General features: G+C 39.9%; 3 protein-coding genes across 4 annotated transcripts; all 3 read right to left on the minus strand.

Moving 5' to 3' along the window:
• Positions 1-5751: 5751 nt before the first annotated feature.
• Positions 5752-20811, minus strand: lrrc24 (leucine rich repeat containing 24). Its single transcript, XM_018677557.1, has 5 exons — positions 20386-20811; positions 10090-10285; positions 8859-9137; positions 8332-8500; positions 5752-7874 (listed from the first exon to the last, which is right to left on the minus strand). Exons 2-5 carry the CDS (start codon positions 10249-10251, stop codon positions 6628-6630), a joined length of 1857 nt encoding a protein of 618 aa, XP_018533073.1. The 5' UTR covers positions 10252-10285; positions 20386-20811; the 3' UTR covers positions 5752-6627.
• Positions 20812-31782: 10971 nt separating this feature from the next.
• On the minus strand, positions 31783-104691 carry slc6a9 (solute carrier family 6 member 9). 2 transcript variants are annotated; one of them, XM_018677559.2, is made up of 14 exons: positions 104576-104691; positions 92481-92790; positions 51874-52030; positions 49180-49311; positions 48552-48828; positions 46054-46186; positions 45808-45942; positions 45599-45702; positions 43199-43436; positions 41230-41364; positions 41039-41138; positions 39780-39880; positions 38792-38962; positions 31783-38012 (listed from the first exon to the last, which is right to left on the minus strand). In XM_018677559.2, exons 2-14 carry the CDS (start codon positions 92508-92510, stop codon positions 37749-37751), a joined length of 1977 nt encoding a protein of 658 aa, XP_018533075.1. In that variant the 5' UTR covers positions 92511-92790; positions 104576-104691; the 3' UTR covers positions 31783-37748. The 2 variants fall into 2 exon arrangements, with proteins under 2 accessions (XP_018533075.1, XP_018533074.1); XM_018677558.1 differs by lacking the exons at positions 92481-92790; positions 104576-104691 and adding an exon at positions 75256-75556.
• A 9582-nt stretch (positions 104692-114273) lies between these two features.
• On the minus strand, positions 114274-116991 carry klf17 (Kruppel-like factor 17). Its single transcript, XM_018677562.2, has 3 exons — positions 116777-116991; positions 115536-116640; positions 114274-115429 (listed from the first exon to the last, which is right to left on the minus strand). Exons 1-3 carry the CDS (start codon positions 116855-116857, stop codon positions 115254-115256), a joined length of 1362 nt encoding a protein of 453 aa, XP_018533078.1. The 5' UTR covers positions 116858-116991; the 3' UTR covers positions 114274-115253.
• Between the last annotated feature and the right edge of the window lie 27188 nt (positions 116992-144179).

Genomic DNA, 144179 nt, shown 5'->3' on the forward strand with positions numbered 1-144179 from the left:
TGTCTCTGATCAATTGAAAAGACTGCTATTCTTCCTACAAAGCTAACCTTTTAAAGATTTTCTATACCTTCCAATAGCTATAGTAGTACACTTACTACATGACTAAATGTACTCACCTTACAAATGACAAAGCAATTGACATTCCAGTTAACTTGTCTTAACATATGGATTATGTTCCTGCCCATGCCTCATTTGTTTCAGTGGTCAGCATCACATTTAGTGGAGCAGAGGAAGACAGTGTCATTGTTCAGTGTTCAGTGGTTCGATACTTAGCAGTTATCAGAAGCGCTGCCAAGGTCTACAATCCCATACAGCCACTCACATTTCATCGTATGACATTCACCTGCTGAGGGATGATGGGAAGGAAGCAGGCACCGTGACGGTGAGGGATGAAGGACACATGCTGGTGATAGAGTATCATTTACATCAATGCCATAATGACAGCTACAGGTCTCACACACATTTTATGCACAATCTGCTGAAAATAATGCAGTGGAAACAGTTTTACACTTTACCACCACATGCAGTACTTTGCTTTTTTTTTCTGTCTGACGTACCCCCACAGTATCATCACCAAACAGATGTGTGATGATTAGGGCTGGATACTATTTAACACATAAATAACATCAAACAATTGAACTTAGGTTTAGCTTTGTCAAGTTTGCATGTGTACTATTACCACTGGGCATTTAAACTGTGTTTCCATTACTTTTAGCTAACTAGCTTTTACCTGCTAGATAATTTTAAGTAATCATTTTAACCATTAATCTGACGCAGGTTATTCAAAAATGTATCCATTACTATTGTGTTCCAGCTGTTAAATCATTCTAGCTAACTATTGAAACAATTTATCCAAGTTATTTCAACTGTGTGCCACTTACCTTTAACCAACTATTTCAACTGTGTATTGGTTAATTTAGCTTTCTATTTGAACTATTTATCTACTACTTCTAGTCACAACCATTTTCCATTTCCAATATTTTAGCTACTTATCCATTCATTATGGCTAAGTATTTGAACTGTTATTTATTGCTTTGAGCTATCACGCATTATTTGCCTACTGTTTCAACTTCTCTGCTCTCCAGCTAATGTTATGGAAAACATCTTCTGGAGACTACACAACAGTGTAGCCCTGAAAGAAAAGCATCAGAGATTACACAGCTATGCAGCCCTGTATCAGTCCCTGTCCTTGATGGGGCGAGGTGCCCTGTCAGCTTACTGACATGTGGAAAAGTACTAAGCATATGATATTTCATAAAGCACAATTGTACAAGTACAACACAAATGGGCAAGAGTATTACAGGTAGCATTCAGGTTTTACAGAATTTCATGGGGCAGAGAGGAGAGCTGTCAATATATTGACGTCTCTGTCTAATTCAATGATAATGAGTGCTTTTTCAAACTGGTTGGAAAACAACAACTGCCCACTCTATGCAACATATCCCATCGCAACAAAACACTGTACAACTACTGTACAATAAGTAGCCATGAAACATCAAACCTGCTGGGACTATTAGGAAACCAAACAGGCAGTACTATTATGACTGCTTTCACGTTGCATTGCAAAAATTAATTAAAAGATGTTTTTGCATTTACTTTCTACTCTTTTCCACGGATGACCAATTACTGTGATGTTTGTGTTATGCAGTACTCAGGTTCTTTAGCAATGAAAGCACAACTGAAAAAGATGAAATTGCACTGCAGATATCAAACACGACACTCAGGTTCAGCATGATTCACTGACTCACTTTCTCTCTCTACATGACTCTGCCAGCCCTGTAGGCTTTCTGTGAAGAGGAAAGGAGAGAAGTTTTCCATAGATTTAGATTTTGGTTGTCTGTTTGACAGACTTATTGTTGCCTTAAAAAATATATAGTTTTGACGTTTTTTTTTTTTTTTTGGTGTTCAGTCATGTAATGCTGGAGGTGAAAAATCACATAAAGTCCATTCATGCCCTGAATAGAAATGATCATGGATAAAATTCTACATTCAAGAAAACTTGAATCAACTCACAAAAGGTAGACCTTTCTCTGCAGGTGCACACAGTGACAGTTAGTCTATATTTTATATCAATAACTGTTAAATATGAAGATTTTACTAACCTCCCAGTGACTGATATAATTTCAATACCATGCAAGGCTGCATTTGTCCAAAAGAGAAATGCAAGGACCAGGTCTGAGCACAAAGTTAGTGACACTGAGCATTAGACAGAATGTTGTATCAAGCTTTCTTTTACGAAAAGCCATTGTTGAGGACACATAGAAATACATCAATAATTCAGACCCAGATATTTCATATTTGACCTCATAGAGAAATGCATTCCCTTGTGTTGAACCAAGTTCGAAGAGAGATGAGAGCAGATACTCGAAAGAAGGGAGATGGGTAAAAAAAGAAAAAGAAAAAAAAAGAACACCATCAGTATGAGAAACATGAGCTCTCACTCTTCTCTGCTGCATCCTCACTCCACATGTTGATTGATGGGATCACAGGCAACCTTCGGGTATTAAAAGGGAAACCGAAATCTGATTGGTAACACACCCAGCAATAAAGATTGCACACTGCTGCTGACTTTGTGTTAGATGTCTTTGCTTCTTCTTTTTTAATGAAAATAATTTGTAACACTGTTGTTCAAATTTTAATGTTGACAACTGTCCTTGACTGTCCTTGACTTGTTTTAGTACCCCAAACCATAACTGTAATCTCCCTTACAAGCATACAAAACACATTCAGATTAAAAAAAAAAAAAATGAAATAAACTATAAAACATGCTTTCCAGTATCTTAAAAAATTAAATCTGCAGCTAAATACCTGTCGGTTGAATAATCCACTTACATCACCCATATGCAATGACCTATGTGGCATTACAAAGTGCTTGTGCATTTTGAAAAAGGTAAAACGTTGTGTGCTTCCTAGTGGGGTGCTCTTAGCAGCAGCAGCAGTACATTAAACCTTGACTTCCACATTACAGCTATCATTAGTATTATTTTTGCATAATTTTCTGGCTGTTAAATCAATTATGGAAGTCTCTAATCAACAGCTCACGCCTGCAGGTATACTGCTGGGGATCTTTGAAAATAATTTCTAGTGATTCTAGGAGGCACACACTGTATAAAAATTAAACAACAGTTTTGTGCATGTGTATTCAGTCATAAAGGAGCTGGACAAAATAACAAACATGTCTGAAAATGACAGTTTAGTCCCAAGAAAAACAGAACATATTGACCATGGCCATATTTGGATTTAGTGCAGGATTATTGTACCATCTTGTTCATGTTTCTGTTGTTTTGTCTACCTGCTGTGAGAGAAGGTAAGACTCAGCCGGTGACAGCAACATTAGTCTGCTTACTTATAGGTACCAAATCCAACGTGCCCATGACAACCATTGTAAGCAGGGCTGTGTTGGACATGTAACAGTGCAGCCTGAGGACTGTATCACAGTAGGCACAAAGGAAATCCATTTGCTTCATAGGACGGCTGGAATAAGAGTGTTCCACATTTCATTGTGCAAGATAGGCTGCATAATACAGCTTCATCTGTGATAAGGAAGTGTTGTGATGGGCTTTGGTCAGGTCTGTGTTTTTTTTTTTGTTTGTTTTTTTCTTTCATTGTTTGGGAGTGTTCTGTTTTTGTCCCTGATATTAGCTCAGCTGTCTGTGGTGAGGCTACTGCTGTTGAATCTGTACATACAATGTCATCTGGAATTCACTGCAGAGTTTTCATAGAAATGTCAGTCAAAAACATCCCACTGAGCCTGATCACTCTTTCAAGCTAAAGCCTGGTAGGCACTACAGGATGCCTCTAACACACTATGTAAGAGGTAATTTATTCCAGGCAACTGGCACCCTCAATTCCTACCATACTGTGAGTTGTTGTTATGCATTATGTGTGTGTGTATACACATGTTAACATCTACATGAAATGTGGGCAATAAAGTTGCCTTGTACTACATCCTAGTCTGTTCTGATTTACCACCGCTATCATTTTGATGTTCAGAGCAATAGTTTGACATTTTGGGAAATATGTCGATTCTCTTAATTCTGAAAGTTACATGAAAAGATGGATACAACTTTCATGTCTGTTTATCAAGTACAATGATAGAGCCAGGAGATGATTAGCTTACCTTAGCGTAAAGACTGTTACTACGAGGAAACAGCTAGCTTGGTTCTCAAAAATATACCTATCAGCTCCCTAAATCCTAATAAGTAATACTATGGTAATACCTTTTGATTCCTTTGAAATTTGGGTCCATGTTGACATTATTGCACCATATAATTTGTGCAGATCCATGCTGCGAACCTCTTGTTCTATCATACCCCAAAGGTGTTTAGATTCAGATCTGGTGACGGGGGAGTGAATGAAGTTCACTGAACTCATTGTCGTGTTCTTGAAACCAGTTTGAGATGCCTTTTGCATTGTTACATGATGCATCATCATGCTGGAAGTAGCCATTAGAGGATATGTGGCCATAGAGTGATACTCATTGCCAGCAACAATACTCAGATAGGCTGTGACATTCAAACCTTGATTGATTGGTATTAAGGTGAGCTTAGAAAACATTCCTCACACTTCTGACCCTACCATCTCTGTGCAGCACAAACCCAAATTCATCAGAGCAGTTGTTATGTTTTTCCAGTCTTCAGCTGTGCAGTTTAGTTGAGCCTGTGCCCACTGCAGCCTCAGATTTCTGTTCTTGCCTGACAGGCATGGAACCTGACATGATTTTCTGCTCATCCACCTCAAGGTTCGTCACATTGTGCACTCTGAGATGCCTTCCTGCTCACCACAGTTGTAAAGAGTGGTTATCTGAGTTACTGTAGCCTCCCTGTCAGCTCCAACCAGTCCGACCATTCTCCTTTGACCTCTCTCTTCAGTGAGTTGTTTCCATCCACGAGTGCATGAAAGTCCCAAAAGATCAGCAGTTTGTCCAGCCATCTGCACCAGCCATTTTATACACAGCAATGCTGCCACAGGATTGATGGATGGGATAATTGCATGAAAAAGCAGCAGGTGTACAGGTGTTCTTATTAAAGTGCTTGAATGTATGTATACACTCTCTCTCTCTCTCTATATATATATATATATATGTATATATATATATATATATATATATATATATGCGATGGACTGGCAAACAGATTAAAGGTCAGTGCTTCAATGTTCCACTATACAAACTGTTTCCACTATACAAACATTGTGCTGATGCTACAAATGGCCTATGACAACCAATATTAGTTTGTGGTGGGAAAATGCCCTTCAGTTGTGTTCCTAATTGAGTTCCCATTAAATAACTGTGGGCTTTAATAAAGTTGTTAGGATACAGCTATATAAACTAAAATAGCAGACATTTTAAAAGAATATTGACATGCTTTTGAGAGAGAATCAATATGGTTCTTGGTTTTGGTATGAAACGCATTTCAAAACACATTTCCAATGGCACTCTCCTATCTTGGTCCAGGAGTAACTCTAAAAGCACACCCAATACTACGGTGCTTAGCAGCAGAGAGGGAGAATAAAGAGTTTATGAATCATGGACCTCTCACAGACTGACCTCCACACAGTGACTGAAAGCCACAGTCTCTCCATAAAAACACATCTTTCACACTCTCCCGCTAGGTCTCATGAGTTGAGGAGAAAAAAAAGGAGACAGGGAAAAACAATAAGCTTTTATAGCACATTTTGACTATAGATTGAGCAGAATAGTGCTGTTAAAACAACCTGCTGACCTTGTGAGAAATAAGTTGAATTACTGAATCTTTTAAAATACATTTTATTATGTAGAAACCAAAGACAAATTGTGCAATATTCACATTAGAATGGTTGTTACAGACTGATGTTAATTCCACCAAAGATTCAGTTCAGACAATGAAATTGTTATTTCTTTGTTCTAGAGTTTTAGCAACAGGTAGATAAAAAATACATGGCATGTTAACATCAAGGAACACAATGCTATGGTAAAAATGTTTTATAAAAGACTCACTGCTGTATGCAAAATGAACCTCTTTAAACAAAACCACCCACCCATGCCCACGCACACATATAGATAATGACAATGCAGTTCCAGTAAGAGGATTGGTTTGGGTCTAATTCTAATCTGCAATAGGGTCCACAAAACAACTGTACTTCACAGTGAAAATTAGCTTCATTATATTTACACAAAACACTGACAAAGCACACAAAACCTGAAGAAAACAATTAAAGTACAAAATATGAATCACTGTTTTAATCCATATTGTCAGTTGCCACAATGCTGCACAGTTTGAGCCTCTTTTACGAGGGTTTAAATTAACTGTCATTCTAACCATGTCTGATAAGGTTAGCCACTTATAATTATCTTTAAAGGGTTTATTTGGGGACAGAAAGGTATGATTCAGTTGTTATTTTCCCTTCAATTATCACTGTTCATCCCTCTGACCCATCTTAATGTCATACAGTCAATCAGATGAGGATCTCTGGGAGGCTGGTTGTGAGCCAGGTTTCCCCCAGCAACCACTAACTGACACTCTCCCCCCTACTGAAGACCACATAATAATCTGACGCTTCAAATTAGTGCACCAAGGTGATTTCCTTTAATGTCTTTAATTAAGTCCATCAACATATTTTTTTATGTCAAAACACAATTAAAACCCCTTAGCAGTGGATCTCGTAGGCAACCTGCGATCCGAAGAGGAGGCTCTGGCTGAGGAAGAGCTCCTCTGGGTCTGTAGTTAGAGGACCCTCTCCTCCATCTGCTGGGTTTCTGCGAAGGCCCATTCCCCCCGATCTGGTCAGTGTCTGCACCATTTCATGCTCCAGAAGAGCCTCCTTCATACCCTTCTGCTGGACAAACCCGCTCATCATGGGACACCTGGATGAAGTGGACCCCATGACGGGCTTGGCTCGGTTGAGGACATACATTTCATGGCCTTGGTCGTCACGGTACTCTTCCAGCTGAGCAAAGGTGGTGGGTCCGTCAGAGTAGTCGTTCACATAAAGGATGCTCTCTTCCTTGCTGGTACAGTAAGAGCCTCCTTCCTCTTTCCGGTATTGCTGGTGACGAGTGTAGATCATAATCAGGAGGAGAACAGCAGTGAGAGCCAGCAAGGAGATGCCAACTGCAATGGCGGTTTGTGTGGCAGGGCCCAGAGCACTGAAATCCATGCTGTCCTGCTCATACAGCGGCTCCTGGCTCACATCCAGAACCTCTGGCTGATAGAAAGAGTTAGACGAAGACGAAACGAAGGAGTGCGTGTTCAAACGAGGCCAGAATTGGGATGAATATGAAGAAGAGGACATATTGACAGCCAGGTGAAAGGTAACTCTGGCCACACCACCGGGGTTCCAGGCCTCGCACTCGTAGCGTCCAGCGTGCGCTACAGTCACATTGCTGAGAAACAGCATGCCGCTGCCCATGTCTGGGTCAAAGCTGTCCCTCTCGCCGCCTTCCTCAGTTCCACGCACAAGCCCATGGATCCCACCAACACCTCCCACCTTGATCCCTCCACTGCTGGGCAGGGCCGTTACCACACCACCAGCCCCAGGCCTGAAGAGCTCACCATTGGGTCCCAGCTCTTGCACTAGGCCCCGAGGCGATAACTGGGCCTTGCCGTGGGAGGCTTTCTTCCAGGTCACCTGAGGCTGAGGGTATCCCGAGGCCTGGCAGGACACTCTGAGGCTCTCCCCCAGCCGCACAGTCAGGTGGCTGGGCTCGAGCTGAACCACGGGCGGAATGCAGACCAGGCTGTTGGGGGCTACCTCCACAAGGCTGAGGTGGGAAAGGCGGGGCGGTTCTGAGCACATCAGCCGACGCTGTTCAGCAGAGCTCAACAGGCGCTGGCCATCTTCACTGATCCAGGTTCTTAGCCATCCAAGAGCGCAATCACACCGCCACGGATTCTCTGAAGGAGAGGAACAAGGGTCAAACAAGGGAACCATGTTAAACTAAGTGTGTTTTGTTTATGTTCTGTTTTGGCAGTTTAAACTCAAGTTTTTTTGGCACCCACTGCACAACTAATTGTCCTTGATGGGAGGTGCCTTTTTCATAGGCTATTTTTTTTTCAGTTTATTCCTTCAAATTATGTCTTGGAGGTTTTTTTTCTCATTAAAGGTCTACAGTTGGGTAAAACCCTTTGATATGTAAAATATGTGTAAGGGCACTGACACGAGTCTGTTAGTTGTGGCTAGTTTAAAATTTCAGCGGCAGTGTGTGAATTTCAGTGCTCTGACTGAACATTCTCAGGCAATGTCAGTTCCTCTGAATTGTTGTATGGAAGCATTAAATTCAATCTTGGAGCATTATGTCATATTACTGCAAGACATACTGTGTTCTAGGAATTCTGTCCTCGCTCTGCCTACCTGTGACACGGAGCACCTGCAGGCTGACAAGCGGTTTGAGGGACGAAGCTCCCAGGGTGCGGAGGTGATTTCTGCTGAGGTCCAGAAGGGCCAGAGATGACAAGCCAGACAGGGCTTGCTCTGCTAGCAGCTCTATGCTATTTTCCTGCAGGTGGAGTTCCTGCAGACGCTGCAGACAGCAAAAAGACACACAACAGGGAAAATGTGAGAGCTGCAAGCTAAAAAAGGAGAAATAGAAATGTCAAATTTAAAGCGGATGACTCAATTCTACCTGACTCAGTGTGTACTGTATCACTGTATAGCAGGGATTAATCAGACATGCTGTCATGAATTGGATTTACAGCCCGGATTCTATATAATCCAGAAAAAGGCATCTAATATTGATACTGCTTTGGCTTTGCCAGCAAAAACTAAGCTTTTTGCACTTTATCAAAAAGATTAGGGTTAAGATTTTTGGAGAACTTAACGCAAAATGTGCATTAACCATCCAGTCACTCGTTCCTTAACTTCAGCTCACATAGACCGACCTGCAGTCCCCTGAAGGTGTGGTCCTGGACTCGAGTGATCTGGTTGCCGGCGAGGTAGAGGATCCGGAGGTGCTCCAGGCCCCGAAACATGTCGGGGGTGACCAGGTGGATGAGGTTGCCATTGAGGGCGAGCTCCAGCAGCTGGCCCTGGCTGAGAAATGCCCCAGGCTCCAAGGCTGAGATACTGTTGTTCTGGAGGTACAGGTAATGGAGGCTGCCCAGACGAGTCAGGTCCTGAAGACGGATCTGCACTATAGCGTTGTCCTGGAGGAAGATGGTCTTTACAGGAGACAAGACAGGGGGAATTAAATTAGTACAGCCATCACAAATTGATTGCATTAGGGAAACAGAGGAAGGGATGTGATGTTTGGATTGATGTTTGTTTTGAACAAGAAAGTGAGCATGACCTGTTACTGTGCTGTGCTCAGTGGGTAGAAAAATGTATTAACCATGAGGAGAGATTACATTAGCAACAGGGCCACCTTTAAACCTATCTCACAGGGCTGTGCAGAGCTTTGGATATATGTTAATGTAGGCAATACAAACAATTTGGAACAAGCAAGTTCAGGATCATGATAATAATGACGCCGACAATGTGGGCTGTGTAGTATTTTTCATCTTTCGTGGTTCAGTTTTCTAAGCAAATGCTGCAGAAATCACAGCCCTTATCAGCAAACATCTTGGAGCAAAAAATGTTTGAGTGATTGGAGCTACTTGAGAAGTGCTTTCTCTGTTGGCTCCACAATGCACAGCTCTCTGCTTGATTGGTAATGTGCATTCATTGGCAATGTTTTCAAAGAAGCAAACACGGGCCATGAGGTAAAGTATGATTGACGAGATAGACCTGCTGATTGAGGTTAATGGACCAATTTATGCGGGACATGCTTTGCATTAATATTCATAGGCTGCAGTAATGTTGGGGGGCCTGAACCCGAGAGGAAAAGACGGTGTAATGTTAAACATCTCCTCAACAGATGATCAGAGGGTGTACGAGAGTCACTTTCAGAGCAAGAATGAATAATTACACAGCCAACAGCACAGCCCCTCCCTTAGGCTTACATCAAAGAGGGTCACAGCGAATTGATTAACCACAATCATCTCAGGGTAATAAGAATGGAACAGGGAGGAAGTCAACTGATACAAAACCACTGCAGCAGGAGGAAGGGACGGGGGTCAGCTGCAATTTACTTGGCAGCTAGTGCCCTAACTTACTGACGATTGGCCAACTGACCTCTGTGACAGAAGGGACACCCTGTGGGATTTCTTTGATCCCAAGAGATCCGCACTCCACCGTGAGGCTGTAGCAGCGACAGCCGGAGGGGCATCCCACAGACGGTTGAGGGATGAAGGCCAGCGTGATCAGGATGAGTCTGGAGAACCGCAAGAGGGCCATTGTAGTTTGAACGATAGACCTCCGGAGACAAAACCTGAGGAGAAAAGGCAGAGGAGGAGATGAAAAGTAAGCATCAATCACTCACCTCAGTTACAGCAACTAACCTTTTTCCTTCACAGTAATGTATTTCCTCCTCAAAGCAAAGATTGACACTAGCTGCAGATATGTTGTATATGCAGATAACCGGGAAATGGCAAGGGAGGATTGGTTAAAAAAAAGGACAGCAACATAAGAGTATCTCCTCATCCCTGTCTGTTTTCCATTCAGCTGTGTCTATTCAGTGGAATTGCAGCAGCTTCTATTATGGGCTTCAATTAATTAAAGATGTGATAAAAGATGTGCAGGTTGCCTGAAGGACCTCTCTCTTGTCTTTTTAATGCATGCGCAAACACACTCACACTCTCCCTCTATTTCTGTCTTTCTCTTTGTCTTACAAAGACGCACACACGTGCAAACGTACTGCGAAGAGACAGAGGCTCTGTTTTGACCCCTGTAATCTCAGAAACCACATTTACCTCCTCAAAGCAAATCTCAAGTGGTAACCAGCTCTAATCCTCTAATCAAAAACATCAGCATTGGCTGCTTGCTACACCTTACAGCAATATCTTCCTTTGATATAAACCCATCACTGAACTACTCATCCATGCACTTTTTTTTATTTCTACACAGCCTGGAAGGGATTTATTGTTCCGCTCGACCATTCACATCGAGACGGCCCCCGACTCGCTGGCCAATACCATGTAGCGCCACAGTGTTCACAATAGTTCATCGGCAGCAGATCTCATGAAGATACCACAGGGCTGGAGATATAATACATGCTGAAATGTCATACTGAGCCCGTCATTCTGCTCCAGTGACAGCAGGTAGATTTATTGCGCTTTGCTGAGCCGCCTGTGTCGTTCTAGAGAATCTCCATCCAGTGGGGAAGCAGGCATCTCATTGATCCAATCTAAAGTCTCCCATTGTTATAAAACATTCATGTGCACCCCAGTCATGTCTCCATATATCCCATTAGGCTTGTCTGACTTGTGAAATTTCTAGTTTGCTTAAGATTGCAGAATCACCCAGACAGATAATTGATAGCATTTACATCTCGATCTGAATGATTTGGAGATCATCTAGTTTATTAATTATTAGAATGCACCCAGATCTCATTACAGCTCAGTGATGAAAGGGTCCTGTGCCTGAAATAAACTGTGACTGATAAATATTCAGTTTCCAGGGTGTTTGAACTGTTCTGTCAGATTGATATCAACTGTGTCTCATTTGTAATGTCATAATCCAGACCAGTAATTTAATGCCTAAGTGCAAAAGCAATGGGATCACTATTTCAGTGGCTCAGAAGTCATTCTCAGTGCAGCCACGCTGCATTATTAAGCAAATGAGCAATGAACTGGGTTTTAATATTGCATGTTTGATTTAGAGTGCATTTATGAGGATATCCAGCCAGATTAATACAATGTGACCTACATAAACTGTTCAATCGTCGTCTCTCAGCAAAAACAGAGAGACACTTATTAACAAGAGCATGCCATTTCCTCTCTAGAACTCTCCAAACAAGCGTGGAGAGAAATTATGTATTTCTATTGTTGGGAGGAGAAAGCACAAAAATTGAATTTTGAATAAGGCCTTGGTCTGTCATTGAGCTTTTGTTACTTTCACAGTGAGATGACTTTTAAATAGCTTTGGCTTACTTGAAAAGTGTCAGAAGGGAGCCAGAGAGGAAGACACTTGCCTGCCCTCATCTAAGAATACACACACAGAGAACAGGATGCATGGCCTGATATTTGTTGTTAGAATATGAGCCCAACATCAATGCGAATGACACCCTGCCAGGTAGAGAAAATAGCTTATGCATTTTTCTGCATTACAATGTTTTTCTTTTTTTAAAAAAAAAAAAACCTGAGCAGAAATTGTGCCATGCATTCAGTGTTAAGACAAGTGTGATGAGATGCAGAGACTAGGACAACCCATAGAGTTATCAGGTTTTTCAAATAGAAGGAAGGCGGGGACAAAAATAAAACAACAGTTGGGCAGAGGTTTCTTTAAATAATGCTGCTGACTGCAACTTGTCCTGCAGTATACTGTATGCTCTGCTGTTTCAGAATAAGCCTACCCTCACTGTGCTTGACTCTTGTCTTTTGTCATGCTGATGTGGGATTTCAATGGTAAGAGGTCAATTTGTTCATTTCAGTCTCAGTAATCCTCTGTGGAACACGCATAATCTGCACAATCAGATGCTTGTTAGCTAAGCTGCTCTCGGCACTGTCGATGTTTTCATACAGGGGGGGCTGCTTTGTTTGGCATTAAAAAACGAGGTCAGCAATATATCTCTATTGACTACGTGAAAATGTGTAAATAGGATGATTAGAGCCTAATGTTGTTTACACAGATCAGAGTGTTAAAGGAGAGCGGCTGCAGAGATCTGCCAGGGCAGATGTCAGTCAACAAATGCCAAAGGAAATCTAATAAACTGCACATCACACAAAGCCTGTTCAGCATTCAGTGTCTGCATCTACCTCCAAACATGCATTCACACACACATCTCTGCAAACATTATTTTGCACTGGAGTCCGGAGCGGCTTGGAGTCTATTTATTCGGGCATTGCAGAAATTAAAATTGTCTCTTTATTCTTGACATAGTGCTTTGTTTTCACGCCCCAAACAAATCATCCACTACTAAACAATCACAGCCTGGCTGGCCAAACACTCACAGCACAGAAAAATTCACCGCACAGCGCAATTGTGATTTTTCTCTTATTTTTGCCAAGGAGGGTAGGTGCTGGTGTGTCGGAGGTGCAGCAGACAGCCAGAGCGCTGCAGGCAGAAGCAAAGTTCACATCCCTGTGCTGCCACCGGTGCAGGTCGGCCTCATCCGTTGTTATGGTAACTCTTGTGATGAGGGAAGGTCTGCTTGCAGGGCCCGAAGGCCAAGCACAGTTCCTGTGAGCCGGTGTTAGGCAAACAACTCCACAGAAATAGAAGCTGTCATTTCCTGGGGAAAATTGCTCACAGGAACTTGAGCTATGTGATGACCCAGAGCTAAATCGTAAATTCCCTTTTAGTCCAACTCTCTCTCTCTTTCTTCTCACTGAACTTTTTTCCTCTCCTCCTCTTTCTCCCTTTTTACTCTTCTGCTCCCTTCACTGTTTCTCTGAAAGCCTCCATCATTTTCCCTCTCCCCCGTCTCTGACCTCTTTCTTTTCTCATCTCTCGTCCTTCTGCTCTGACTGACAGGTGCTAAATCATTTGTCTCAGAGCATCCTTTTGTCCACAAATAGACTGAGGCCAAGACACTGGGAGAACACTGTGGCGCTAACCCAAGAGTAACACACTGACTTTGAGCGATAGAGTCTCAACCACGCGCGCAAAAGCACGCACATACACAAGCGCTCATAGTCATGCAGAGCACGCCTACAAAGTAGCACTTGTACACAAGCAGTAGCCACCAACATTCAGGGACAGGCAGACATTCTCACAAGAACACACACACACACACACACACACACACACACACACACACACTCACACACTCACACACAGGTGCTTATGCACTAGCACATCCTGCCTACAACCAACAGCAGCCATCATCATTCACAGACACAGAGCAAGTCAGATACAAATAGGCAGCCATACACACACGCACATATTTTTGTGTCAGCGGTAAAGGAAGCTCTGCTCAGTTAATAAGCCAGCATTGATTTCTTTATTTTTCCACTACTACTCTGTCCAGCTGGGCTCCACAGCCATTGATTTTCGCCATGAAAAGATGTGTGTGTGTTGGTTGGTTTGGGTGTGTGGGGGGGTTGATTTGGGTTTGCATTTGCGAATGTCTGTGTTGAAGAGGAACAAAGTAAATGAATGCATGTTGCTTATTGCTGGGATACTTTGTGTTTGTCTGTATGCATGTTTGTGTGTATGTGTGCGTGGCTCAGTGTCAGGCTAGCTCAAACAGAATCAAACCTTGGAGCAGCAGCAGCAGCAGCAGCACTCTGCCACTTCTCCCAGAGGAGCATTTAGTCTGAAACCCTCCCTCCATCTCCTCGTACTTCGACAAACTCGATAAATCTTAGCTTTTTAAGAGTTCACATGATAAACTGCTGTGACAGGTCTGCCTGCCATGTAGAGACTGTTGTTGGTAATGTAAGCTGGCTGGCAGAAAAGCTCAAAGATTATTGATATAAACTGCATGGAGGCTCAAATAAAACCCAGAAACTCAGATTATGCTTTCCAGGCTGTAGCTGTGGCACCTCTCATACTTGTTACTCTGAGCACAGCGAACAGCAGCAGCACCGTTACTCTGACCAGCCAAGTGGAATGATATATGAAAATTAACATATATTCTCTACTCAGTTTCAACAAGTTGTTTCAGTGTTGGAATTCTTGCAATTCAATTTGAGTTGTGACTGATAATTGAGAACTAAAAGTGCAATGGCAGCCATATGACTGCACAATCAATATCCATTTTCCACACAAGATTTACTTTTACTGTATGCACTCACTGTCCAGGGAGGCTGATTGTAACATCACATCATCATTGCTCAAAGCTTACAAAGAGATTAAACATCTTTTAGCCTCGTGATGCTTTCCTTCTTGTTATTCTGTGCTGTCTTTCTTCTAAATCCTCTTTTTTTTATCTGCATGACTAAACAGCTGTGTAAAAAATGAATGACTTCAAAACAGCTTTTAAGTATTATGCAAAGGAAAAACATATTGATTTTGGAGATATAAATAATTATATAATTATACAGATGACATATATCTAATACAAAACAGGGCACCACTTTGTAATGATGTAACCTTTATAAAAAGTGACTCAATTTCTGAAAATGCTGCCAGCATGTTTAGTAGATGCCTGAATACAAAGAGAGACAGAGAAACACAACACAGCTCAGGTCTCATGCATCTTAATTGGGTTTTTAAACAATTTCTAAATTTATCATTTTAATTGTTCAAGGTTTTGATAGCTCGTTAATAATGGATAACTTGTGTCCATTTGGGTTCTACATCTTTATAAGGAACCTTTTATAAATGATTTATAAGCATTAATTAATAGCTCTATTAATTGCTGATGAATCATTTACTAAGGCTTCATAGATCAGTTACAAGCTATCACTGAAAACAACATATGGGCTGCAAGGTTGTGTAAATGTGATTGGATTGTATGATACTTATAATCTGGAAAAGGGCTGAATTTACTGAGCAGATATGAAATATCAACATTTATAACTACATTATTACCAAATGGAAAGGATAAACATAAGCCTGGTGGATTTTCCACAATCTGGTAACAGAAGATGTGCTTTCATTAGTAGTTTATGTCTGATTATCTGTTTGCTAAAGGATTATTACATGATTTCTTAACAAATAATAAAGCCATTAGTTACAACTATAACCCGACAGATGCTGTACTTTTGAGCCCAATACCAATATCAATATTTGCGAGTTGTTATACTGATATATAAGACAATATTTTTTTATTACAATTTTTAAACATGAACACATGATATAAACAATCTTCATCAAGACAATCTTGATGTGGGCCCAAAGAAATTGGGCCCAAGGTACATACTGACTGAGACATGTTACAGTTAACAAATAAACTTGTCAGAGCTCTCTGGTGGCCAGTCTGTGTAAATGGTGACACTGTTTCTAAATCAGGTCAAACCCACTTTGGCTTTTCTCTGCTGAAATGTCTTGTTACTTATTGGCCAACATAGACATGAAACCAGTATTTATGCAATACACAGATTTATGTATTTGCCTGACTGATAAACCATCATAAAAAGTAGTACTCAAAATTTTAACCTGACTAATAAAGGAATTTTGAGGTTAATACCGATACTGACATTTGAGAGTTGACAACAATCACACAGTAATAACAATCAGCTAATATTATTTTTCTTTACACATTCTATAAGATAAATTAACATGTACTGGGCAGATAATTCTACAGTTGAAACATAAACTTGTCACTACTGTCTTCTAGACAAACTATAGAATGGTGACATTGTTAAAAAACATAGTTTTGACATTTTTGTATTTAACTTCCTTGTCATTTATCAGCTGACATATATACTAATACACTGTCTACAATATTGGTTGATATGTGATCCCAGCCAATTAATCAGTCGGGCTCTACTCAAAATAAAGAGTAATCCTCTCTGCCTTTGGTAACTACATCTATGAAATTAATTGTTTGACACTTCAATGTGCATATTCATGAGATAGAAGGGACTTGATACCTCTTTCATCTCTGTTTCTTAGATATGAACCTAATGTGAGGACACAGTTAGCTTATCTTAGCATACAGACTGGAAACAGGGGGAAACAGCTAGCCTGGCTCTGTCCAAAGGCACCAGAGTCTGCCTACCACCTCTACCAGCTCACTAATTAAGTTACCAATTAAGCAGTGACATCCTGGAGTCTTATTGTCAGTGTGAGTTTTCAAGGCAACCAGTGGAGACTGCAGACAGTGAAGGTGAATGCTATTACCTTTGGACAAGTAATAAACAGGCATTATGTTGTATGCTAAGCTAACCTATATGTGTATGGGATCACAGGAAAGAAAGTAAGTGTATTTTCCAAAATCTCAGGCTTTAAAGTCGTGATTATTGTCATTTTTCAGAGGACCAATAACAGTGAAAGAAATATCAAGTGTGTCTGGGTTTATGTGCTTCTGTGTCTTTGTCACTCAGGTACTTAGTAAACACGCCGGCAGCAGTTTCATAAATTGTATCACCTTTTGAAATATAACTGTCAGTGTTTCCTGCTCTTCACATTTCAAATAAATCTGTGTCAACATCACCTGTCTGACACTTCCTCCTTTGTTTCCTCATGACTCCTTGTGTCACCTCTTTTCAAATGCCCATTTTCTCCATTCTCTTGCTGTCTCTCTTTCACAGACACGCACATGCACACTGTCCATTCTAATTGTCAAGGTTGGTTGATGCAATCGATCACAGCAATTTCATTCACAGTAGCTTCATCTGACGGGCTGCAGAATTTATGAGTCAGTGGATTATGTCAGAGCAGAAGGAGTGGTTTGATTTTTATATTTCTTTTGAACCATTTTCATCAATCTAGTTGCAACCCACTTCTCTTTGCCCATTCTTATGTGTCACTGATTGGGGGAATGGGAGAGGGTAGTAATGAGGGAAGCAAAAGTGGACGGATACACACACACACACACACACACACACACACACACACACACACACACACTCCTTGTACACCTATCTCTGTGGGGACTCTTCTTTGACATAATGGATTCCCTAGCCCCTTACCCTAACCTCACAGCTAAACGGCTAACCCCAACCCCTACCCTAACACCAATTCTAACCCTAAACCCCAAACCAATTCTCAGCCCTCAGAGAGCCATTTAAACTTGTGGGGTCCAGTATTTTGGTTCCCACAAACCAGTCATGCCCCACAACTATGGGGCTCCCAGTTTCTGCAGCCAACAAATCAGTGAAACAAAGCCACACACACACACCAATCACGTTTGACTGTTGCTCAGTACAGTTTTGTTTCACAGTGTAATGGATGGATGAAATCAGACAGGTTGGAAGATGGATGAAGGGGAGTCACATCCTCCCCTATTGAAAAGCAGAGCGATCCCTTCCATTTTAATATGTTACTCGATTTTGATAAAAGTATTCACATGAATGGATTTGTATTTGATTCTGTTTTTCTTTTGAGCGGTTACATTATTGTGTTTCCCCAGATGATCCAGATGAGTGAATCTGAATTGTAAATATTACTCCTTTTTATGGCAGTTCAAAGCAAAGGTATCACTCAAGAAGCAATAAAAGTGTGTGGCAAAGTGTGTCTGTGGTTGTGTGTGTGTCCAAAAATGAAATGAAAATGATGCTTCGATAACGATTTCTTATCATCCCACTATATTGCATTTCAGTAATACTGGGTGTGCATTAGTGTCTGCAGTTGGAGTCATTGAATCCTCATAAATTATGCCATGGAAGTTATGGCATCTGCTGACTTCAAGTGATGGATGTCAGATGTATGTCAAATTACACTGGCATGTAGCCTGTATTGTGGTTATCTGTGCAGTCTGGCATACAGACAGGAAATAATGAAACTGTAAAAATAATCAGTTTTTTCTCTTCCCTTTTTTTCTCATGCATTTCTTATTTCAGCTGGTCATTGCCGTCTGCCCATGTCATTCTCAAGTCAGGCCAGCTTTTCTTTTTTGGAGGGGGGTGGGGGTTGCTATACAATTACAGCCAAGAGAGATTTCAGTCATCATTGTCTGGCAGACACCACCCAATGAAAAATTAAAGATCTCTGCGGGTGTAAAAAGTCCACTTGTCTGCATGGATATGTCCACACAAGACAGATGCCCCTCCCTCGGAGTTAAACAAATGAGGTCCTATCCAGGGGCCCGCTGTTTGGCTCCACACCGTGCCATGTGCAGAATAGCAATTAACCAGAGTGACATGCATTAAAAGTCCAACATTAGCAATGAAACTGTGGCACACACTAAGAAGTAAGAATGAGAAAATATGGCATAGACAGTATGGCATAGACAGTATGGAACAGTAAGCTAGCAGTGACCTAATCACAATACATTCTTCTTGGCATCTCCCGTAGTGCCGCTGTAATATTCCTGCCAGATGCCCTGTAAAGTGTGTGCTGTGCTCAGCAGTAATCTTATTATACCTAATTTTTTCCATCACAACAGTATCACTCTAATGTTACCATGTGATTGGAATATACAGAGGCTCTGCAGAGGTATTGGTCTTGTTTTCTTGAAAATGTATTGTAAGGTCAAGATAGCTGTTTCAGGGCTGTAGCACTGCAATATGATGGGACAATCTAAAGTCCTGGATCACTGCTATGACCCCTGTGTTATTAAACATTCTTTTTGATTAATCACCTCTTGAACTGTGTGTTAATGAGGAAACAACAAGACCATTTAACAACAACAGATAAGCATGGTTTGTTACTGCATATTATGGGATGTAAATGAGATACAGACTCAGTTGCCACTTTATTAGGTACACCTCGCCAAAACACATGCAGACTTAAACAATAATCCTGCTGTAAATACATCATCTGTCATGTTCAAATTTTGTTGATGCTGTTTTGTTGAGGCACTAATTCAACTTTAAAGTTATTTCCAAGGCCGTCGTTTCTGGTACTGCTGAATTGTATACCTCACTATTTATTTTATATCCAGTCAGGGGCCACTTTATTAGGTACACCCATGAAGTCAAATACACCAGCCCTGTCATAATATCTATCTTATACAATAGTGTTCAGTTTTGAGTGACACTGTTGGAAATGTGTAAATTCCCATTACATGTTCAATACTGAGGTCTTAGTGCTGGTGTTATACTGGAGAGGTGTTTGTATTTTTTTTTCTTTCCTTTACATACACACAAATAAAAAAAAAACATGAATACATAATAAAAATAGACAAATATGGAATAACAGGTGCATTGGATTGCATTGCTTAGCAGGTGTACCTAATTAATTACACTACACTAAACAGATATGTACTGTATTTTTAAACTATTAACATGAAATGATCACAATTGGGTAGTGTGCAAGCGGTGACAGACTACAAACGTGACTATTAACATGAACTCTGTAGTTTCTGGTGTCGCTGAACTGTATTGTGTTGTGCTGATAGGTATTTATTGTTTATCCACCCCCATTCATGTCAATGAGGCAAGACAGAATATTGGAGTAATACTGTATTGGTAGTCTATGTAGTGTTTTACATTTAGTTAACAGTTAATGTACACATCATATCATGAAATAATAACATTTAGGGGAAGTACTGTTTGTGATACATCAGTGGTCTTCAGTATCTGGTTTGGGTCCATTCACGCGTCAAAATAAAGACATTTCATTTCACTTTCATTTAATTTCTGCGATTATTCCAGTTACAGAACATCTTTTGTTTCACTCCCACTCTATAATCTCCTCCAGCACATCAGACAGTTTCATACTTCAGTATGTATCAACAGAAACAGTCTTCCTGTGTGGAGGATTAAAATGCATAAAATGTCAAATGGGGTCGCTAACAAACAACCTTTGAGAACCTCTTGCGTTACTATCCCAAGCGCACACTGTCCCCCTTTTCCCCAACACACAACTGCGACTTACCGTTTCCACTGCGTGCACGGACTTGATCCTGGCAGCAGTCTCCTCACTTGCTCGGGCGACTTGAAAGACCAAAAAAAATTACGAAAAAGAAAGATGAGTCTCACTTCAAATCACTGCAGATAGACGAGTCAGAGCATTGTTTCCGTCCCTCCGCTCCGTTCGCTTTTTCCCTCGCTCCTGACTGGGCAGCGATTTAGAGTCCACACAGGCTGAGCTCGTCCATTGTAATTGGATGCTGGGAGCAGGACGAAACTGCTCGCATCTGCCAAAGCTGGACGTCAGCGCTGATGATGGCCGATTTAGAGTCTTATCTCTTCTGATATTGTTACCGCGCTTTGATTTGCTTTTTCTTTTTTTCCTTCCCTTTTCCCTGACGCTATATTCCAACAGTGACCTACTCCTATAATTATCCCTGCTTGAATTGACTCCCTCCCCCTTTCTCTCTCTCTCTCTCTCTCTCTCGATCTCTCTCTGTTCCTCCCTCTGTTTCTCTCACAGTGGAGAGAGGGAGGGGTGTCTTTATTCTTCTTTATTCACTTTCAGAACATAAATTGGGTGGTCTCCTGGTTGCCTGGAACCGATGGTCGCAGTTAACTTTAAGTGTAATTTCCTCAGCTAAATGAACCAGGATTAAGCAGCGTCACTTTCACGTGAAACAACACATTTGCAGGGAAGCCGAGTGATTTCAGCACCATGGACAGCGGCCTTTTATTATGAAAGGTTACGGCCGTGTAAGATCCTCGACACTCTTCCACTGGCAGACTGACGCTCGTTATGTTTCCTGCAGCAGGAACGGCGGGAGTAAAGTGTGAGGAACCGCGGAAGGGCTGAGTTGAAAAAGTGCCATTTCTGTCTGGCCAAGGGCAAGTGAATTCAAGCTGAACCGCGGCTTTCAATATCCTGCAAAACCATATTGCTCAGTCATAGCGGCTACAGTTCATTACTGGTTGTGGGGGGAGAGGATGGATTTGAGCTGAGGCTACATTCTATTTTCCAGCGCATTCAGGGCCCCTGTTGCTGATTGTTCAGCAATTGTAACATCGAAATGCTTTGTGAAATAGATTTTTTTTTGGTAGGGTCTCAGATCCTTTAGTTGTCTGGAACAGTGGTTCCCAACTTTTTTTCTTTTTTTTTTGGTCAGAGTAACTCCTCACCTACCCCACTCTCGGCTGACTTTTCCAACTGTTCAGTCCTTTTAGCTAACTGTTAATATTAGCTTTCCTTTCATTCGTGAATGAAACGTTTAAGTATCACAGACTTTTGTTGGTCAAAGAGCTAATTTTCTACAAGAATTTAAACGCCAATGAAAAACTCCCATTGGCTTTTTGTCGAGAGAACCAGGGTGATGCTAACTTCTGGGCTGGCCTTTAAGAATGCGCCACTCTGTTAGCTCTAAAAAGAGGGCTAATGGAAATCATTTGAGTTAAAGATCTGTCTCACTGGATGTAGTAGCAATTTTAGTCACAGTGATTCCCTCCCCATGTGTTAGTGTTCCACCAAAACACCATTTTGCAGTAGCGTCTTGACTGCGTCCTGGGTGTGCGCCATCTAAGATGACTGACAAACAAGCCAGAGAGTTTTTCTCCCATATAGATACATTGACAGATAAACATTCAGCTTATCTTATCTTTGAGCTAACTCTTTTAGGACTGTCACAACCTGTCCATTATAACTATTTGAACCGTTTCCATTACCTTTTACCAACCTTTTCGCCCATTTATTCATTACTTTCAGCTACCAATTCAAATAGTTCATTCAATACTTTTAGCAGGATAACTGTTTAGACCTCTGCTCATTGCTAACTAGTTTTTATACACCCTTAACTACAAAGGCTAACTACTGTTCAGGTGTTACAGCTGACTCAACATGTGGATATTTAAAAAAAAAAAATCAAAATGTAAATTTTCAAATTTGTTGAGCAAGTCTATTGCAATGTACCCCCTGAGGTACAAATAGCCAAAACCTGGTTGGGAATCATAGAGGTAACGCGCATGCGCTCCCTTTGATGATGACTTAATCACTCACTAATCACACATGGTGGTTAAAACCGCGCTGACCCACATTTGGCATCTCTTGATTAACGACTGCGTGAATGTCTGTGTGTGTCCAAGCACACGCGTGAACGCGCATGTGTGTGCACACTGATGCATAGCTACACGTGAAAAGGTTCCCATGCTTGAGCTGCTACGTTAGTTTGTGTCTAATTGTGTGCCTTTGTGATGCTGAGCGAGCTGCAGTGTGTGCGTGTTTGAGCCTGGATTTTAATGATCTCCTCCTACCCCCTCTGGGCCACCATGAGCCTATTTCGACCCACATCAGGACAATTAACATCACACTCAAATGTCTGTAAGAGCAGGGGGCTCCTTTCACCATCTTTCCTCTCATCCTTCTGCCTTTAACTTTCCCTTTTTGGCTCACAGGAGGAGCAACAAATGTAAAATTACAATGCAGAGGCTATTTGTATGCATGCAAAGTCTCTTCCACATTTTATTTGCACATAAATTGGTCCATAAACTTTGCTAACAAGTTGTGTTTTCCAGCCATAAAAAGAAAAACCACCTTATTAAACAGCCTTAGTATGAGACAGTTGGGCTTATAATGACATGGTTGCCAGTTTGAATCCCCAGATCTGCAGGGAAATCAGTCCTCTACACCCACTCACCACACTATCCAACTGTCTAAGTACACTTGAACTAATCACAGTTTCATTAGTGCTGCTCTGTGACCAACCTTAGAAGACAGAGGTTCTCTGGGCTGTTTCCAGGTGTGTGTGTGTGTGTGTATGTGTATGCCTGTGAGAGTGTGTGAGTAAAAACCCTTCATCCCTTTGCAGCTACTCCCACAGGGATTGGTTGTAATTAGGAATGTTCTCTTTCTCAACTTGCCTTGTAAATGAAAACACCTCTATATCAAAGAGGTAACACATTTGCTATAGAACTGCTGTGGAGGCTTTTCCACCTCTAATATTGAAATGATGTGCCTTTGTTGCCATTTGGTCTTTTTTTATTGTCTAGGAGCTTCAGGTAGAAAAACAAGAATGTAATTTTCTTGAACAACAATATGTGAAAGAAACCTGAATTAAGAGGCACAAAGTGACAAAGAAGTAACACAAGCTCCTTGTCATTGTGAGAAATATAACTATGACTGACTCATTCTTTGTCTCTTTGTTACCAAAATTGACAGTTTTGAGCTATTTTCAAAATGGCATTTAGAGGTAAACTTTGACGACTTGATTCACAGTTAGGCAGACAGATGGAGATGGAGCGAGACAGACTAATCCAAATTATCAACAGGGCAGGATAATTTCCATTTACATATTTTACGGAGCAATATAAATGAGTGCAATTTCCATATAAATGTGAGAAAAAACCCCAGGTAGGAAATCGGCTTTTTGTTTGTGATGCGGTCTACATGGGTTAGAATCAATAACATGCACAGACAGATGCTGGGGAGATAACGGCAATTTAAAGTGAACCTGTTCACTCCACACACACACACACACACACACACACACACACACACGCACGCATGCACACACACCGTGTAATGAGATGATCTCCCAATGAAAAGCATGCAGGACATGAAAGCTTTACAAATGGCCAGCAAAACAACAGCTGTAATGCGACAGGCAGACATTTGTTCCTCTAATCGCTGAGGGGATTGTCAAATACAGCCGAATGGAGGCTAAGAGAGTGTTATGCTGTAAGGCCCTGTTACCATGATTCTGCAACACACACACACACACACCCACACACACACACACACACACACTGTTGTCCATCATCCCTTACCATGGCCCTCACACCTTGACAGCTGTTAGTGATTCTGACATGTGAGATCACAAAATAAAGGGATTATACTGATCTGTGTAGAAAAGGCATGTTCACAGCAGATATTTCAGGGGGCGCACACATCTAGTAAACAACAGGGTGTTATACAAGAACACTTGCAGATTAAAGGGTTAGGTTTACTTAAATGACAAAAATATATATTTTTCTCATTTGTCACAGTGGTACATAACTGTGAGTATATTTTTGGTTTGTGTGCCAATTACATTTGTTATATTTGTAGTGCTCATAGCAATAGGAAATTATGTTTAAATAATTCAAAGGCAACATGTCTTTCCAGAAATTATGTTCTGGTTGAATTGGGTAATTCGTTGACCTCATTGTCAGCAGCTTTCAGTGGAACATAAAATAAAGTGTGAAAACTGTTGACAGCATGTTCTGTGGATCCAGGCAACACTAGAAAATGATGTTGCTGATTGTTGTTGATGTTTATTTCATTTCATATGTAATGTGAAAAGGGGTTGGTCAGACTGAGAACCATAGACTGTATATACAGTGATCCTACAGATAATTACAATTTAGAGGAATGATTAACATTCAATAACTGATTTTCCTCTGTACAACTTTTTGGCCACTGGGGGCAGCCGAAACAAGTTGAAAACTCAACATTGACATGTTATCACCTTTTGAATTGATATGACAAACTTATTAGCAAACAATTGCTTATTTACAAATCAGTTACAGAGCAACATTATCATTCATTTGATATTTGCTCTTGCCACCTGATGATTGTGAGCCCAGTATTCACTCTCTTTTAGCTCTGTTTAGAGCCTACCAGCTCCTGAGAGAATTATTTGGCTATTTAACTGCTAAATGCTTTGCCAGCTAGCCACTGACTGTGTCTGCTGTTTGCCAGTTGTCACAATACAGCTGCTTGCTGCAGCCAAAAAGACCTTTAAAGAACTGGGAGAGTGAATGAAGTTGCAGGTTAGACAATGAGCTGAAAGTCTCTAGAAAGTTCAGTAAAGGTGAGAGAAGCTATAGATATAATATAACTCTCTTAATGAATTACTCCCCTCACATTGTCATTGGATACATTGTTATCAGGAAAAATGGATAGTAGCCACTTTATGCTTTAAGGTTCATGAAAGGTCATGGTTATAGCAAATTAACTATGTTCAAGATATGGTTCAAGTTAAGAGATTAAAATACTTGCGTGAGGTTATGGTATTGTTAGGAATAGGCACCTATAAAGTTTGGTTAAGTGGAGAGTATGGTTATGGCTGGGCAACTAAAACTTTATTTGGGTAAGGAGGACAATATCATTGTTACATTTAATAAAAAGGGAAATGTTTATTGTAGGTCTGTAATGGGACATAAACAAAGTGCAGTGCACATTAGCCATATTAACTGTACTAATTATATGTCACATTTAGTTAATTTAGCCTTTTTAGCTTGCTTGTTTAAATGTTACTTAAAAGTATTTTTTCAATGCTGTGAGCACCACAGAGGCAGATATCTCAGAACCTTGACAAATAAAACTAGAATAATCTCAAAGGCTAGAAATCATCAGGGGTAAGTGAGAAAATATGTTTTGCTTTTGTGATGTGGTGAACTGATCTGAACTGAACTGAACTTTAATAGCGTGTCTGTGCTTTACATCCTCTATCTGGACACATTAATAGACAAAAAGTGCACCCCCACCAAACAGATAACAAGGTGCTAACCGTCAGGGCAGAGGTGTCTCCCTCTCCCTGGTTATCCCCTGATACCTTTTCATCTGTGATTTCTCAGGAAGTCCATTACTATTGCAGACGAGTATCGTGCTTCTGCACCACAATCAATACTCTTCCATTAAGGTGATGAACGGTCTGTTTCCCCAACCTTCTGCAGTCAAGACAAATTCTCAGGGCCCACTGATCCAAATCAGTCAATGTGGGCATGACAGCACTACACCCAGGCAATGTGAAGGGTAAAGAGAGTGACAGACTGGGGAAGTTCTACTAACTCCTCTATCCCTACAATTGGATGTCTCCTGTGGAATGTATGCTGTCCTTTACCTCAGCAGCAGTCAACTCAAACACTGACATTCGTTTCTCAAATGTAGAGCGAGGGATGAATTTTTATCTATCAACTCTCTGAGGGTGAGTTCTTACCTTCAAGGTAATTTCAAATGCAATTTGAAAAGGTAAGCCTGGCAAATTAAGTTATTTAGTCTTATATTGAGTGTTTTCTTCCAATAAATTTGAAAAAAAAAAAAAAAACCCCAGCTAATAAGGTGACATCTCCTTTAACTTTTGTTAAACATAAATGCTGAAATCTGAAACAACACATGACCTTTGAAATATACAGATATGAATATAAGAATATGGTTGAAAAACTACTAGCGTACTAATGGTGATTTGTATTAGACTAAAGTGTTTTTTTTCCCTCTCATTTCTCCAGGTGAAACAATATATTGTTTTGTTTCAAAGGTTGGTCATTTCCATTCTGTTTTGACATCAACAAGGTGATATGGTTAACTGACTTGGCACTTGTGGAAATTAAAAGCTAGTACAGTGTCATAAGAACACATTTCCCCACAGTTCTCAGTAAACACTGGTATCATTGCTTACCAGCTGACAAAAACACTGCTCCTTAATTTATAAAGAAAATGCAAAGTCACCCTTCAGGAAACAGGAATTAGTGTACTAATTTTAAAGGAGATGGACATGTTGTGAAAGCCTTGGCAAAGGCAGCGCTAGGTTAATTTAATAAAGTCAGTGTTGTTAGCTCGCTCTGGAAACTATTTCTCTTCAATTTAACAGCTGACATGTTCTACTATCTTTTGGAAATCTGAAGCAAGTTGCAGAATGGCAAAGCAATTACTGGGTGACTGACAGGCCTGCAGCTGAACATTTAGCTTAGCCAACAAAGCCAATTTTGTATAATGTTCAAACAAAGTTCAAATCTGTCTGTGAAATGAATTGTATGCGCATTGTGATAAGCGGCACTGATTGCTGTATTACGTCACTGAATGAGTCAATGAAATGCCATGATGTACTTGAATTTGTTTTCACAAATTACAAATGCATTTTCAGGTTAGCAACAAGGCAGGGTACTGCTAAAAAGCTTATCACATAAAGAAAAGCAAAAATTTATCTCATGCCTCATTAAAAATCCCTTCCACCAATTTTACATGTCAGTAAATTTGGAGTCATTCCTATGTTCCAATGGTTCTATGTTCCCTAGCTCTATATATCAAATTATAATAACTGAGGCAACCAATTTGTAACAGAAAGTCTGCTTTGCAAACTGGGAAGATAGAGTTTGAAAGACAGGAGTGTTTACCGTGTAGACAGGGACAATATTGCAAAAAGATTCTATGAAGTAGCATTATGGGATTGTGGCATCCAGGGGTGTTGAAGCTTCACTCATATTAGTGACTAAAAGTGAGCTGCAACTGTCATTTTAATTACTGATTAATCATTTAGTCTGTCAAATGCCAGGAAATATGACTGGACTACAGTGAGATGAGCTAGCATTGTGAGAACATACTGAAGCAAAAACCCAAAGTTCTCTAAACTAAACAACCCTGTGGGTCATCTGCCCCTACCCTGATATGACCTGTAGGACTGCACTAGTAACAGGATAAAGGAAATATTAAAGGATAAATAATAATTTCAATATAATTTCAAAATAGGAAACAAACAGGACAGGACAGGACGTGAACTTCTTTACTCTCCATACTTAGTCATCTTACTTCCTCCTTTGCTACCATCATAATTACCTCAGTTGCAAGAAGTTGTCAAACCATGAAATGTAACAATGGTTTGTTACCATTGTTACAGGTGAGGTGAGGTTGTCTTTTTCAGGACAGTCTCAAAAAAAAGAGTGCTGTTAGCTTATTGCTTACAAAAGTATGCTAACAAGCCAACAGTGGCATGTTTAGCAAGTGCAAAGGTCACCATGTTTACCATCAGTTTCATGTGTTAATATTCAAATTCCTGGCTCATTTGAAAATACAAAGTTACGCTAATGGGAGTCTCAAAAATATATAGCATCAGTGGTGAAAAGTCAGCAGATCACCAAAGCTGTTAGGATTCAACCTCAGGGCACCTAGGATATCTGTCCAAAATTTAATATTTCAGGCTGGACTAAAGGATCAACAAGCCGATCAACACTGCCACCATCATGGCTCAAAATGCCCATCACACGTTCCCAGAGCCTAAGGTGACAACTTCAAATTGCTTTCTTTTGTCAGAACCAACAGTCCAAAACCCTAAAATAAAATACATTTACAGTGATATAAAACAGAAGAAAGAAGCACATCCTCACATTGGAAAAGCTATAAACAGACAGTGTATCACGCCTTTGTGCAATGAATATTATGATTAATTGACTATCAAAAGAGCTGATTAATTTTCAATCAACTAATTGTTTAAGCATAATATTACTATTTTTAACAGTAATTCTGTCTCTCACATGTTTTACCTTCCCTGAACTGAGCTTGAACCTATGATGATAAACTGTATTGTATGCTATGATGTATACTGTATTTAAACCTGTACCTGGTTTGTACTGCTTTGCATTGTGCATGTCTACATGGAACAAACAGATCAGTGATAACCTGACATCAGAATGGAGGATTCGGTGAAGTAACTAATCTCTGCTCGGTGTCAGATGATATGAATAGCAATAACAGCTACTCTCACTTTCTCACCAGCCTAAATAATGAAAGTGTAGAGTCCTGGTGTCACACTGCTGATATGTCATATATTAAAGCTGACAAAAGTGGTGGACCAGTAGCTTGCTTGCTGTGACCCTGAGTGGTGGCTGTATTTCAGTTCTGGTAAGGAGAAAAAGTGGGTTCCCAGAACAAGAGTCACCTTTCAAACAAAATGCAACAATGGTCCCTCAAGCAGGAAAATTGCTTTCTGTCAAAAAAAGGTGCCTCCAGTCTGGGATATGTCCTTCAGCCACCCCGATACACTGGCTGTACCACTCCACTGCCATGTCCCGAGGACAATATGGGCAGCATACAAGGATAATAATCAACAGTTATGCCTCCACACCTGTCATCTGTCTGTTACTGTCTGAAAAAGTAATTCCTAATCTATTCTAAGGGGTGATTCTCTGTGTCATGCTGTTCCCTATCTTCCCCAAGCAGGGCCCTTCTAGATGATGAGATTGCACATGATAAGCAGAACTGATAGCAGACTCTCGCATAAGTCGAAAAACACCAAGCCAACAATGAGAATAACAAGTGCTGTCTATGTTCTATTAATGCTTAACAAGCCATTGACATATAACTGTATTCATTATGTAGCTTAATGCCATAACCTGCTGGCACCCATGATGGATGTTATGGCCCTGTAATAAAATGGCTTGGCTGGAGCAGACGTGCCTGTAAAATAGGCTGGTGGTCGTTACATCTGCAGGCATGCTGCCCTCTTCTGAGTCTCTTCCAACTCTTCTGGCCTTTGTATCTGATATCATGTGCATAATAGTAACCCCAACCCCAACCTTTTACTTTGACAGCTAAGTCAAAACTAATTTTCTTTTTTGGCAAGACAAATGTTCAGTGAGACAAATGTCATGTAGAGCTTTAGTGATATTGGATATAGGTAATATAGAACTAAGACTTTAATGTAGAAGTAATTATTAACATTGTTATTTAAATGTATTTTCAGATTCACTGAAGACAAAATAATGACAATATCAGTTTGTTTCCTCCAGCACTTTTGTCTTGAGGGGTGCAATGAATATTGCACTTTCTAGGAGCTATGAATAGGGCTTAATCTTGTTGTGGGTGGTCTATTTGTGCATTTAGAAGTCTCTAACTTATCCACCTTTGTCCACTGAGAACACAGTGTGTTACTAAATGCCACACAAACACATTCATATACATTCATTGGACATTTTTCATGACACATGACACTTCTTGTTTGTAGCCATGTTTGAAGCTTGTAATGCTCTTCATGCCAGTGCTACCTTAACACCATACCATGGTAAACATATACCTTCAGAGTCGTTTTTATATTTACAGCCATGCTGCCCTCTACTGACTCCACATGGTCACTCCTTCAGTGCTTATAGATTTAATCTGTATCTCATTATGCAGCAGGGACAGTAAAAAGGAGGATTAGTAACAACACACCTGAGCATGTTTGTTTTGTATTCTTTTGTATTAAAATTAAGCTCACTGCTGCTATGACAAATTCCAAATGTAAAGTGATAATTTCATTGCTTTTGGATCAAAACCAACAAAATGATTATTAAATCAGATATTGGGTTTCAGTCTGTTATGCTGCTATATGTGTCAGAGGTTTTTTAATTATTTCCATTGTCATTATTTGTTTTAACAATAATCATCTCTCTAACCCCACCTAGTGGGGGTAAACAGAAAGGTGCTGCTGTGGTGCTCCTCTGCAATGTTTTCTGTTTCCATCCATCCATTATCTATACTGCTTAGAAGCCTATTCCAGGTGACACTGGGCAAGAGAGGTACACCCTGTACAGATCGCCAGTCCATCGCAGGGCCAACACATAGTCTACTAATTGAATTAATTACATTAAATTCATGATATGCCTTTTGGCTGTGTGTAATTATGAAATTATTGTAACACACTGAATTTAGCATCGTGGACTGGTATTTCTCCTTTTTTGTTGTCCGTCATGTTGGCTATCACAGTGGTTTCTAACAAGTCAGGACCTCTCAAGTGGATCGTGAGTTGTAGCAGTGTGTCTGAACAACATGATTAGAGAATAACAGAGAGGAAAAGATGGTCTTTGCTGCTTACATTTATATTATCTTTCCCCTGACTTTTCTCTGATGGTGTTTTGTAAAATATTGGATAGTTTTACCTTTTTTGGTTGCTAAAAATTGACCAAATATCTGTTCTCTCACCTTCCTCTTATACTCCATCTACTACACTTATTTGCGTCATGTCTCATGACATTTAAGTGACTGTACCTGTATTGTACTTCAACACCCTGATTGAAGGCTTTTAGCAGGAGTGTGTGGCTGTCACTCATTGCAATATTAAAAGCTTTTTATTATACTCAACGTTTGAGAACCTTGGATATTTTTCCACAGTGCTTCACTTTAAACTCAGACTGTGAAATTGTTGCTGAACAATATAAACTGGAGACCACAGGTGGAAATTACATGTTAATGTCACAACTTCCCTTCAATTCCCTACGATTCTCTTCAGTCAGTGGCCTGTGGTTTTTCTTCCTTCAGAAGTTGTGTGGTGTCACTTTGAAGGCTGCCAGTGATAACAAGTTCAATCATGTAGACTCCATGCTTTATATTTTTCTTGGTTATGTGCTGTATATATAGCTTTTATTGTCAGTTTCCAACACTACGCTACACTGTAAACACTAAATTGTCCATAGTATATGCGTGTAATATGAAGAATTAAGACATTGTTTAAACACTCACCATTTAAGTTTCTGAATGGCTGACAAAAGCAAAGCAGAAAACATTTTTTAGGGCACATGTCAAATAGGCAACCTTTTTGACATATATGAAATCAAATACTAGGAATTATGCAATTCCAGTGGAATCAAGGTATAAGGTTGTTAAAAACACCATGTCACACAACACAAGGACACTGCAGCACACTGATCTTTAAAATAGATTTTATTTACCATTTTGTAATTCAACAGTTTACGATATACAGCTGACAGGACTAAGACATTTCAATGGATTTTGGCCCTAAAGGTTGAAGAAGAAGAACAGACATGGTTAGATAGATAGACAGATAGATATGATAGAAGGTACCAGAAGAACTGTGTTCTCATTTCTCACTTGTGCTTTTCTTCTCCACTCCTCCCATGAAACAATTTACATTGGCATAGCAACAACACAGCATTTTATCCACTGACACTGAGTTTCTTTCAGCCAGACCACTGAAAAAGACATTTACTGTACTCTCTTTTTTTCCCCACAAAATGAAAATGCAAATTATTATTCTAATTTTACACATTTCTTTTTCTTGTTGCTTATAAAAAAACTAATGATTTCTTTAAAGTGCTGAAACATGAGATTATGCTTATATGAGCAGTAGTAAGAAATTCAAGAGGTAATGTTCTGTAATTTACAGAGAACCACAGAAAGAAGGTAAAATCACAGTTTTGTTTATTTTTAGTACAGTGGAGCAGATGTGCTGTGAATTTGTGCGAAAAATGGTCCAAACCATGTAGTTGACAGTCCTCAACATCAGTGACTTTCTGTACAGCCACCTCAGTGTACAGCCATAGTAAACAATTTGAAGACATGGGTCAGTTATTAACTGAGCCATTCTCAGATGCTTCATTTAGCCTTCCTGGAGGGTCAAATAGGTCAGGCCTTATTCTTTTGAAGCTGGATACAGTAATCACTTTCACTTTACTCACTCACTTTTCCAATAAATCAATTTAAAATAGTAATAGGACCCTTGCCTGATACATATATGTCATTTAATGGGCTGAAATGTAACATAATGTAACATAAAACAATAATATGTACCAATATTATAGATCAGAGCTGCAAAAGAATGAAAAAGTGACTTGATGGGTCCTGATGTTGATTCAGTCTTGGCTGCACAATAATTTTGGTGTTTTGATTTCATTTTCTAATAACTAGACAGAGAAAGCCAAACTGTTCAGTGTAAGGGCCACAGAATATTCAAGATAAACCAGCCATGTACAACTGTTTGCACTGCATTGTGTTAAATACTTAGTATATGTAATACTGTTCTCTTTAAAAGCATCATTATGTAGCTGCAGTCACAGTCTACACCAGAGCTCATAGTAAAAACGAACCATTCTTTTGTAGTTCAAGTTTCGATCCAAAGCTTTTTGTTTGGCAATGTTTTTAATATCAGCTGGCTTCATCTTGATTTTTCTATGAATATAACTTCAAGAACAAACAAAAAAGTAGTGTAATTGAACACAGATAAACAATGATTAAGATCTGAAGATAAAATATGTAGTTTTCTTTCTCTTCTTTTAGTACAAAATGTTTTTTTTCTTAAAAGATAGACTGTTTATTAGCAGAGTAGGACATGGCTAGTTCTGATAGATTAGAGGTACACTGACATTGATACTGATACTACACCTGCTCTACACGCAGGCTCAGCAGTAAGAGCTAATCCACTACACACAGAGTACACAATACACCTGACATTGTCTACATTACACTACAAGAAAAATGACAAATCAAAAACAAAATGAAACAATACCCGCCCTCCCTAAACCCGCAAAAACACACAAACCCATCCCCCAAAATAAAAGCAAAGATAAACACATACGTACACACAGTCTGATTATATTTTTTTTTACATTACTGTACAAACAGAGGAGGAGTTGTGGGGCCAGAGGAGATGAAGAGGGCTGGGATATATATAGAGAAATAGCATGGTAACGTGGCGGCTAAGCTTCAGTTACTACGGCATGACCACACAAGACAGGCAATCACAAACAGGAAATAGTCTGAGCTACAAGCTGTCCCAATATACACTGAGAATTCTAAGTTCATGTTCACCTTTTTCAGCAAATAAAACCTCATTTCAAGAGTGTAACTTGGAATTTAATGCCACTTTCAGAAGAAGCAACACAATATATTTAGATTAGAAGATGATGATAATGTATTGTTTCATAGAGCACCTGGTTTCACAGTAATATTAAAAATAAACACTATTATAAAATAGGTGATGTGTGGTGTGAATAGTTAGCAAATGAACCAAAACCAGACTGTCAAAACAGAATTCTAACTACAGACCAAAGCTACAGTTCTCGATCTATGGGAAAAGCCACTGTATGTTTCTATAATTTGAAAGCCTTCCTGTACAAAAGCCTGATAAAAACCTGGGTAGAGATGTGTGCTTGTTTCAGAATGCCCACTGTGCTTATCATTATCAACTTCAATATGTTTGTGGTTATGTGCGTCTTTATCTTTGTAGGTTCCTTCTTTAATCCTCTCAGCCAGAGGAAATGTTGTGTCTGTTGGGCTTTTTGCACATAGTTCATATTTTCACCTCTGTTGTGCCTTTACTACCCTGAGTGTCAGCATCACCCCATCTTGTGGATTATTGGAGCAACTACACTGTAATGTTTAACAAAATTACCATCCACTTCAAAAAGACATGAATAGAGGTGGACAATAGTGGTGAAGGAAAAGAAAGAATGTGTGGATTATGCCTGAAGTTGTGCTTAAATACTGCTAAAAAGTATAAATTCTTAAAAGAATAGTTCACCATTTTGGGAAATGTATTTCTCACCAGGAGTTAGATAAGAAGTTCAATACCACTCTCATGCCTGTCTACTAAATACAAAGCTGCAGTTGGTTAGCTTAGTTTAGCATAAAGACTAGAAACAGCTAGCCTGGCTCTGTCCAAAACCTAAAGCTCACTAATTACAGTGAAATCAAAAAGTTCTGAGACTGTTCCTGTTGTGAGCAAACTGAGCGTGGCACAGTAATGCACATGTAGCAGGTTGGAGCAATAACTTGCAGGTGCACATTTGTGATTTCACCATGGAGCAGAGGCAGCATCATGTTAAGGTTTACATGGATCTCCGTTAAAAGGTCTCAGATGACTCAACCTTCATATCAAGGATCATCACTGGAGATGAGAATTGGGTTTACAGCTATGACCCAGAGACTAAACAGCAGTCCTTGCACCAGAAGGGCCTGCAGTTTTCAAGACCAAAGAAGGCAATTCAAGGCATGCTCATTGTTTTTTTTGACATTCACGCAGTTATTAACTATGAATTCGTCCCCCAGGTTCAGACCGTCAACACCAAGCTCTACTGCACCATTCTGAGACTTCTGAGGGAAGACGCTTGGCACAAATGACCTGAACTGAGGTGCACCGGCAACTGGGTGCTCCATCCTGACAAAATGGTTGCTCACAAAGGATTGAAAATGTTTAATTATTCATGTTAAATTAAAACAGGGAACATTCAAAATGTACTGATGCACAAAGAGACTACTTGAGGGTGGTGGTGTGAAGATATAACATGTTAACTGAGCTTTAGAGGTGGATTTTGTTACCTCTGGACAGAGAAAGGCAAAGATTTCCAATCTTTATGCTAAGCTAAACCAGCGACTGGCTCCAGCTACATATTTAGCATACAGACATGAGAGTGGAATCAATACTCTCATTAACTCTCAAAAAGAATGCAAATAAGCAAATTCTTGTAAATGTTGGAGTATTCCTTTAAGTCTCCTGACATATAAACATACTGAATACAATATACAGTTATGTATATTATGTGAATATGTTCCATGCTCATACTGGTATTATAGCCCTCTAGTTATTCAAACTTGATTTTGATGACATGTCGCATAGCTCACAAACTGTGAAAAATCAACAGTACAGTCTGAGGAAACAAAACCAGACCTGATACAATCCAATCCCAAGAAACCCTCCCTGCCTGTGAAGCTAAAAGCATCTCACTACCACCTGAGCAGGTGTCCAACAAAACATCTTAGGATGAAAATATAACGGAACACGTGGTGCAGATCAAATCTTCACACAGCTGTCTAGATGAGAAAAACAATTCATGTATTTAATCTGTCTTTATACCATACCCCTCTGCCATCACTCTGGTGCAATATTGTCCTGGATGCTTTCCAACCAGACACTCTGCATGCTAAAGAGACCCTCTCTATCCTATCAGCGTCCCTCCAACTAAACAACAACAAATCAAGTCATAGATGAGGAATGGTAAACATGGTTAATTATGATTCTGTAGTTTTTATTTTTTGTACAAAATAAACATATGCTGTCTTTATAATTATTTACTAAGTTACTTTACAATAATGAGAGGTAAAAAGGAGACTCCTACTGAGAGAACAATACTATACAGCTACATTTAAAACTACATGATTCATTTAAGATCTTTATTCTATTTTCCTTCTGGAACCAAGCTGCATCAACTGCTCTGTCTCTCCATCATTAACAGCACAGCTTGGCTCAGAGCTTTAAAACAAGTGTCTGTAAATACATTAAAGGTTCCACTGACTGTAAGAGACTGACACCAGATCAGTCTCTGAGTTATATATATCTATACATATATATAGATATATATATATGTATATATGTTACCAAAAACATGTGCGGGACTCAGGTAACTTAGGTAATGTTTTTGGTAACATGCCTGAATGGGGCAGATTGCTACGACCCACAGGAGACACACTCTCAGACGCACCTATTATGCTTTCACTGGCTACCTTCTAAAGCCCGGATCCTCCGTCCCAGACCACATCCCAAGATGCATTTCACTCAAAAAAGAATGCCTGGAAGACTTAAGAAGAGATGGCACTTCTATATTTGGAGTTGCATCCACCTGTTTTGTGTGTATGTGTAGTTGTTTTTTTGACAGCGAGGTGGTTTTCAGTCGCTATAATCTTAATGGGCCACCTTAGGCAAGGAACGACGACAAACCACAGAGTGTAACTTCGCTAGGACCCTGAGAAATGGCCATGGGAACTCTACTGTCAAAAAACTGGGAACAAATATGCTTTGTGTGTGTGTGCATGTGTGTGTGTGTGTGTTTGTGTGTGTGTGTGAGAGTGAATGCGGAGGCAGAGAGTTACAGTACAGCTAAAGTTCACTGATGTTTCTCTGCTGAGTTCTCAAAGTTTAAGCAGCTTTAGTGGAAAAAAAAGTTACAAATGGAGGAAATTTCCACAGAAAAATCAGTTGTGTCAGTTGCCATCTCGGGTGTTAAATATTTGTGCTCTGTAGAACTTATTTTGAGAGAAGAAGCAGCATAAAAAACAACAGGCTTAGTCTTAAGCTGAGATCAACTATGGTTGAGGTCACTGTGTGCTGTAAAATGTACAATAGTGTGAGTGTATGAGTGTGAATGAGTGTATCCGCCTTTTTTTACTGGCCATGGAATTGAGACTATTTTTTCATCTTTCAGCATCATCAAACTGTAAATGGCCAGTACTGGCACAGTTCTCCCTCCTTCTCTATATTACAGCACCACAACAAGTCTCCAGCTGTCAAATCACTGCCGCTAGACAGTCGCCAATGCCAAACAGACCCAGCTAACAGAATAAAGGAGAACAGTGTGTGTCTCTATGTTGCTGCATGCACAAAACAAATACATGCAGCTTCACAATCTACTGTACCTCTAACTGCATATGAAGATGACATATACAAGTCTTACAAAAAATGAAAGGAAAAACAAACTGCATTATTAAATTATGTTGAACAAATTAACAACTCGCGCACATGCACGCGCGCACACACACACACACACACACACACACACACACACACACACACACACACACACACACACAAAATAACATACACGCAAATCTTTTGGATGATGACCCAATTTTTTCTTCCTTTCTTTTCTTTTTTTTATCTAGAGACAACACACAGATAGATAGAAGAGGTTAGGATAGATATAATAAGCCCTTACAATATGTAAAGGTCTCCAGCGAATGGGATCTCCCCCACAGAGGACTGTGGGAAAGTGGGGTGAGGATGGAGGAGAAGGGAGGAAAAAGGGAGGAAGAGAAGGAGGAGATGGTGGGGCAACGGGGGGCGGCCGTGCCCTGTAGCGCTGACAGACCCGGGGTGCTGTCTATGCGCTGGGGTTGGGGTTGTTGTGTGTGTTGGTGGAGCCGTTGCTTCCCTGGATGGTGAGGCTGATCTCATCCTTCCTCTCCTTCTCCTTCTCCTTCTCCTTCTCCTCCTCCTTCAGCTCCTCCTTCAGCTCCTCTTTCTCCTTGAGGGGACGAGCCTCCACAGTGTCTTCGGAGGAGGCCATGGGGGCGTAGCGGCCTGTCCGGTGCTCCTGCAGGGCAGGGCCCCACTTTGGATGTGATCGGCATGCATACTTCAACCGCTGAGATAGAAAGAGAAAGAGGAACATGGTTGAGAGCAGCTTTAGTTAGAGTTGATATAGGATTGAATACAATATTAAATATCAACATACTAACTCAGGGTGTAAATGTGACAGCACTTTAAAATGTCAGTAATTAAAGCTGGATTCATTACCTGACATTTCAACCTCTTCAACCTTCTATCTCTTACTCCTCATATGTTAATCTACTAATTTCAGCTTTTACATACACAGTGACAGTTCAAGTGTCAACAGGGCTTGAAACACCTGATTTTTTATTTTTCAGATGCTTTCAGCATCTAGACTCCACATTTTTCAGCTGTTTTTGGCTGTCACATTTCAGACAGTTCCAGCCTTTTTAGGTGTTGGGTTGTTAGGTTGGTACTGTGCAAGTTTCCGTGTAAACTTGAGTTTTCTTTAGAAAATTTGGATTTTTCTTTCTACCTGATAATATTGTAATATTGGGATGGGGTGCACTCTAGTTTAGGTTAGTGTCCTAAGGTAGAAGGATATGAGTTAGATTCTGTACTGTAGATGCTGCCTGTATTATTAGACAACATGTTGTCTGGGAAAGCATCAATTAAAGGACTGATAGTGGGAATGTAGGGAAATTTTGTTAAATAAGTAAATAAATGACTGTTTCAGATTGATGGTAGTTTGTTGGTACCCATGTCATAAACGCTATAATAGGTTTACATTCAACAAAGTGTGATCCATGTATTTCAAAGCGAGGACCGCAACAATTGTCTTCATGATAGAATGACCTGTAGCGGGGGCTATACCTCTCTGAAGGTGGCTCCTGGGGACCTTGAGATCTTGTAGAGGGCGTAGATGGGTATGCAGACCACAGAGGACAGAGCCATGGCAAAGCCAATAGCCAGAGACCAGCCGGGATACACGTAGTCATTGTAGGTGATAGGCTTGTACTGAATCACTGTGAAGATCAGGATGAACTACATGGACAGAAGAGAGACAGAGCAGAGTGCGATAATTCAGAAAAGGTGTTAAAAACATATATTTCACATCCAGTGAGTGGGAGAATTGAAAGTGAAGTAAAGTGAATGTAAAGGCATAAAAAAAGATATAAATAAAAATAGTAAAAAATTAATATGTGGTCCCCACCTGCTGATGTACAGGAACCCTTACTCTGTACAGGTTAGTTAACTGCAGGCAGCAGCACACCAGACACCCATTTTTATTTCAAAGTTGCAGATAATTTTAATAAAAAATCCTGACTGTATACAACAACAATGATTTTGTTCACAGTTCTAGTGGAGGCCCTGGAGAGCAGGGCATTAATCTGTGTAGTGAAATGAAAAAGAGAACAAAAGTGCCTGAAATCTGACCAGTAATCCACAACAATGAATTTCTTGGTTGGCCCAGCAGCTTAGTGGACTAATACGCCTGCTTGGGAAATACCATTGATAGTGGCAGCATGTGTCCATTTCCCAGTCAAAAAGATCTGCTTTTAGAGGTTTATGCTGGAGACAGGGCCAACAGCAGCCAAACAGATTAGCAATGATGGAAGCTGAAATATAGGCCAGTTCCCTAACAATGTGTCAGCAACTCAGGAAAGTTGAGAACCTTACACTCTAAAATCGCTGCACCAGTGTGTGGCATCTGTGCTCCCACGATCTCCAAATTTCAGGAGACGGAAGTTTTATGTGACTGAAACAATGTTATATTTTGACCACAGGTTCAATCACTATGACTGTGTACAACTGTGTGTCTTCTTTGTGTGTGTGTGTGTGTGTGTGTGTGTTGACTTACAGAGATAATGACAGGGGAGATGAATCTCCAGCAGACTTTGAAGAAGAGAGGAGGAGGGAATCCCAGCATCATCTCAACATCTTTGAAGTAGTTCCTGTGACCTGCGATGAAAACAACATTATCCAGCAAAATCCAAGATGGCAATCAATTTATTGTTTATTTTACATTTTAATAATGACATAATACGATATATACATGTGGTTTGTGATGAAAGTTCAGTCAGTGTATGATCTGTCTAGTCTGTCTAGCAGGGTTGACCCCACCCTCAATTTTTGTAGGACTGGTAAATATCTGTCTGACATTTTAAAGCAATAAAGAAGAAATTTGTGACTGACTATTGTTAATGAAAGTATGTGGTTTACTTTACTCTCGTCTATTTGTACTAAAGTTGGTGACCTACAGTAGGTTGCAGCTGAGGGGTCCCACATGTATAAGAGCCCCAGACTAGATTAAACAAATTGATGAATGGATTTGTGCAAAGCAAAGTGTTCCGAACTGAATGATGATATGACGGGAACCTCTCAGGACTGTGCTATGACAGATATTCATTTTCATTTACAGATTGGTTTATCTAGAAGCTGGAGGTAAAGAAAATATGAGGCTCAAGCTGGACTAAGATTTCTATAGCTCGAGTCATTCAGGTCTACACACACCAAATACAAGCTGCTTTCATGCCACAACAATATGAATCAAAAGAATTTCATAGGTACTGTTTCTATCTAATACATAATGAAACAAAATTTGTAGGGCAGACTTATGAAAACTGAAAAAAATGAGTTTAAATGACTAAGAGAGGAGAAATATCAGTATCTCTGCCTCTGGTATAATGGACTTTTTTGTGTGATTGTTTTAATGTAGGTGCATTATGGTGAATTTTTCAAGGGAGCATCAATGAAGAATTATAAAATTCATGTACTGACAAGGTGATGAAAAATTTCAATCTTGTCTGATGCAGACTGACTGACATTTACTGATGATGTTCCGGTGACAGAAAATATTTCTGCTTTCAGACTCTATTATAGCTGTGCTGAAGCTATCTCTCTGTGGCGTCATTATGTCTGGGTATGGCCAATTATCCACAGAGATAAGGAAAGTGAACCACCAAGCTGCAATGTCAATATACTTTTATAATAATGTGTCCATTTTTCTTTAAAAAATGTGAGATTCTTCTCATTAATATACATGAGAAAAATACATGTATATTTTTGTGTATTGTTGAACACACACAACAATTACACTCAGTCTTTTTCCCTCCTTACCATAAATGTACATGATGCAGATGCACATGATGCAGGAGATGATGACCAAAGAGAAACTAGCAGCGTAGTTGTCCATCAGTAACAGCCAATAGATTCCTGCCTGCATACAGGGAACAGAAAGAGTCAAACCTGCCTCTCCACGGGAGAAAACAAGCTGTATTCAAAGTTGTTTGCATGTGTTTGAGACTTACCTGTGTTGTTAGTGGCACTCCCAGCAGGAATCCAGCTACGGCCACTGACAGTGTGACTATAGTCTTGTTTCTAATGATCCAGTCTGTACCGATCTCATCGACTATGGCCGTCACCAGGGTCTCCAGCAGACAGAACTAAAACAACAGGAATGAAAGGTTGGACAAATGTTGCTGGTTTTTCATGTTAGAATTTTTACACACTCATTACTAAGCTTCGTTCATAGAAGAAAGTCAGACACTTTAAGTTCCTGTTCTGCATTAATTATTCAGCATATTATGATTTTCTAATCAAATTTATTTTTAAAACAGTACTTCCTATGACCAGCTATAAATCTATCTACTACACTGGCAACAAAAACATAATTTTTATAGGAAATATCTTAAAAATCCAGGCACTGAACTGGATTGTTATGAATAAAAAGCCTTGGTAACAAGTTACATTAGGGTACACTTACTTACCATTAAATAGTTGCTTATTAGCATGTGTACTGGCTCTTTATTAGTCATTATAAAGCACGTTTCAAACCCTTATTCTGCATGATAATATTCTACAGCTACTAGACTGAGAGTTTTCCCTCATTAACCTCCAAATTACTGCTTATTGATAGAATAGGGAACATAATCTGAATTACAGGGACTTAATTTAGACTTGAACTCTAACACTTGTAGTTTTGTGTTTTGTAATGTAAGAACAGACCATATTTATCACACGTTAATTAAGGGAGAATTTCTGTTCTTGTGTTACTACTAGCTTATAAAGTCCATACTGAGCAAAGGGTATTAGGCATATTAATCATAATTCATGGACACTAACTTCCTTACTTACTACCAATATGCAATAATTACGAGGGTGTTGAGGAAAAACTTGTAGTTTATGACCTAGTAAGTGTAGAATATGATCAGGGAGAATAAGGGATTAATAAGTGCTTAATAATGACTAATAAAAAGCCAATATGCATCTTCACAAGCAACTAGATAATAGTGAATAAGTGTACCCTAATATAAAGTGTTACCAAAGTCTTTAATATACAGTGCATGGGCTAATACATTATAACGAGTCTACAGCCATGCTAGCAACCCTGTGTGGCTGTAATTACTTTGAGCTAAAGGCTAATGTCATCATGCTAACATGCTTGAAATAACAATGCTAACACGTTGATGTTTAGCAAGTGTAATTATGTTCACCATTATGGTGTTTTAGCATGATAACGTTAGCAAATAAGCACTAACCACAAAATAAAGGTGAGGCTGATAGAAATGTCACCAGTTTTTCAGGTATTTAGTCAAAAAAGAAAAGTATAATCTTGTTAGAATCTTGACCAGATGATGGTGCTTAATGAAAAATCAGGGTAAATGTGTGGTTGCCTTGAGCTTAAGAAAACACATGCAGACATACAAAGAACATGCAGATTAAAGACAATATCTTTAGAAAATACATGTGCAGCATTTGGAAAAGTCTTTTCAAATGATAAACACACCTGCAGATCCTGATCAAAACTAATCCTGAGTTCCTGATGTCTAAGCATAAGCTGCTGGCATGTGCTGAAAACAGCTACAGACTGAAGATAACATCTGTGTATCATTTTTAAGATTGATATCTGCCAAGCTCAACAGTATGGCATGAATGGCATGTGAACCAGTGGAAATTTACAAAGCTCCAGTGACAACCAAAACACACACACACACACACACACACACACACACACACACACAATGCTTACATTGTATCTACAATCCATGAACATGTACGGATTGTGAAAGGTATCTGTATATGAGATGAGTGACGTGAACTGTATGTACAGTATGTATGCATTCATGTATATATGCTGTACATACAATCTTGTCAGTACAATTTTTATCATGCCATCCTGAAACGTGTCTTTAACTGAGAAGTCAAACTGCTCCGAGATCAGATTCTGATTGACCCATATAAGAAGAACACACATGCAAAACAACACTCCAAACTCACCTGAGTCCCCAGTCCCAGAAGGATGAGCATGAAGAAGAAGAGCAGTGACCAGAGTGGTGAGATGGGAAGCAGAGTGAGGGCTTCTGGGTAGGCCACGAAGGCCAGCCCCGGGCCGTGGTCGGCCACCTCGGACACAGGGACGTTCAAGTGGTGTGCCATGAAGCCCAGGATGGAGAAGATGACAAAGCCGGCGTACACACTTGTCGCACAGTTGGTTATACTGATGATGATGCTGTCTCTGTGTGTAGGAAAGAGAGGAAACATGATGAGGACTAATAAAACTGCTGGACAGCAGGCTACATTTGTATGGGAAACTAGTGTATTCAGGTTTGTTGTCAGTTATACTGTTCCTGAGCACGGACGGTGAGCACCAGTCAAAGCTACAATCTAATGTTTGAAGCTATAATTATGGGAATGAAAAGATGCGGTGAGTGAAAGGGACTGTGCTGGCTCTCTGACTTTTAGCTTAAATGTTAAGCTGTTGATGCTTTGTTCTGGGATGCACCTGTTTCAGCTGTACAGTGCTGGAGGATGTGTGGAGAACACCTTTTCATCTTTACTCTCACTGACTCAGACTTGGACTCTGACTAGGTTTACATTCACCAAGGGAATTATGTAGTTGCAAAGTGCTTTGTTTCCTGTTAGATTTATCACAGAGGATGTCTTTGATGACTTTGATGTTGGTCCCTTGTTCACCTCCTCACAAACCACCAATCAGGCTCCTGCGTGCACTTCAGCATGTGCACCAATTGATGGTGTTACAGGAGTTGCAGAGAGCGACTCCATGGGGACGGAGCTGCAGAACACAAGCTGATTAGGCGACCGTGCAGCTGTGTGCGCAGATAGCAAAACCTCAAGCTCCTGGCAGAGGAACAAATTATATCTTCAGCCTTTTTCCCCCGCCTACCACCACCCTCCCTGACACCCTCACTCTGTCAGCATGTGTGGACGAGCTCAGGAGAGTAAATGACATCTTTTCCTCTCCTTATCTCCTCCTCTGTCCCCTTCCCTGCCCTCTTCTCCATCTTAACCTTCTCCTTGGCTTTTTCTTCGTTCCCTCGGCGTTTGGGCACAGTGCAACCAGCCGCTTAATACAAGTCCAAAAAAATATTATCTCTGTCCCTCCTCCTGTCCCACCTTATCTCACCTTCTCTTTTTTAAACCTGTAGCCTTGAAGTTGGCTCCTCACTCTTTCACCTCTCTCTTCTCACTTTCTCCATCACTCTTTAGCCCTGACTCATTAGGGGGATGCCATTCAGCCAGCACAGCCTAAAACAACTTGTTTCCTCCTCCTCCCTCTGGCTGCCTTTTCCCTGTAGCATGTCTACAATTTATATTTTCAACTCTCCTTTTTTCCTCCTACTTCATCTCTCCTCTTCCTACGCCTCCTCACCTTCACACTCCCCCCTGTCTAGTTTCTCTGATTAGTGGAAATAATAAGATGCTGGTCTGTTGCTGAGACACTGCAGCTGCACAACCTAAAGCAAAACGAGCACTGTCATATTCACACAGGCAGAGGCAGCCAGACAGCCACACACTAAGCATTGCTTTTGGGTAAAATCTGACCACTTCCAATTCACAGAATTTTTATGCTGAAACCTTAATGTAAGGATTACACCTAACATTTGTAAATGCTTTTCAAAATCCAACTGAATGAATTCAAACAAGCACAGTCATCAAGCTTTCTCTGTTAATGGAAAGCCAGCACATTACAGGGATATGTATATTCCTGACAATAGCATTAGTGTAGACACTCTCTCTCATATAACAAGCATATAGAACAATTTTCATCACATTTTGCTCTTCTTGTGAAGGTTTTTACTGAGGAATAGTCAGGAGAGGGAGGGTTCTGTGTCTTTTGAATGTGAAGCCGATCAACTCAGCTAAGCACAAAGAATGAAAAAAAAGGAAACAGCTTGGGTCTGTGCAAAAGGGGAAAAAAACAAAGAGTCTACCAGTACTTCTCAAGCTAAAAAAAATAATATGTTAAAAAATAAAATAATATGTTAAAATGTTTCTTTAATCAGTTGTTTTTAAAAGTGTAAAAACAACTGATTGTGGTTTTACAGGATGTTATAAGCTGGACTATTTATTTACCAGGAGCAGTGACTTCCTGGAGTCTCTGCTGCTAGCAAAGAAATAATCAGTCATTAACCCATGTAAAACCACAACTTGTTACTCTTTTTACACTTTGGTATTAAACAAGACAGCGACATTGTGTTAATTGGTGAATTTTAGAGGTGGTGGCAAGTAGATTTCTTTAGCTTTGGATGGGCAAAGTTTACAGTCTTTATGCTAAGCTAAGCTAACTGTCACCTGGCTCTAGCTTCCTACTTACTATACAAACATTGCTCTTCCCAAATTACTTTGTTCTGTTTATCCGTAGCCTGGGGCACCAACCTGAAACAGTTGTTATGGAACTTGTTGTAGGAAGCCATGGTAATAAGACCACCCCAGGCACACCCAAGGGAGTAGAAAATCTGTGAGGCGGCATCTCCCCACACCTACAACACAATCACACATAGAGTCAAAGGCAGAACAAAGAAGGAAAAAAGTATTTTTCTATTTTCAGTTTATTTATCCATCTGCCTTGTTATATGAGTGAATACCTTTGCATCAAGGACCTTCTGCCACTGTGGAGTCAGGTAGTACTTGATGCCGTTGATGGCTCCATCCAGAGTGATACCACGGATGAACAGGATGGTCAGAACCACATAGGGGAATGTGGCTGTGAAGTACACCACCTGGACACGCACACACACCCACACACAGAGATTATTAGAGAGGCATTGGTGTCTATGTATGAGTATGCATGTGTGTGTTTGTGTGTGTATATGTCTGTTTGCAAGGCTAACCTTTCCAGAGGATTTAACACCCCTGATGAGACAGAGAAAGACGACACACCAGGACACTGCCAGGCAGCCCAGGATGGGGAGACGGACCTCTCCAAAGTTCCCAATATCATCAGAGATGTTCAAAACATAGTGTCTAGAGAGAGAGAGAGAGACAGAGACACTTTTATCACTTGACAAATCAAACAATTCATTCTTTAGTAGACAAAAATGTGACACTATTAACCTTGAAATTATCAATGCTGGCAAAACGTCTGCCTCTTCACTGTTGTAAAGAAACAATTCTCTTTCAGGATGACCAAACACATGTAGTATTTTTACTTTGTTGAAATGTCACTGGCTTTTTAGTGGTCTGTATTGCTATGAAAATATGGCTTATGAAACTTCTGGAAACTGAAACCGAAAAACATTTTCTTTGCTCTGAAATCTCCTTTAAGTGAATAATTTAAATGGTAATTATACAAAATGACAGTGTTTATGAGCATGTGATGAGGATAATTAGTAATATCTTCATGTAGGTTACACAACCTACACATCTGTTCATCTGCCTCAGCTATATTTCTCTACAGTTTATTGCTGTATTGTCAGTAGAAATATAATAGATGAATACATGACTCAACAATGTGGCTAATTGTCATGGATTTGCTGTTTTTATAGGAGTTTGATGTAGGATTAGAGGATAGAACATAAGCATCAAAGTTATGATGGTCTCAGTGGTATATATACCTAATGGACTGAAACAGTTAGAAAGCTTCATTCAGAGAGGAACGTAAAGTAAACTAGCCTGTATTACGTCTATGTTACAGGCTCCTTAGGCCACAGAATAAGCTGCTGGACAGGATCAAGTAAAACAAACATACCTCTTAACACTGCTTGTTAAATCCCTATTGGAATTCATGACCTTGAGCTTGAAAAACAGCGTCACAAAAAATCGGAATTGTTGTGAAGTCCTTACTAGAAATGATGGTTTGATTGTACCTGATAGCAAAGTGATCAAGCAAGAGTGTGAAAACTGGCTTTACGAGTGGGACTTGCTTGCAATTGTTTGTCACATTGATAGTTTGGTTATTCCATCAGTAAGAAAACCAAATGTTTAATTTAATTTTTATTTTGATTTAAGAAATAAAAGTTTAATAGAAATGGAATAAGTGAAGCAGTCTGTGCTGAGCTGAAGATCCACTCGTGATTCTAAACAATACCAACTACAGTGTTAAATAGTCTGAAGGCCTTTAACTACAGCTGATTAAATCCCTACAGGCAGCTGAAAGCAGCAGGATGTGTATACATTTTATATCTGAAATGCAGAGTCATTCCACCTGATAGTCCATCCGGATTACGTTGCACCCAATTTCATTATACAGTGAAAATGTGCAATGACAATAAAGATATATTCTACATTAAGCCGTACATACGACAGCAGGCTGTTGTGAAATGAATGTGAAATGCTTCTGGTGCATTACAGGGGTTAAACAGTAGCTCTGTGTTCTCGGGTTAAGGTGTGACAAACTGAGATAGTTCACAGTGAATAATCTTGAGACAATTATAGTTTATTTATATCCTCTCTCTCTCCCTTCCTCATAATCCATCTAATCCAGATATTCCAGATGTGTAATGTGACTGAGAGGATACTCGATTATCACAGCTCAATGATTTATGTTTCACATCACCAAACCCTTCATATAGTACAGCTGCTGATGACCATAAAAAGCAGGTGCACCCGAGTAAGCCCTCATTAATCTCACACTTCACCTAGTACTTTATGCCGATTGTTCTGGTTGCACCATTAAAAAAAGAGCGCGCAGATTATTTCCAAAATTTAACATAATATGGGAAACCTCCCTATTGTCAATGCAGATCGCTCAAAAGCTGCTGTGCTTCCAGTCTAATCTAATCCAAATATTTGAATGCTTTCTGCAAACAAGGGGCATGTTTGAAGTAAGCTTATCTAACAGGTGCATGTTAATTTTGACCTCTGTGTTAAGTACGCAAGGCGCACAACACTGGGTCCAAGGAGGTTAGTTGCATAACTTGGCAAAACTTATAAAACAGAACTAAATCTCAAACAGATCAACAACTGATAATTATGTTTTTATAACCATTTTCTTGTATCTTGGGTTTGAAAAGTTGAGTATATACACATAAATGTATGAAATGGAAATTTGCAGTGCTCATACTGAAGAATCCGTGACAGTAGCAATCACTTGAATTCACTTTAATGACATTTCAGTGTTAAGGCTTTCATCAGTTAAAATTCATGACTTTTAAATAATTTGAATCCAAGCACCTGTGCACAGAACCACTTATTATGACTTTTTATTAGTGTGCAAGATCTTTGTCATAAATGCTTGATACTTCAATTAGAAAAAGGGTTTACACATTACTAAATCTAATGTAATGGTTTAAACTAACTTTTGTATTTAATTCGCTTATTGCTGTTGTATCAACCAGCTTGTAGTAAATCTAAATTCACCACATGTCTCTGGTGCACATCCAGCACTTACTTCCAGTACTCCTCACTGGGGCTGGTCCTCTTGGTGCGGTTGACGACTTCAGACACCCCTGCCACCAGCCTGGTGGTGGCGTTAGCCAGGCTGGCGTTGAACTGGTTGCCACTGCTCACCACCCCGCTGCAGTCTGGCGTGTTCCAGGGGTTGTTGCAGTAGGTCCATGGCAGCAGGTTTGTCATGGACAGGAAGAAGTAGTAAAAGGCAATGCAAATGACCACGTTGTAATAGATCCCAATGTAGGTGGACACCACCATCATGCCATAGCCCACACCTGAAGGAAAAAGAAGACAGAGTGAAGACAAAATGAAAAAAAACAAACTTAAACCTTGACTGTGAAGTGATATGCAAGATGTGTAGTGATGTCTTCCTCATTGTCCCCATAAGGAAGATAAGTCTCCGTAATGTGACTGTGTTAACATATTTGGGTCCACCCAACGTGAATAATACTTGGACCTTAACCTAACCTATGAATCAAGAATTAACCTTAAAACGGAACAGTTAATATTGTAGAAAATGGGTTTTTATCCCAAACTGGAAGGTGTGCACCTGTAATGCGTTTGAGTAAACAGATTTTCATAAGGACAAGAAGATTTACAAACACACATAAGTACACACTGCTAACCTTTGAACATTGGGCTGATCTTCCAGACTCCCAGACATCCAAGGCTGGCGAACTGACCGAAGGACAGCTCAAGGAAAAAGAGAGGAATGCCGCAGAAGACCAACATGATGAAGTATGGTAACATGAAGGCACCTGGAGGGGGGTAGACAATAGGACACAAACTCTAAGATGTCCAATTTGCATAACTTGAGCGCATTTTCCCTGTTAGTCCACACAAAAACATGTGAGTCTAGCAGGCATATACAATGGCATTTCCCTCCTAAACTGTTGTCTGACAAAGATAATAACTACTGTTCAGCTAGATGAGCGTGAAGTCGGGGAGTGTGGAGGCGTCTGGTCTATAAGCACAAACAGAAAAAGAAAATCAGACATATGCATGTATAGTAATGAGGTATAATATATAACTAAAGAAAATGCCAAAAATATATATTCTCTATATATCTCACACAGTATATTGTGTAAATTAGACCTGTCTCATGTGGTCATAAGAGAGAAGAAAAGAAAACATAAACCTCATCTGTCATAGTAACCTCCCCTGAGTGAGCAGAGAGGTCACTAAATGTGCAGTTGAGTCTGTTCAGTGGTGCAGAAAGTCTCTGGTGGTTCAGACTGGACCAGAAACCAGACACTCATCTATAGGGAATGTCTGTTGTGTGTGTGTGTGTGTGTGTGTGTGTGTGTGTGTGAGCACTTGTGTATGATTGTCCGTATGTGAACTAGGTCGATGCAACCAGCTGACACTGTACAATACCAAAACTTTATCATTGTGTGTGAGCTGCTGGTAAAGCTCAGCTCTCCTGTGCCTCCATGCTATCTTCAGCTGTGAGTGAACTAATGTATGGCCTACATATACTGAGTCCTTGTAAGGGATTGCAGGTCTCCTACATCCAAATATTTGCAGTGTAAACATATGAAGTGAAGTGTGGGAGATGCCAATGAAAGGTCTGAGTCACTGAGTGAGGGGACCTTGACCAAATTGAACAACTGAGCAAGATACAAAGTTCTTTAAAACACATGGGATGCACTTGACTTCAGGGCAGAGAGACAATAAACTGACAGCAACAGAGCAGTTTGTTGTCATCATGTTCTTATTGAATACACAGCGAAAGCAACACGTCAGCAGCACAGCAGCAGCTGGATCCACATTTTGACAGCATTCACAGCCCAATAAACAATAAAACCCTTTCACAAAACTTGATGCCTACCAAGATGTTTTGGACTGAAGCTATGTACATAAAGCCTCAACTGTTACAGGGCTGGTATAGGCAACTATATGCTTATATGGAATATGGTTGACCCACCTGGCCTGCCTAATAATGTAAACTGTGAAGATTTTATATCACACAGAAATACATAATATACCTCAAATTGTGAATGTTTATGATCATATAACGATACGCAGTCATACATCTAAATTGTGTGAATAGTACTAACTCTGAGACATATATTTTGTACAGTGTTATGCATGTATGAATAAATCAAAGTCAAACCTACATTTACAAAGAAATCGTTCAGCTGTTACATTTGGAAGTTATGTCACAGCTGCTGATGCTACAGTGACTCCCACTTTACAAAGTAGCTGATTGCCTTGGACAGTGCCACAGATGTTTCCTAGCAACCATTTCACAACTACCTCAGTCTTTAGAAGCTGAGCTATCCTTTATGTTTTAATGGAGCAAGCTTATTTAGTAAGTCAACAGTGTGAAATCAGAGAGTAGTTGTGGAGAACCAAGGATGTTACACACTAATTTAGTAATGAGTTTACAAATGACCAGAACAGGAGAGCTACACTATTGCTTGGAAGTTTACATTTCTCACTTTCATAGAGCATACAAGTTTCTGAGTCAGTTTTATTCAGTTGTAGTTATGTAACTATAGTTATTGTGGACATACAGAACTCAGAATTCAATCATCAATCATCTACTCACAGAACTTCTTGTTCAAGGCAAGAGTGTATAGGCAACTGGCAAACTTAGCATTGTTAGTCAAGCTGAGGAATAGCAATTAAAAACATGAATCCACTTACTTTGGAAACTGAGGCTCAATTGCTGCCTTCAAAATGTCAGTGAGCTTAACTTGAAATGGTAACTTGAAATTGTGAGTTAAAATAGTGTGGAAGTGTATGCTTTCTTGATAAGATTAAGCACATTTTCTTGAATGGCTAATTAAATAAATTATGTTTAAAGTTTTTAATTACATAAAGTTGTTTTCATTCAGAGAATCAAGTTTACAAAAGTGATCATTAGCTAAACAACTTTGCTTTGGGTTGAAACAAAGCTTATCTTCAGGTTGAGTTTACTCACATTTTTAAGGCAACTGAAGTTACATTTTAAGCTGAGCTGTATGAAATATTTTTACTGTGTAAAAATCCAAAAATTATTATGAAAAAAACATATAAAATTTACATAATCTTCAACAACAGTACAGCAGCTTGGATCCCAAAAGTCCTGTATACTTATCAGCCTTTAAATCCTTTATATTATGTACACACATCTCCCCATCAGTGTACTCTCTACACTGTTGAAACTTAACCTCTATTTAATTCATGTTCCCTTTATGTACTGTTTCTTTTTATATGCACTTCAAGTTCTTAAACTTTACTGCACTCATTTTATGTGGTGTACCATTGGCCAGCAATAATAAAGTCAGTCAGTATCAACCCAAGAGAAATGAGCTAAGCTCTACAAGGCATACCTCCTCCATTTCTGTAGCAGAGGTAGGGAAACCTCCAGACATTGCCCAGGCCCACAGCATAGCCCACGCTGGTGAGGACAAACTCAATCTGGTTGCCCCAGTTCCCTCTCCGGGAGTTTTCATCCTTCTTCACTGACTCGCCTGGAACTGCTCCGTTCTGCAACAAAGACAGAGAGAGACAGAGGTGACTTCAGGTGGCAGGAAAGCGAGTGTGTTTCTGAGATAGTGCTGCTGCAGCAACTGCACTCTGCAGGTTTAAACACACCTCTTTTACCCGCATAAGTCAGAAGTGGATGCTACGACAAAGAGAAGAGCTTCTTTGGGGGCCTTATATGTTCTATTTGGCCAAATCAGATCTTGGTGTTAGGTGTAGCAGTACTCATATTATGCAATGATGGTGAATAATACACATCTTTGGGGTGCATGTTGAGTTGAATTATTCATATGGTTTGCTCACACTTGCAGTTAATGAATACTCTGTACTACTATCTCCTCTACCCCAAAAACTAGCATAAGGTGGGCGCACTGGAGCAGACAGGATATAAAGTGAAATCAGCGTCTTAAGAACAGCCCATAAGCATTTGGTCTTGTCGTCCTGATTTCCAGCCTCTCCTCTCCTCTCCTCCCTCCCTCCATCACTCCATCTGCTGGCATCAGATGGTCCCTCTCTCCTGACCTCCTCCGTAACCTCAGCTGTGTCTGTCTGTCTGTCTGTCTGTGCGTGGGCACACATGAAGACACTCGTACTCTTGCAGAAAAATAAGTAATGCTTATTTAGATCATTAGTACTCTCTTTTAGTAAAATGTGAAACAAAGGTACTTGTAGAGCATGATAAAGAGAGACAGCTTGATTTGTTGCTTCAGTATCAGTCATAAACAAACTGAAATTATGTAATGATGTTGGTTATTTTACATAGATTTGCTTCCATTCTGGCAATCCATGGACTGGACTGAGTACCAGGGTCAGTACAAGGGAAATGTGAACTGTTGAGTTGTCTAATTAAAATGTCAGAGGATAGAATAAATGAACTGGAATAAATAAGGTCTTTGTGAGCAAAACAGCTCTACTTAATTTGTGAGGAGGTGGATTTGCTGTATATCTACAGTAATCATTTGTGTTGTAATGTAAATTTTTTTACAAGTAAGCTTTTAATGAAGTTGAAGATAAATGGTCTGAAAAAGCCATTGAGGTTGGCAGATGAAAAATATTCAGGGAGGAAACAGATTGTGTGGACAGTGTGATTTGGATGAAGTGGAAATTCTCCTTTCTGCTGAACAAATGATGATGATTTAAGAGAGTTAATTTTATATGAAATGACTTGATTTGATTTCTCCAGTACGGTGTTGCCAGTGGTTTAGGGATTTTGTGCAGATAATGAAGGTCTGAAGATTTGTTTGAAAATGTATATACAGCACTCTGGTTCTGGTTTATGTGAATCTATGCTGTTTTCTAAGCCCTCGCAGGGTGGGCACAGTTGTATGCATGACACAATAATAAAAACATTCATTTCTCCATTCATGCTGCTTATGTTATCACTGTGTAGCAGAGCCTGCGTGTCGGGGGCTCATTGAATGAGTAGTCTCATATTTTCGGTAAGAAAGGTTTCGAATCTGACAAAAAATGTGAGTACTGGTCATAAATACACTCTTTTCCCGGGGCGGCAAACGGCTTTGCTGTGAAAAAAACAACAACATATATGTACTGTATATGTGTCTACATATATGTCTTAAAGTTCAGATTTTAAAGTTCAGCTGTTCTGTTTATATAACAGCAATAAAGTCACATGTATATTTTGTTCTATTTTCTGAAACCACACACACACACTAAGCACCACCGCTCTCCAGATGAACACACTGCTTCCAACAGAGTGTTCAGCTTGTTCATCAGCAAAGAAAAAAAAAGTCAATATCAACAAGCACAACAACTAAAAACAATATCCACATTGTGCCCCCATGGCGCCATAGTTCAACTTTGAGGCGGCACCGAGCGTGACTAATGAGAGAGAGACAGAAATTGGACAGCAAAAAAAACACAAAACAAACAGCCTCCATATTTTCCCCAAAGCGCCGTAGTTTGTCTTTGAGTCTGGCTGTGCTTGCATGTTAAGAGGGCAAAACAAAGTGCATTTCTCCAGCATCCTTGACCTTTCGTTTTGCACGACTGAAACCTGCAGGTGGGATAGGACAGGAAGATCAGCAAACACAAGTGCTTGTTGGCGAGGAGATGCTCGGAGTGAGCCCACGGTCACAGCAGTGTGTGAGGAGAAAACCCCAGCTGCGAACCCGCCATCACAGCGGGCCGCACATTACGACGTCTCTGTCTGGAGTTGACTTTGGAAGGAGAAAGGAGCTTCAGAAACAGCGCACAGCTGTGTGTGTTCTTGCCACACCCGGTGTTAGGCTGTACATCTTATACATCTGACTTCCCTATCAGCAACCAGGTGTGAGCTTTCCAAAGATAGATACACACACACACACATGCATAAACACACACGTTGACAGGTTAGCTGAGGTCTGCAACCTGACAAACAGAGCAGGACTGGGAACACAGAGAATAGCAATGACCCCTGAATCTCTGGTGTCATGTCTATAAAACTCAACCTGATATATTCATGACAGGCAGTGTGTCAACTACATGGAGTTTAAATTCAAAGTGAGTAGAGCAGTGGACATTGTTACAGTGAAAACCAGTCACTGTGTTGATATATTTAACTGTAGGACTGTATGCGAAGATGGACGACATGACAGCTGCCCAAAAGTGAAACCAAAACTAACTCAAAATCGCCCCCGGTCGCTGGCTGCAGTATAGGTAATTACTCCTGCCCCCTCTACGTTAGTGGACGAGAGATGGGCCAAACTAAAACATCAAAGTACATGTCAAACAAGTTTTTCCCAAAGATGGTTTCTATCATTTAAGGTCATTCTTATCACTTTTATGTATGTTCAAGTGTATCTGAGAAATATGGTTTTGGTTAATTATTAGCTGCTATATAAAAAGGGTAGGGGATAAGATGGCAGCATTGGAGAAAGCGTCGAGGTGTTGTCCATCTTTATGTACGGTTATATTTAACGTGTATTCAGCCTGATAATCATCTGAAGTAACTTTTATTTACCTTGAAAATTACTGTGAATTATGGCTTATAAAAGGATCCTGTCGATATAATGTTAATTGTGTTATCATATCATATTACCACAGTGATATTTATGTTCTTGTTGTTAACATGTTGTTAGAGACTGGAATAGAAAGCATCTGTTGGATCAGATACTGACCTTGTTAAGTGAACTGTTTAGATGTGACCAGTGTTCTGAGTGTGATCAGAACACTTACTTTTCTTTGTCATATGCAACAGAATATCTTTGCATTTTGGACTGTTGATCAGATAAAACAAGCAATCTGAATATGTCACCTTAGGCTATGTGAAATTCCAATGGTCACTATTTTCTTACATTTTATAAACAATATGATTAATTGACCAATTGAGAAACTAATTGTCAGATTACTCAATAATGAAAATAATAGTTAATTAAAGGCCTGAATGTTTGAATGTCTGTATTGCTTTATTTATCACTATAAGGCCATGTACTGGATATTAGGAGAGAGGAAGTTGGGTTGGTGCATTTCCACCTTCCACCATAAAATGTGATCAATACACCAGGTGCATTTCATGCAAATCTAAAAATCCACTCTAAAACATACCACTGTACATACATGAGTTTCTAGGTCTATCTGGTGATTTTCAGCCACAGCACAGCCACAATAGGGTATAGTGACAGGAAGATTTTCAGCTCTCTGAAAAGTCTCATAATTGAAGGGAGAGGGTATTTCTCTGGACTGACCACAAATCTGGCCTGCAAAAGCAAACATAAATATTTCTCCACCAGCAATAGCCTGAGTGATGCAGAGAAGCAGTGCAGCTGTGACATGTCACTTCTCTTGTAACTTGAAAAGCTTTTATTGCTGTTGACCCATCCAGCCACAGTAAGAGTCTAACCAACAAGTTCAGACATTTCTGTAGGTCGTGGATCAACACGATTCACAAGTCAGGGCAGCTTCAGCCTTATCAACACAGTATTGGCTGAATCCTCTGGCTAAAAGTTGAACTTCTTCATGACATCCTTCTTTCCCTTCACTGACCTCGATGTCTGCCTCTTGATGCCCAGGTGTTGTAGCCTGTGGTGTTGGCTCCCGGGAGCCTCCTGGTCAGTCAGACAGACAGACAGACACTCCTCTCTCCATATCCCTCTATTTCTCTGTCACGTGCTTCTCTGGGACCATCTGGGCTTTATATAAGACCACACATGCCCCCACCCCGTCTCTCCTTCTATTTGGTTTGCAACTTTCTTCTCTTTCCAAGGTCTCTTTCGAGTCACAGCTGACTTCACTGCAACTCATGTCTCTGTCTGTCTGTCTGTCTGTATCTCTGCTTCTGCTGCTTCAGGACTATGTTAAAATTAATACAGGAGGCAGCCTATTAGCCAGATTTAGAGCAAGACACATTGATTTTGGTGACAGATCTATGAGTTGAGAGGACTTAGTAACCTGAGACAATGTTTCACAGTGATTTATTGTTCCTCACAAATTGCCAAGTTCAGCAGGGATCCTGCAGGTATGTTTGTTTTGATTACTGTCAAGAAGTGTGAGACTAAATGACCAAGAGAAAGGTGGTCATGTAAGTTCATGTCTATTTTTCACAGCTTCACATTTTTCACACTGAAATATTCTTTATCAAATTTTCTTCCTGATTTGTTTCTCATTAGCCGGGGTCTCATCATCATTTTTGGGGCCAGCTGCAACATTCATCACAAACACTATAAAATATTCTCGCTGGCAGCAGTTCAGTAAACTAGCGATTCGCAAATCTCTAATCATAATCTCACAGGTTTGAAGTCCAACAGTCTGTCAAACAGCCGTTGACAAAACACAGAGTCACTAACTCTCCTCTGTGCTAAGCTCATCTTGAAAAAGACTGCCAGCTCAGTGCTGAGAATGTGAATGCCAGGAGAAACGCTGATCTGTGTTGTGCAGGCTCAGACTGAAAATGACATAAGGCAGGATCACTGCGATTTACCCAAAAACGTGTCACTCTACAAAGGCCTGCAGGTGTAATGTGATGGGGAATTAATGCTCTACCTTTTGTAGGTGGGGACGCTGAATGTACAGCTCTTCAAAAAAACTACAGCTGAGTTTCCCTTGAGCTACAGCATGCTCTCAAATTCTTACTACTCTGATAGCTGCTCATTGACAACAAGAACACAACTAAGTTGTACCCTGTGATAAATGTGAAAAGGTATGACTGTGAAAAAGGGCATTGCAGAAAGAAACAAAGTCCATTTTGTTCCTGAACAGATTCATGTCTACAATTTACACTGTTTAACACTGTCACATCCTTATTGTACATAGACAGACAGTCCCACTGTGACACCTAATATTGGAACCTCAGAGCACTGTTAGAATGTGCACTGGTGTCAACCTCAGCCTTGTTATTTTGGAAAGTGAATTACTGTTGCTCTCACAGCAACAGTAACTCAATTTTATCCCAGATGCACTTTTCCCTCCTGTGTTTCCTCTTGACGCTACCATCTCTCATCCTCCCTTCTCTCACAGTCCAAAGAGAGCACTTCATCTTTGTAGACAAACACACACACCATTGCAGGACATACACACAGTTTCACATACTCATTTCCATACACACACAGGACTATTTTGACAGACAGCAGCACAAACCGTTCAAAAGACCTCTCCTGACAGCTGCAGCCATGTCTGTGAGAGACGCTGTCTGGAGTGTAGGAACAGCTACTCACTTACTTTCATCTTAGGGCAACACACACTTCAGGTTACTACGTTACTTTCTTTTATTTTCCTTTTCTTTGATGATGATCTTTGAACTTAATTTAAGTTTGGACAGCATAAAAACGGGAGTGAGATGTTAGTATAGTACAACACATTAGTATTTCTCTTACACCCCGTATTATTTCCATCTCTCTCACACACTTAACGAGGTTATCTTCTCACCGTTTAAAAAGGTGCAGAGCTCTGCAAAGCCCTATTAATCTCTCCACAGAATACGATTTATTAAGATCATGCAATTGCTGAGTGTGTGTCGTTTCCTGTCAGAGAGAATTTTATTTAGCGACACCTCCTATAGAGCAATGGCATTTTACTGGCAGCTCACTGCTTGGGGAATCTGTCTCTGTCTGCACATATGTAAGTCTCAAACACAGTTTAAGTTGCTTTTTTAAGCAAAAACTTCTGTCATTATATGAACATCTTGGGCAGCTAATGTTTGTTAGTTGTTGTGCAAAATGTGTCCCAAAGAGTCATATATAACATTTTGGAAGAATTTAGCAAGAAAAACAACGTGATAAAGAGGACTTCCACACTAAGTTAAGATTGTGATATTTATATACCAAAGGTACTTCTCCATATGTACTCCTCACACTTGATTTCCACAGTTAATTACCTGCTTTCATTGAACATGTCTATGATGTCTCACAATTAGTCTGTGAATACTGTGCTGAACGCACAACACCATACACACAAAAGTGTCTACACCTGCATATATAGATTCATACACAAATACACACACACACACTCAAACATTTGTGCTTAACTGGCATTTCTAGCAATGGTCATCAGTATTTTCAGCTCCATCTATAACAAGAGTGTGAATATTACAGTCTGTGAGTGCTACAAAATATATGTTAATGGACATTATTAATAATATGATTTTTTCCTGACATAACTAATTTTGTTTTCAGCTACAGAACAGTTTTATGTAGTTCACATTTAATGACAAGAACCACATTACTGTGTAATTAAAGTCCAGTATGTCACTCCATGACAGAGCATACAGACACGGGTTTATGAGGGAATGGTCAACAGTTCATTCAGTAGTTTGGCTAGCACACAAAATAAACACACTTTAGAAAATCTAAAAATAAGGGGCCTGTTAATGGCTTGTACTCTGCCCATGACTTCATGGGTAACATTTGGGCACAATGGTGTTGTAGGTTAGCCATATTCAAAAAGAGTTGAATGAAGAGCAAGTGCTGCTGGGTGTAGATCTACAACCTTGATTCAATGCCTCTTGGATAACCTTGACCTGGATGACTGAGAATCTTCACAGAAAGAGGTTGGCAATGTTTTAAGAAAAGAACATTTAAGCTTTATCCAAGAACCCAATATTACCATTCTTATGATGCCTTTAAACTGCAATGACAGTCCAGTAGATAAGAAAACTCTCATCATTACTTTCATGAAGTGTTGCTGGGACATTTAACTGTGGCTATATTTGAGTTGCTAACTAAACATAATGAAATAAGAAATATAACATTTTTACTGTCATGTTCTGGCTCACACATTCCCCCTGTCTGTGTTTGAGTCAATTCTCATTTCAGGTAGCAAATGGGGGTGGGGGGGTGGCTGGGATAAGAGAGACCATGAGAGACAGATCACACCTGATCCAACAACAATCATGTGTACCCTTAAATAAACTGTGTTGTGTAATACACTACCCCGTGACATTAATTTATTGTGGATAAAACAGGCCTTAATAAGCTGTGGTCACAAGGCAGGAACACAAATTCTAGTTCAAAAAATGTAATAAATATCTCTGCTGTTGGCATTAGAAACTGGTATGTGATGTCAAACTGGGAAAAAGAAGGTGACGCAGGAAGGCGATATCACGTCAGGACAGACTGGAGACATCTGTCCAATCACTGAAAGAGTGTGTGTCTGGGTCTTCGGCCCTGTTCAAACTGTATATCTAGATTGTGACTGGATCCAGTTGTAGTTTACACCTGGCTCAATTGATGCTATCTTAAAGAATTTGCATCTTCTGCTCCAAAGAAAAATGTATAACTTTAATGACGGTGACACAACTAAGGATGAGAGATGTGGTGAAATTCAGATATCACTGAGTGTTTGGCAAATCCGCTGTGTTTGCTATACTATCTGCAAACTGGAAAGTTGACATGTAATGCAGTCAGGAGCTCATTTGCATTTACACTGCTCGATACACAGTATCTGAACATTGCAGCCACAGCATTCCAATCTCAACTCAGTCCTAGTGCATTTAGGTCGCATGAAGGGGAACAGGTCCACAGTTTATTTGATGTCTGTACTTAAAACAGACAAAGTCATGAGAGCCTGATGACAATTAACAATAAAGAGCAGAGGAAGTACTGCCTATGTCTCTCTGACAGGAAATTGGGGTGAGCGCATGTTATTCAACTTTCCTGTGAGACAAGCCAAAAACATGTTATTTTGTAGACGTTCCTCAGCCAATAATAAGACCTCAGTTATTCAAAGTGGCACACGTAATCTCCCTCGCTTCACCTACGCAGAGTTTAGTAAACATGTCTGTCTGCAGTGACTGAATCCACTCGGCTATTATGGGACAAAAAGCCCACCGGATCCCCCCAAAAACAGGCCGCTCAAAGCTCTCTTTATGAGTGGGCTGTGAGGTGAGAGTAATGGGCCTAAAGACAGTGTAGACCGTGGCTTCTCAACCTGCTACCATTGGGGCCACATACCAAAGGATTCCATTGGGCAGGGATTGAATAAATCCCCCTCCACGGCTGATTAATTGAAACCAATGGATGGGGTGTCAGGAGGAGGAGAGAGGAGGAGGAGGAGAGACAGTCCAGCCCTGCAAGATGAAGGGTGGGATAGATGGCTGCCCAGAAGCTAGGGGTCACTCGCAGGTTACAGGTCACTTCATACATTCAAAAAAATGCTCTGTTGTGTGTTGAGCATCCTCAGTTCATACTGGGCACTACTGATATACTTGTGTTTTTTACTTTCAAGTACACTTGTTGCTTGAGGTCTGCCACATTGTGCAATTAAGCATTTGTTAATCTATGTGTACACATTGGTAAAAAGCAAGTAATTTACAGGTCTTACATAATGTGATTATATGTGAAAAGATGCTAGGTAGACAGTAGTTCACACCCTAGTTCCTTTCTTGTTTCTACAGAGCAGAGAAAGTTACAGAAATGGTGCCACGTATCACTCCCTAAACTAACACCCATCTGACAAGCACTTCTGTGTAGTGTACTGGTTTTTTAAACCATCAGTATGCTTCAGTCAAAGGTTGACCCTCAGAGAGCATCTGAACCCCCTTCCCTAAAACTTTCCAGTGTGTTGGGCTATGTATGACAAGTTTTGTAACTTTCTGAAACATCAATCTGATGTGTAACACCAAGCGCAACACCATGAATTTGTGGATAGATTGTATGTATAAAAGAATTCGTCAAGAATTCATCAGCCACCAACCCCCACCCACCCTTACCGCAGGCTTTTCACACCACCTTGAGTTTATTTCCATTCAGAACAGGCACAAATTCTTTTGGTTTTAAAGATGTGAGGATGACACTCTGTAAGAATCGTTTGTCTGAAGCATACTCAATCCTTTAGTTAACCTCAAACACCTTGTCAAACACTTGGCATTAAAAAGCATTTATGGTGATCACGTGGGCAGCAATAACAGCATCCAAAGATGCATCCAAAACCCCAAAACACAGCCTGTGTGCAAAACAACTTCATAGCTTCTCTCTTTCTGTCACTCTGCATTATCATGACTCTCACTGTGCTTCCAACTTTTCTGATCTCATGTGAGTTTTACTTGGCTGTTTCATCCAGTATGCAAATAACCACCAAAATGCTCTTGTCTAGCTGTATGGCTTAGGACCAATTCAGTCTCTGTTTAGCAACATTTCCACATAACTGCTCTTGGGGATGTGAAGTCTGATCATAAATAGTCACTGAAGAGGCATCTGAGATCAATTCCGATACCCAACCTGCAATGCAATCCATTCCAACTGGATCTAAGCACAATGTCTACTACAGACATTAAACACTGTGTTTGAAAAGGTTGTTTATCAGTCAGTTAAGAAAGATAGTTCAGACATTTAACAAAAGGTCAGTCTGCCTGCATGTCACTTGTAAAGTGATTTTTGAGCAACAACAACATGGCTGTAACAACCGCCCTGCAAGTCTTTGGCAGGCAAGTTTAGAATTCTCAAGCACAAACACAAAACAAGTCTATCACCATTTATCATGAATGGTAGTTGATGCAGCTGAATTTAAGTCAGTCTACGTAAGATACTGGTGGTCCATGGTTACATTAAATTACTGTTACATATTAATCATTACATACCACTGCCACTAGACCAAACAAAGCACCTTTCAAAACCCCAAATATACCATCCAGCTCCTTACCTTAACATTATTTGCCATTGTGAGGAATGTGATGCAAAAGCAGCATCAGCCCCTCAGATATTCCCAACAGCCTAATGACTGACTGACCTCTCTATCTCTGTGATACTTATAGTGCTAAACTTACCAGGCTGAAATCCTCAGATGCCTTCCCAGGGGGGAGGGGAAGAGGGAAGGTGTGGACATCTTTGTAAGAAAGAAAGACTGGGGGCAGGGTTAAGAAGGGCCACCAAGGGCCACCAAGGGCCATGAAAGGAGGGTGAGGTTAGGGTAAAGTGCAAGGGGTGGGCATTTGATATCAGAAATCAACAGGAATTGAAACCTTCCTCCCCCTTTTTTGAATACATAATTATACTATACGAAATGCAGTACAACAATAAATCACAGTCTATAAGTATTGTATTTGCATATAAAGGGATGCCAGGCATAAGAAGGAACACACAAAATAATGGGAAAAGACGGGCAAGACCAGACAAACCAGACTGATGGAACATATTGTACACTGTTTTTATTATTCATACTCCATCATGGCACAATCCCATGTTTTTAATCAATAGATACAAATAACGTGCCCCGAAATACCAATTGGCAAAACATGCAATGACTCATTTTCTATGACATGCAAAAACCAGGTAATACAGTGTAAAGTCCTTCATAGAACCCACATTATCACACATTTTATATACTCATATTATCAAGCCTCTATGTTTGGTAGGGGGTCACAAGGAGAATATCTGAAATCCTTAGCCTCAGTATTCCCGTATGTCCCGTCATTGCATTACTTGTCAAATCATTCATAGGTCCATTCAAGGTATCCATAACTCAGTGGCTCGGTCTATTAAAAGACCATTCAAATCTAAAAGGTAAAAGGTTACTGCATCTTTGAAAAACAACATTAGATACTATGGTCTCCCTTTCTACAATACCGTTAACACTAATCCCTTATTCAACAAATGACTCCAAACAAATATTGCAAGTATTACTATTCTTCTCAGTTTATTTCTTTTTTCCTTCTGCTCGAACAAACCTACGAGAAACTTTCCTGCACTGACAAGGACATGAGTGTGTGAGTTTTTACATGTGCATACGGGTGGGGACAGGTTTATGTATTCATTTATGTGTGTATAGATTATCCTACTTATGCATGTACGTGAATATATATGTATGTGCTACGATCAGAGAGTTTTATTTTGGGAAACATTGCCTGAGATAATCACTGTGATGATTCCACGATTGTCACTGGATTTTCAGTCCTGTCTGTGTATGCCAGCTACATGCAAGATCCATGTAAATACCATACCTATTATTATATTTTTGGTACCCACAGGACCAATCTGTTTTGACAGTTTCTTTTACCGTCTGTTTTCTGTGAGTGCAGGATGACAACACCCTGTTTGAGCATCATGAAGATAATCTCCCAATCCAATTCAGAAATAGGCTGTTCTCTAATAAAACAATGGGATTACATGAGCGCGAGTGAACAAGAAAGATGGGAAGAGACAGGCTGAAATAGAGACAGCTACTGAGAGCTCTTTGAGAGAAAGACAGAGCGACAGAGAATGAGCAAAAAGAGTTAGAGACAGAGGGACAAGAAACAGCGATGGTTGATGTGCGCAGACAGGCGGGCAGGTCTAGCTGGAACCCACTGCAGCCGTGTGCACCCACCCATCCCCCCCCCCACGTTTGTTCACTCATTTGCTTAACAAGTTCATTTGTGCGTGGGCCTTCATCGGGTATGGCTGTCAAGTGATGCGCGAGACTGGCCTGCGGAACTGTTGGCCTTCGCAAGCTGTTCACCTGCATCCCTCCCATCCATGCACACACACACACACACACACACACACACACAAGAGCACATGTATTTCAGTTTGCACAAGAGCACAGACATCCAATAAGGCCAGTAGTGTGAGTAAATGATGTGTGAATACTGGATTCAAGCTGGAATATTTTCACGATATCAGGTGCACAACTGAAACTGTTTGGTGACTTATTTTGCTGATTGTAGAGCTGAAATAATGGATTAATGAATTAGTTAATAAACAAAGAAAATAATCATCAATTACTAATCAATTGATGTTTAAATCATTAATCAAGAAAAATGCCAAATATCTCCTGGTTCACGCTAAAATATTTGCTGTATTTTTGTAATTTCTGTGATAGTAAACCACATATACTTGGGTTTTGGACAGTTGGTCCGCCAAAAACGAGCAATATGAAGATGTCACATTGGAATTTGTGATGGTTATATTTCTGTATTTTCTCTAAGGAACCTGGGAGGTGATACGGAGAAACCTCTAATGTATGTATGCAGTGTAATAGTTGGTGATTATGAATACATGTTTTGCATCCTCTTCTCTTACAGTGGGAAGCAAAAGCCTTTGATGTAGTGATTCAGTCAGTTTGAAGAAGAAGAAAGAACTTTTTCAAGCAAAATAGTCCAATATCCTAAACAGCTAAAACCCAAAGTCTATAAACATATCTCAGTCCAAGATTGCTTTGTTTGCTTTTGTTTTTTCAATGACACCACCCAGACTCCATATTTCTGACATGTTATAATTCAGTCAGAATCAGATCAGATTGATTGATTGGAAACAATCATTAGTTTTAGTCATAGTTGATTTTTGAGTTTTGTTATGGGAACATTTTCCTCTCTGGGGCCAGCTCTGACAGGAAGTCACAATTATTTAATGAAGCAATTACATGAATTACAGGAACAATTCTCTAACAGAGTTCCTCCTGTTTTACTAAATTAATTTCACAATACAAATTGTAACTGCTGCTGTGATGGATGAGTTATTGATATTTATTTTATCAGCTTTCATATTCTTTTTTTCAAATACAAACATCAGACTCCATCATAAATCTATTCTACATCTCTCTTGTTTGTCCCTGTTTTTCCTCAGTGTTTTAGCCCTCTTCACTTGAGGCAGCATTAACAATCATCATCTCTGTGGAGTTGCCCTCAATCCTCAAACTGCAAGTGTGCTTCAACAAGAGCATGCAAAACACACACACACACTTGACCACACACATGCAGCCTCGACAAGCATTATCAGCCCCCCACCCCCCAGGTTTTTCCCTGCTAACACAGTGAGCATGCTGCCTCAACGAGCCTCATCGTCAGCTCTTTTCTCCCCTGGTTTTTTGCTTCCTACAAATCCATGACAAAGCTGATGAATAAGCCTCATCAGCCTTTTCTCCTCACCTCGTTTTCAGAGTTTTGCTTAAACTTCACCCTCTTTCGAGAAGTCGCATCACTGCACTGTAAATGTGAGGCAAGCAGGTTAGAGCAGTATCTCACATTTAGTGACACTAACAGTTTTTGCAAACAGTCCCTGACTCATACAGATGTTTTGATCAGAATGTGCTCTGATTTGGAATTAATCCTTGATGCGTATGCTGAATTATAACTATACCCTGGAATGTCTGAAATTCAAAAATTGATTTAAGGTCAACTATTGATGCTATCTGTTTCTCATTTATAATAAAGTAACATAAGTGAAATGCTTGTATGAAATGAAGAATGTGGCTAGGATCTGTTAAGATTAGGTTAAAATGAAATGGTGTTGTGACATTGTCTAATAAAACCCAGAAATCAAACAACAAATGAGGACTAATCAAAGAAAGTACTACGTGAGCACATAGTAACTCCAGAGAATAGCCTGCAGTAAGTTGGTCTGTAGTATGAGAAAAGCTGCCACAGTTTTAAGACTTCAAAAACAGGTCCTCTAGCAGAGGATTTTTAAAAAAGTGACTCAGTATGTTTACATGGCTATTATGGTGCTCTTTGTTGATAATTATATGTATTTGCACCTATAAACATCATATCCTGTTTTCAGAAACCTGGATATGTCCAAATCATCGCAACCTGAAGAAAATGGGATACTATGGTATGTGAAGTTCTCTTCTGAAAAGACAGGTGAATACTTTAAATGTCTATTACATGTATCAGACCTAGTTTGTCATCTTTGACCCTGCATATTTACAGTAATTGTGAGCATTTCAGTTATGATTATATGGCTGAATTTAAACACTTGAAAGTGAATGCAGTCTGATCATTCACATACCTGCCCAACACACTTTGTTGTGAAGTTGTGTATGATGGTTTCATTGTGTCTCGAGATCTAATCAAACAATCAGGTTGCCACCACAGACGGGTCAGCCACCTTTCAAAAACCAAAACCCCAAAATAAGACCAAAACTTTAAATGAGACTTGTCACAGGCAAGTTCTGATGGACTGCAGACAGAACCAGCACATTATATCACAAATGTGGTAACAAAGAATTAACTGAAATATGGACACACGCAGTATAGTATGCTGCACATGACAAGGATTTTGCTAGTTGCTGGCTGAATAAACAAAGACCTATTCACTGAGCATGTCTTCATGTATAGGTGTCATTTCACATCATGTAATACTGGATTTACTGAATTGGATCAGCTGCAGGGAAACAGCAAACGCAGCACAGCGGCATGTACATAACATAAACTGAATGTCATCAAAAGATGAACAAATACTATCTATCTTGAATCAGTTTGTGCTTAGAACAATCTGCAGTCCAATGCAGTGATGAATGCACAGACTTGTATATTGGTGAAACTAAACAACCACTAAACAAATGCATGGCTCAACATAGGAAGGCCAACTCCTCCAGTCAAGACTTGAGTTTAGCAGTTTACCTACTCCTGAAAGAAAAGGGACACTCCCTGCAGGAGAACAATATACATAACGTAACCATCCCTCAACAAAGGAGGAGGTCTACAACACCACTTATCCCCCACCTGCAATGCTGTCCTTTCATCCCATCCCAGGAGATTCAACAAATATTCACACTTGGCCTCAAGTGACTCCAACAACTCTAATGACTGTCGTTACAAGCCAAGAGTACTAGCAAACCATGTGATGTTAGTGACCTTGATAACAACCCTACAGAGGTGAAATACCTGGTTCTCCCCACTAGTCAGTCCCTTGAAGTTAAGTTGCCTTCAATTCAACCCTTTTTGAATAGTTCACAGTCAGTTAATATGGCCTGACTTTGAAAAAGAGCACGCAATTCGTGACAAGGAAGAGTAGTCCAGTAAGTCAGCCAATAAAAAAACAACTAATTTCCAGCAAAAAGCTATTTGTAGGTCTGTAGGACTTTCTTCATTATTTACAGCTCTCCTCTTGGCACAGTTGTGTGTGTGTATCTGCAAGAATTAATTACGGTTGGTGAAAGTAACAGTCCCTAAATTTGCCTTTAAAGATGATAAGTTTTCATCAGAAAAACAAAGCAGCTGTGCAGGGTCTCTATAACTGACTGTGGCACATTAACCTTAACCTACACAGTCAGTGCTTTTAAATTAAAAGCCTGAGTTCATATCAGTAAGGTAGGTGAGGTGACAATGACCTTCCACATTAATACTCCACAGTGCCAAACCTGCACTTTAGCTACTCACCAGCCTGAATTTGAACTGGCTTGTTGCCATTTTCACAGAGGAAGGCAGAGCTGAATTCACCACAATGGTCCAGTTAGTTCCGGTTTGTAATGAGGACTTCCAGGAACTCAAATAAATGGGTAACTACACCAGGGTGGTACAGTCAAAGGTCAAGGGGCTCCTAAAGCAATTCAGCATTAGCACTGTCTTTGTATTAATGCCTTGCATGGAGGCAAAAATGACACTGACTTGTTTTTGGGAACCCAAATTGGTTGATCAAGAGGTGAACATCTATCACACTTTTTGGTTTCTTTCTTTCTCTTTCTCTATATCTGACTTTTTAGTTTTTTTTTGCCTCTCGGCCTGAAGTGATGACTTTAAAGGCCTGCTCAGATTTGAATATAGCCTTTATTTATGTCACTCCCAAACCAAATGGCCAAAGCCTTTAAGCTGGATAATGCTCCCCTTTGCCACTGAAGGCTATGGGCAGTTCATCTATGCCATGACCCTAACATTCTTGAACAGGGTGTTATTGCCTGAGGAAGGTAACTCTAGCTGGGCAACTAATCACTGTCTCACCCACCCATATAAGCACTTTACTTACCATTACTTCCTACATATTTTTGGAGTTTATGTAAGGATGACAGGAACCTTTACATACACACATATACACACATACTTAGTAGATACTTAAAATTTGGGTCTTTTGCTGACATAAAGCATGTAAACCCAATGAATAAGTCCCTTGAGAGAGTAAGATTGCGGCACCCTGTTTGGCTGCGGCTGCACGGGCTCACGACAGTTTCGGATTTCCCGATCAAATTACTCTGCCTACGACGGCGAAAATAGTTTATTTAATCCATACTGCTGCTGCTAAAATCGCCATACAGCCTAAAAATCCTACTGTACATATCTAATTATTTATGTATATTTATTCATATTCTGCTTACAAATTTTTTCACAAACATTTACACTGCACTGAAACTAAGTGTCTAAGTCTAAGTCTAACCCTCCAAATATCCTGATGATAATGAAAGAGCAGTAACAGCTGCTGCCTCCACTCCGTGTTGTGCAGTGGGGCACTGGGTTAAAGTAATGTATGACTAACCTATATTTTGTCATGTTTTGTCACTGTTGTTTTGACTGCTCTGTCAAGCCTGACAATTCCCACTATTACATTCTTTTTCCAGCTAAACAGGAATGACTCTAAATTATTATCTTAAAATGGAAAAAAATGACATTGCTCTGATAGATACAATTAGATAACAGCCTTCCATTGCAATATGAGCTACAGCAAAATGTTCAGTGTTGAACCACTTCAAGGTCTGACCCCTTTAACCCCAGACAGAGACAGCCTCTTCTCTTTGCCTCCAGCAGTCGTCTGAAACTCTGTCATTTTTAGTGCCCCCATGGTGAGAAGCACATTCTGAGGATGTGATCCCACAATTTCTCATTTCAGTTAACTTATTTTGCTGCTCTGTGCTTCTCTGAGCTAGTTACTTATTTTACTCAGTGATCATCACATATGCATTTTGAATCAAACACTATACACCTTCATTCAAATCATATAAGGGGATTTTCATTTCAAAATATACAAATATAGAGCACAGCTACAAAATATGTATTACCACTGTGTAATATACTGCTTCCAACATAGTTGCATTTCAACATCTCATATAATTTGTCGGTGATAATTCTCAGGTACTGAATCACTATTGAATTCACAAGAGTGTTTCATAGTTGGGGAGAGATTTCAGGTGTTCATGGTTCTGAAGGTGTAAACCCTGTAAAGTTGGAGCTCTTTCGAGGTAAAATTGACACTGAACTTGGCTGGAAACACTGATTTTATGAGATATAACATGCTAGTTAGTGAACTTCCAAGGTCTGACTTCTTTAACCACAGGCAGAGAAAGCCTCTTCTCTCCTCTTTGCCTCCAGCAGTTGTCTGAGACTGTCATTTTTAGTGTAACAGTGATACAGACTGCTGGCAGTAGCCTTATATTAAACAGACAAATATGAAAGTGGTACAAATCTTCTCATCTTTCTCATACAGAGTATACCTACACAACTGTCAAACTATTGCTTTACGGAGAGCAGTCAACAATGATTCCAAAGGAGCATTTCAGTAAGAAAAATCACAAAAAATTCTCCACAGAAACAAGTGAGTGAGACTTCATGGGTCATTCATAGTATTTAGAGCCATCTGCTATATGAAACTTAGCAACAATATGACTCAACTGTCCTGTCATATTATTCAGGAGACTCCTGTGTTTCAGTGCTGAGGAGCATTAAGTATATAGCTACAACAAAATGTTCAAATTGGATTCAAATGGGGAGAACACTACAAACAGCTCCTTCAGTTTTCTACACTTGACTTGCATATCCACACCCATTTATGCACACAGCAGGTGAGTAACATTTCCTTCCATCCTTCATCCCTCCTATCAGCTACCCAGCTCTGCTCTCTGCAGGCTAGTGAGCTTCAGCTTTTCATCCACCTCTCATGTCAGCCATTATCTTCCATTAATTCCTCTAACTTATCCATCAAGCTTGCATCTATTTGTCCACCCAACCGTGCATGTATTGTCAGTTTGCTGTGTGTGGTGTAGTATGACTGTGTGCTTCTGCAAGGCAGCTGTGAGCCCGGAAGCTTAACTTAGTGAAGTCAGAGAGACCGAAGGTTGGAGCCACCACAGGGAGATGGACAAGGGGTGCACACGTACACAAACACACATTCAAACGCACACTCTCTATATCTATTTCTGTCTCTCCTTTCTGTTTTCCACATGTGTCTGTCCCCTTGCTTGCTAAGCCTTGGTGCAGTGAGTAAACACAGCTACTTTGCACTTCCGCTCCATAAACTGCAACACCTGCCCCCAGATGGGCAGAGTTTGTGTGTGAGTGTGTTGGCCCCTGCTGGCTTCCTACGTTGGTTGTAATGTACCGAACTGTATATAAGCAGCTACCATGATACACATTATATATGTTATTCACAGAGAGCTAATTCCATTTTAATAAATGTCATTACAAAATATTACATATCTTTCAATATTCTTGCCAAAAGAAACAACATATGCTCCAAGAACTTAGAATCATCCTGCTAAACAGGCAATAAAACCGTGACATCCTGCAGGGCAGTCAGGCTAAATATGTCTATGTATGTACATAAACATAGACATAAACAGAAAATGTAGGTGTTGGAGTGCAACAGCGCACTGGATGAATGCCTCTACACTGGAAGAATTTGTACTTTTCTACACAACAGGCCTCATTAGCTTCTTGGCAAGGCACCCTGTGATCCAGAAAATCTGCTTATATACAAAGCAATAATTTGGGTCAGTCTGGAAAAAGCGAGTCATTTTCTTTGAGTTATGACTATGTCAGAGTAGCAGTGATCTGCAAAGACTGAAAATTATTCAAAAAGCAGTTAACTATTGCATGTAAATGTGCAATTGTAATAAAAAACTTGTAGTACCCAAATATTTGGACAAAAAAATCATGAAATACTGGATAATTTCCTATGACTACATGAAGTCAAAGCAATGACAGAGCAATCAGAACTGTTGTCTGGATATGAAAATGTTATCAAATTTGATCATTTCTTTCAGTAAGAGGATGTCAAAGCCAATCACCAGTGCTCACTTAGCAATTACCACATCCATCCAAACTCCTTATTACTCCAATTATTAGTCAAGCATGCCTTGAAATCACACATGACCTCAGACTTTTGTCCCAACCTGGAGAGGTCAGTCTACTGCTGAGAGGAAGGATGTGACCCATGAAATGACAGAGGGAATGAAGGAATGGGGTTTTGATTGGAGTTGGGTTTTTTTTCTTTCAGAAAACTACTTTTGAGAGGATATTGGGTGATTTAAGAAATGGGAGAAGTATCACAAAGATCAAAGATCACAGAAATGCTTGTGTGGAGTGAGAGGTGGGGTGCTAATGAAAGCAAGAGTACAGAGCAAATTTCAAATGTAAAGTACTTACATATTTTGTAAACTTTAAATTTATATATATTTAAATTAAACTAGAAATCATAAATCAAATAAATCAGAAATCAAACCTGACCAAAAAAAAACAAAAAACAAACAAAACAAAAAAAAAAAAAATGGAAGTCAAACTGTCTGTAACCTCAAAGCAATATTGAGAAAAAGAAACTCACTAGTAAATAGTTATTGCAGTAAACCACATGTTCTCCAGGACCTTGTCATATTTCAAGTGAAAATAAAATGAAAATTGGACAAAATGTGAATTTGAAGTGAAGCTGTATATAAGCTCAACAATTAGCATTTTGGCAATACTTCTTACCACTGAATCATTTGCACATCAACCACAATCAACCAGGCTGTTATTAGAGAACACTTAACTACAGCCTGCTAAGGTGCTTTTTCCATTTTAATCAGTATTTCATTTTATCAGCACTTCCTTTTTTCTCAAATTTTCTCTAATAGTTTAAGATAGAACTGTACTATTTTGGAAGAGGCTACTCATTTACTCCTCTTCTGAGGACTTGGTTTGGCTGTTAAGAGAGATTAAGTGTGTGTGTGTGTGTGTGTGTGTGATCCTGGTATTAGTCATGTTGTGGGGACCTAAATCTTTTTAAACAGTCACATTATGGGTACTTGTCTTTCTTATGAGGACAAAAAGCAAGTCCTCATAACATAAGTCATTAAATTTTATGGTGATGACATGTTTTAAGGTTAGGGTAAGATTTAGGTTAAGGTTAGGTAAGTGTCTCAAGTAGTAGGCAAGGTAGGCAAGTAGTAGTCATAGTTAAGGTTAGAGTGAGTCTCCAGGAGATTAATTTAAGTTAATGTGATGTCCCCTGAAGTCATGGAGATAGGACTGTGTGTGTATGTGTGTTTGAATGAGGAGATACAGTGTGAATGAGGAGATAGAGTTTGCAAGCGCTGAGCTTTATCAGCTCAGTCCGCACCTGAGTCGACCCACAGTAATCAGCCTGGAACTGCACCGACCTATAGGGATTTCTCCTGAACCTCCTGATTACCACTCCATTACCACTGGGGAACTGTTACAAGAAACCAGCAATGGAAAGTGGCACAAATACAATTTCAAGGCATAGATTGTTTTTGTGCTGTTTTCTGACATCGAGACAGTGCAGCGCTACTTACAGACAATATGACAAGCCATGATAAGAGGGAGAGTTGTTTAGATGCACACAAGTAGAAAAAGGTTGAAAATGCAAGGCCTGGCAAAACAAGATTAATTTACAAATGGTTTAATTTAATTTACAAACAGGTGTTCTAACTTAGCTTTTAAGACTGTTTTAATACCCATAAGAATAGGCAGTATAGATATAGTCTTTATAGACAGTTTCAACAATGTTTTCTGTCCAACAGTAACTATTTTTTTTTTTCATTTTATAGCAACAGTTTGTACAGTGTAACATAGATTTCTCAACCCTGCTGAGACCTGTCCAGTCCTGACAAATTTAGCTCAAATAGTGAAGTACCTCACTTACATGACTGATTTGACAAAGCGATTTCTGTTTCAGCAGAGAGGAGGTACACATGCAGGGCAAACAGGTGCTTTCATATCGATAACACAACCTCAGCTGATAATACAGACAAGACACTTGTGTTTGACAGGAACAAAATTTCATTTTAGACTACTTTCCCAGACTGCCTCAAAATTGAAAGCACCTGGCTTTGTGATTTGTGGTTTGGGATATAACATAAAGCTGTGTTCTTCTCTAATTAAAATACACTTATGGTTTAAAATAATATGGTTCAATGAGGATTAACAAGGTGTAATTATTCATATGTTCCATTGATACTGGGATCTGTATCAACTAATCACCTGAATGTGAAACTGGATCAGAGCAGTGTTGACTATATTATGCTTTTTCCAATGGCAGGGGAAAATGTATCTCCAAACAGAGACAGCTGTTGAGTGAATTAATTAACAAAGGTATTGCATGTTTTCTTCTTACAGACTTATAGAAACACCCACATACAGAATGTGTATAATTTTTTTCGGTCTTGACTGACAACTTTGCCTGTAAAAGTACAAAAAAAATCTTACCAGCACACATTGATAACTCCACTGTATGCCTCATGAGGTGAGTAAATGGTGCTGCTAGTTTGTTTGAGAGGAACTGCAAGGGCACAAGGTTTAACTGTAGAATTAAATAAACAAAATACACCCAGAAACTTTTACCTTGCAACAAAGTGATGAGAATGTGTGAAGTGCAATAACTCTCTCTAAATCTCATCACAAACTGCAGTCAGTTTTCATACATTTTTACCATTTACTGAAATGAAGATTTCATTTTACTTTTACAGGCAATTTCTTATAGTCATTGATTATGGACCAAAGTCTTCACCCATATGCACATGAAACCACTGTTTGTAATTATGTTGTGTCTACATAAGTGAACCTGTAAATACGCTTAGTCCTGTCAGTCAAAGCTTTGGGAGAAGTATGGCATCTGTGTGTGTGTTAACAAATCTAAATGGTCCAGAATGAGAGGATTAGCATGGGGACTGTTGTCAGTTGTGGATGCTGCTTTGGACACACACACAAACACACACACACACACACACACAATCTGCAGCTCTAAACATCTTCAACCTTCCACCCACAACAACCTTCCGTTCCTGAATTTTTGCGTGTGAGCAGTTTGAGCAGCTGTTGTGTTGGCGTGTGCATTCTATCTATGAAAGTAAAACTCAAAACATTTAAGCATACCCCTGTAGGTGTGTGTGTGTGTGTAAATGTGTGCGCGTGTGTGAGTGTATTTGCCTACAGAACTATAGCAAGCTGACTCAGCCTTGACAGTAACAATCGGAAACAGGAGACAAGGACTTGGCTAACAACATAAGCCGGCAGCAAGGTCGGATGCACACACACACTCGCATACACACAAACAGGCTAAGACACACACGCATACGCACACTCACACACTTTTTGTCTTTACCTGCCATAATGGAAATAACTGTATATCTTATCTTAAACAGATCAGAGGATTTAATTGTTTCAAAGTGTTTCAAAGTCAGTCGACAGTTAAAAAAAGAAAGCAGAGCGAAGGATGTATGTGCCAAAGGGTGCGATTAAAGCTGCTTGTGGAGGAGGGTGGAGGGGGGCTGGAAGGGGTGGGGGGGCATAAATATCGGCCTTTTCTGGACACTTCTTCTTGCTTTTCTACTCTGTCACTCTCTTTCACACACACGGCGGACCAGCCCACTTCCTTACCAACCCCATCTCTCACAGCACTGCCCGGACTTCCCACTGCAATTACTTATAAAAACTTTTCAGGGCCGCCACACGTGGTCGGGTTTTTAAAGAGCTGCGTCCCCCTCCTCACGTGGTGTGGGGGGTATTGAGTCGTCACAGACCCCCTGAATGATCACCGAAAAATAAGGCGGCGTAGACAATAGCTCGTCTTGATGAATTCAATTCTTTCAGGACCCTGTACCGTTGTCCCGGCAGCTCCGGGCAAAACAATCGTTGCTTTGATAGTCCAAGAAACACACACTCACTCGGTTGCTCTTAGAAACTCCCCCTAACTACTTCCGAATTAGGATCTAAAGATGATATACATCTGACCGGAACTTGGGATATGCTCGGTTTTCTTATGCCTTGAAGTCTAAGTCTTCTAGCAAGATGTTTCCTGCTGCATAAGTCGGTGTGAGGTGCTCGCTTCAGTTACGAGCAAAAAAAAAAAAAAAGAAAGAAAAAAAAACAAAAACAGAAAAACAATATGACAGCTTGAACTGACCTGGTCTGCTGTGGAAGCGGCAATGGTGTTCGACTCAGACATGATTTGATGCTGTGACCCAGTGGTGCTTCTCTGCTGGCCACTGTAGGCTCCTTCATTCACACCTTGCCTTTCAGTTCCGCAGCGAAAGAGGGGGGAGAAAACACAGTATACCCTCCCTTTTGCCCTGGCTTGATTAATGCCCGAATTACTTTCACCTCATTTCATCTGATGAAGCTCTGCTTCCTCTCCGCCTCTCTTGCTCATTCGGCATGGTAGCCCACTCTCTCTCCCCTCTCTCTCTCTCTCTCTCTCTCTCTCTCTCTCTCTCTCTCTCCCCCCTCCCTTCCCTCTGTGATTTCAGCTCAGCCTCCCCTCCATCCCTCCCTCCTTTGCGCTCTTACTTTTTACTCACCCCTCCCTCTCTTTCTCCTCGCACTCTTTTACTTTCTCTTTCTGCCCCCTTTTTCTGTCGTATTTCACCATTTCAGGAATATGCACCCACCCTCCTCCTCCTCTCCTTTGCTGTCTACCTCCCCCCTTTTTCCCAACTCCCACCACCTCCCCAAAAAAGACACAGGAGAGATCCACAGTCTTTTTCCTCTACCTCCACAATGAATGGCTCGTTGTCACTCCAGCACCTAGGCTGAATACAGAGCAAGTAAGCGGGAGAGAGAGGGACCGATGGTGGTGGTGGTGGTGGTGGTGATGGAGGGGACAGGGGGGTGTTGAACTTCTACTTTTGCTGGCCGGAGTAAAGTGGGGGGAGGTCTGGAGCACCCGTGGGCTACAGCCAAGCTCTCTCTCTCTTTCCCTCACTCTTTCTCCTAACAGATTAAAGTGAGGAGCCCACAAGTGAGGAGCCTGCACGCCTTCCACTGGACTCCCCTGTCCAACCCCCCCTCCTCTTTCTCTCTGTCTCTCTTATTTCTTCCGTTTGTTTTCAGAGGCAGCTGCTGCAACTCTGCAGACCACCAACAACTTCCCTTTCAGTGGCACTTGACTCTTCCAAATCCTCGTCCGTCTCTACACCCTGACATTGCCAATGCCCCCCTCCCCACCCGCCTCCTCTGCCGTGTCACACCGAGAGGCCGACCGAGCCAAAGCCCTCCTCCTCCGCCTCGTCCACGACATGTTCACAGAGTTACACCCTTTCAAATTCAAGCGCTTCCCTCCTGAGCCTCTGTTTTGTTGCACTCATTGTTGTGCCTGTTTGCCACCATATGGCTAATGGCTACCAGCAACAAAAAGGGCGAGGAGGAAGCGAGGAAGTGAGCGCATGAGAGAAAAAGGTAAAAGCGCATCCACAATAGGGGCGCGATTGAGAGATCAACAAAAACATCACTCATGCAGCAGACCTAGACGCCGTCTTTCAACGTGTCACTCAGCGTTGATTCTCTGACTGGATGTGGTGCGAGTAATGTCAAAAGTTGACAGGCAACTGGCGCCCAGCCTAATGGGTGTTTGATAGTCGCGAACAATGACCGCTGCCGCTTGAGTGGAGGCCCTCCAGTTATGTTTAACACGAGAAGAGCAACGCAGACAGGATGCTATTCATTTGTCTATCAATTCAGAGGATTAGAATCTCACAGGGGATCCAATAAAAGAATCATTACCATATACCCGCCCTATTCAGTGTGCTCAGAGGAAGTACTAAGGGCAATGAAAACAAGTGCTCTCAACAAGCAGTCACACATGTTGACACATTGAGAACAGACATATTATTGTTTCAGAGGTACAATTGCACATTGGCAATTACTTTCGTATTCCTTCTGCACAGCAACTGATACCCTTAGGATATTAAAGAAGCATATTTTTGACTATGTTATTTGGATAGAAATTTGTTTAGTCACTTATTAAAACTAAGCACTGGTGACGCTACATTCAGCAATGCCACTATTTTAACTACATGCCCCCGCAGCTTAGGGGGTAGTGTAGCTGTTTTCAAAATTATGTAACATTTACAGTGATGAGCAATTTTGTTGCACAGTAGCTCAACCAAACACTGCATCAGTATATTTCAGAAACAACAGCCTGCTGCCCCAGGACCTGCACCTCCTCATCTTCTGAATCAGGAGAGAAACAAGCAAACAGGCTGGTTTGATGGTCTGGAACAGGGAAGGAAACTGGCAGTCAACCTGTCCCTGAGGACACACCCAGCACTGGAGAGCTGGTCAGTTGGTTATGAGCTTGAGTGGGGTGCTGCTCATTCTCTCCTCCATTCTGTAAAAATCCCTCTGCAGGTGGGGCCCAGCAGTCAGACACTAAGGCCAAAACAGACTAGAGTCTCTGAGGACTACATAGATATATTTTGTTGTGTAATAATTAATACTACAAAATAATCATATTTATCAAAGTGTAGCCTGATACTTTTCATAAAAGGTTATTGCTGCTTCGTAGCTTCACTGGATACACTCAGTGGTTTCACCAGAATACTTCTGCAAAATTATGCCTGACTTACTGTATACGTAACTGAGCCTGCACCCCCATGGCTGATGTGCATGTCCAAACAAATCTAACTACACATCAGGGCTACAGCAGCTGCAGAGATACCACGTTGAGGCCCCATTAGAACTGTGATTGGTCACTTTGGCCTGGGTGCATCTCCTATTAACTTCTGCTGATTTCTGATTGTGAAGACAAAATCAAGAAAGTTGAAGAAAGACTCTGCATTCATCTTGATCTCAAAAACACTAGATCACACACCATATCGTGATCTAGCGAAGACACTTCGCTCACTACAATTATTGTTCTCTATTACAGAGCAAATGAAAAATGTTGACGTGATGACCTCTGATATGATTGCAAGGAAAAAAGCTAAGTTTTCAGTTGTAATCCTGAGCAGGCAAACCATCCCACTGTTCCTTTGAATTCCAAAAGGAAAAGAAAGAAGAGAATTTCTGTAAGATATAGTTTAAGTGTAACACTGCCTGATAATATAGGACCCAGTCCTCTGGTGTTGGGCTGGTGCTATCAGTGGATGAAGTCCTAAACTGAACTATAAATCTGTTTCTACATCTGACGGCACCCACAGTGGTAGTGCAGTACACTGTGATACATGAGTATAATTCCAGCTTAATACAACACAAGGCATGTAGGGCACACTGCTACTTCTAATGGCCATCCCATTTTCTTGAAAAATGTCTCACTGTCTTTTTGCAAAGAGCCGTTTACTGCAGGCTCTGACTGCTGGCAGAGCAAGCCTGGTCTGATGGTTTGCTTCTATTCAGTAGCAACACAAAACCAATGAGAATTTCAAAAAAAGAGCTTCTTTTAGTTATAAGACCCTGTGCTCTGCGTGTGTGTTTTCAGTTACACACATGCACTGCTCAGAGAAAAGCTGTCAGGCTTGCATACAGGCCACTGCTGTCAGGAGATGAGTGGAGTGTTTGTGAGTGAGTTTTTGTGTCTTTTTGAAAAAAAAGCTGGAGTTTGAGACCTTCAGAGAGAGAACATTTTTGCGACATAAGGTCAGAGCTATAATAATACAGACGTGTGTGCGTGTATGTGTGTGTGTGCACGCATGCGTGTGTGAACTAAACTATGGTAGATCATTAGTTTCTCCACAGGGATCCAGCTACTTCTTACTAGCTCTGCCTCAGGAAGGCCTGTTGGGCTCAGATTAGGTCAAACCTAATGAAAGGCTTAACAAGTGCACATGCACAATCACACACAAACACACACACACACACACACACACACTTACTTCACAACACTTTCAGGCATTAAGTGTAGGGACAATCAGTGAAAACTATAAATTCGGTGTGGGGACAAACAGATCTTAAAATAAATGCCTGTTGTGGCTGCAGCTGGCTGTTTGTGGGGTGGGGGGGGCAGACTTGTTTCATTAACTAATTGCCCTATTATGCTAGGTCATTTAACTCTAATTAGAGAAGCACAGATGCTGCTGCTGATAATAACACCAACTTGTTAAAATTCTCACTTGTCTCTTTGTATGTGTACTTGCTATGTGTGAGGGAGAATGACAATGTGTACACACTGAATATTTTCACTGCATGCTCAGTGGTACTGAAGCCTGTTGATGCTCCTGACACCAAGAGCCTGAACTGTTCTCTCACCCTGCTCCTGAGTACACCTCCACATCCACCCACTGTGTACAAGTCTGTCTTTTGCACTGATGGGGTGGTTTATTAGGTGCTCAGGGAAGAAAATGAATTACGTATTTATATCTGAAAGATCTCTTAACAGGCCTCAGGGACTGACAGCATTTGCTCAATTTGGGATTTTAGCTAATTAAAACATCTGTTTATGGATTAATTAAGACCACATCTATAGTTCTTCTGGCTTCCATTCAAACTAAGCCAGTGTTGTTTATGACAAAAAAGGTGTGCTTTTCAAAATGCCTCTTTAGAGAGGTACCAACTGTCTTGTCTAATGCTTCTGTATGAAATAATGATTTGACTGATCATTGAAATTACTGATTGCCTTGTTTAGCAGACAGCATTCAGCTGCTAAAAATCTCTATTCAATGTTTAGCTCACAATATTGACAGAAAAATATGTCAAAGAGAATAACTAAAGTCTGTGTTTGACTATTGGGAATGTCAGTTTTCATTTGAAATTCAATCTGTCACGAATGTGAGAAAAACTTGACTTGACTTGAACTTGAACTGCTCCTGACCTAGTAGAATTCAGAATTTAAAGAGCAGCACTGAGCACAGGATGTTTACAGTAGTTTTTTGTGGTCCTAAATAAGACTTTTAAAATAAAATTGACCTGTTACATGCTCTATTGATCAGGAAGCTAAGCTAATCAATAAAAATGGAGGAGGACACTAGCAAGCCCAGCGTTGCTGATCAGATAATCATGACACTGAAACACCTGAGAAGCAGTGTGTGGAAGTATTTTGGGCTCAAAAGTTCAACATATTTCAATCAAATTAAATATGTTTTGACTTTTTGAAAAAGCCCTGGCATCTATACTGAAACACAATCCAAGTGACCGGATGCATCAGAAAGTAGATGGCAAGTACTCCACTGGCAACAGTATACTCAATCTGATGCTGAAGACTGTGTAATATAGTTGAAATCTCTGAAACAAGCAGCTAAGTGAAAATTGAGCTGAGAATGTTTTGTCAACTGCAGTTTCCAACATCAAGAATAACTTCATAAACTCAGCTTTAACCCAACATGGACAGCAAGTCCTAAAAGTGCACAGAGTGATGTAAATTTTAACACAGTTCTATGACAACTGCGAAAACTATTTCCCCGATGAAGACCATGTAATACAGTCAAAAGCTATGAGTGGACCTTGAGTTGAGACTGTTTGTCAACTAGATTTTGTCTGTCTGTCCCTCTTCTTATCAGATGATAGATGTAAGGGATAAACTGAAAAGGAGGAAGTGACAGTGATCTTCCTACTGTTTTAGGGCATTACTGAGTGTAAAATGACTAAAAGACAAAGCTAGTGTGGTTGCCATTTGCTTTCACGTGTAAACAAGGACAAGCCACCATCAGTGGACAAAACAAACAGTGAGGAGGGTAGGGAGCAGAGCACTGATAAGGTTAGAATGGATCCCCTCTTTCCTCAAGGCTTTTCTGTTAACTTCCAAACACATGCCAACATTCATTACATTTAAGCCTGAGGCCAAACACAGTCACTCATCTTAAACTCTGTCCCTAAACATACAACACAAACAACAGATGATGACTTTTACCAATGTTCAAAGGGAGAGTAAGAAATAAAAGAATATAAGGCTAAGGAAGCTTTTCTACTTTCATTTTAAGCTCGGGCTCTGACAAACCAATATCCTCACTGATGACCATAACAAATATGCAGTAATTTGAAGATTAATGTAGCTTGGCTTTCACATTTCCTTGCTCGTATTATTAACTACACATTTAAATCAAGCAGGTAATGAAATGTGCTTGCAGCATGATTTTAAGCACATTCTGCTGTAATTAGGAGGCAGGTCGTTTTAGCCATACACCCCAGATGATGAGGGCAGATAAGGTGGGCTCAGTAATTTTACTGTGATTGGGCACAACACAAATGTATCCATACTGACCTGCTGGTTTAATAACACTCGGGGTGGTAACTGCTATTAGGGACAGTAAAATTGTTTCTTTTTTGTCTATTTTTGCACTTTTCTCACATTATTTGAAGTTACAGGGTTTGCATAAGTACTACCTTCGACTGTAGCATCAACACTGACAGCCAAATGCCAACCGAACGTTGTTGCCAGAGCCTGTTTTTGTGTTGTTATGCAAAAGGGGAAGTAGATTACAATCACATAACAATGCAGACTATGCTTTGACTGGAAGATGGTTGGACTTTTGTCTTGCCCTGCACGGCAAGACAAAAGTCCTCCACAGGGCAAGGTGGTACAGTAAAAGGTGTTGTTTACTTTGCTGATTTGTTGGAGGAGCACTGGTTCAGACAACATAAGAACCTGTCATATGCAACTCTTCATCTAACAGCTTCTTGTTGAAATTATGGCTTATTGTGGTTGTCACTACTGGTTTATATCACTTCTTTTCTTCTACAGAACTTAGAATGGTAGCCAGCTAGCCCTGCCTTGTCCCAACTCATAATAAGACTTTGTGAGAGTGTGTCATTCTGTCCAACATGAGAGGATGAAGTAGTACCATTGCTCAGACTCCCGTCTTCTAATGTCTTGTCTCGTAAACACAAGATGGCTGAAGCTCTTGGTAAGTTAACAGCTGTTAATACTAACATTAGCTATGTAGCTAAAACTTGCATATCCTTTAAAATCTAGAGTTTCAATTTCAGATTGTGGAGCTTTGAGAGTGTGAAGGAGAAAAAATTCAGGTGTCTTTTGGATCATGGAGGACAGAAGTATTTTGGGAGTGTATCAAAGATCAGCAGGTCAAGGTGGGGGATAGAAAGTAAGAAAAAAGTGAGAAAGATGCAAAAACCAGACATGAAGACACTAGTCAGAATGAGAAAATAATCTCCTTTCTTCTGAATTCTTTTCATTTTATCTCTACTGGTGTTTTTCTCTCTTTTTTCAAAGCACCCTTATCTGTGCTGACAAATAAACTCAAATATCACTGCATACTCATGACAGCTATATCTCTCCTGTGCCATTTTTTGTGGGCTGAGACAGTTTTGTGATCCAAAAGGCCAATGAAATACAATTAATATTCAGTGAAACTTCAGAATTGTGCACAAAGTTGTTTTCTCCTACAGTCAGAAGATGACTCATATTTGTTGAATGGGACTGTGAAGTCATCTGTATTAGGTTTGTAAGGGCTGGTTTTTCGAAGGCAACTGAACCTGGTTGTAACTGGTTGCCTACTAAGAAAGTCAAGTGACAAGTGACATCAATGGCTTTGATAACGACCCCACAGAGGTTAAACACCTGTCTCCTCACCAGTCAGTCAAAACTAAAGAAGCCTCATGGATGAGAGGTGAATGTCCAGTTGTCCTTGTTTCAACTTATCTAGGATAACCATGACCTGAATGATGGAGAATCTTCAAAAACATCAAAACAAAAAGAGCAAACTCCAAAGCAGTGGTCAAGCAAACAATTTCACCCTAAAACATCAAAATTGGAGGTTATTGCCTAAAAGAGAGAAGAATGGCACCAACACTGACCTTAATGCTGGAGCAGTGAAACCTGAAGGGACAGTGGCCCTTAGTGCTGTACTTTGTCTGTTCCAAGAAGAAATGATAACTTCATAGCTTACTTGTTTTCTGCAGAGCCCTACTCCAAATTTTTATTCTTTATTCATTTATTCAACCATTTTCTAACTTTGAGAACGCACACACAGAGTTGCAAGCATTGCTTATAAAGTAATAAAGCAGTGTTGTACAGGCCTACAAGATGGGATCCACTGATTTGTCATTTTCACTCAGGCCATGCAGACAGCGATGACACTAAGATACTATAAGGAGCTTTAAAAAACTTACTTTAAGTGGTGATTTGGGCTTTAATTATGTATATAAACATGTGGAATCTTAAGATATAGAGAGATATATAAGATATATAAAACTGTCTGCCTCAGCATGACTTCTTGTTCTTTAATATCCATGGATCAACCTGCTCTCACACAGCAAGGCTAATCTCACAGGGAGCCAACAGTCGTGTCTGGGCTTATTACATCCCCCTCGATCTATATATCTGTCCCTTACAGCAATTAGGTTAATATCTCTTCACCTCTCGTTAGCTCAGCATGCCTATGATGGGACGTCTAACTGTGAGAGGGCCCTCGAAACTGAGGGAAACATCGATAAGCCTGACTTTCTCTTTCCTCCTGAGTGGTTCATGTGAGCGAAAGCTGAGTGTGGAGGGTAGAAAGGTCCCAAGAAGATATGATGAGAGAAGTGAAGGGAGGGCAGGAGGGAATAAGTGAAGGGAAGAGCAGTGAGGAGAGAACTTCACAGGGTTGATGGTTCACAATAGGACAAGCACCACAGGAGCCATAGAGCAGAAGAAAAAGAAAGGACCACAAAAAGCTCAGTTTTGCAACAGCAGGTCGGCTTTGTCCATCGCAACAAAAGAACAAAATGTGTTGAAGCACAGTTGGAGGGAAAATCTGCCTTTCTTGTTCAGTCCAAAACAGCAAGCTCTTTAATTGGTAGTGGGGAAAGAAAGTGTTTTTTGGAAAGGGAAAAACAGGGAGGAAACATCAGCAGCAGAGAGAATTAAAAAACTGAAATGAACAAGAGATAAAGAAGGGATTGAAGAGAGATGGGGAAACAAGATTCAAATGAGTGAAGGCGGTCTGGCTGACCTGAGCTGCACAGGACCTGACCTGGCCACTCTGGACACCCAAGGGAGAGAGACAAATGATGAAGAGGAAGACAACAGAGTAAAAAAAAAAAAAAAAAAGAGGGAACAGAGAGACATTTCCAACGCTTGGTTTAACCTGAAGTTTCCATGATAATTTTTCTACCCATCCCCCGACCCCTCATCCCCTCACTGCTTTGGCTGGGAGGGCCCCAGCTGTTCAGTCTGTATAAATAGCGTGAGGCTTCGGCTCGGACCCCCGGGGAGAGCGGGGCTCATTGGAGAGAAGGCATGGGAACAAATCGGGCCGGAAAAAGCACACAACATACACATTTTGACAAACATATGGGACCATTGCTGGGGATGAAAGTGAGGAACATGTGACTAAAGTTGGCCTCACGTGGCAGAAGTCACTGTCGCGCTTGAAATGTGGCAAGAGAGGAAGAGTGAAAAACAGAGACAGAGAGAGAGATGAAATATGCCATCATTATTCACTGAAGAGATGAAACATTGTCCACAGTGCCAGAGTCTCATGTACATCAGTTAAGATCTACTACTACTTGTATGCAAAGGCAGTAACAGCATTACAAAATAGACTTTTCTGTCCATCTGCGAACAGACATGCAGCAACTAACACACTACACATACCTGTCTCTTAGGGTCAGTTTGACTGAGACTGGACAAAAAGTCAAAAAATAGAAAATTAAACATCTACATTTCCATGACAGCTGACAAACTCCATCTGCTTATGAAGATCATGTGACGTGATTAAAAAATCCAGAACAGCTACTAAATGGACCCTGAAGTGTTTGTCGCCTTTTTTTTTCTAAAAGTTATATTCAAGTCAGACACTGGAGCATGATGGGTGGCTTTCTCCTCTCTCGGTGAAGTGGGAGCAGGATGTTCAAGAGCAAAAGCCTTTTCAGACAAGCACTTCTAAGATGTCAGCATCATGCTTGAAAAGACCCAGAGTTGTTTTTCTGGAAAAAGTTGCATTGTCAATGTGAATCCTTCTGACCCAGTAACTTTTTCACCACTCCTCTTCAAGTCACGATACAGTGCAGTCACATTACTGGATAAAAAAAAAAAATTTACCAGCAACAATTTTAATAATTCACTGTTTTGGAATTCCAAAAGTCCACCAATTTCTACTCTACATGTTTGCTACATTCATTCATTCTATGATAGTAAATTATATATTTTGATTCTGGGCTGCTGGATGGACAAAACAACCCATTAAATCTTTAATCTACATAACAATTTCCAAAGTAGCCTTGATTTTCCTCTTATAATGCATAGGAAAATAATAAGTCCAAGAAGAGAGAGGAGATCTGGTCTAATGTGGCAAGCACATTTTTAAAGCTGCACCGATCTGCCCTTTAGAGTATTTTAAAGTCTTGCAACTGTTTTTTTCTATTTAATTTTACCACTCTTATGAATCTGTTTCCAGCCACAGCAGGCAGGCAAAAATACAAAGCTCTGATAAATCTGCAGTATTGAACCTGTTCAACTCCAAATGACAAGCAGACAAAGTTAGCAACTAGCTGGTGAATGCTGTGGAGCATTTAGCAGCTGATGAGCCAGTTAAGAGTGAATATTAGACTCAGGACAGAAATACAACTCTGAATGAATGGTATTGTTGCTCTGTGTCTGCCTGGTGGTGGACAGAGGCATTTTTTTCCTGACCCATTCACCACAAGAACTATGTCAAAATGTTGTGTTTACAGTTAGGTCCAATGCCCCTGTGGGAAAAAATGCAGCTTTAAAGTTGTGTTTTTTTCCCTTCAAACATGAGGGCACAAAGCAAGAATCTGATTTTTCAACCTACATTAATGCCAATTCCCTTACCTAAAAATCAATGGCATGTGAGCAAAGCAGAAAGAAGAAAAGAGCCTTTCAAGTATGTTTGACTGTGAGAAAAGTAGAGCAACAGAATTTTATGTTGGATCAACTGATAAAATGAAAAACTAACTAACATCACTGAAAAGTACCAGTGTGGTTACTGTAGCGAGGGCGGGCCTCCTCCTAGCACTGTATAAGACTGACAATCACGCTGAGTGGATAAACAATCAACAGCAAAAGAGTTTTATATTTCATCACTCAGACAGCCTGTGTGATTGCTGTTCTTCCTTGATGACACTATTTTCCAAATAACAGCTGTTCTCCAACAGCGCTGCACCTGGATCTGTGACAACCCTGTCATGTTTGACCAGAGTCAACATGGAACTTGTTCATAGTGTTTTGAAAGCCAAAAAGCCCTTTATTTCATCAGACAGACGAAACCAGCAATGTTATAGATCCCATGTCTGAAAGGAGCTTCAGAGAGGAGGAAACAGAGAGAGGCGGAAAAGTGATAAATAACACAGGGGAGGTGTGTGACCAGGCAGGAGAGGGGCTGTCTGGCCCTGAGAAAAGTGGACCCCCCCTCGTCCCAGGCTTATAGCTGCCATTCAACACTCACATACACATACAGAGCCAGGGAGCAGGTTGGGTTCAAGCGCAACAAATTACCTAAATATGGTTCTGAAAAGGCCTTTGAAAAGAGTTCAATTGGAAACCGTTGAAAATGATAATAATACCAAAAGAAACCGGGGGAGATTTAAGAGCTCCGTTGTGTGGACACAATGTCAGAGCCCTGTCCATAATTTCACCGACTTCAGAGGACGACAGAGGAAGAGTGGGAAGTGGGAAGTCTCCTTTTTCTAACTTGCCTGTCTTTTTTGTGGAGTTGGAGGGAGGGAGACCCATTAAACCAGAAAAGGAAGGGAAAGGAAGAAAATCAGAAAAACGAAATTTTCAGCCTGAGTGGTTTTTCCAAACAAAATCTAAAGGTCCGAAATACAATGGACTCCTTTTTTTTCCTCTTTTTGCTGTGTATGCGTGTGTTTGTGAGCGTACACGGGGGGTTGGTTAGTGGTGGGTTACCTTTTAAAGAGTGCCCAGCAGTGGACGTGTTTGGCATTTGTGGCCCTTGTCCCTTAATTGTGCGTTCGCCACAGTGGCTGCCGTTAAGCTGACGTTGGGCACTGCCTGTGCCCCGTACGGCCGCTTGTATTTTTTTTCCCCCTTTCATTCAGCCAGTCAGTTGGGGGGGTGAAATCAGAAACAGAAATCATGTCTGACTCTTCTCCCCCCACCTGCCCTCACAGCTCTTCCTCTCTTTCTCTCTCTCTCTCACTGTTCACATCTGTTTGTTGGCCTCTCGCCCCAGAGGCAGTCAACACAGTTGCTGAGCACTGCTGTTAACTAAACTGGCTGACTGGCAACTCAATATGTTTCTTACATAAGGACAGAAAGAGAGAGATGGAGAGAAGAAGAGTCTCTTTTTACCTGTAATAAGTGCACTCACATTATGACAAGTCACAGCTCCAGAGGGCATGAACAAAATATTTGGAATCATTCACAGACCTACACATGTGAGTGTGACTACAAACACAGTGAGCTACCAGAGAGATCTGACTTTTTAAAAAAAGGCTCAGCCATGTCCCATATGAGTCAAAAATCTGCTCCTGGACCACAATTTGGGCTGCACAGTTTGGTCACAGTCTCAGAGCAAAAGTCACAACCTCATAGCCTGAAGTCTCTAAACAGATTGCGTATTCATTGTTCCATAATTTAAAATAAAATGCAGCAAAAGGCTAGAAAATACCTCTTATTTTAGTACAATCAGATTCTGTTTGCCATGCATGTTCATGTTTTGTTGATGGTTTTGTGTGTGTGTGTGTGTGTGTGTGTGTGTGTATGAATATGCAGTATGTGTTTGTGTCAGAAATTGCAGAAATCTTAAATATGTTTATGTGCTTATGTGTCTGTGTGTGTGTGTAGGCGTACATGTGTCCTGACCTTGCGGAGGTTGTGGCTGTGGGTTCCACTATTTCTTTCTATTTAGTTTCCACTTCATGGCCTACAGCACACATTAGCCACACAACCCCTGGGAAATGCTTCACACTCACACACACACACACACACACACACACACACATGCACATGCTGAGTGACACACTCATTCTCTCTCATATCCACCTACACACACACAAACACACAAAGGCTCCCCACACAGGGGGTACACATAACTGTGGGGCTCTCACAGCCTTACAAAACCACATGCCTGTATAATAACACAATGACTGCCGCTGCCTTGTTGCACCTTTCATTACATATGTGCCATATATGCAAAAATAAGTTGCATGTATGACACACATCTTCCAGTGGCATTCTGTTTAAGCTGCATTGTCAGAATGTTTTGGCTGCTCAGCTAAAAGCAACTATATCTCTTCAAACTTGGGTGATTTAGACTGTTGGTTGGACTAAACACAACATCTGAAAACATCACATTGGGGAAAGTTTCGCTTTTGTATATCTTATAATCAAACTCTCCCAAAAAATAACTGGCAGATTAATCAATACTAAAAATAATCATGTAGCACTAATTGCAACAGAAAATATTATTCAGTGTTTTATTCTCATTGAACAGTATAAGTGAAAATAGTATCAGCTTGTTTTATTCACCTCAGCCTACAAGTGCTGACTGCAAGTGACACTGTTCTGACTGTTCTGTTGGTAGATTACGCAGATTTGCTGTGAAGCGAGTTATCTGTGGCAAAGAGCAGTGTACAAAGCGTCTGGTCCTGCTGCTGAGCATCGTTAAAATGACAGACATCACCAGCGGCAGGTCAGATCAGCTGACACTAATTAACATTAATTCTGTGAGTAACAGGCAAAAGTCAAACTTCTCTGGTACATGTGCTCTCTGCTGGTGTGCTAGGTCAAAGATTTTTTTTGTAAAGGAAGAGACCCACATTTTCTGTGTGGGTGGTAACTAACCCATTAAGTTCACAATTTGCATTCTCCCAATTAAACTTTCATTGATATCACATCAATAATCTAAGAGACCAAATTAGTTTTGAACCATGGCCTCTAGTGTTTGTATCAAGAAGCTTCTGAAAAATAAGTTGTGCTAAATTACATCTGTTATTCATTGTGCACTGGATCTGACCTGAAATCAGCAGATTCTCAATATTTTTTAATTGTCCAAAATATAATTTAAAGGTTCTTTTTGCTTGGTATGTTGGCTATTTTACTCAAACAAAAGACAAGAATCTGTTAAATATTTGACCAGAACTTATAAGGAGAGTCAAATAAAACTGGGAAAACTTCACTTAGAAAAAAATCCACTGAGACAAGGCTTCATGAATGTTCTGAATCAACCAGTTGGAGAATATACTATGTAAAGTCTCCTGTCATATTATAGTGTTGGAATTTTGAGGTTAAGGGGATATGTAAAAATATCAGGGTTCAAGAGGTTAAAGTGTAACTTCACTGCTGAGCACTGAGTCCAGTTAGAATTCTTAATTAATGAAGAAAGTGAAGTTTTGCCAACGTTAAACTTTGATGAGAAGCCAGACTTTGCTGACCACTCCCTCCATTTGGCTTTAATAATGATGGAGGGGCAGCAGTGGTCTGCACAGCCAGACATATGAATACAGCGCTCAGTGGACAAATGAGCAAAACCTCAGTCCAACTCCTCCTCCTCCTTCTCCTCCTCCTCTCACATCCCTATACATACATCCAAACAGCAGACATTAAAGAAGTAACTAAGGAGTAAAAACAAAGAGACAGCTATCCGTCCAGTAAAAGCTTGTGCCAGGGCACCATCTGCTCATCCGCTCAGTGGAAGTGGCAGCTTCCAGGGCAGTCAAAGACAACGCAGGAAGATTGAGGGGATGGGGCTCCCTTTGAACGCTGTGAACGAGCAGGGGAACTATGTTTGGATGGAAAGCGCCCCGGCAGAAGGCTACCAGCCGAGCCAAGCGGTAGCAGGAAGCAAGCGCCTTGTGTGTCAGGAGATTTACGGTGACGCGTCCATCCACCTACCATCTGGGCCGACATAAATAAATTTGACCAGAGTGTAAAGAAAGGGCAGGGGCCTTACAAAAAAGAAGCAACCATATTGAGAAAACACAACAGGAAGGGGCAATGTTCACTCTCCAAATACCAAATAAAGGTGAAGATGAGTGGATTAAAAGTGAAATGATAGAGGGACAAAAGTTTGTTTTTTTTTCTTTCATAAATTCATCAACTCTTGTTATGAATGCGAAAAGGTGGATGAGGAGGAAGAGGTGGAAAAGAGCTGAGGAAGAGGTGACAGCTGGCGATAGGAGAGCAAGGTCTAAGATTCTGTCTGTAATTCTCTCTTCCTCTCTCTCTCACACACACACTTTCTTTCATTCTTTGTCGATGTCTCCAAGCCACATCTGACATCACTATCTACCACTGCTGAAGACAACGGTTCCAGCCATGCCAAGTGACCAATCACAAAAGGCAAGTTGTGTATATGTGTGGTTGTCCGCTGTCACAGCTGGAGTGGTTGTACAATCTTCCCGCAGCTCTGTGCCATGTTTACCTTCATAGATAAGACATATGTGTCTGGTGCATTCTAACCTCTGGCCTACTTTTTATGGAAAAAAACAGCGTTGCTTGAATTGTACTAAAGCAACCTCAAGTTAAAATCTGGACTCAGAGAGGAAAGAGCATGGCTTAATGCCCTTATTGTCTCTGCGAGCACAGATGTGACTGCATCTGAGTGTAATGTAAAGTTGCTAATTACTGATGCTACTTTTTTCAGTGTCTAAATAAGGCCTGTGCAGCACTTTTAAATGGTTCATTTTGTATTCTCTGCCAAATCAAGTGAAGTGACCTCAAATGTTAGGTTAGCAACTGTTGGCCAGGGAACAAAACTCTCAGATTTAGAGAGCAAACAGTATTCACCAACTGCTGTGATGCTTTGAGCCAAATTAAATAAGCAATCATCTACATTAGTGATAAGAGGAGGCTCTAGCCAAAACAGAGGGACTGTTGTGTGCTTATTAGCATCTCATAACTAATAACGCAACAGCAGTGTGGCCTTTTTCCAACAGCACAGCTTGCTATTTAGCATGGTGTGACATGTAGTATACCTTTTTATGTAGCTTTTAAACATTTGAGTTAATAAATCCACTTTACACATTTTTGGCACATATTGAATGATAACCTGCACTTTTTCTCCTCAAAATTTATTCTTACTGTCAAGGAAGGTGCTTTCAGATGCAAAGTACCTCATGAATACACACAGTAACACATTCAGATACTTGGCCTTTGAGCCCCTAGCGGCCTGAGGAGTCATGGCAGTCACTACAGAACTCTGATAGTTCAGTTGCCTCCTTTATACTTTCTGTGTGAAGGGCAGTAAAAAGGAACATTGTTTCTTACTACCCACAGATTCAAACCCTCCTTTTGGGACTATCATTTGATTACTTTTGAATACCATAGATAACAGTACCTAAACTCACAGAACTTTTTTTTGCAAATCTCCAGCACTACCTAACTATGCTAAAGATTGACTGGCAATCTGTCACTTAGCTGCAAGCTCCACCGCGACACACACACACTCAAAGTTCTGAGAACAAGAATCAAATCTCCATCCTCCAACTACCTTCAAATGTTGAGAGAGAGGGTGAGAGGAGAGAGCAGGCGAGACTGATAACGCCCTCTCCGTCTTAAGTTCAGACAGCGCGTATGCATTTTAACGTGGATACACATCTCGGAAAAAAAAAATGTCATCAGGGAGGAAAGTGAAGCTTCAAACAAGCGAGAATGTCAGAAGAGAGTTGAAGCTCTGAGTTTGTGTTTATCACCGTCTCAAGACGGACTGAAGGACTTGGACTGAAGGGAGAGAGAGAGAGAGAGAGAGAGAGAGAGGGAGAGAGAAAGAGAGGGAGAAGTGACCTGACTGCCAATGACGCCAAACCTCTATTTAAAGCTTCACCAACAGAAGAGGCCCGGCACTGACACATTTACCTCTTGGCCTCATCCCTTATCAGCAGCCAAAGACCACTGAAAACATGTTTATTGTTACCAGAGGAGCAAAGATCAGATTAATGGGGAGAATGAATGGGAAGTTTCTCTGACTAAAAGTAAAGACAAACTTTTGGAACAATGTTTAGTTGATGATTCATGCTCAAGTGTTGCCATGGTGAACAGCAGGTGAAGACAGCTCCGTCTACTGTGCTCAAACACCAACACGATGATCACACAGAGGGAAACTGCAGGATTACTGTTAAGTGAAAACTTGTGTGTCTTTGTTGTTTCAAACATAAACAACATTAAGACCTTACGTAATTTGGGGAAAAGTGTGGGTCAGGGACAGAGAGTGTTCCCAGGTTACGAAGACCATCTTAAAAACTAGATTAAACCAAACAACTTTGAGGAAAAACACACACAAAATAAGAAAATAAAAGCCTTTAGGAGTCCTGTGAGTGACCATCCAATACAGTGAAAGTAAACCACCTGGCCTCTTGTACTCACACTGGGGAAGAGGGGAGGCAGAGAGTGACTCTACTGGTGGTCTGGCAGCTGCATCCCACCAGTGGACTCAGAGATGTGGCTGCATTCATGTTTAACATCCTTGTGTGTTTATTCACTTGTATACAATGTGTGCAATTTCTGGCTGTCTGTGTGTGTATGTGTGTTCACTGAACAAAAGTAGAACTCACCAGAATCCCGGCAAACTGCTTCTCTTCCATCCTTCAGGACCTTGTCTGCAAAGATCCCCTGCCTCTCTGCTGCCTCTCTCTCTCTCTGTCTCCCTCTCTCTCTGAGATGGACTCGTCCGCCTCTCGCTATCGCAGTTTGAAGTTTTCGGAGGTGGCTGAGGTTTGCCTCGAGTGTCTTCACCCCGTCGTGTCGGTCTCTCTCTCTGTCTTGGGTCCCCCCTCTTGCCTCTTCTGCGTTGTTTTGCGAGTGTAGCTGGAGTGGCGTCGCTGCTTTGTGTTAATTCTGCCCTAATCCAGAAACTTTTCTATGCTGTGAAAAGAACATGTGACAGGCAGAGAGGGGTGGGGGGAGGAGAGGAGCGGGTGGGGTGGGGTGGGAGGGGAAGGCAAGGCAACACTTTTTAGTTACTTGTCCCCTTGTCCACGTTCAAAACAATTCCTCAGTATTTGTACGTGACCTGTTTTAAGGTAAAAAGATATCAATCAAATTAAAAAATTGACAGTTTGTGCTGTGGGAGTTTGGGAGAATTAAGAGGTAAAAAATTAAACTCAAAAGACTGTGTAAGAAAAGATGTGGAGAAAGAATTTAGAAAACATGTAGTAACAAATTTGCATTTTGTAGCAAAGCAGCTGCCATAACAAAGTGCCCTTTTGTGTAAAGAGATTAACTGTTAGGGGAACGTTTAGACTGCCCATTGACTACTGCTGTATGAAAGCCAAACTGGGAAAAGCACACTCAAAAACAGCCAGGATTTAGAAGAAATTGGCAGAAAATACTTCTGATTGAGTGAAAAGTATCTGAAATGCTCATGTTGGCCTCAAATGTTCATGTTTGGTGAGGAGTTTTTGCTCTGTCCCAGTAAATATTTCACCTGTGATCAATTTGAACAGTAAAAATAATATGATAATGTTACAATAATATATATTAAATGTCTCACAAGAGTGAAAAAGAAACCCATAGTGATTTGAAAGGATACAAGACAGAGAAGCAGAAAATCCTCAAATTGGAAAAGATGGAACTGCAGAATGCTTGTATTTTTGTTAGAAAAAAAATGCCTTAAACAAATTAATTCATTGATTATCAAAATAGCTGTTGATTAACTTTCTGTTTATTTACACACTGAGCTTTTAAAAGAATTTTCATCAGCTGATCACATAGTTTGTTTGGTGCTGATATACTAGGGCTGGACGGTAAAACGACAACAATAATGAACGCAATATCATTTTATTTCTATATCTATAGCAAAATATTGCAATATAAAATGATATAACTTTGCTCAATAGAACTATAATACATGGTCAATAAATGTTCCATATAACTGATTTCCATGCTTAGACAGTATGCACAGGAATGAAACACCACCTGCCAATCACATTGCAGGATAAGAGATATGTAGAAGTTAGGTTTTAGGTTAGTTAGGTTAGATTTTTTTTAATAATAATTGTTTTTCTACCTCAGATTTGTGAAGTGTCTCTCTGTATAGAAAGCATTAGTCACGCTCTGACTTTAAAGAACAGTTTTAAACCACAATTAACTGTCACCCGGAGCAAAAACCAGCCTTTAAACCTGAAAGAAATAATGATTTCATTTTTATCGTGATAATTATCTGTATCAACTGATACAACTTTTTTTTTTGCATGGTAACATTGTTGGTCATATATCTATCAGCCCTATCAGTTGATGCTCAACTTACAATACATTAATTAATTCATTTCCAAAAGACACTGAGATCTCTATCAGCTCATCTGCACATTACAGTTCTGTAAGATGTCATGTGGAGACTGAAGTGTGAGTCAAATACAGTAGCTCTGCAGCATGCCTCCCTTCATCTAACTCCATCACTGACCTAATGAATAAAAATCCTAGACAGTGTACAAAAAGCTTCCTGGCAAAAGGAGAGAGAGAGAGTGGCCAAATATAGCTACCATTCAAAGTTACACACAAACACGCATGCACACTTCCCCTCTCACATGTACAGGAGCCTACAGGGACCTAAAAATGCCCCAGGACATCCATCATACACAGCACGCTGCACACTGAAAGAAAGAAAGAAAAAAAAAGACGGAAAGAAACAAAACCAGTTACAAACTGAACCTTACCATTCACAATATGATGTTTGACGAAAAAATATGAAGGTAAACACCAACTTCTAGCTCAGCAGTGAGTGACTAACTGGTGTGAAGAGTGGAGTCTATGATCAAGTCACAGTGCTCTGGCTCCATTCCTCTGCTTGACCCTACTAATGTACACAAGGCAGGATTTGAGCCAAGCCTACTGGGCAATCCCAGGAGGAGTGGCAGTAAGATTACATCTAACTCACTCTGTCTGTTAGCTCTTATAAGGGACGTTCCCAGGCCTAAACAATAAACTTCAGGCAGAAGTCTTACAACATCCCATTTTATATTCTTGACACTGGCATAAATGTCCACTTAAAGTGGCAATGGGCATCTTGAAAAAAAAATCATCATTAGGAAGTAAATGTTGATTGCACAATAGAATGGCTATAGAAAAACACCATTATAGCTAAACCTTACTTTCACAATGCAATTCTGTCTGCCACCTGGCATGAATTTTCACATTAAACTGAAGGCTTAATTTACAAAACAAAAAAGGTGTCCCTGCCACTGCTCAACCAAAACAGGCAGGGGACAACACTCTTCTCTTTTGCTAGCTTTCCTCAGGTAGCAGAAATGGCGGTCGGTGGAACAACCAGAGTAATTCTGGAAACCCTACCCAGTAGGGCTGGTCGATAAAACGATAACGATATATCGAGATATAATTTTTCCTCGATAGACATTGAAGACAATCGATCGATAACAACGTCGATAGAGCTCACGCCGCTTGTGTTTTGACAGACAGTACGAAAAGCCAATGATAATGAGAACAGTGCCGCGCGGGAAACGATCATGTGGCAGGAACAGAGTTCGAAACACATCAGGTTAGGTTGACGTACACAGCACAAAGCGCAGGAGTAAACACACATGCTAATGTTTTGGATACTACAGCTGTGCACACCTGTACATCAGGAGTAGGAGCAAGATAAATGAGAAAATGACGACTGAAAATGTTAACGAAAACTCGAGCGACAGCGTTATTGAAGAAGACGCCCCAACGGACAAATCCCCGAATGACCCAGGACTGACAGGTAGAGACAGACACAGCTGATGAAATCTCTGTGGGATTTGGGATTTGTGCCAATAGAAAATACAAAATACAAATCTGGTTTTAAGTTAGCTAGGTCATTCTACCATTTGCTCTCTTTGTCACCTCTCTCCCCCCCCTTTTTTTTTGGTTCAACCAAGTATTTTGTATTTTGTCCTCTCAGCCGCTTTTAACTCGTCATATCACCGGCTTAACACCGGTGTCCGTTTTCGCGATTAGCATACATCTCTCACCTGAGACAGGAGCAGAGAGAATCAGAGGGACTCACACTGCCTGTATCGCGCTGTCGCTCTGTCCTATGTTTTCTTCAAGTATCTAACTCCACAGTTAGTTTGTGGTTTGGTCATTTTAAGATAAGATGTGGTAGAGTAGAGTTAACAGCCTGTCGCTCTGTTGCTTCTGCAACTCGTCCACTGACCCTCTGTGATGTGAATTAGTCTTCTGACTGATGCATCAAATAGTCAACAATTAGGGTGCAGCCCTAAAATTGACCTTATGGTATCTTCATATCTCTTAGGTGTTAGGTGAAATAGTGATTTGATTTATATCCTCCTGAGACCCGGCCCATAACATTTTGTTCACCTTTATCTTTCTTAAGTATTTGGAGTTACCCTTCCAAGCCAAAGATATAATCTGCTCCTTTTTTCTTGTTTTCTAAATTTAGTTCTATTTTCACACAGATATCGTCCTGTTGTCCTCTACAATGGACATGCTGTGAAATTAAAATAAAAAATATATTTAAAAAAATTAAAATTGTAAGGTGTTTTTTTTTGGCCCAAATAGATAGGAAATCACACAAAAACAGAAATTGTAAGACACTTTTTTCCCTTGGTTCTCAGGAGGATATTGTAATATATATAAATATCAATATTGACCAATATGAAAAATCATATCATGATATGATTTTTTCCATATCGCCCAGTCCTACTACCCAGCAAAAGAGTCCTGTTGTCAGAGTAGGCAAAGAAGGCGAAGAGGGAGAGTGACAGAAACCGCAGTAAAACATGAATGAACCTAAGCGGGGTGGTTACGTGATGGAGAGAGCCACAGGGACAGAAATTCAGCCCTGAATTTACCCTTTGGGACTGACTTTATGGATTTTTTTTTACAGTCGACTGCCACATTGGGATTAGTCTCAGTAGTCCCTATTTCCAGGCCGACTATGGTGAGAGCTCCAGGTCTTGAGAGGGTTCAAAACCAACAGACAGCTGGCATTATTTCTACTAGATCAGTAAGTAACGAGACCTGCCTACTTGTTCACATGACTGGGTGTTTTACTCTGCCTTTATCACAACATTACTGAGACTGGTGTTTCTACTTATTTGAACTTGTCATATGATTAATTGATTAATTAAGGATGGAAAATATGTTATTTGAATCCCATTTAGCTAATGCAAAATGCAAGAATAGTGTCCCTCCTCATACAGCGATGTGCTTAAAAAGATGGGCTCAGGAGGTGAGGCAGCTTTGGAAACAGGTTTTGGTTGTGGATAATTCAGGCGTGAGTAATAGTGTTGCACTTTTGAAAATTCAAAGCATTTCCCTCAGTACCGAGAGAGGCTGCAGATGGAACACACATACCTGTCCTGACCCAACAGAAATCAGCCGAGGATTCAGAACAGAATGTACAAAACCTTAAATTATAACTATTTAAGTCTGGCACCATGGTCAGAGCAACTTGTTACACAGTCATGTGGTACAAATGCACTACTGGGGCCCTGTTTAACTCCAGTTCTTCCCACTCTATGTGGAATTACTCTGCGCTAATTGGATTAGACACATTACTGTAATGAGAGTATGTGATATAAACACACAACAAAAATAATGAAAGCCTTCAAATTAGATTTTGACACTGCACCTCAAGATAATTTAATAAAGCAGAACATATTTAAGGCCTTCATTAGTCAGTTGATATTGTGCTTCAGCGCTGTATGTTTCCAAACATGTTTTCCATTATATTAGCACAAATCTGTTAGCACATAGCCAGACTGGACCTTTCCTGGAGAGTTGGCCACTTTGCTTAGTTAATAATTGGTCTGGACATTACCTAATTCAAACCTCCCCCTCCTCTCTTGGGCCTATACCTAGTAGACAGGGAGGGAAAGATACCACAGCTCTTTGAGGTGAGGGGGAAAAAACAGCTTCTTGTGTCTCTGTATGGCTGTGAGCAAAAGTCATGTGATACTTTCTGACGTGTCATATGCCAAAAGGCAGACTGCATCTCTGCAAACTGCTAAACTAATCAACAGTATAATTAGATTTTCGTGAGGCTGCTTTTCATGTGTAATTAAGCCTTTTTTAAATTATGCAAGTCAGATTGTAATGAAGGCAATTAAGGAAAACTGAATGTTTTCCCATCGCCTCCCAAGGACCGGTTTCTTGGTCAGTGAAAATATAAGTAAATGAATGAATGAATAAATGGTTTAATGGTGGTGGATAATGACAATGTACTGATACTACTGTTTTTTTTTAACCATGCTGGGGGCTAGACAGTCACTCAGTCTGTGGGTTGGTTGTCATAAAATCTGGTACATACATTCATGGTTCTCTGACAATTAATCTTAATGATGTTGGTGACCTGAACTTTCCTCTAGCACCACCAGCAGGTTGACAGTCCATGGTTCTAAGTGAATTTGTTGTCTCCCAACAACTATTGGATGGATCACCTTAATATTTAGCACACACATTCACATTCCCCTTGGGATGAATTCTTAAAACTTTGATGATCCCCTGACTTTTCATCTTGAACTATCATCACATCAACAATTCAATTTGTCCAATACTTGTTGAAATGTTAGATCCCTAACACATTAAACCAAGATGGTGAACACAGTAAGTAACTGCTAAACATCTGCTTGTTTAGATTGTCACCATGGGCATGTTAGCATTCTAATGTTCACATGCTGTTCAAAACACCACTGTGTCTAAGTGAACCCCCCCCACTCCCCACCCCCCTCACCCCCCGCACCAATGTCAGGTTAATGGGGTCTCTGACCATTTCTATAAACAATAATCCAACATAAACCATTTGGATTTTTCTCTCGGTTGTTTCATTCTTTACACAAATATTTCTGTCACTTTTCTTGTGTACAACTAAGTGCATCATGAATGTCTTCCAGGAGAAACACATCCAACTTTTCACGCCTTTGGGACAAATGTTGTGCTTTTGATTTCTGACATGACTATTTCTATTTGAGCAAAACTTGACCCATACAGCACGTGTATACAGAAGGCATAGTGTGAGCAGCATGTTAGCAGAGCAGCAGCAGCTGCATGGGTACAACTCCAACTGTATCTACATAGGATGTGTTCAGGTGCTGTCTTGAGATGTAGGTCATTGTGCTCAGAGCTAATCCAAGTAACAGACAGTTAAGTCGTAAAATGCAGTAAAATAGACTTAATTTATTCATTCATTATCTATACCACTTATCCGTTAAGGGTTGCGGGGGGGCTGAAGCCTATCCCCGCCGTCATTGGGTGAGAGGCAGGGTACACCCTGTACAGATCACCAGTCCATTGCAGGGCCAACATATACACAACAAACAACCATTCACACTCACATTTATATCTATGGGCAATTTTGAGTCACCAATTAATCTAATGCGCATGTCTTTGGACTGTGGGAGGAAGCTGGAGAACCCTGAGAGAACCCACACAGGTACAGGATGAACATGCAAACTCCACACAGAAAAGCCTGGGCTCAAACCCTTCTTATTGTGAGGCAACAGTGCTAACCACTGCACCACTGTGCCACATAAAATAAACTTGGAGCATAAAAATATGCTTTGGGCTGCATTTATGGACATATATATGAGTAAAATGCAAGCATTACGCAACCTGTATATATAGCTGAACTGAAATTGATGACTGAAAATGCAACTCAAAGGCTTTCTGTGAAGACAGGCTGTTAGTCTTGTTTCTCTAAAGCCTTGCTTTATTATGTTCCTCCCCATGGCTTTTCATGTCTCTAAGGTTAAATGAGTTCAGTAAGTGATAGATGACTTAGTCACTATTAGTCACCACGGTCTTCCCTTAAGGTATTTTTCATACCTTATAATTACACATTAACCATCATGAGCATTTCTTTGTTAAGGCCCCATTTTCTGGGGACAGTATGACCTGTTGAGTCAAAGAACTGCAAGTCATGAGGCACACAACTGAAAAATAATTAGTACAGTTGTTATTTCAAAATTTTGCTAAACCATCTTTGAAGAAAAAAATGAACTGAGGTGATGAAGGGCTCTTTAATTGCTTTCTTGTATCTAACTGATGCAACAGCAGCCCCTGGTATGTTCACATTCATACAAGTTGATATGGATTTGCACATTCAAACTGTAACAGAGTGAGATCCTTTGGCCTGGTCTGACATGGTGTATAACACTCTGCGTTCAAGACAAAATACCATCTGTTATTCCTATCTGTATTTACAATGCATCATATTGTTGGGCTTGCAAAGCAACTCTGTCTAGTATCAGTAATGTCAATATGCAGCAGTATGATTAGGACTCCACAAGCTCTGTTTTGTCATGATAGACAGCCTATTTCCTACACTGTGCACAGATAGGTAAATACGACTAAGAAATTGCGATGGTACTCAAAGCAGTGATAACTATGCTTAGGCCTTTGTTCAACATCCAGTAAATAGAACCAGCAAACTGTGCATCACTTTGGACTGCTGAAAAAATAAGAATTCTTACAATAAGGCAATGGCATTGGGAATGAGAAGATATGGGATTTTAATATGAGGTGCACAAATCATGATTTTTTTTTATGAGTAGCATTCAAATGATTTTGGGTGCTGTGGAAGAGCAGTTGGGAAAGGAGGAGTGTTGCAAAAACACAGGATCACATAATCTACAGCAGTAAAAATGCCAATGAAAAAATGAAGAAGTAATGTGGACTCTTTCTGAACCCTGTGCCAAGACAAAAGAGCTGAAATCAGTGCTGTGCCAAACAGCAGAGAAAACCTTTTCAAAGGCACATTCTGATGGTAGTCAATGAATAGCCCCCTGCTACAACACAAACACACACAAGCAAGGGGGTCAACCTCTCTTATCTTTTTAAATGGATGGAGACCTTGGCCCAGCAACAACTTCAGAGACGATAACTATCTAACATACCAGCACACTCGTCAGTTTACTTGAATGTGTGACCTAATAAGTGCTACTAAGTTCAATTATATAGTAACACTTCCTCAAGCTCTGATATTGCCAAGACATTCAGAGCTCTGCCTATAGTCAGTAGGATAAGAAATGTCTAAATAGCAACAGAATATATAATGGAATGATTTAGAGAAATATCCTCCACATCTACATTTGCCCCCAGCTTTGCAGAGGGTTTCAGCATATTTAAACTAATTGTTGTGGTTTTACAGACACAAATTTTACAGTTTTAATTCAGCCTCACTTCTCTCATTAGCATAATTTCCAGTAGCAGGCAGCTGTTTTTACAAAAACTGAAAAAGTCTTACATGTAGTGCAAACAGGTTGTACTCAGTAGAGACAGCTATTTACCCGCCAAGTGTTTAAACACTTGCATTGTCTCACACACATTCATAATGTTAAAAATCTTAGAATATTTAATGAAATATGGAAAGAAAGTCATTTTTTAGTGCACACAAAGGGAGAAATTACTTGTTCTCGTTTTACTTTGGCCTATTTATTTACTGGAAATATGAACTTCATTTCCGCAATGAGCCTAAAAGAATTCAAAACTTTAACAATGAACAATAGTAAGGCATTCAAGAGGTATAGCATATGTATAAAATTGAACTTAAAAAAGAGGGGAGAAAACACATGTACCTGCCTGCTGCACCATAGTTCACATGACTGGTATGTATGTCTTTCCGTTTCTGGTGACTTAAGGAGATTAAAATTAGATACCATCATGCTCTGTCAAGTGGGCAGGGCATGCCTATGGCTGCCAGACTGGGTAGTTGTCCAACCAGTTGGGCTGCTTCTGGTGGCAGCAATTTAACTCAAATACCTAAAACAACCTTGAGATGCTGACACCAAAATGCTGTACCCCACAATATATGCTACACAGCTCAACTTATCAATGCTGTAGGCCCCCCTGGTGGCCAAAGTATATAATTAGATTTTAGACACTCTCATCCTGTTCCTGTATGACCATTCTCCTGTCTCCTCTCTTCACAGTGGGGTTTAACAGAGACCTTTCATGCATAACCCAGCAGCAAAATCAATATGTTTAACTCTGAAGATGTGCAAAGTACAGAGATCTCTGACATCAAAACTGACTTGACAGTGTTATTGTGGTTTACTATTCTTCTTCTTCCATCTCTCTTCCTTTTTCCTCAGTCCATTCACACTGTGTCTCTGTTAACCCCCTCTTCTCCTCTTTTGCTCTAGTCCCACAGTATTTGGGCATTCCAGACGTCCAGACATGTCTGAACTAATGCTTCACAAAAACAACAGTGAAATATCTCAGAGCCTACTGTGAAAACTGTCTGATGCAAAGCATGGGAAAATGCCATCATAACAAATATCTGATGCTATTACAAATCCAATATGCTGCAGTGTAAATGCAACACATACATATATACTGTAAAGTGTGTCCCAACCGACAGCTAATGTTATTACTGACCATGACTGCAGTCGTTCAAACCTGCATCACTGTGGACAGTTTGGTGTAATGGAATAAGCTGTAAACATAAAATTAGCATATGACCACCTTATAAAACAGTTTCCAGCTTACACATCTAACAAACACTGAGCAACATTCTAATTCATTTTGAGTCATGCCGTTTTTAAAAATTTATTTTTGCTGAAAACAGCTGCCTTCTTCTGCTGGAGAGTGGTGACAATGAACCAAAACAGTAAGGTTGCGGGCTGTGAAACCAAAACAATGTGCTGAAAGATGCTAAAACACTGCACACTTATATTTCATTTGCCATAGCCTTTACATTTCCCTAACTTTGACAGTTTTTTTGCTCAACCTTGTTGCCAAAATGGTCCAAACTTTATCATCATATGGCCCTGAAGATACAAGATAAGAGTGACCATGAGCTCCTTGCATACTCCATTGACAATTTTCCTCCAACCTTTCACTACCTCCTAAGTGTCAATAGCAATTTGCTCAGTCAAAGCAACTAATGGTCTGTTGTTTATGCCTTATGAACCGAAGTCTATTGCCAAAGTGTAATCTCAGCTACATTTTGTAACACAGTCCCTGTTAAAATGTATGATATGACAACAAATGCTGATAGCTACCTTATTAATCTTAATTTGTAATTGAGCAAACTGCAGTCTAATGAAGGTATAAAAGAGAATCTAGTATTACAAAAAGTGGCAGAAGCGTTTGAGTACTTCTGATACAACTCTTGTGGATTTTCAGATGTACCAGTGGCCTATGTTATCATTGGCACAATACCTTTGATATAACACAATTACTGTTGCTGTGTCTACTGTGACACATAAGAAAGCTAAACTGTGTTAGGGGTATAAGAGTCCCTGTCCTTTCGACATACACAAATATGTGTTACCTACAGAGCACTGCATAAGGAAAGCAAAACAGAAACTCTAGGGCTGGATGAAAGAAAGGCACTCCTGTGTGGGGATAAGGATATGCTGGAGAGAGGGTGGTGTGTGCATGTACTGGGGGCTGGGCTTCATGCATGCACAGCTTCTGTTGACATACTCCACTTTTACCATTCAGTCCAGCAACCAATTTGGTTTAGTCACAGAAATACAAGGGAAACATATTACATTGTCTTTGCAGCTAATAGTGGGATAAGGATGGCATTCGATATGAAAAATTATTGTAATCATGTTATAATGATTAATTAATCAACTAGTATTTTGATGAATAATATTCCATGAATTCTGAAACATGTCTATTATATTTTCACAAGTGGACATATTTAATTGTATGGTTTTATCCAAACAACAGACAAAAACCCAATTTTCAATGGTGCCATAGCAAATTAAGTACTAAATGCAATAGTGTACAATTAAAACATGAACCCTCAGACATATTATTGCTATTATAATACTCTAAGTATCAGTGACATTAGGATATATAGTGTAGGCACTATAAACTGCTGTCACTGGTAGCCATACATGCTTTTATACTATTAATTAATTATAACCCCAGAAATAAATCAATATTAACTTACTGCATATGTCAGCATATAATGTATGTTGGCTGACAAATAACAAGAAAGATGTTCTAAAATATTGAGTTCAAGAGAGCAGTGACAAGCTGATTTGAAAATGTAAAACATTCCAGGCAGTACAAATACTGGTAATATTTATATAAAACACATAAAATAATCACTTATATTTTTAACTTTTCTAATATAATTTATAGTTTTTATTGACTTGTGTCAAGTTTCAGACTCCAAATCAATACAGTGAATTTTTACAGATTTTTAACTCTTAAACTAAGACTTTAAGACTTGACAATACTTGGCAAACTGTCTGAGTTTAGGTATTGCAATCAATAACAGGAGCAAAAAAGTGTAGAATGACAGAATGTATAATGTTGGGTAGGCAGCATTATACAGCTTCTAATAATAACTGTATAGTACCTGGAAACACAACTGCAACTAACAGTTTCCTAGCAGCAACTGTCGCTCTCTTTCCTCTTAAAGTGGAGTCACAATAAGGGGAGGGGGCTACCAATGCCACGTGTTTTTCCTGCTGATATTAAATTACAACTTTAAAACGCTCTGCATCATAATATGAATAACTCTGCCTTTATTATAAGTGTGTACACAGTGGACACACGTTTAATGTTTATTTTCTGAAAAATTTCCATCTTGAACACGAAACATTAAGCTGCTCCTTAAAGACGTTATAATCTCATTATAGCCCATGGTCTGATGACCTACCGCCTATTGTTGAGAAACCAGAAAGTTAAGACGCAACAAAGGCTACGTTGTCTTACTCTTTATGTCAAGTTGTTGTCTTACCGTGGAGGTGAGCTCTCGTCCTTTGGCTGAACTATGATGTACATATATGGGTTTTTTTTCCGCCAATATTGTCTCATTGGAAGTTGCATCACCTAGGTTTTCCGTCCCTCTTCACAAACCGAGCCAACTACTCCTCCTTAGCCCCTCCCTTTTCAACTCTAAAATAGGCAGGGGGCAGCAACATGTGAGGGCTCCCCGTCTATCCACACTCAACCTGTCAGAAACACTTGCTACTGAAAGCTACTCTTATCAATTTGTCTGCTTTACACTGCCTGCTTCCTATTGGGCCAATACCGTACATTTACAGATAATAGGGTCTCAGTTGCTGCTTAATTATATGTAAAGGCAGTTAGGTATCAATCCAGCGTAATTCCATATTTTTATTTTTATTTTAAAAAACAAAAAAACTTGAGAGCCACAGACGCATAATATTTACATCATGAATATTATATGTGAGTAATTAGGCTCTAATCATATCACGGGGATGTTTTACTGACAATGTGATGCCTGTAACCCGCTCCATCTGACATACAGCATTTTGTGTAAAGCTACACGTGTTCAGTAGAGGAATGCCTGCATGTGTTGCTCATTCTTTTGTTACAAGAGCATGCCGCAACCATTCCTCACAGGGACCCTTGTGATTTTGGCATTGTGCTGTGAGTGTTTGCAGGCACTTTATAAGCAGTACAGTCAGATGTGATTACATCCGATATGATGCTTTAATGATAATGCGAATTAATGTCACTCAGAGCGGAGGTAACGAGTCGATGCGATGCTCTAAACAGGTGTGGTAGCCTAGGCTACAGTAATGTCACTGGTGATGGATGGAAGCTTCGGGGCGTCCACTAATAATAGATATAGTGGATGTGTGACGGATGACAGATGCAGCCGAAGATGGATAATGGCACTCCGGAGGTTTTGGCATGACATGCAGATACAGGCTTTACCTTGATTTTGGACCGATCAGGTTGTAGGGTTGTTGGGGAAGTGGAGGAGGAGGACGAGGAGGAGGAGGAGGAGACACGCATGCAGGCGCGGTGATGGTCAGAGGCAGGGGTGAGAGGAGGGAGGTGAGGGGTTTGGGGTGGCGGTCAAAATTTTTGAACACCCTGTAATGCCACATGTACTTTGGATACAAAGTTACAGACTAATACAATTATATGATTGTAAATGAATAATCTATCCTGCATTATACAATCACTGTTTGTGACTTTGACAACCTCTAAATAAACAAAAGGATAAATATTACTTCCTATAGCATAGTTTCTTTTCACCTTCCATGAGTTACTTTTCACATTCGATGGGTGAAAAGTAACTAAGTATATTTACTTGAGTATTTCCATTGTGTGCCACTATTTTCTACTCCCCTTCATTTCAGAGGGCAATTCTATACTTATTAACCATATGAAAAAGCATTGTAGTTTTATACTTTTCAGATGCCAGTGAGTTGCCAGGTTTGTCATGTGACCCTTACAAAGGAACCAAAACACTACAACAGTGCTGTATATATGTAATAAGTAAATGTGTATAAAGTAAGAAATATAAAGTAAGAAAAACTATACAAACCTTGTCTAGCTTCAAAAGTAAAATGCTACTTACACATTGATGCAGCAGCATTAGTAATAATAATGATAATAATAATGCCACAGTTACAGGAGATCCTTTCCAAAGAAAGATGTTGAATGCAAGACTTTTACTTGTAATAGAATATTTTTATTATATTGTTTGCTACATTTTCTTTGGTAAATGAGCTGAATATGATCTGCTGTCTCCTTTACCTCTTGCAGAAAAAGGCATAGTTGTACCCATTATTAGCAAAACAAATCAAATCTTCTTTAACAGAAAAGAAAGATTGTTTAGGCATTCATGCAAAGAACACACTGCAAGCTTTTACAAAACAGGCACTTAAATCATATGGACAAAAATATGTTTTATATGTGGGGATATTTTCAAAGTGCTGCAAGTTAAAAACAGAAAATAAACACAGTGCAAATGCAAAAAGAGTCTTGGAAAATCAAATCTAAAAACAAATTATGAAATGCATCAAAAAGGCAAGAAGATGTACTAGGCATAGGCGGGGGAAGTCTTAAGAAATCAAGGTGCTGAAAACAGAAGTGAACTTCTTCCTGCAACTCTGCACAAAACAAAAGAAGGTCAGGTCTGTTGTTAGAGTTTGAAACTTTCCGAGGTGTTAAAAGGTTTTCTGTTTGTCTTCTTCCTGGTTCCTCAGTCGACCTTAGTTTCATTATCATTTAATTATATTTGTTTTATGGCTATATACAGCCAGATGTCGGTGGAGACCTACAGAAACATATGCCAGAGAATATAATTGTTACATAACATAGTTGTTATATAATTAAATGCCAGAAGACTGAACAGGTGGCATTTTTCACAGAGAAGTGAGATATGAGTTTGCGTAACCACAAGGTGCATCAAGACAAGGCAAGTGTATTTGTATGGCACATTTCAACAACAAGGTTCAAAGTGATTTACATAAGACATAAAAGGCATTATGCTGCTTCTTCATGTTTAGTTTAGACTCTGGGGACCGAAAGCAGACCTGTCCTGGACAACCTGAGGGATCTGGATGGTTCGTAACATAGCAGCAGATCAAAATTGTATTTTGGCCCTAAACCATTGAGTGTTGTATAGACCAACAGGAGTATTTTGAAATGAATTCTCTGACAGACAGGAAATCAGTGTAAAGCTCTAAGAACTGGATTGACATGAGTTACTTTGGTCCTAGTGAAGGCTCGAGCAGCGGCATTCTGAATCAGATGCAGCTTTTTAGGGAGATCTGTAAAAACACCATAGTAGTTGAGTTGACTGAAGATAAATGCATGGACAAGTTTTCCAAGTCCTGCGGAGTCATAAGCCCTTTAACCCTCGATATGTTCTTAAGCTGATGGTGTAAAGTGTTAATATTCAGGTCTGACTCCATGATTACGATTTCTGGCTTGGTTTGTGGTTTTTAACTTTTCCAACTGAAGCTTAGCACTGACTTGCTCTCCAGAAACAATTACTTCAGTTATATCTCTGTTTAATTGAAGAAAATTCCGACACTTCCAACCATTGAACTGTTCAATGCACTTACTCACGCTTGTATGGTATGGTACTATAGTCCCCTGGTAATATAGTAATATAAATTTGTGTGTCATCTGCATAATTATGGTAACTTATGTTGTTGTTTTCAATAATCTGAGCTAGTGGGGGCATGTAGATGCATTTTTGTCTGCTCAGATATGTAGTTATCTAGAGAACCAAACTAGCTCCTGTCCTTTTTGTTGGATTCAAACCAGTACTGTGCTAGGAAGTCCCACCCAACATCTAGTAATATGTTGTGGTTAATTGCGGGGATTGCAGCACTGATATCCAGTGTATTACAGTGATAGTAAGACTGAAATTGAATTGATACATGTCCATTAGAACCACAATAGAAGCATTATCTAATCTGACATCCCAGTCAGCAGGATTATGTCATTTGACTGTACCCTCCAAAACTGTCTAAAAATAAATATAGAATAAATAAATATATAAAATAATATAATGTTACATAATGTGACAGCAATATAGCTAAGGTCAGATAGGTTTAGGCACAAAAGCAACTTGATTAGGTAAAAACATTCACAGTCTAGATTGGAAGAAGTATCTGAACCCCTTGCTAGTGACACAGACAGAAACTAATTAGCAAACCTGGAGTCCAATCAATGAAACCAGGTTGGAGGTGTTGGTTAGAGCTACTTTGACATATAAAAAATCAGTACACATGTTTTTTCTTGCCATCATAAGTCCAATGTTTTGTTGACCCATTCATCCATGTCGGTCCCGTCCCTCATTGCACACTTTGTCAGTGTATAATGTCACCCTACTTCCTTCTCTGCCCTCATCATAATTCCTATGACTGCTCTATGGCTTTGGACGTAACACATTTTGTTTTGTCATTGATACCACCACAGAATTTGATATTTCATATTTTAAATAAGCACTCACAAGATATCTATCCATATAGAAATGGTAGCAGCTAGTTATTTTTTGGACTAACATACCTGGGATTGACTGTTGGGCATAATGTATTTTCAGGAAATTCAGTCTCCTGGAGGTCAGACTTGCAGTGATGTAAACCTAGCACTACCACTGTAGCATCATGAACAGTGCTCAGGACAGGAAGTTTGTGAGTGGTAGGAGGATACACCATTACTGTCAGTGTAAACAGTGGCTTAAAAAGTGTCTTTGTGGGTCTACAACCAGCACTTCCCACACTAACAAAGAATATCTTTATTTAAGCTCATCCAGTGAACCGAGGGCGGGTGGTTGTTACATTTAAGTGGGGTTTATATGTACTTACTTGAGAATAATAACAATAACCAATGCAAATAAAGCGCAAATTTTTCCGGTTGACAAACATAATAGACAAACCCTGAGTAGGACATGGATAACTAAACATGCATGCCACCTATGTTTGATCAGACTGTTTAGTCTCAAGTAAATACAGGGTCATTGGTGTTCATGCAGGATCTGGTTCTTAAACTGACGGAATTAAGCTAGACATATAACTGTATACAATACAGGATAACGTGTATTTTATTGTACGAAAATATTGGAAATTGTGTAGACAAACATTATTGGATTAGTTTTCTGGTGTCATTATGAAAAGCTCATGCTGAAACTTAAAGCATTTGCTGGCATTTGTCATTAGGTTGAGAGGAGACTTACGACTGCAAAAGCCTAAAAGGCACCTCTAGAATATGTAGTAGAAACAAGAGTTTCTCCCATGCCCTTTGCTTGACCTAAAGGCATAATAATTTAGTGTTTAGGGAGTGGCATGTCTGAGAGAAAAAGCCCCCTGTATAATGAAGGTCTGTGTGAGGGTTTCCTGCAAGGATTTGTGTATGTGATCCACATAAGTTTGACATATGTTGTTCTAGTGTTTACTGATGTCAAAATTAGATGCATGCTGTTACTTTCAGTTTGATCATTTTGATAGAAATGTTTGATTATTACCTCAGTCCACTGGGACACACTGAGAATGGAGTTTGACTCCTGACCTAGTGACAGTTGACAAAACCCAGAATGCCTTGGGTTAGGCAAACAAGGTTACGGGGGCACACATAGCTTTGCCTCCTTGACAACACACAACCTGCACTCACAGAGAATACTAATCTAGCATTTCCACGATAATGAGCAAAAGGGTTATAAAACAAAGTGTTTAAATACACTGCATTAGCTTTTTAAAAATTCTATGAGTTGGCAAATACATTTTTATTACACTGACCATGCCATCACCTTATAGATATAACTTCTCTGAGATGGACTTACAAAATGATTCATTGTTTACTCACTCAGGTCACTCAGTCTTGCAATAGCAATAACTCAGATGTTTGATTTACTTTAGGGACATAAGCAATTTGGTTAAACTGGGAAAAGATTATGGCTTGGGTTTAAAAAAACAGTTACAGTTACAGGACCTTTGTTTTCATGGTTACAGTAGTAACATTTGGTTAAGTGTCTCCATAAATTCATAATTATTATTTCTGATAACACAAAGGTGATTCTTTGTGGTTCAGCACATGGACAGTGGCAGAAGGATGAACTTCAGGAGTGTGGAGAACAAACTATTTGGAGCATTTTTACACCTATGCACCCATGACCAATTACTGTGGAAACTAATTCATTTTGTTGTTTCTCTGTATTGCTCATATCTAAGATCAAGACAGATACCCACACATTTACCTTTTGCTATTTTCTACATGTTGCATACATGATAATTCTAATTCTTCTGTAGATTTGCATACAGAATCAAAGATAAGGACTGAGGACTCAGTTTGAATATTTAATTTGGCATTCCTCCAAAGGTTGCCAATTTTTCTAACAACCAATGAGGAGGATAGATGAGAAGGTGATTGCTTGTCAGCCAGTTTGATCTTTCAAACCAGATGCCTTAATTAAAAACCCTCTATTCACCTATCCATCATTTTTTGAAAGCCATTCACACAAGAGCACTAAACAGTTAGAAAATATTTTCTCATTTCCTTCATTGTATGAAGCATTAATTTAAATACCCCATTTTTGTTCATGATGTTTTATATATCGGTAATGATTCATTTTTATGTCTGTCCGTGTCCAACTTGATTACTGGTACTTTTCCCCCGGTCTAAGCTGCCTTAAAGGTGCTAAGTACTGGTTCTGACCAGGTGGTTTCTGCATCTGTTCCTTAGTAAGTCAGTGCTAGACCATTATCAGATCAGTACATGTAATGATCACCTGACCACCTCTGCTTTAAAGTTGGATAAGTACAGATACTTAAGAGGCTGATTATCTGCAAATAACTACAATTACCGTATAAATCACTTCACTGCTCTTGGGTTGTTTTGAGTGGAATTCAGTCTGTATGATGTGTGCATTCAGGGCTTAATACAGAATTAGGCACCCAGTTCACTTTGTATTTGTCCAACAAACCAAGGTGAAATAACAGCATGCCAAAGTCAGCTGTGTCCCCTAGCTTTCAGTTCCTTCAACAAGCTATAGCTCATATAAGTCTTACCTTACCTTACTTTAAGTCAAAGTCTCATCAGAGTGTATGGTCAGAAAGATCACATTTAAACCAAAACTAAGGAAACAAACCACTACAGTTGGTCTTGTGTTTGTAGTACTTTCTGGTAGACACAATATGTGCAATTAGAAGACTGGTACATTGTAGACACATTAATCTGAGAACATCACCACTAGTAGAGTTTCTGGCTGACTTCAGAACATGTAGGATTTTTTAAATTATTCTTAATTCACTGATTTATTAGTGGGAGGATAGAACAAAAATTGAACGTGACAGCAGAAAAAGCAGATGTGTTACTAATAATGATTAACAATGGCTGCATTCCATTGGCATATGCTATTGTCGGGGACCAGGAGGACTAATTAATATTATTAGCTTTATTTCAATTTTATTAGCACATAACTGCCGGCTTGATGTTAATGAGACACCTATTTTACTTGAATGTTATACTTTTGGACTCAAAGGAGACCACACCTGATCGATGGAGTATTCCAGTCTTCCACTTTGTAATAAGATTCTATATTTCTACTTTAGGGCCTTTACATTTATTTTCTTCTTAAGTAGACCCAGCTCTCAGGAGTAGCCTGTTCACATTTGTTGCAATGTTATACTGCCTCTGTGTGGTTTACAGGAGCACCTGCATCCCCACTCACTTAATGCTCAATCTTACCAAAGCATCTTTACTGATATTTGTTTTACACACACACACACACACACACACACACACACACACACACACACACACACACACACACACACACACACACACACACAAAGACTCAAATGCAATTGCCCTCTGATCAGTTTTCCCATTTTTAACAAATTTTTTAATAAATACTTCTTTGTGGCATTGATTCTACAAGATGTAGGAAACATTCCTTTGAGATTCTGCTTCACGCTGCCATGACTGCATCATTTCTGCAGATTTGTCAGCTGCACGTTCATGCTGCCAATCTCCCACTCTACCACATCCTACCAGTGTTCTATTGGATTCAAAGCTGCTGTATGGAAAGGCCACTGAAGTACACTAAACTCATTGTCATGTTCATGAAACCAGCTTGACCATACTTTGTGACATGGATCTGTGAATTTTTGCAGGGAAGAACAAGGGAAGCAACAATATTCAGGTAGACTGTGGCATTCAAAAAATGTCTGATTAGGATTGAGGAGCCCAAAAAGACCAAAAAAACATCCCTCATACCATTAAACCACCACTACCAGGCTGGATTGTTGACACAAGGCAGTTATTGCTACTGTAGCTCATCCACCTCAAGGGTGGATCACTTGATATCTGTTTGGGTTTTTTTGGAGCATTCTGAGTAAACTTTAGCGACTGTTGTGTGTGAGAAATATTCAAACCAGTCTGTCTGGCACCAGCAATCATACCACGGTCAAAGTCACTGAGATCCCATTTTTTCCCTGTTCTTATGTTTGGTGTGAACATTAACTGAAGCTCCTGACCTGTGGCATGTTTGACTAGTTGGATAATTGCATGAATAAATAGATGTGTTCCAGTTAAAATGCTTGGTCCTTTGTCAGGATTTTATCTCATATTGGTTTCTGACAATTTGTCTAATAATGATTTAATTAGCAACTGGTTTGCATTTAATAAAGTCAAGTTTAGGTTATGTTACCTGTCTGTTTTAGTCATTGTGTCTTCTATTACACTGACATTATCAGTGCAGTTGCATTATCTATTACTACAGACCTTTGGTTTATTGCACTTCAGAAATGTGCCCTTATACCTCTTAATGTGATGTTTATTGGTCAAACAGCAGTGACTGTATGACTTCTAATAATCATGGTGACACAGTACTGGTAGAATTTCCAAAATGTGTCAGAGAAGACTCAGAAATGTCACAAGCAACAAACTCAACAAACTCAATTGTCTGAACACATATGTCAGGCATTTCTGTGTACAGCAAGTGTCCATAATTAGCTTGATTAAAGCTGTATGTAGAAACTAAACCAAAGAGGACATCTAGTGGAGAAATTGAGAAATGACAAGGAAAGAAGCACAAAACATCTGACAGGATCTCACAGGTTATCATACCAATTCATTTTTTTTTTTACTAATTTCTTTTGATTATTATTAATGGATTAATTTATCTTTGAGGGATTATTGTATAATTTACACCCCACATCCAATTTAATTACATAATTTATTGCAAATGTGCATGATGCCAAATGACCTTTGTTCAAGAATGATATAACTCTTGCATTTGTATACAAGTATATACTGTATTTTACTATGGACAAAAAAAGGAATATAAAAGAATAAACATAGAAAAAGGAGAAATAATTATGCAGATTCAGTGCTGTTTTGACCAGGTGCCATGTTTTTGTAACAGTTGTAATCTGATTACTTATTATTTCTCACCATCTCTGGCATATATAACCAAATGCCTGAACCTTTCACTCTTCAACTCCGTTCCCATGGAGAGTTGCTTGTGCTTTAGTTTATGAGGTAGTTTTTCTGTACAGTTTTTCTTGTTGTGCAACTGGAAACTTCAGGCTGTGTTTATGTACTTTAGGTATTCGATAGCCTGAGGCTATAACTTGAGTGTAAATACTTGTAAATTGTTCATTTTGAAAAGAGGAAACTCAGCACTTTTTTCTGTGGTTGTGGTTTGGACCCCCGAGTTTCAATCCAAGTTTTTCATTTTTGGGAACAAAGCCAGGACTACCATGGCAGAAACATAACAATGAATCTGGATGGCTTATAAATGAGACAAAACTCTGCTTCCTCTAGAGCCATCAATCTATTGCTACCTCCAGTGCTAAATGCACAATGTATGAACCTGTGAAACACTGTATAGACCAGAACAGTACGTCCCTAACAGCTGTCTGATCTAACTGGTAAACACACCTTGGGCAAATGTTGTTATATAAATGAACATTAGAGGGCAGTCTTTAATAAGCAGTGGCACAAACCTACCTCATAGGACTCGTCAACCCACTTGGAGGTTGCAAAGTGTCATATTCAAAATAATGGATCATGTGATCAACAGATGACCCCACATTACATGTATAGCCTATACTCATCTTTATCTAAACCCACTGCAGTTACTGTTGAACCACAGTGACCTTTGTTTGACTTTTTACTCCACTGTACTAAGATGCTGACAAAATATAACAATGATAGACATATTTGCAAAAGTACTTTTATTTTTGAGCCCTTAAGTACATTTAAACAATAGCATTCTTGGAGAATGATACCTCTGGGTGGCAATTCTGTTCAAGTACAGTAGTTTAACCATTGCAGTAGATTTCTTCATTCATAAAAAACAAACATATTCCTTGGCAAAATACATAGTCTTGTGTCCCTAAAGACACTGAGTGATAAATAAAAATTTGAATTGGAGTGAAGTAAGCGTGGATTGACATTTGATTCTTGGCATCCTGAAAATTTGTTTAGTACCTGAATTTGTTGGCATTGCTCAAGCAAATCTTCACAAAACCAAAGAAATGTAGGCCTAGCCTACAATGCTTAGCAAATCTATAAAATCTATTGTGTATTCTAACAAAAACTGTGAGAAAATAGAATTAAAAAAATTGTCAATAAAAACCCTGACCTGATTTGAGTAGTATCAAAGACATAAGATGTAAACATTACAAAAATACAATTTACATATGTACAATGGGTCCTGCCCACAGTGAGTTTTCTCCTTTGGGAAACAGATAAGCAGTCTTGTCAAGGCACTCAGACAATCAATAAGTTATTTAAAAGACAGGGTGAGGAAATGTCTTAAATAGCACACTACTATAATTTAGCCAAAAGATAATTCACATATGCACAGATATGTACAAATCCCACCAATCTTTTTTCTGACAGAGAGGCACTTGACTTGATCACTGGTATGCAATGCACTTTTGGAAATAAACCAGCACAACTTGTTCCTGTAGGAATAAATTAGTGGTACATCATTTGATCAAATGCTATTAACCATGACATAGTTGCTTTTAAACCCTCTGCCATGGCACTGCACATATACCAGGGAGCGTTTTGTGTCACTGGTTTTGGCCAGATGCACAGTGTCCATTAGTGAGGAAGGCAATTCGTGTGTCTTCTGTGAATCTCTGACCAGGGTGGATTTGGATACAAAATGTCCGTATGTTCAATGTAGCCTACATGTGCCTCTTCATGTGGAGAGCCAAATGATCGGAGCGGGAGAAGGCACGCTCACAGAGGTGACACTGAAAAGGTCGGTGTCCGGTGTGTTTCCTGAAGTGACGGGTCAGCTCGTCTGACCTGGCGAACTTCCAACCACAACCTTCCCAGTTACAGTGGTAAGGCTTCTCACCTGAGGAACAAGCAAAGGACGTTCTTTAGATTACAGGCTTCACAACAACAGAAATAACTGGTTTGTTAACTTTGACCCTAAAGACCCAAAGTGAAATTGTGCTCACCTGTGTGTGTCCTCATGTGGGCTTTGAGGTGGGAGCTCTTGGTGTAGGTTTTCCCACAGCCGGGGAACTCGCAGTTGTGCGTCGCGGCACGTTTTCTTGCCCACGACTTGCGGCCTCGCTTCTGCTTGATGCTCCCCACCTCGTCGTGTGGGTAAAACTCCAGCAACGACGGCGAAGAGGGAGGGGTAAGCATCATCCCCTGCATGGAAGCTGGATGATGCTGCTGGTGAACGCGCACCGGTTCTCTGTGCATGTTGTACGGTCCTTGAAACTGTGGCACACCGTGGTGTGCGTACTGCGACTGATAGGGTGCGTTCATGTACTGGTTTTGCAGATGGTGCTGGTTAGGATGGGAGCTCATGGTAGAGTTCATATGTGCCAAATGGCAGTCCGTGCGTCCCTGAGGACCAGGGTGCTGCATATGGTGCGCACCGAACCCCGGCAACGCACTTGGAACTGAAGCGTGGTGGTGCGTAAAAGCTGCTGGATGCACGGTGCGTATCTGTCCCATATAGTTCCCACCAGCAGCAGCCATCATACAAGACTGGCTTACAGGCTCGCTTTTTATTTTGTATCCAAGCGGCGGCGGAGATGCGGCCACCTGGTGATGAGCGGGAGCAGGTGGAAGGGTAACCGAGCTCAACGCTCGCAGCTCGGTGTACTCTGGCCCGTCTCTCGCCTTGCCCGCGCTGTCCGGTGAACTCTCCCCCGGATAGGTCATCTCAGGCGTGAGAAGCTCCGCTATGAGGCTACGGACTGGGGTTGAGCCCGTGAAGCTCGCGGCGCCGTGGTAGCTCTGCGTGGCCATGTGAGGGGACGGGTGATCGCTGCAGTCTGGCACAGAACCGCCGCTGCAGCTCTCCGGAGACTCCGGCAGAGAATACGCACACTGCTGCTGTTGCTGCGGAGAAATGTTGCTGTTGCTCACAACCTCGGAGCCGATGGTGTTAGACAAAATGAACTCGAGGTCCAAGAATTTCCCCAGCTCGTCGTCGTCTTTGGCAGGTAAAGCGGGAGACTGCACGATACTGAACTCCACTTCAATGAGCGGGTTGTCTGCGCCACCTGTTGCGCTGCTTCTTGCGCACTCATCCACCTTGCACAGCTGTACGGAAGCACATAGAAAAGTGTGTGAGCCTAATGTGAACAAGCGATCTGAACTAAAAACACACAATTATTCATGCCCACACACCAGTTTCTCTTTACAGGTAAAACTCAGTGAACTTACTCAGTGTACTTACGTTGTCAAATTGTTTTCCTTCCATGGCTTGAACACTTGGAAAAGATGTCACGGCAGGCATCACAGCTTCAGCCACAGCCATGCTGACTGCTTTGACACAATAAGCAAGAATTCAGACTTGTGAATATGAACAGACTTTGGCCATAAAGCGCCTGATCTGGTAACGTTGGTAGGTCAGGAGCGTTCCAGGATTCAGGATGTGAGTTATCAACAGTGCTGACGGACCTTCTTATAGGTCCTGTGCCCCATACCGAGAGGTGTGGCTTCTACTTACCCCTCCCCTCTCTCCAACGCACACACAGACACACACATGCAGCTTCCCCCACGGCACCCCACGGTGTAAGCAAACACAAAATGACATTCAGGTGCGTCAAGCAGGTATATCACTGAAGTGTGTTAGAGAAATGTTCATGAATTTACATGCCTGAATTAACGAATAAATACATGAACATTACTTTCCTTCCCCGAGCCGCAGGAAATGAAGTAGCTTTCATGCCGCGTTCTTTTTAAATGTTTTCACCTTTGAGATAGACAGAAATGTGTGCGACGAGGTGCGTGAGGTGTAAAGGCATCAAAGTTATCTCCACTGCAGCGATTTTCCCCTCATGGTAGACTAAAGACTTCCCTAGAAACAGGTACAGGGGGCGACACTAAACCTGGCAGAAGGCAGAGTGCGGGAGAGGAGTCAAAGCCCCAGTGCGTCTTTCAAGTTGCCTGAAAGTGCAGATATTTTGTGACATGTAAAAATATTGATACTTTTCAGAAAAAAGAAATCGGGTCAAGCTGGCATCACTCGCTGCGCTGCAACCCAACAGAGTGACTGTATCTCAGAGATATTTATTCTGCAATGTAAAAGTCACCCATAGTTTCATCTTAGCCTTCTCAAACACACACACGCATATCGTTAATTTGTCCCGACTTGATCCCTGCGTGTTTGACACAAACACAGACGTGTGAAGAGGCGGTTCATTCCCGGAGCCCATCGAAACAACCTGTTAATCTGGATGTCAACAAAGGACTACATGTTTCTTAATGCCCCCCCCCTCCCTACAGCCAGGTAATGTCCCCTGCAGTCATTGCTATGGTAATGTACAGGTGGATGGGTCTCGATAGTGGAGGGGGAACAAGCAACAGGACAAGACTGTGAAATAAGATCAAGAAAATATCAGACTTTCGTTTGACTTGGAGTTATTTTGGTTCGGCTTGTACAGTCTTATGCAGCTCATACAGAGAGATAACAGCTGAAAAACACACTTTTTTTTTTATCGATTGATACTTAAAATGCTTAATGACAGTTCGTAGTTTGCAAGAGCTGATAACAGTTTTCACCAGCGTGCTACAGAAAATGACCCCAGGCGTAAAACAATAAAATGAGAGAATGAGTGAATTTCTGTCAGTTCATTCCGTCATTGTTCATAAGGGGTCAGACTGACCCCAAACATAAAATAAATCCTAACTTGGTGCAGTAACAAAGCCATATTGATGAAAACAGCAACAAAACGTCAGTTTCAAGAGTCACATTATTGACACAAAACAAAAAATATTTCTGTAATGTGTACCTTCTCGCTTTCTGTTGCATTGTAGAAGGTGTCTCTACTTTATTACAAAAAATATGACATTCAGCATAACATAACAAGTTCCTGGTCCCATATCCCATTAGATTAGATTAGATAACGTGTGTTTGATTTACTGTGTATCCCCCAACCTGTGGCAAAGCCAAACACACTAATGCAAATGTCTCTTCCTCTGCTGTCTGTGCTCCTGCAGGTGCTGTGAAAGGCAACGTCCTGGAGCTCTCTCCCTTTATACTCCGTTATTTTTACCCTGCCGGGCTTACGCACAACAAATTCCGCTTCTGTCTGTGTGCCAAGTGGAAATGGACTTTGTTTCCTGAGGAAAAACTAGACTCTTGCTTCCTCTACTTTCACTCTGCAGTCACCTTTAGCTCTAATAACTAAGGATGCAGACACAGTGTAGCAGTGTAGTGAGTATATTCAGGACATTTTGTGTTTAGAGTACTGTATACTCTTGTGAATTTATTGCAAATTTAAGTGTACCACAGAACCTTCTGTGGAGCAATAAGGAGCCTTTGTCCTTGTATGCTTGAAAAATTCACATACTGAAACATAACTTTGTGTTGTGAGATCCCCCTGCAGAGAAAGCCATCCTCTATCTTGTTCCATCAAAGGCATCATCAAACTCAGGTCATGTAAGAACCCACCAGCCAAGAATAGAGAGACAGATAGAGATAAAGAACGGCTCTGGGCTCAGGTTTCTCCCTTTGTCACTCTCTTTTCTAAAAGGGAGGAAGTCTTCCAGCTTGAGAGTTTTCTAAACACGATTACTTAAGATTACAGTTGAGCAGACAGACAGAGAGAGCCGAGATACACTCAGATGTTTCCTACGTAAATATACATAAAAAAAGCTGTTTTATCTCATTGTTTGTGTTTCCACATTAAAAAACAAAAAATAGAAAAAATCACATTTTTCTTGGAGTATGTCTTTGTTTCATGCCATTGCTCCATTATCTTGGCAGGCAAGTGGAACTTGTTGTTAAAATAAAATCTTTCAGCAAAGGTTTTGTTGCCTTTAATAGGAACACTCTTTGTTGTTTTGGAAGGAGAGATGATTTGCATTACCACACGTCAGATGTGTTTGTGGGCTACTCCAACTACTTCTCCACATCTTTGTTCCTCCTTTGTTCTCTGCTCTCTTTTCTTTGTGCTGGACGGAAGAGCTCCAACATTATGGCTGACATTAAATGAGTAAGTTTCTCACAGGTCCAGTTTCATATTTGCTTCAATGCTCAAAAAAGATGCTGGAGTTTTCACAGGAATCATACAGCAGTGTATCAGGAGACTTTGCATACTGAGAAGTCTTTGGATTGGAAGTTTGTTTCTTCCATGCAAATGTGTGAAGGCACACTCAGACAACTAAAATCACTGTCTGTGTCTCATTTACAGACACATGACCATGCACATGCATTGTTTTTGTGTTCCTGTCCAATCAGTAGCTGTGCTTAGAACAACCAGGAAGAATCTACTTAGCAGAACATGAACACACACACACACACACAAACAGCAATTATCTTCATCACCCACAACGTGAGGGGAAACCCAACTGTTATCTTGGATAAATATGCCGTCGTGCATGGCATGAAAAAGCAACAAAGTGATTAGAGAGAAAAAAAGAAAGTACAACGACAGCGTGGAGACGGGCTAGTTACCTTCTAGAAAGATATCAGAAGGAGGTGGGGAGGAGAGGAAACAAGAACAAACGCAAACTAAAGAGAAGAATCATGGGAAAGAAGAACAGCAATAACATGGGCCTGAGGCCCTGCAATCAGTGATCCTGGTCTTCCTGAAGCCAGAGTTTGACGCCTGTTGGGTCAAACAGTCTGGACTGGACTAAATGGGATGTGGGTTGATGTGTGATTGCAGGATTTGTTGGTTTTAAGTTATTAGGCTTCCAATTTAAGTATACATATATAGGTAGAAAAAAAGAAATATATGCATTTAATTTTTTAGGATGAGAAAATGTATGTTTGCTCACATTATGTTTAGAGACAAAAACATCCAACATCCAAACATCCATATGTTAATGAAGTCACTCATTCTATTAAACAAGAGAGCATTAGTCTGCTATAGTGTTTAGCTTCCATCAGTCCTAAATGGTTTACCTTTTTCCAGTGGGCAAAGATCATGGTGGTTAAATGGTTTATCAACATTCAGCGCTAATAAGGCCATTAGCAGCTAGCTGTTAGCCTAATGAGATCAGGTTGGCACATACTTAGCAGAATGTTAGCTGATTTACGTATCTTGTGTGTGTGATCAGGATCAGAGATAATTAGGAGCTCGAAAGGTAATGATGACCCACTGAGCAGAGTGATACATGGAGAGGGAGTCATGACTGTTAATACATCATGTCACTACATTTTTTTTTATCATCATCAGTTTCTTCATTAATCTTGGTAGTCTTTATTTATCATAAGTCCCCTGTTAGTCTGAGTGTCACTACTTCATTACATCATTACATTTAACCTGTAGCCATTTAAAAGCTCTATTACTTGTATAGAACATGTACCAAGTGACCTCTTTATTCAAAATCAAATCAGCTCAAATGTGTATACACCTTCTAGTTGAGGCTGCCCATTGTTCTTGGAGAGTTTTCAGAACAATTACCAATTCGTATCACTCTCTAGATTCAGTAGTTTTTTAGAGAATTGTTTTGTGTTTTTTGTGCTTTAGCCCTGCTATTAGCAGATGACAGAGCAGCACAGGGTCTTGGTTTATTTCCTAAATTATACTAAGGCAATTAAAATATCTTTTTAAGTAAAATCCAGAACACACCAGCAAAGTTGAAATCCAGTTTCACCGTAACAGCCAGACATGTCTGGAGGTTTTGCAAAAAACAATTTCTGCACTTGATTGCCTAGATTATCAGTCAGAGGAGGGCCTGTTATTGCTCCATTATTTTGTATTAATTTAGTTAGCATTATAAAATATAAGTAAACAAAAAGTACAGAAGATCCAGCTGTCATCATTTTCTCATCAAGCACTTTCACAGTGATTTTAGATGAACTGTACAACATGAACAAGGCTGTTGAACAGAATGTGTTTTATGCAGCAATTTCCTTAAAATTGCAGTGACAATAGTTTTTGCACTCTTACTTTGCATGTATACTTTTTGCATTATGTGCTATAAATTTTGCTATAGTCTTGTTTTTCAAGTAGATCAAATGATTTATGTTTTAAAATGCATGTTTTTAGCATTTAGCTGTTAGTTCAGGAGCCTTTAACAAGAACTTATAAATCTGCTCAGAAGCTGTTCAAATGTTGGTAGAGCTAATGAACTATCCAGTGTTATATACAGATATGGCAATAAATTCAAGGATGCAATCCTGAAAAAAGGATTATGGCTGAATAGTTTTTATTATGCAACTTGCTAAAACATGCTAACATGTTGATCTTTGCTAACACTTATCACCATTGTTAATTTGGAGTTGATTGTGTTGGAATTAAGTATTTAGCACAGGGCAGTGATCTGACTGTAAAAAAAAAAAAATACTATGTTGGACTGATGAGCAGAAGATGTGAGTTTGAGTAACTAATATACCAACTTAAAGGCCAGCAGCCGTTATTCTACCTGATCTAGCACTTTATTCAAGTGCACTGGAAAGAACCGGTCTCACTTCTTTCTGTCTCAGTTTCAGCTCTTTATTTCTCCGTATTAGCCTCTAGCAGCAGCTGAGAGTCTGCCCATTTCTTGCTACCAGCTCACTCCTTACCTGAAGGGCCATTTACCTGTTCCACCTGTTGGGACTTCTTTTGTGATGTTTGTGTGTGTGTGTGTTTCCCATGGTAGTACACAAAAAATAAACTTCTATGAAACATGTTAATAATTATGGAGTTTGGGGAAAAAATGGCAGACACTTCCACTGTTGTACAAGAGGTACAAGGATGATGCCACATTATCAAGAAATGTTACCAAACCAATGCATTAGAACAAAAGCAGAGACACAGAAAAGAAATGTGCTCAAATCAAAATATCAAAACATATGAGAAAAAGTGCAAATGCTGTAAAATATGTTCCAAACAATGAAAATATTTGAATAAAAATGTGAAGATGCTGATGTGTACCTTTGACCCGTGTGAATGACTGGTGCTTCCCACATGTTTGCAGATACCCTGACAGGCAGCTGGACTTACAGGCAGATAGATTGCTTTTTAGCTTTGATATACAGGCAACAGTGTCAAACAACAGCAATTAGCATATGATCAAAAGGTCACAGTGAGCATGAGGAAGGCAAGTGAAACCATTCCTTTTGGTTCTTATTAGAACCTGTCCTAACCAGGTATTACTGGAACATCAACTTTTTCACAAATTGTGAAATTAACTTCTACTAATTTGCAAATGTTAGGCAGTTATTTGGTCAGTTCCTTTGAAATCAGATATGACACAGTGAAATTATTTCTCAATACAATTAGTAAGAAGTTGTTTCTCCACCCATTTGTCACCTATCATTAAAGTGGACTGCAATTTGAATCCTCACTTTCTGTGTATATATATATAAAACTATAATAATAGTAAATGTATTATATATTAAATATTTGTGAGTTTTTCAAAATGGCAAAAAACTGATTTTGAACATATTTGTGGAAGCTGTGCCTCAAGCCTCTGAGTGGGTTACCTATGGCACTGGCTGACTGACACTGGAGACCAAGTGATGCAAGGGGACACGCTTATCCTCCTGGGGCATGTCATACTACACAGTTTGTGAACATTAATATTTATTTTTTTTTAATAGAAACACAAATTAGGCATTTACCACTTCTTTTTTTAAAACTTATGGTTGGTTACATACTATTAAGGATTCAAAACATCGTCCCTTTACATTTGGGAAAGCCCATTATGCTGACATGTTTGTATTCCACTTGGAAAGTGGAAGCTAGCAAACTAGGCTGTTATATTTAATTTCTTTTGGTAATTACTGTAAAATTCTGACACAAACCAGTCAAAACAAACACCAGGGATTATTCTGTTGTATTCTTTTCTATAAAGGTCATGAAACACAAGAGGCCCAGTCATAAACTCAGGGACCTGACACCGCTGTTAGTTGTCTAACTTTGTGCCATAAATAGCCAGCTTATATTATTACAAGTGGGTTTCTGTTTAAAGAAAATGGCTGACAATAGGAGCGTCATTAAACTGGTAATGGGAGAAACATTGTGTGCTAAAACAGGGAGATGGTTTAGGGTTGCTGTTGCAGCATAATGTCTATATATTTTGTTCAGGAGCAATCCTCATGCTCTGAGGCAATAAGAGATAGCTCTTCCTCCATCTTGGCTGCTCCACTTAGCTCGTCTTTCAGTGACTGAGCTGTGTTACTGTCCTAACCAGTGATGATACTCTAGAGAGACACATGACAAAGGGACAAAATCACATCCATTGTTGTGCCTTTGTAAGAGGCATAAGGAAAACATACAATGCTTGACATTTTTGGTTATTATTTCACACATAATGGTGTTCATTTTTGCATGTGTGTGTATCGTATTACACTTGCCCTTCTTGCTATTAAGACCACCTGGGCACCAGTTTCACCCTCAGACCAAAACATGAGAAACATAGTGTCACCGTGAGACCAAACATCTCAGTACATGCCTTGTGAGGACGTGATGAATCAGAAAAAAGTTTGGGAACCATTTCAGTGGCAGGCCTGTGATTTCAGCAACAATGACCAATACAGCCTGTTCAACTTTAAGAAAGTCGTAAGCATAACAATCAAGAGAAATTCAAATATCTGTGATGGATGTCAAATGATGTAATGCTTTCTGAGATACCTGGTTTCTTTGCCTTCTGTCACGGGCTATAGAGAAGTTAAAGAAAGCTGCCGCGCAACGTGGGTGAGTGAGAGGCCAAGTGGTGATGTATTGTGCATAACACACTGTGTATTCAGTGTCAGTACGGTGTCTCATGGTAGGGTTAGGAGTTCAATTCCCAGCAGGGCCACCCATGCAGACCATAAATCTGTTAGTGAGAGAGTTTTGTCACTGAAATATGCAGGGTCCTGGTAGGTGATTGCTGCTCACTGCTGTACAGTTTTGACAAGACATAAACTATTCTCTGCCCATTGTTTCTAGCCATGCTAGCAGTGTGGCTGCAGGGATGGCAATGTGAGTCTGTCAGTCTGTCCATTCCCCACATTCAGTGTACCCAGATGATGAAACCTAAGGACTTTGGTGATCCCCTGACTTTTCTTGAAGTACTACAATAAAGTTCACATTTATGGTTTTAAGTAGAATGGCTGTAATTTGGGCATCTCCTTAACTTTTCATCTAGAACCACCATCAGAATTTCCAGTTGTCCATTACCTCAGTTTATGTCAGCCTCAGTTGCACTATGTGTTTGTGGAGATTACGCAAATGTTAGCATAATAACTTAAAGAGAAGAGGGTGAACATAGTAAGCATTATGTTGGCTAATCAGCATGTTAGCATTGTCAGAGTGACTACGTTAGCATGCTTATGCCAATGACAAACATATACTCCCCTGTTTTAAAAATACAGGTACATAAACTGCCCAGAACATTAACTGGTACATGTAGATGTCATTCACACATTTGGATGCAATCTGCTTACAGATTCGGAATAGAACAAAATACATTGTGTTGATTTGAGAATTTTCATTGTTATCTATATATAATTTTATTGGTTTATTTGTTTTTTACAGCTTTACAAGGTAAAACCATATTCTACTCTTCAACTCTCATTTTTACAAAAATATGTTTTTGCAGTATAGGCTGCCAGGAAGAATTATGAATCTTTGTGTGTTGTAAAACAGTGAAGTATTACTTAAAGTCTGGTTTGATTCCAGTATTTTTTTGTTTACATGAACAGGGTGAGAAACAGAGAAGTGAGGTCTCTAAGGTCAGCAACTCTGTTTGTTGATATGCTTATCTTTATCTTTCCAGGTGCCTTAACTGAACTGTGACTATGAGTGTGATGACTGAAGTTAAAATACAGCCATCTTTTCACTGAAACCAAACAGCCTGAACATAAATAGTCAACAGAAGTTGTAAATGAAAATGATGCTTGTCGGATGTTTTAACAACAGATTTTTTTGTGTTTGTGTTTTCGCTGTATGTGGGAGTTAAAAATAATGTGCAAATAAGATGGTTGTGTAACATTAGCATAACACCATGTTTCACCTGCTCTTTCTTTGCACGGAAACTAACAGTAAATACAGACCTTATGGTCAGTGCAGAGCAGCAGGAATAGATAATACAGTGCTGATTGTGAACTTGCTGTGAATTTAGCGTATAGTATGGAGTTAACAGACAAGGCAAATAAATGTCACACGTGTCAGGCTTCGATTTATGTTTCAAATGTGTGACTTCGAAGGAAAAAGGTGACACACCTAAATGGTGATGCCAATTCTCTAAAATTTCCTGTCCTGACAAATTACCCCACCAAACCACAACTTGCTGTTTTGTTTTTTGATTTTTTAATCTTTTCAATTCCAGGCTAGCGAAGCTAAACTGCTTTTAGTTTCAGCTATAATAGATAGATATGAGACTGACATTGATCTACTCATATAACTTTCAGCAAAAAAAGTGAAAAAGTGACTTTTATTATATAATTTTAAAGTGTATCTGGCCTGGTAATGATTCAGTAAAAAATAATTATTGTGTGTGAACATGTTCATCCTGTTGAACATGTGAGTGCTGGAGGATGTACGGCTGTGAAGGACACTCTGGACACAATATTATTCAAATACAAGGTTTTTACAACCCAGAAGAAAAACTGGAGGCTAATCAGAAACCTTTAGAAGCGGTACAAAAATGTAGAGGAAGCTTAATACAAACTTCTTCCTGTCTGTTTCTTCTCAGACCTGGCAGCTGAGAGCTCTGAAAGCTAGAAGACAGACATGAGAGCAAATAATTACCTTTCCCAGGTAGCTGCACTGATTGTTGGGGGCTGGAGGATGAGTGAAGAGGGCACCGTGTGTGTGTGTGTGTGTGTATATGTGTGTGTCTGAACACAGCATGTCCTTTTGACCTTGTGGCGTTGCAGACACACACAGAGAGACGGTTTTGTGTCCCCAGACAAGAGGTCTGCTTTCACCTGAGCAGGCTCGGCCAATTACACCCTTCAAACCCTCCCCAGCAGAGACAAAGGGGGAGCAGAGTGGGATGAGTGACTGGGACCAGGCTCAGAGCCTCTTCATTTGTGGAGGAGGGGTGAGAAGTGTGTTTGGGAATGGGGAGAGAGGGAAATTTTTGAATTCATGGGTTTAGTGTTTTCAGATTTTACAAAAACACTCATCTGTATATTATATACATTTACATAGAAATTTAAATCAGCATTTCTTTTCACCCCAAAAGTATTAACATAGTTGTGGTTCATGGTGTCCTCCAGAGTGCTTGGCCTTAGCTAAATGACATTCCTCTGTGCCCTTAGGTGTGTGAACACGTTCAGGCATGGCCACAGGCACACCCACTGGAAGGCTTTATACACTGGTTTGGTATTCCTTTGGCATTCAGCTGGCATCAGATCTCATTATTTGTATTTGAATTCTGGCAGGAATTCCTTTTCTGTGTTGTAAGTGTGTGTAGCAATGCGTGTGAATATTCTAACATAGAAACTAACATTATGTCTGCTTCATTTCTCATGCAGGTATTTACATGACACATCACGCACATATGCACACACCTACACACTCAACTACACACACTTGAACCTTTATGTCAGGTAGATACAAATAAAAAATGGTGGTGGTCTGACATGATCACCTTCAGTCTTTGACCTGTTCACACTTGCTTATCTTGAGATTTATAAATACTAATATGAATAACTTTCTAATTAACCTCTCAGTTATAATTTTTAAGGAATTTGGCAACATCAGCTGAGGTGCCCAACGTGTATTTGCACAAACCTTCTGATTATTAAAATGTCATGGAATCTAATTAAAATTTGATGAGATTGTACAAACAGAGAACATGATTAAGTAACCTAGCTGGGAACCTGACTAAAAAGATTCCTCTGCAAGCAATGAGCAATCAATCACTATGTCAAGTGACAGAGAGCTGTAATGAGATACAACACTGACTGAGAGCTGCTTTGGGCATTGATTTATGTAATTAACTGGACATCATCCTCATTTCTTTTGTGATCTCAAGAAAGAAAACCAGGTCAACCAGGGAGGGTGAAACTTAACTATTCTTAAGGAAAATATGTAGTATGTTTTCTTCTTCTTTTTTTGCTAATATTGTGTGTTCTGTATATGGAGTGGCACAGGTGTAGTAGCATGTGTATGCAGGTATATGGCATATAACAACCCCTGGGCAGGGGGATTTACTCATCTAAAAATAGCCACAGATACATATCACTTTCATGTTGCAGAATGAGCCTGCAGTCCATTGTGTTATCATGTTATAATCTTCCATGTAATCTGTGGCGTTAGCCACGTTTTGTTCCCTGACTTTAGTCTTTCAGACATTACTTCCTCACAGGCAATGGCTTTAACACCCTGGGATAAATACTCAGGATAAACCTAAGAGTACTCCACTGATTAAGTGTTATAACTCATGATGAATTAAAGAAATGGATCAAAATCAATGCAGCCAAATCAGAGAGGCCTTTTCTTTAAAAAAAAAAAAAAAAAAATCCCATATCCTTCCTTGTAAAACTAGTGCCTACATATCTGATAATTCAACTCACAGCCGCAGCTAATGTGGCATCAAGCCTCAAGCCTCAGGCAGAGATGAGGAACGAGCTACAGATTTCTGATAAGATCACTTTTTCCTAACTCCTCACCCCAACATTTATTTTATTTTTAAACCTGCAGTTGTCAGCATTGATTAAAGTGACATCACTTCAAGCAAACTATCTGATTTTGTGCATCTCTCTCTGGACTTAATACAACTGTTTTGACATGTAGTAGTACGACACACTTTTGATGTGTAAAATCACTGCAGTCCCCCTTTACCCAAAAATTGTGTCTTGTTAACTGTGCACATGCGCAACTACAAATGTGAAGCAAACAACACACACAACACTTTACTGAACTTCATTTAAAAATGAAACCAAGAAGAAAACAATGACACAAGCGACAGTCTCAAGTCAGGTGGAGAAACATTCCTGAAGAAGATGTTACGTTAGCTAATAACACTATTCTAATGGCCATGGCATTACATGGGCCGCTGTGGAATAGTCTAAATTTCCATTATAATTTGGAGTGAAATGTTGTGCTTTTTATTCTATCACATTTACTTACTCTGCAGATAAAGATTTTACACACACACACACACACACACACACACACACATACATATATGACATAGTACAGGATAGTGTAATGCTGTACAATGTGAAATCCAGCCTCGAATATCTCTGTCCTGTCTAAAACGATGTAACATATATATCATACCACCAACAGGTTATTAACGAGTTAATCCAACTGTTATTACAAGCACTGAGCCATTTTGGAAAGCCTGTCCTTATGAAAACACTTTATAAGGCATATTATGCCAAACTGTCAATCAGTTTACGATCCCATTTACATACTGCTGTTTCGCTGAGGTAAGACGTTTCATAATCTATTCTCTAGTGTCTGTGTTGTGTTGTGTTGTGTTGTGTTAATCAGTGTGTATTGTGGACAGTGTGTACAGTACATGAAACCTGCCAGGTCTTAATAGCTGTCACGAAGATGGGGCTCATATTATTATGAGATTTAGTCCCTGAACAGCCGCAGGGCCTCCTTCAAAGAGAGCGAGAGCCAGTGTTAGATTCTCACAGGCAACAATCCCTCTAGGCATATTCAATCTCACACGCACCGATAGACACACACGTAAGTTCAGGATACCTACACATTATTAATGTAGACTCATGCATGCAGGCATGGTCCTCTGTCTGTGTGCACAAATACCATCAGATATATATTTAATAAGTCTCAGAAGTGTACTGTCAGGTAGACAGCAAAATTTATTGTCTTTAGTGTTCACTACATTTCATTGCTGTCCAATGATTACGGTATGTCTTCTAGTTTGATGGTTTTGATTTAGTGATTCTTCTCCCTCTCAAAGTAAATCTGAATTCTCTATTGTGATAAAGCTGAAAAGGCTGGTTTGTTTTTGTGAAGCTGACATTATGGCACTACATGTTTCTTTTTTACACAACACAGATATGGTGGAACATTTAAACATGTTCAAACTGCTACTGCCACTTCTACACATGGATTATTTCACCTTTCAACACATGAAGTAGTTAAACCCATTTATATGTTTATCCTAAGCAATCACTATTCATTATGTAGTCTGTCCACCTTTTCAATGGAGATTACCCTCTACAAAAGAAAAACGTGGTTGGGGCATAATATACTCTGTTTATGCATGATATACTATATATGGGTGACATATTTAGAGGAAAATCCAACATAAACAGTCTGACTAAGGTGTCGGTCTTGCATGAACCTCCAGAGTAGTTTCAGTTCTCCTTAGCAAAGATTCCTCTTGGCTATGGTGAGATACAACTCCATTATTTTTTAAATGTTTTTCCACATTTGGTGGTTGTGGTGATTATTGTGGTTTCCCCTAAATCTCCTGGATTGAGATGACTGGTGACTGCACAGACCATAGCATAAAATTCACACGATTTTCATCCTCATCAAACCATTCAGTGAGCCCTCGTGATCTGTATGGAAGCACCTGTTTTCATTTGTTTCCCTACTCAGGTTCTTCCTCTCACCTGTACATACTGTATGTCAGAGAGAAAGAGGAGCCAGTGACCAGGAGCACATGAGGAGCAGCTGCTGGCTAAAGCCGTCAGTCCACCTCAGGTGAACTGGCTTTTACCATGTGTCATTGGGTCATGCTTAAAGACAAGATGCTTTGAATGGCCTCCTCAAAGCTGCATCATATTGCTTCTCTTTGATGTCTCCTCAAGAAATCTGTGTCTTTCACTTGTCTTAGTAATCAATAAATTGGTGCAATAAACTCTACAAACTTTGTACTCTTTTGGACAGTCTCTCATCAAAGGCATCCATGGCGTTACCCTTGACTGGGCCCCCTTAAAGTGATGGAAGTAGTTGTGTGAAGACTGTAAAAAGAAAGCCTGAGAAAGAAGCTCAAACTAGTCCTACTTTCTTCTCACACCTTCCCACTGTGAGAAGCAGACAAAACTGTCAGACTGATGTTCCAGAAAAGTTGCCAAAACTATCAGTGCAGATTACCACCAGAGAGTGTTTCAGAAGCTGTTAAACAATCAAGCGTCTTATAGTTGTTTGAAGCATACTGAAGCCACAAACCTTTTTGTTTGTACTGAGTGCTACATTTTCAGTCTTGGTATACCCTGCACTCTCTCAAGGAAGTAGACAACTAAGACCTTTATCTGCACTGTCATCAAGAGAAAACCATGTGGCTGCTCCACTGATAATGAATGGAAGATTTACTTTGTTGAATCGTCAGAGGGGATCTCAGCCACTTTATCAGTCTGTTTGTTTTTCTCAGAGATCCTAATTTGTCATTTTTTTCTAGCTAATGATTGTAATTTTTGTAATTTTCTACAAGCTACAAGCTTTCTGACAGGTTAATTCCTCTCTGCTGTGTAAACCTCTCTGAAAACCCTGAGGTGGTCTTTGGGTGTTTTACACAAGGCTTAGCCGAAACACATTTATCTTTTGGCTTTTCAAATCAACTTGTCAAGTTTTCTCACCCCTAATTTATCATCATATATGCTCACTGACTTTGCTAAATGCTCCCAACCCCCCAACCCCTCACCTGTCACATTCAGAGGGCTAATGGGGTCCACTTCAGATAACTGTTGTTTGACCAAGTCTGCCTCCAACCTTTAATAGTCTGTTTCAACAAGCAGAGCACCAAAAACAAACTTGAGCAAAGAGATAATATGCATTGCACACACTCAGATGGAAATCAGCACAGAGACACATTTACTCACCATTTACTGACACATTTTCATCTTTTTCTTGCGATACCATAGCTTTACATTGACTTTCACATTTTTTCACAGGAGGCTTTGAATGTGCACACTGAATAATTCATGTCAGCACTGATTAAGTGTTTTCAGTTTCTGGGTCATTAGGGGGTTTCAGTCACCCTGTAACCTCATCTTTCACTTATGCAAAGAGCTAATAATAATAACAATATTAGCCAGAACAAATAGTTTATAGTTTATTATTATTAAATTAATTCTGATCTATTCTCAATTATTTTCCATACCACTGTTAGAACTTTAGGATTTCAGCCTTTGAGAGGACTTTTTGAGGATTTAAAACACTTTTAGAGGAGTTCTGTGCTTCCCTAATGAGAAGAGAGTCTCCATAATTGAAGCTTTTTCTCACATACTCTCTCTCCAGTCAGGCTCTTGGAGGCAAAGTCAAAATCATTTTCTCTGACAGCATTTTTCAGACTGTCTTTTGAACTCATTGTAATTGACAGGTGTAATTCTTGGCTGTTTGACAGATTTTCTCCCTGTCTCAAAACATCAGGAGTTGCTGTAAACTGGTTTTCAGTCGTCATGAGTTTTTTTTTTTTCCATCTGTGGTGGCAAAACACATCACAGGAGCCTTCAGAAACTCCCTCCGGCAGGTTTAACTTGGCCAATGAGACACTTGAGTCACTAAAATGGTCGCTAGCCTCCAGTAGCATCATCAAGTGTACTGTCCAGTTCATAGTTCAGCACTCTCTACAGACGCAAACCTAATTTTCAGAGAAAACATCACTTCATATCCAGGTAATACAATAAATAACATTGACTTGACTTGAATTGTTCATAATGCATCCCAAGGCACATTAGCATCTGCCAAATACATGTAATAAAATTCTCTTCCTGCTTTGTGTGTGTGTGCACATGTATGTATGTGTGCTGTTTCAAACCTAAGTAAATGAATGTGTTACCAATGTGTGGAAAGTCCCAGAGTAGAAATTGATTTCCTTTACCAGTTTAGAAATAAGAAGATGGGTAGAGTGACTGACTTTATTGCACTCTGTAGCTGTCTCTGTTGTCTCACCTTATGGTCAACATATGTAATGCAGTATGTGATATAGTTGTAGTCAAATTCTAAGAAGAAATTATCATTCCCACACTAATTTCTTCCTCTGTCTGTCTGTCTGTAAATGTGCCTGATCGACACACTGTCAAGTTCAACTGAAAACTGAAAATAATCTACATGATACTTGGAAACAAGGATCCCATAGGTGAGAAGGTTTCTGCTCATCAGCACTCGATGCTTTGTTGTGTTTTCTAAGAATCCTGCATGTTGAGCTGTGTTATCACCTCATTCATGTAGCACATGCAGAGGGCTGGACAGTTCTTCATGGCTCTTATCAGACTCTGGCCTGTTGCATTTCAGTTAGAGAGAAGGCGCTATCTCACCTAGCATTCTGAGTTGTCCAGCCTGTCCACCACAAATTGGCAGAGATGACATTCAGTAGGGTTGACTCACTACTTTTGAAAAATGTTCCTCTTCTTTTAATTGGTGTCTTGTTTGTTTATATACATTTTGTTCCTGTTTCTTTTTCTTTTCTCCACTCACTTTCTCTACTCTAATTTCATATTTAATATTTCAGTTGCTTTTTATCCTCCTGTGTGGAACTGGCTTGTTGCAGCGAGTTGTCTTTGGTGCTTTGATAAGTGGTTATGTAAGATAAACATGCTGTCATTTTTCCACAGAATTTGTTTGAAAAGATTGTGACAATGATAAAGTAGAATGTCACAGGAGTTGAAAAGAAAATTAAATATTATCTCTCTCAGATGAGCACATCTCAATCTCTTTCCCACATAAACTGCTTTAAAACAACAAGAAAGATGAGGGTTTGTTTCTGTCTTCTCAGCCAGGGTTTTTAATGCTTTTAAGAACATATTTTTTTGTATCACCATGTATAGTTACTTTCATAAATGTACATTTTACTTTTATTTTCCATTAATGGATTTCCCCTACTGCTTATCTTAACTTGAAAGATCGGTAGCAAGAGTAAAACAAAACCCATGGCCACTGGCTGCTTAGAGTGGAAGTACTGTACATCAGATGTATTGTAGAGGAGTGCCTCTTCAGAAAGCATGGCATTTAAACTGTAATTTCTTGAACTGACTCACAAACTAGCACACAAGTTTTGCTTTATGTATGCTGATAGAAACACAAGCGTCATTATATAATTTATCACAGAGACCATGAGGAAAGAGCTGCCCCAGTGGTTCATTAAATACAGTGTGTGTATAATGTTTTAATTTAATTCTCACACAAATTAGCATGTGATGAGTTTTGTTTAAACAGTGCTTGGCGCTGACAACGTGTTGAGCCTCATTGAATACATATTATACTTGAGTTGTTACGAAATTGTTCCTGTTGTTTCAATGGAACCTGCAAAGTGGTTATATAATAGAGGATCTGCTTGGACAAGTCTAATTGTTTTGGCTGCACATGTACTTACCACAACGGTTTGGCATGCTTTTGGTTAATGATGTTGCATGCCTGCATGTTTGATAGGTGTAGCCACTTGTTCCAGATGAAACAATGTTATATAAGACACTTTAAAACTTTGCGTGATTATTAATCAACCACATCATGTACTGTAACAACATCCCCAACAAAATGAACACACAGTGCTAACGTTACAAGGTTAATATTTAGTTATGCATCATTCATCAGATCTCTACAAAACTATTAGCATCAACTTTTGGGGGTACTACACATGACACTGATTCTGCTTTTAAAAGTGAGACACTCAAATAAAATGGCAAGAAATAAAAATAGTACATGAATGTGAAGGGATCTTGGACAGATCATCATTATTGTGCTCCACCCATTGAGAAGAAATATCTCTGGAAAAAAAAATGTAGTACAGCAAACCATATTTGTTTCATCTGGCCCACTGCGTGTCCCTCACTTTAATTATTTCTGACCACTATATCAAGGAAAATTGGGAGGATAAAAAATAACAAGCTTTTATGTGACTCACAAATATTATATAAAGTTTTCAAAAATATGTATTTTTGACAGATTATTCCAGCAGAATATTGAAAGGTTAGGGCCCTGTACCCAGGGCCTATATGTAGTCCACAGGAACATCACAGATCTATATTCATTACTTGTCTAGAAGAGCAAATGTAAAAGTCAACAGAATGTTGTCAACAGATCGTATCTGATCTAATTTCTTTACAGTTTTTAAAATGAGAATTGGGCAGTACGCTGGTTAGCACTGTTGCTTCACAGCAAGAAGGTTCCAGGTTCGAGTCTAGGGCTTTTCTATGTGGAGTTTGCATGTTCTTCCTGTGCCTGTGTGGCTTCTTACCGGGTACTCTGGCTTCCTCCCACAGTCCAGAGACAGCTTAGGTTAATTGGTGACTCTAAATTGTCTGTAGGTGTGAATATGAATATGAATGGTTGTTCGTCTATATGTGTTGGCCCTGTATCCGTACAGGGTGTACCCCGCCTCTCACCCAGTGTCAGTTGGGATAGGCTCCAGCCCCCCGTGATCCTTAATGGATAAGCAGTATAGATAATGGATGGATGGACAATTAGAATTAATTTCCATAGTTATGTGACTGCAATAATAATAACTGCTGCCACTCTAGGTTGTGATAGAAATGCTATTAGATTAGTCAAAAACTTGTTTTTCTCTTTCTATCAACCAGGCCTTCAACCAACAATTTATCACCAGGTAATATACCGATTCTTGTCTCGATCACCCAATTAAACATTTTGTCTATAAAATGTCAGAAAATACTGAAAATGGCCATTTCAATTCTCAGAACACAAAGTGATGCCTTCAGATGTTTCCATTTGTCTGAGCAACAGTCCAAACTATTATTACTACTACAAAAGTATTCAGTTTATGGAAATATTAAACAAAGAACAAAAATGTTTTTCAGGAAAAATCACCTATTGGTCTTGCTTAATTATGTGTGTTAAGGAGCTATCATGGTTATATACTTAAAAAAAAAAAAGGTCTAAAGGAAGCAGTGTACTGTATCTCTGTCACACACCTATTCACAACAGCCACCGCTCCTGAGTCCAGCACAAAACGTCACGACTGCTTTATTAACAGACCACACATTTTGCCAGAAAGCAAATTGGCAGTTGTTGTTAGTTTTTCTTCTATTTCATTTTCTTCTTTTCTATTGGTTGGGCCCAGAAATGGCGCCTGTGGTTTGCAGATAGCATCACTTGCTGCAACCACATGAAGAGAAAAACCAACAGTCAATTACACCATTAGTACTGATGGAACAGGGTAGATGGCAGTGTTCATAACCAGTGGGTAAACATATGAAGTTGAGGCTGCTGTATTATTGTAGGTTAGCGCACACACACACACACACACACACACAGCAGCAGCAGCAGCAGCTAATACAGATATTACCATGTTCACATGCATTTATATTTACCTGCACAAAGTTCCTATAAGGTGGATTCATGTATTTAAAGCAACCATCATCTGATTCAGAGACATGTAGCTGATATTCAGACACAGTATAAAGTAAAATCACTGATTATGACACTAAAATGGATCATCATCAAATATCTTATGAATTTTGCTGGGTTGGCTCTTCCATGCCAAAGTGTAAGGTGCAGAGTAATTAAAACCAAGTTTGCTGCTCTATTATTATACTTAAAGAGTACAGTTCAGAATCTACGGACACTTTGGGTGGTGCAGAGAGAAAAGGGTGATTGACAAAAAAGAAAAAGCAATGCCATTAAAGGTGAGTCACCTAGGCATGCTGAGCACTGATGTGTTACACAGAGCAGTGTTTTGGATATGTCCATCCCTTCCTCCCTCTGTCATATTCACTGCTAAAATGTACATCTCCCTCAGAAGAACTGAGAGGGGAGTAAAAAAACTTTATATAAACATCAGCAGCAGATTGCAGTATATTTTCTCTCTGATCTTACTTCATCTGTCAGTGATGAGTCACTCCAGATGTGGAAAATCAACAGTGGAGGTAAATATTACAGAAAAAGAAGCAGCAAGAGAAGACCAGATCATGACAATTCTTGGAAGATGTGATAGTTTCAAGAGAAATCCTACCTGATCATATAAAACTGTGCAATTTAGATGCACGATCAAGCTGTAGCAGCCCTAAATCTAGGGCTGTGGTCCTACGGGAAAAGGTGGGAATATTACATCAGCTTGTTGTATGATTGCATCTCTCTGTGAAATCTGCCCATGTGTTTATGAAATTGCACGACTGATATGAAATACCAGAAACCAAAATCTTGATCATGTAAAGAAATAAGATTTCCAGTAGGTGCCGGGAATAACACAGCTAAGAGGTGGTGGGAGTAATGTTGTAATTTAATTTAGATTTTGTGTTGACTACTTGATGCATTCATGTTGTGTTGTGTTGTCTTTGGCTGCAGTCTGATTAAGTCTAAATCAATCAAGTCTTAATCAAATCTTAGGACCCATTCACATTTATTATGTCAAGTGTCTCTATCTAGTTAAAATCCAGATGAGATGTAACAGACATTCATTACACTCAGTCTCCACATGTCTCCATTAGCCAAATACACAATGGCAGTGGGTAATAATAGCTAGTTAGCTAGCTAACAACTGTCCTCAGATAGAACAGAAACACTTGGATGAATGAATGGCATGTACATGAGCAACTATGAGCAAGATATAAGTTGTATCATTTTGCTCTCACTCACGCTGCCACACAGATCACTCAGTCACCCAACTGATCAGAGATCAGGTAAACACTACAACAGCTCAACGCTCTCTTTTGCCCCTGTCTGAAGTGACAGGGAGAGTGATGTCTAATGTCAGTGTAATTGCAGTGCAACTTTATCTGCCATTATCACAGAGGACAGAGCCTGTAGAGGGTAGACTACTCACACAGACTGCTTGTAGATGTAGTTACACTTTGAATGGTTAGGGCACATACCATGTGGGCTCGACTCCCAATCTGGCTGGACCGTTCCCCTACTCTCTCCCCATTTCCTGTCTCTCTCTCACTGTCCTGTCAATAAAGGCAAAAGAACCTGAAAAAAATACTTAAATAAAGAAAAGAAAAAGAAATATGTCTCATCACCTCCCTATGTGGTTGAAGCACCTGGAATTCAGTCCATCACAAAGGCTTCCTAGATGTGTTTTTTCTGAGCCTTTTGACTTGTAAAATGTAAAATGGCATTCAGTTGACCAAACAAAATGTGAGGGGTGGCAACTTGGTGACATAGTGATTAAACATTGGGTTTGCTGGCTGCTAGAACAGCTGGTGAACTAACCGTTTACTAGCTAGCTGGCCTGGCTGGGCTAACCCTTGTCAGTCACAATAGCTACCAAAGCTTTTCTCCCTACATCTTCCTAGCATTCTGTTCAATGAAAAGTAAATGGACAGGAAAAGTAAAGCTCTTTGACCTAACAAGCTTGCTAATGGTTAGTTAGCAAATCTAAGGGGGTAAAAAGTTCACACAGTCAGCAAATCATTGCTCTTTTGCGGAATCCCTTTTCATCCAACAGAGTACAACTGAAGTGGTTCAACAGGTACTTAGGACTCCTCAGCTCCATTTCCTCAAAAGTCAGCACTGTCAGAATAACTCACTATTGGCCAACGGTGCTGATTTGCAGGCCAGTGTTCACCTCCTTGAGGTGATGCTTTGCTGAAGATGATTAGAATTAACTGAAACTGCCATGACATTTTACAAAAAGTGTATCTGTGTAATACACTGTGCCATTTCAAGTTAAAATCTAACATAGCTGTACCTCCTGCAACCTAAAAACTGCAGCTAAAGATGGATAGAGAAGTAGATTTAAAGAAATTTGAAGATGTTCATGTGTTCAGGTCATGTTACAGATTAGTGGATCATTAAATGTTTAGGTTACAGGTTTTTTTGTTGGTTTGTTTGTACTGTGCTTTTGTGTAGTTTACTTCCATGTTCCTGGCAAAACACTGCTTGTTAAGTAATGGCTGTACTACATGGATTTTTATTTTTTATTTCTGTTTTACATTCATTCGGAGGAAATAAAAAATAAGGATCTGGTTTTGAAAATAAATCCAAGCCCTGTGTAAAGTCTAAACAGATGATTGTTCATTTAGATATGATGTGCTTTACAGTAGGGGCAGAAGGGTGACTCATTAGTTTGTAATGTAGCATCACAGGAGGAAGGTCCTGCCATTCCTCTGTATTTTTTCTGCTTCCTTCCATGGATGTGTGGGTCATGCCAGTTTTAAACTCTTAAATGCCTGTAGGCGTGAATCTGACTGTGACAGTATTTGTTGGTATGTTAGTTTATGAATGGCTTTCTCTTACACCTGTCACTCACGCATGTTGAGTTAGGCTCAGTCAGGAGCATGCAGGTTGACAAAATAGTTAGTAGATACATATGCTTTACAGTAGAAGCCTGAGTAATTAATGTTATCACAGAACTTGTTCCTATTCATTACTGTTACTTGGAAAAGCTTGATTGATGCGGTTTCTCTGTTGCATGTTAATCTGGGCTTTCAGAATGATCCAATATCAACATTCTTGTTTGGCAATAGGGTAGCTGTAGTATGTGAGAAAATATTATCTTAGTGTGTATTAATGCAAGCTACCTAAACATTTATATTAAACTGTGACATTGTATGCACATGACAAATGTGGTTGTGCCTGTGTTTCACAGTTTATTTGAAACAGAAAGTGACTTACATGCAGTGGCATGTTTTGTCTGTCTGCACACAGACAATGTTAGCAATTAGCTTGGGAGTATAGTTCAGTATTAAGTAGCTTAAAAGCCAGATTTTCTCCTTGGGAGTTGGTGACAAACACAATTAAAAGGAGAGTAAATTCTGGGCTTACTTTTGTTAAGTGGCCAGAGATACAACTCCAAATCATTTAATTAAATATTACATTTAGTCACTTGCTTGCTCACATGCTCAATAGAAATCAAAAAATAAATGCACGCTACAACAGTCTGTGTACATCCTAAGCTATGACTGTTAACCACAAGAAAGGTCAAATGACATTATAGCTCATCCGTGAAATTACAGTCCTTTGTCTTTTTTATTTAAAATTTACTACCTGTGGAGTTTCCAGTTTTATCAGAAGGAAACATCACAAACACAAAGTTAGCCAGTCAGACAGGCAGCAAGACAGGTACATGTGAGGACCAAGATACCACAGATGTGATATGCGCCCTAGGCTGGTGCAACCTCATTAATCCTCCCCAGAGGCAGAGCAGCTAACTGTTGTGGCTGGAACCTTTCTTTGGTTTAACGCCTCAGGCCTTCCCCACACAGATGGGACTCATTGGTTTCCTATGGGAGCTCATCCACTCTGGAAATCATACCCCCACCCCCACCCCAAACAGACAGGTTATCACGAAAAGGCAACACACACACACACACACACACAAACTGTAACAGAATCCTGTTACCTTTCACTGCTGTTGTTTTGTAAGTTTGTAAGATGAGATGAGCCGATTTTGGATTATTTCCAAGGGAAATACTGTATACTGTATGTGTATGTGTGTGTGAGCTTGTGTTTTTTGTCCCAGTTGGGACTTTAACCAGAATGCACTCTATTACATGGGGACAAAAACTGAGATCCCCCTGGGTAGAGAGGGGTTAAGACTTGGTTTTAGGGTTCAGGTTAATTGTGCTAATTAAGTTAGGGTTAAGGTTAAGGTTAAGGTTAGGCATTTAGTTGTGATGTTTAAGGTTAGAGTAAGGGACAAGGGAATGCAATATCGTCACCCTCTTAAAATAATGCCTAAGTCATTTTTTTACAAAAATGATTTTTTTCCTAAATCATCTCCTCATGATGCTGGCCACCTCTGGTAAAATTGCCTACATCCTCAGTTAAACAGATTGTGCCATTCTACCCCTTTAGTATAATTGCCTATGTCAAGAATGTGACTTTTTTAGTTTTAATTTATTTAATTCTCTCATGTTCCATGTTTGACTGACCTTCTGGTTTGTATGTCAATAGGCATCTGTTGTTATAACTGTTTTGATTAAAATTGTTAGTAAATATCATATATTCAACAAGTGGTTCAGTTTTTTGTGTTTCCTGAAAAATCAGAAAAAATGACTTAGGCAATTATTTTAAGAGGGTGACGATATGTCAATGAGTGTTCCCACTGGGGTAGTGGAGCTAAACTATGTTTGTGTGTGTGTGTGCATGTGTGTGTGTGTATATATAGAAGGGATAGTGTTACAGTAACTGCAGTGTCAAGTGTCAGGACTTGATATCCAGGTGAAGATGGCTTTCAGGACTGTGAGAATGCGAGTGTTTGTTTATGTATGGGAGCAGATTTCACCCCTGTCATATCCTACTCCCACAAAAATACTCCTGACCCATCCCAATCTCATGACACAATTAAAAAAAAAAAAAAAAAGATTAAAATTCTTGCCCCGTCCTAATCATGGAAGAATGGCTCCCATCCCTTTCCATTCTGTTTACTTTGTGTTCCGCTGCAAACGTTTTTATTTACAATATTTGGTGTGATATGTACCTGCAACAACCGGCAGCCAAGCACCAGAGTAGACAAGAGAAAACGAAAAAGGATTAAAAAAAGACAAAACCATTTTTTTTGTAGCAGAACTTCATATTTATGTATAAAAACCAACCTAGTGTTATTATGATTCCTGTCCTGCCAGACCCTGGAGATGTTTTTCCTGTCATATCCCAATCACATGAAAAAAAATGTGCGTATGCGTTTAGTTTTGGAAAGTCTTGCGCACTACTAATCAGCTGTGATCAATACTACATTCAAGTCAAACAAGATCAGGAATGTCTTGCTTATAACTGACTAACAAATAATGAATGATCCTTTGTAATTGTGTTAAAGGTCACATACTTAAAAAAAACCTCAAAACTTGTTTTGTGTACATGCACTGTATTAACACTGTCACCAATAACAAGAGGTGTATAAAGAGAAACTCAACAACATCCTGTCTCATGACTTCTGCTGGTGAGAGTCTGACATCCTGTATTAAAATTATCATATCTTAGATGACTATGAGGGGAACAAACTTTAAATCTTCATGTAAGTTGATGACAATTTTAGTTCTCACAGAGCATTTAATGTGGTAAAATGCCAACCAGGGTATGCATGTGAATCCCTGAACAGTATCAGAGTAAGGCTTACTGAGACAAGTGAATGAGTTTCACCCGAGACAGACAGATAGCCTTGACCTCTGCCCTCTTGACACCTTGTGTGCCCTGAGGACGGGAGCAGTTAGTCAGGGGACACCTCGCATGGTCCAACAACATGTCTTTTACACTCCTCACCCTCCCTCTACTACCTGTAGTATATGCCTTTTATCTTCTGTACTCTAAAATTAGAACTTCTTACGGAAGTGTTTATTACAACTATGACATAGTTTAAAGTTTAGTCAGTCGAGGAAGGTTACAGTCTCCTTATCAGCCCACACAGATTTGATGTTTTTGTTTGCTGAAATTTTTTATTTCCTTAGTGGAGCAGAATATTCAGTAGATGTTTAAATCACATTTTGTGTACACCATGATTAATTGACTAAGTCTATTTCCACTGCAGTTTGTTACATTTTGCTCTTTCTAACTCTTTCTAAGCACATTAAAACAGATAGACAGGAGTAAGTCATGGAGCTGCAGGGTGACAGGCCCCCATCTCTGCTCATAGAACTAGGGTTATAATGACTAATTTAAATTTTATTCTATTTCACAGATAAACTGAATCTTTCATGGATTTTGTCACTCTTGCTCTCTCATATTCATTTTATGATATTAATATACAGAGATTTTACCACCAGGGTCACATTATGCTTTGGATGATGTAAATAGGGATAGTAATTTTGCCATGAATTCAGTCAGTTCAGTCAGTTAGCTGTGGGCTACACCTGAGCCTGGTTTTTGTTGGCCAGTGTTTCTTTTCATGATGAATCATTACCATGAAGAGTCATACTGTGGACGAGGTGCTTGAACTTTCTGTTCACACTGTAACCATGGATATACTGACAAAAACCACCTACCTACCTTTCATCAAGGAGTGTCTTTTTCATAGGATTTCCAGGTGCATTTTTCCTTGATGGACATAAACAAGAATACTGTTATCACTGGGGAGATCAAGTACAACTTGTCTCTGTGTCGACTGCGTTATGACACTGAAAATAAACAGTTACTGTAAACTGTACTACTACTACTATTTCTGATTGCATTCATTTTCAAACTAATAACCAGTGGTGACACAGCCAATTTACTATGCCATACTGTATTCTGACACTTGTTATGATGTCTCATTACTGACATAGCAAATGATGAAATTTATAGTGAAAGCAAAAACAAATATTTTGCAACAACTGTACTCTTCCAGTTTTGCAACTGTGTTACCAAAAAAAATAAATAAATAAAAATAATTAAGTGACAAAGTAAGACTATTTTCATCTTGTTATTGAGGAAGTGGTCCTTTAAGCAAAGGCACTGACCTTACATATTTTTTTTTAGAGTACAAGCCTTCAGTGACATATTATCCTCTATCTGTGTTACACTTTATAACTCCCAGGCCCTCTCACCTGTCACCCTGTGACAGTGAAATGCAGCTCTTTGGATGGAGTGACCTCTCCATCCTCTTTTTTCTTGACACTTTGTATTCTCTACCTACGTAACTAAAGCCCTCCAGAGTAACCTCTTACTTCCTTAATCTCGCCCCCTCCCTCTCCTCTTCATTTTTCTCTTTCACCACTACAATCTGTCCTACTCTCTCTCTCTCTAGTTCCCTTTGTTTTCCCCTCCTTTCCCTCTCATTCTCCAGAGCATTGCTCCCTCTGTCAGTGTCATCACCTGCTGTACTCTCAGGGGTGAGCCCTAGGATCAAAGAAAATGCCCTCACCTGTCAAGCCAGTCGGAAGTGGAGGAATCCTAAAGCTCTAAAGTAGTCTGGATACTTCCTTAAAAGTCCTAAAAAGCATGTGCACTCTCTCTCTCATGCACACACACACATACATAAACACACACACACACACACAAACACACAAGCTCCTTTCATGCATGGAAATGCTGGGTTCAGTTAGGGGTTATATTGCTTACACAAAGGACAAAGAAAAAGTAAAAAGTCTTTGCCCCCAGCACATGGATGTTTAAGATATGGGAGATTAAACATTTTTAGCCATCCTAGTGGCATGGCTCTGTAGATGGCTGGCTGGTTAGTCCACCACTTTGGTCCAGTCATAAATATCTCAAAGCTTCCACTTATCCTATGAAATATCTCAAGTTGAAGAGGTTGCAGTGAAATCTAGTGCGGATATTCAAATTCTAATGTCTCTGCAGATCTCCTGACTGTTGTGTCCTGATTGTGGTGCCACCAACACTTCAAAGCTTCCTCTTGTCTGGTGAATTATATCAACATCTACTGAAATGATTTATGCAATTATTTACAGGCATTCTTGTTCACCAGAAGATGAATCCTAATAATTCTGGTGATCCTCTAGCACCAACATGAGGTTCACATTTGTGATTTTGACTGAGATATCTCAACAGCTATTGGATGGTTTGCTGAAATATACTGAGTATACTGAAGTTATCTAAAGTCATGCTAACATAACAAACATACAAAACCAGATTAAACCAGATAACAAAAAGATATCCTGTGTAGGCTGAACTCGGTTGGTGGTACAGCATGTTATTTACATCCATTTGAACATGCTGAATTTTAGCATACAGACATGCTGACATTAGCATTTAGCTCAGAGTAACTCTGAGCCTGAATACAGCCTCAAAGAGCCATTAGCCACAAGACAATATAATCTGTTACTGATCTGTTAAATTAACTGATAAATGGATACTGGATACTGAATATCCTGTCCAATTCACACAATCATTTCCAAGCCGTTGTGTACTTTCTGGCCTGACTTTCAGAGGACATGAAAGCAGTTCTGTTCATCAGCTAACTAACAAGTTTTCTGATTGGCCAATACACTCATTTATACAATT

The sequence above is a fragment of the Lates calcarifer genome, linkage group LG4 (assembly GCF_001640805.2).
Source record: "Lates calcarifer isolate ASB-BC8 linkage group LG4, TLL_Latcal_v3, whole genome shotgun sequence".
NCBI classification, from domain to species: Eukaryota; Metazoa; Chordata; class Actinopteri; family Centropomidae; genus Lates; species Lates calcarifer.

Bases quoted from the DNA above. Each gene is read 5' to 3' on its own strand.
- lrrc24 (XM_018677557.1), bottom strand. From the start codon at position 10,251: ATGGCCCTCTTGCGGTTCTCCAGACTCATCCTGATCACGCTGGCCTTC. The intron at 9,138-10,089 runs GTCAGTTGGCCA...TCTCCTGTAAAG, and splicing joins GTGTCCCTTCTGTCACAGAG to ACCATCTTCCTCCAGGACAA. The intron at 7,875-8,331 runs GTAGGCAGAGCG...CCTCTCCTTCAG, and splicing joins GCAGGTGCTCCGTGTCACAG to AGAATCCGTGGCGGTGTGAT.
- slc6a9 (XM_018677558.1), bottom strand. From the start codon at position 75,297: ATGTCTGAGTCGAACACCATTGCCGCTTCCACAGCAGACCAG. The intron at 45,943-46,053 runs GTTAGCCTTGCA...GTGCGTGTCCAG, and splicing joins GTGTTAAATCCTCTGGAAAG to GTGGTGTACTTCACAGCCAC. The intron at 38,963-39,779 runs GTAAGTCAACAC...CTGTCCATGTAG, and splicing joins TCTCCCCTGTCATTATCTCT to TTCATCCTGATCTTCACAGT.
- klf17 (XM_018677562.2), bottom strand. From the start codon at position 116,857: ATGGCTGTGGCTGAAGCTGTGATGCCTGCCGTGACATCTTTTCCAAGT. The intron at 116,641-116,776 runs GTAAGTACACTG...GCTTCCGTACAG, and splicing joins AAGGAAAACAATTTGACAAC to CTGTGCAAGGTGGATGAGTG. The intron at 115,430-115,535 runs GTGAGCACAATT...CTTGTTCCTCAG, and splicing joins CCACATGAGGACACACACAG to GTGAGAAGCCTTACCACTGT.